Below are 144179 nucleotides of genomic sequence, written 5' to 3'. Positions count from 1 at the left end.
AAAATGTGTCTCTCTTCCTTGGCTTCTGCTTAAATAACAGTGGTAAACAGTGTTGCCCAGATGGAAGCAGGAACTGTTCTAGGTTAGCTGTATACTTGATGAGCAGCCAAAATGACTCATGCCGAGGAGAAGCAAAATGGAACCACTGAACACCCACACACACCAAGTGCAAACAAACAATCAGTGGTTCTATTCAAAGTAAACTTCAAAGTGAGTCCACATACTCGCCAAAATGGGTTGGATCCATCTCAGCAGTGAGCAGCATATGGCTGGATAGGTGATTTTCTCACGGCTACCTACTGGCGAGGTCACAGCATCAGCAGAGACAGATTACAGTCACTGTTGGTCCTGCAGTAGTGTTGCATATGTGACAGGGGGGCTCTACCATTCTTTTGTCATGAGGAGGGAAGAAGTGTAACATACAGCTTAAAACTTTTTGTAATTAAAATGTTATTACATATTACCTGTATATCATGTTGTCTGTTCTTTTAGTGATTTATTATTTTAGTGACTTAGGGGTCTATGTACCAAGCTTTGGAGAAAGATAAAGTAGATGGAGATAAAGTACCAACCAATCAGCTTCTAACTGTCACATCACAGGCTGTGTTTGAAAAATGACGGTTAGGAGCTGATTGGTTGGTACTTTATTTCCATCCACTTTATCTCTCTCCAAGGCTTAGTACATAAACCCCTTACTCTTACAACATTAGCTACTGGTACTGTATCATTACTATTTATATTTTATTATCCTCAATTTATAATAGCGCTATGTGCTAAACAGTATTGTATATTGAGAGACTCAATTGTAACTCCAAGTGTGGGGGTAACAGTTGCCACCTAGCAGGCAGAAGTTACCAAAGGGAAAACAGAGATGGCAACATCAATGACAGTTAACCTCTCTGAGTCCAGCAGCCTTAGGGGCCTATTCAACATCACTTATTTTTTACAAAAGCAGGAGAAAATTTACATTTCCACTTACTTTGTAAAAAGTACTGTAAGTATCGGGGCTATTCATCAAGTTCCGAAAAAGCAGACATCTGCAGGGGGAGGTGGGGCCAGATCGGACACCCGCGGGGAGGGGGGGGGGGCAGATCGGCCACCGTGGTGGCCATGGGGGGGAGGAGAGTTTGTGGCCGGATGGGACACCAGAGGACGTGGGAGGAGGAGGTGAGACATAGTTGGGGAGAGACATGCAGCAGTGAGGAAATCTTTATGGATACCTCATCTATCACTTTCCCGAAAAGCTGACTCCGTAAAAAGAGCAGCTTTTCGGAAGTGATACTTTTGTTAGTGAGGCATGATGAATGCCTCCAAAACATTTTTTTAAACTCGCAGCAAGTATAAAACATAATTATCACTAGTAATAATTATGTCATGATGAATAGGCCCCTAACTGAGATGTTACTCCATATATCTTCTAAACAGCCAAGTTCTTGGCCTCACAACACTACTCAGCAGTGAGCACTACCATACAATGCCCCAATGCCTGCAAACATTTTGAATGGTTTTAAATTTGCAAGAGGATGATTATGTGGGGCACAGAGCTGATCTGACCCACGGCCATCACTAACTGCTGTATGCATGCTAAAGGAATGCATGCACATTTCAGCAAATAGACAATTACAGTGTCAAGAGTCATTTTATAAACAATGTTAATCTTTGTACTATGACTACTCCTCAGACCGAATTGTCATGTGCTCATTTGGGGCACCCTTAGGGGGTTTTCCTGGTGCCCAGCCGCCCCACCCCCTCCTTATCAAGCTCTATAAGTTTTATACAAATACAGGGCACAGTAATCACATGCATTACTTGATACAGTAGTTTTAGTAGAAATATGCCCCTACCAGTCTAAGGGCAGGATGTACTAAGTATCGCATCCGCGATGCTGTGCATTCCACCAATTTTCAGGTACTCGCCAGCGATAATATTGACGGTAAATACCTAGAAATGCGCAAAGGACAGCTCTCTCAGTATGAGCTGTCCTTTGCGATAGAGGGACTTCCTGGTTTATGAACCAGAAGTCCCTCTGGCAGAATGCTGCGTACACAGCAGGGGGTGTTGGCAGGGTTGACTTAACAGCCGTATGGGCCCTGGGCAAAGCAATGCACTGGGGCCCCTACCCACCCATTCACAGGAAAAAAATTTAAATGGTCAATGCATTAAGCCCTCCTGCATGCCCATCAGACCTCCCACACATGCAGAGAGACTCTGACTGGTCTGAAGCCAGCGGATGAAGCGAAACTGGGACTGAGGTGAGTACTCATCACCGGAGGGGATGGGGTTGGGGAGTTTAGATAAGAATATAGTGCACTGGCAGCCGGTTTATAAAAATATCACAAATTTACCAACTGGCCACGGCTGCAGGGGGCGGGTTGGTTGGCCCCTATAAGCTTCGGGCCCTTGAGCAACTGCCCAACAAGCCCAATGGAAGAGATGGCCCTGGGTGCTGGGAGGGATCCTGTTGGATCCTCTCAGGGAGAAATGTGAAAGGAAGCCCATAGGCTTCTATTGGGTAATGCCATCTAAAGATGCCGTTACCCACCGCGTCCAAGCTCCGGAATGTATCGCAATCCGGAGCTTGGTACATATGGAATGCAGCCAAAACTCCGAACACATTTCTTTTTTTTTGGAGTTTTGACTGCATTTCAGTCTTTAGTACATCCCGCCCTAACACTGAGACGATGTTAAAAAAAAAATATATATATTCCAATTCAGGAGAATAGATTTCTGGGTAATGATATTTGCATAGCAGGGCTTTGAGGCAATGCTTTAGCTCTGGGTGTTATGGCATGACATGGGCTAATAACTTTTTCTTTTCTAAGCCTGTGATGAGTGTAATAAATTCACCATGTGCACAAGTGTTCCATGCTATACTACATTTCATGTTGACGTTTTGGCTTACATAACCATGACCAATTCATCTTACATAGACACAAAGAAATACAGAGAGGATTTTGCATAAAAGAATAACTGTATTTTTTCCGCAACCTGCGACCTTGGGGAATTGGTTACAGTAGTTATAGCAAGAACAAGTTTGAGTAGTTTCAATATTGAATCCAATTAAAACATTTAACTCTGCTTTGGTGTATCACTTTGCTCACTGACTAAACCATATAATTAATATCTGCAGACCTATGTACTATATACGCTTTCTTCACCACTTTATTTACACATACATAAACTATTAGCAAGCTGTATTTCTCTCTCTCTCCCCCCCCACATCACAATCATGCAACACTGCAATACTGTTATTTTCTCGTACTCTTTACTCTCTGTCTCTCTCTCACTGCTTTGTCTGTCTGTTTGTTGCTTACATCTCTCACTAGCACTTTACATTAATACTAACCTTTATATTCTAATGGAGGCTCGGCACCTATCTTCAGGATTACACTCTTTGTACAGTCCTGCTCTCACAGCTCACTACATCTCTCATCTCTTACTGACTCTGCTTGATGGGATACTCTCCTCTGCTTCAGGCTTCACATATGCGCTCTTTTTGACACTCAGCTTTTATTCCTCCTTCCTTTCCTTTGTGCTTCTCACCGCTACTGCGTCCTACCATTGCCTCATGGAGAATGTAGTATTCTGCTGTAGCAGCTGGAGTCGCAGGTAACCAATTAAGGGGTATCCTGCATTAGCAGAGTATTACATTTATGCCCAGCTGTATCTGCATTTTATTTGTGTGGGGAATCCTTACCTCTCTGATAGGGTGTAGCACAGGACAAGATTACTGCTGCACCTCAAACCTACAAAAGCACCATGGAGCAAAGCAGTGCAGCCGAGCTCAGAGAGTTTGGGCAGCTACTGCAGCAGGATTGTTACTCCAGTGTCTATACCCAATCCTGCTGGAGCCATATTCAGCTAGGAGGGACCACTTGACCTAAGGGACCTAAGTTCTGGAGTGCTTTGTACAAGATCATTTTTTTAGCCCAGACTTAGTAGGGCTGGTACAGAGTTGTACACCAGGAATCGGTATGTAATGCCGGCAGTGAGAATAGCCACCGAATGAAATACTGACGCTGAAAGACTGAAGGATGGAGATCCCGACTGGGGCAGGTAAGTACCCTAACCGTCCCCTCTCCCTCCCCTAACCCTCCCTTAGTGGCGCCTAACCCTAAAACTCCGGGGTGGTGCCTAACCCTAACCCCCTCTTCCCGCACTCTAAACCTGACCCTCCCGGGGAAGTGCCTAACCTTAACCTCCTCCCAGTGGTGCCTAACCCTAACCTCCCCTTCCCCCAGTCTATCCCTAAACCTAATCTCCCCCAGGGGTCCCCAGTGGCTACGAGGTAAGAAACCCAGCTTTCCTTCAGGCGGGGTGCCGGCTGTCGGAGTTCGGCGTAGGGCTAAAGATAGGCGTCAGGATTTAGTCCCAGGTCAGGTTTCCACTGTTGGTATTCTGCCAGCCGGCATCCCAGCCGCCGGTAACCTGACTATATCCCGTACACGGGTTATCTGCAATTACCCTCAAAATACTAGCACAGAACTAAATGTAGATATATTGCATGTATGCCGAACTCTTTGTTCAAATAGCCATCACCATTATCACTGCATACTTCAATCAGAAGTCTGCAATCAGACAGATCACTGTCTATGCATAGCTCAGCCTAGCCCTTAATTCCGTCTACACGCCCTCAACACTTTCACACACTTTAGCCAATGTGAAAACACCCTGTTGCCACCCAGTTACACCCATTAAGTTGTTAGTGGATATGTGAGGGAGCTGCATGCTTCTCTGAATGACCTAGAGTTGCTCATATTTGCATATGCCCAGCCACGGAGCATGCGCAGAGATAAAAATCGCAATAAATCGGACTTGAATGCAACTCTATATCAGCTCCAGTCAGACCAGGGTGGAGTTTGGGCTGAACTCCCCCCACCTTCGTGGGCAAGGAGGAATACAAAAATTGTGCCACTGAGTGTAATGTTAAATGACTGAAACAGCACCAGGGTAATTCATGAACAAAATAATTGTTAAGTTAAAGCAGGGGTGGGGAACCTTTTTTCTCCTGAGGGCCATTTTGATATATATAACATTATTTACGGGCCCGGTGCAAGACAGGTCCCCTGCATGTGACGTCCCAAAAGGGGCGTGGCCACAATCGCCGGTGATTACAGCAATGCCCAGAGTATCTTGAGGATGCTCCAGGGAGCTGTAAGAGCAGCGGTGTGACTGTCTGAAGGACGCTCCAGGAAGCACTGCTGCATTGATTCTGGCTGCAGGGTGTCATTCTAGGCACCATGCTAGCCAGATGAGGCTAGCAGACAGAAGCTCAGAGGGCCAGACCAAATAATTCCACGGGCCTTATACGGCCCCCTGGCCTGAGGTTCCCCGTCCCTGAGTTAAAGGGATAGGTGGTATATTACCCCCAGCCAATCAGTGTGTAACAAAGAATATGAAAAGAGCAGCAGAGGCCCATGTAAAGTGTGTACCTGTAACAATCTCTCTGGGCCTAAGTCAGAGGTGCATGCTAATGCAACCGCGGCTGTGTCTTTTCCCGCAGTAAGACTGCGTCTTTATCCTAATGCCGCACCCAACCAGGATTGGCAGTGTGGGCCCTTGGCAAAGCAATGCACTGGGGCCCCCTACCCACCCTTTCACGGGAAAAAAATTTAAATGGTCAATAAAATCAAACCCTCTTGCATGCCCATCAGACCTCCCACACATGCAGAGAGACTCTGTCTGACTGGTCTGAAGCCGGCGGATGAAGTGAAACTGAGACTGAGGTGAGTACTCGTCACCGGGGGGAGGGGGGGTGGAGTGGGGGAGGTTAGATCAGAATACAGTACACCATCGGCCGGCTTATAAAAATATCACAAATTTACCAACTGGCCATGGCTGCAGGGGCTCCTACAAGCTTCGGGCCCTTGGGCAACTGCCCAACAAGCCCAATGGAAAAGATGGTCCTGCACCCAACAGGATTCCTACAGAGATGGCAACAAGCTGCGGTGCTAATCCGCAACTTTGCTTATTAAGAGTGACGTAGGCCGGATTGGGAGAATTGCAGGACTAGGTGGAGGAGACGGGGCTAATATGACATGTTCCTATGAGAATTGCATCATTTTTCCCTGCCTGCTCTCTGTAGACCTGCGTTGTTGATGATGCAAAACGCCCAATCCCACTCCCATCATCTGTCATCTCCCCTCCATGCTTCTACCATAGGGGTAAAATTAAAAGTCGGCAAGTACGTCGGCAAGTTATTAGCTCGCACACCCTCTCCTATAAATTTTAAATAAACAACTTTGCCAGATGATATAAAATATGATTGATAACCATGACAGAAAGATGGTGCAATGCATATTGTAAAGGTCGCAGGGCAACATGTACAAGCTAGTAAACAAAAGCCACGGAAAAGTTGAAAAATCATATTTAAAGGGTAATCTGGAACGGGTAGGCAATGTTTTTCACGTTTTCTTAGACTATCGACATTCCAAGTCAAAGTGCCTCTCCATTACAAACATTGGAAGCACGCAGTTCCCCCTTCACAAGCAGGACTGTGTGAGGCAGGACATATGTCCTATCAGTCTTTACAGTCAAATCAATGTCCTGACTAAGCAGGTCAGTCACCCAAATTCCGGACTGCCCAACCAGAATCAGGACAGTTGACAGAATGTTCTGCTCTCCCCAACCTGTTCTTGAAGCTTCAACACCTGCGGCAGATCTTGTCTTATGTTCAGTGGGTGATTTCCTGAATCTTGGAATATTGGGGTTCTGTTTGGGAAAAATAGGATAAGTACATGAAACACAGAACAATATTTCCAGCCAAACTGACCTGACATGAAATAATTGGTGTTCCCATTTATTAAATACAACTCCATACTTTCCATATTCATCCCTACATCAATTAATTGTCCCCAAAGCACCCAGAAATAAATAGGAAGTCCCAGCCACCACACCTTAAATTAACAAGCACCACCATTACCTCACTATTATGTTATATTACTACCACAATCAAATAAATTATCCTCACCAATAAATATATATGTCCCACCAACTAAATAATGAACACCTATCCTCACTATTAAATTAGTATTCCTCCCTGTACCCCCCACAGTAATTCCATATTGGACCCCCCCACACACCCACTTACCACCAGCACATTCACTTTCCTTCCCTGGCACTTGGGAGAGGCCAAGAGGGCGCATGGAGGTCAGGTGATGAGCACAATCTCACAGATGAGATGTCCAGCCAACTGGAGGAGAGAGGGGCGGGCGCATTGAGAATGCATCACATTCCAGTGCTTTGTACATATGGGGAATGCAGTAAAACCCTCGAAAATGTTATTTTTGAGAGTTTTAGCGCATTTTCACCTTTAGAACATCCCGCCTTAAGTGCAGAAGAAGTTGAGGGAGGAACGGATCTCAGAAGTCCATTTCTCCCGTTTCCTGTGGCATCCAGCAACATAAGCAGCTTGCCCTGGGGGACGACATGTCGGGTTCCAGCCAAAACATTTTTGCATGCAACCTTATGACACGTGAGCCAAGGGTTCCCGACCCCTGATACAGAATATCTTTCACACCATAAATCACCCTTTGAATGTTTATCCATGCATGTAAAAGAATATAAAAACCCATATATGCTTCACATACAGTATAAATATCCATTATTGAGTTTCTATGGAAATTAGTGCAATTGTTGAGAGACACTGAGTAATCTGTTTTCCTGCCTACAAATCCAAAAGTTCCAGACAGTTTCCCATGAAGTTGGTTTGCTCACATGCCCAGTAAATTGTAATGGCGGTGGAATGTCAGTTCAGAGTTCAAGGTTATACTAAACAATAATGGTAACAGTAAATGGAAAGTAATGCTTAAGATTGGTGTGTCATCACATCATTCCTAATCTAAATTCCTGGTAAAACTGAATTCACAGAGTCACTCCCCATTTACCAACCACAAAATATGCAAGCATGGTGAGCATTCCATTAAACTCCACATCGCCAGATGAATGTCCTCCTCCTCCCAGTCTAAAGCCACACATCCACTAGGCGACTAGGGAAAGACAGTACGATTACAACACCATAATCATACCGTCGTTCCCCATCCCCTGCAGTGCCTACACTGAACGATTACCGTATATACTCGTGTATAAGCCGAGTTTTTCAGCACATTTTTTGTGCTGAAAAAGCCCTCCTTCGGCTTATACTCGAGTGAAGCTCCAGGACCAGGGCCAGTTCCCCCGTTACGCCTCAGTGACACGCCTCAGTGACACGCCACAGTGACACGCCTCAGTCGCAATCCAGCCGCATCAGACCAAGGTTCAACAATGGAGGGAGCCACTGTCAAGGGGCGGGAGTTGTAGCTTGAGATTTGTGTATGAGACGGACCAAGGCCAGCCATGCCCAATTTGTCGCCCCTTGGGAAGATTTAAAGGATGCCCCCCCATGCCCGCTTAACACTGTGGTGATCTAGAGTGGTAATGAGTAAAGAAAAGGTGTGCCAATGGGACTTTTCCCTCTGTGATGACCTTGGCGGGGTTAGTACCGCTTCTCAGCTTGCCAAGTGCCGGATCCTCTCTTGCCTCTCGGTGCTGGCTTGACTCCGCCGGCTATTTGACCATCGCTGGACTTCACTTGACCAGCAAGAGGGCCAATATAAGCTATTTTTCAAAAGCCCCCTTGCCGCCATGGCTTAGGCACCGTAGAGTCGTCTGGCTACCTTCTGCTGCCCCTTCTGGTCTTCTGGTGTGGTATCTTCCATACCTCTTTGGGAGCTCTTCTATTCTCTCCCTCCCCGTCATACTAACTTCACGCCTAAATAAATCTTATGTGTATAAAAAAATTTTTTTTAAAAACACTAGTTATTGTTTTTTGATTGGTATTAATAATTGGTTATTAACTTTTATATATTAATTTATTTTTTATGTATCACGGATGGATTTAAAATGGAAACATATATTACAAACATATGGAATAAATTCCCGAATTAAAGATGGCGGACTTCCGTGTTTTGCGGTTCAGACTGGATAAACCAAAAATGTTCCATTGACCGCTCTGGAAGTTCCTGAACAAAATATCCGGACCGGAAGTTCCACACACTGATGTAGTGTCTCAAGCCTCGTTTCGAATAAGGAGGAGATGACGCATTTTTCGACTTCCGGTTGTTACATAGCCAGAAAGGATAAACACAACCTTAGCGTTCCAAACCTCGTCTCTGATGTGGAGATGAAGACGCGGCTACTGTGGATCACAAGTTCCGTGATGGATCGCAAATAGAACCTGCAGTTTGATATAGGCAGTTTTGGATGGCTACTGATTTATTTGTCCGGGTTTTTATTAAGCTCACAGGTGTGTTTTTTATTAAGGAACCAATAAAGGTTGTATAGTGTTTTAATAGCTATGAAATATTGTATTAGCAAATTGGAGATACAGGGATGCAGGACAAATTTGAATACTGATGTTAAATCAAGATTTTGAGCAGTATTAAGCATTTGAAAATAATAAACGAGGAGATCTAATTGGAAAGTCACATGATCTCTTAGGGGTTTAAATATGGCCACCAGCACACACTTCCTATACACCTTGACAAAGGACTTGGGTCCGAAACGCGTTGGTGGAGGAAGTGTGCGCTCATTCTGAGACCATAGAAGTTCCTCTGAAGGTTCACGTGCAGGGGAAGAGTGGTAAACCCGGGTGCTTTTTAGTCACCACAAATTCTTTACATGTGTGCCTTTCTCGGAAGGCTTTATATGGTACGAACTACGAAGTAATCTTATCTTGTGAATTTATGTTAAATATTAATAAAATTGTTTGTTTAAACTTTTAAACACTATGAGAGATTTTCCCTTTTTTATGCATGTGAATATTGGGATCTGACATCCATCACTGTAAGATCAGTATTGGGGATATATGTCGATAAAGATACCTTTCAAGGGACGTCTTTCACCTATTTAAGGTGAGAATTATATTAGAGGATTAAATACTAGGAAATAATTTGTAAATCAACATTTACCGACAAAGAACTTTTTCTTCAGCTCATTACCATGCCCAAGGGCAGAATCAGACTAAGCCATGTATTGGAAGGTACAGCATCTCAAGCTCCAGAGACAGATGGTGACTGCAACCGTTCTTTCCCACCACTACAAGAGCTGACACCAAGCAAATATACAAACCAGGGAGGGAGAGTGGGACACAGACGACCAGGAAGATATCTCTAAAATGGCTTCTACAGCACTCTCTGAAATGGTCCTGAAATCCCACCTCATTGCCTTCATCCTATAGGGTAACTAACCTCACCCTATCCCATAACGCCACCTCCTAACAAAACATTAAACCTTTCTTGCCCGGAGTCAGGCACTCTCTGGTTCAAATGTTTAATTCACTCCTTGCATATAAAATGCACTCCATCCTAATTTCTGTAAGTGTGCCTCAATGAGAACACTACAACATTCTGATTTTTGGAATGGACCCCAGAAGTGCATTTTGTCTGACCATTTGAGAGATTGTGGGTTTCACTTTACTGTGCTTGCAAGTTGCAACTGTGCACAAATAGGGGACTGACACCAGGGTAGGAATGTGTGTGCAAATGAGGGCAGTGGGCATGCCCTGGCAGCCAAAGTATAGTAAGGGTGTGGTGCGGACGTGAAGCCGCATAATGCAATGAAAATGACCATCAAAGCTGCGAGGGGGTACATGTATCACTGATAATGATGACTGCGTGCAATGGGGTGCACACAGTGAAAATACACTTATTTATTTATGCAAACTCCCCATAACTGCTGCAACACTGTTTTAAAAGTCATTTTACACTGCAAAGCACATAGATAAAGGATGCTTCAGCTGGGGAAGGGGATACCTGCACATACATTATTTAGTGTTGTCATTAAATAAAACAAAATGTCCTATTTCTGTCTTCTGTTCGCATTTTACATGATGCAATCCACATGGTTACCAATTGTCTGCTTTATTTGGCCATCAACTTTAATTTGATTCCATTGTACATTGTGATGTTTAGCAATTTCAGAACTCACAGTGACACCACGCCTCAGTGACATGCCACAGTGACACGCCTCAGTGACACGCCTCAGTGACACGCCACAGTGACACGCCTCAGTCGCAATCCAGCCGCATCAGACCAAGGTTCAACAATGGAGGGAGCCACTGTCAAGGGGCGGGAGTTGTAGCTTGAGATTTGTGTATGAGACGGACCAAGGCCAGCCATGCCCAATTTGTCGCCCCTTGGGAAGATTTAAAGGATGCCCCCCCATGCCCGCTTAACACTGTGGTGATCTAGAGTGGTAATGAGTAAAGAAAAGGTGTGCCAATGGGACTTTTCCCTCTGTGATGACCTTGGCGGGGTTAGTACCGCTTCTCAGCTTGCCAAGTGCCGGATCCTCTCTTGCCTCTCGGTGCTGGCTTGACTCCGCCGGCTATTTGACCATCGCTGGACTTCACTTGACCAGCAAGAGGGCCAATATAAGCTATTTTTCAAAAGCCCCCTTGCCGCCATGGCTTAGGCACCGTAGAGTCGTCTGGCTACCTTCTGCTGCCCCTTCTGGTCTTCTGGTGTGGTATCTTCCATACCTCTTTGGGAGCTCTTCTATTCTCTCCCTCCCCGTCATACTAACTTCACGCCTGCTAATAAAAGCTGGAGTGAGTGGGCAGAGTGATGACCAGCCGAGCAGCGATTGGCTGACCGTCACTGCTCATGATTGATTGCTGGTTCATGAGCCGTAATTGGCTTGTGGCTGTGTGACTGGCGACAAATTTGAAAATGGTTCCTCCGTCGGCACTGAGAGTCGATGCATAAGGCCCTCTGTGTTATTATATGGAGGCATATCAAGGGATGGTTGAGTCTGATGTACACAATGTTTCTTTTGCCATAATGTATTTACGAAACACATATTTTTTGTTAAACCAAGCATGTCTGGTGTTTATTCTCAATAAAGTATCACATTAATTTTGCAGAGAGGCAGAGAGTAGTCTACCACATTTATGCTTCAAATGTATGTTCTTTTAGATGGCACTAAGTTAAGAATTTATTAATTGCACAGGTAAGTAAAATTTCAGTTATTGGCTTTGCAATCTCACTGCTTAGGACAGAGGAGGAGCGTCGACAACCCATGGATTGTCGATCAGTAGAATTAGAGGGCTGTTAAAGGGCTATTACGCAAATTTGTAACAAAATAAGCCACGCCCCTGACGCTCCCAAACTCTGCCTCACCCAATTAAACTCTGCCAGGTCCATCAATACTCTGCGGCTATCCACCCAAAAACATCTGCTTTGAGCAAAACTCCGTCCCTTTCGAGGTCCTCAAATTGGGACAATTGGTAGAGTTGAGGTGTAAATTGTAATACTTTGGAGAAGTCATCCTTTCCTAAAGGTGTAGTAGGCAGAACGTTAAAGTGATCTTTGTGTATTTAGAGTCAGGCACAAAATCGCAGAAAAATAGGCACAGATCAGTTTCCCATGAGCAGGTCCAACAATCATGATATCGGTGTACAGTGAAGCATACCTCCCAACTGTCCCGAATTTAGCGGGACAGTCACGTTTTTATGGGACTGTCCCACTGTCCCGCCCGTGGGCCACAGTGTCCCGCAGTTGGGGAAAGCATACACTTCTAGCAGAGCAGCGTGTATGCAGAGCGAGAATAGATGCTGTGTGCATGCACACAGCATCTATTCACAGTATGGGGAGGAAGCCCTGGGGCAGGCCAGCATCTTGGAGATGCTGGGCACGCCCCTTAGTGATGCAAATGGGGCGTGCCACTAGGCCACGCCCCTTTACGTGTAGGCCACACCCCTTTCCGGGAGCGAGCCTCCGGCGCGCACATGTCCCGGCTGCTTTTGGACAAATGTTGGGAGGTATGGTGAAGTATGCGCTAAGCAGACAGTTTGCATGAATATAGGAGCTGTCACCAGCATGTTCTCCATTCCCATAAACAGCCCCTAGAGGAGCTGTATAAATGCTGCCAGAAACATTGTGAGTGAATACGCAATTAGGCACATAACATGCTCTTGTCTCCCTAACGCTGCCTCCCCCAAAATTGTTGGATCGTAGAAACTAATCAAAAATATTAATACATTGAATATCTGAATAAAAAGTGCAATAAAAGTACAATTTCTAAACTACTCCCTGAACATAAATAATTACTATAATGCTGTTTGGCACATACCTATTTGACCTATAAAAGATTATTTATACTGAAGGGAAACATGGCTGGAACACAACTTGCTCCGATAAACTCACAGATGTAAACAGATCTTTCCTCCCACCCAGCATGTTGTAGCATGCACGCATCGTATACAAATATTACATGCCAACTGCACGTCATGTTAAGTCATGTCACTATGAATAACGCAACCAACATATGTGTGTCATTTAAATGCCAAACTAAATAGGAGACTGAAAGAATGTGCAGTAATTACATAATGATAATATGCTAACTGAGTGTGATTACTTTACAGATCCCATCTACAGGAGCATCTCATGTTGGGTCACTGCCTGCAATAGTCAGATAAAACACAATTCATTCAGAATCCTCTTCTAATGGCAAAGCAATTTTTTTTTACTAAATTCTGTATATTAGTAATAATTAGGAGTCTATTTACTAAGCAGTGTTCGGAGACAGAGAGAAAAGTGATAAGAAAGTGATAAGGTGCAGCCAATCAGCTGCCACTGTCATCTCACAGGCTGTGTTTGAAAAATGACAGTTGGGAGCTGATTGGCTGGCACCTTATCACTTTCTTATCACTTTTCACTCTGCCTCCTAACACTGCTTAGTAAATAGCCCCCTAAGTGATGTAGATTCTATTATAAAGTATTTTTAGTTGCCTGAAATGACTCTTAGGAGTAAATTTACTCAGTTTTGACATTTCTGATTGAGACAAAACCAATCAAACAGTAGACCACAAATAGACCTACACTTCCTGGTGGGTTTCTATAGTGTAAAACCATACTTGCCTACTTTTGAAAAGACATTTCAGGGAGATTGTGATTGTGAAGCAAACACCTATAAACGCACGTTAAAGTGGGCGTGTACTGCTACACAGGGTCGGCGCCACCATTAGGCTGCCTATGGGTGTCGACCACTAGAGGGCGCTACTGAATGCTTCTTCAGCATTGCGCTATCAATCAGTCATTTCATCCCACGCATGACCTCAATGCTGGTGCTGCCAGCGCGAGGTCTCTGTAGTGTCCGCCCGGGCTGTCAGCACTGCGTGCTGTGTTTACATACAGTATTTGGTTGCCCGCCCCCTGGCCTGTACTTCCCTTAACTCCTCCTTTTCCTTTAAGGCAAAAAGTGCCAGTGCAATTAAGTAAGAATAAAAGAAAATGTATTTACTAAAACAAGGAATAAAAAAACGCCTATTGTTAAGCAGAATCCCTAACCAACATATAAATAATCGTAAAAAAGGAGAATGCGGTATAAATAATTAAAAGAGGAATGAGCAAGTTATAAATAATAGCAGCTTATCTGAGTATGACAGAACTAGTTTCTTCAAAGTCCATGAGGCAAGTATCAATCACTCCCAACACGTTTCGTCCTATGACTTCATCAAGGGGATGGTGTATAGATGTAATGGTCAGGTATTTATACCCCATTGTGAGTTCAACCAAGGTCAGGAGTCCGCATCACTTCCTGTATGTATAAACACACCCATAAATGGTAGGCTATAGCCTTCCATCAGTTCTTCAGCTTATGGCTAGTATATTGGAGTAATTCTCCTTCAAATATTATGTTTGTAAGTCAGTTTAAAACGTTATTCTTAGGGCTATTTCCACCCTTCTTAGCGTTACTTCCACCCTCACTGTAGCGCGTCATATCTGGGGTTTCTGGCCATGTGGTCCAGGGCGCGCGGAGAATCTGTATCCACGTGACCTCTGTAATCATGCCCGTGTTCCATGGTGGTGTACATCACCTCCGCTTGTGTACAAGTGTTCCGTCGGGGAAGCAATCGGGAAGCCGACTGCCTATATACCGGCAGCCGGCTTCCCGACTGTCTTATCCCGGCATGGGTGAAATGCCGGGCATCTTGATGTAGACGCCCGCATTTCCCTGACGCAGGGAGACCGGCGCCCGGCATCACGATCGTAGTGATGCCGGGCGCCGCGAGCGGACAGCCGCGCGGGGGAGGGATAGGTTTAGGGCTCCCGGGGGGGACTTAGGGTTAGGCACCACCCCGGGAGGGTTAGGGTTAGGCTAGGGTGAGGGAGGGTTAGGGTTAGGCACCCCCGGGGGGACTTAGGGTAAGGCACCCCCCCGGGGGACTTAGGTTTAGGTAGCGGGGAAGGGGGTGGTTAGGGTTAGGCACTTAGAGGGGGGATTAGGGTTAGGCACCTGGGGGGGAAGTTAGGGTTAGGCACCCCTAAGGAGGGTTAGGGTTAGGGGGGTTAGGTTAATGGATACTTACCTATCCACGATCTGTATTTCCAGCGCTCACGGGAATCGTACCCACTTCCGCCCTTCTCCTGTACATAATGGGGATCACTTCTGCCCACACTTAAAAACGGACTTAAATTCGCTAATTCTCCGGTTTAATCTAGACTTAGAAGATAGAGGGACAATATTAGAATATGGTCCTAATATACGTATTTAGATACAGTGATAACCTTATTTATCATTTATGTTATTTAACAGAAAAAAGCCGTTATCATCCAAGCCTATATGCATTATTAACGTGGATAATAAATAAATAAAATATCTTAGACCAACTATGTATTAATTCTTTCTGACCATGTATTATTCCTATTTAAATTGTGAACTATAGTTGGTAAACCATAGTTCATGGTATATACATATATATATATATTCAAAATAGATCAGATGTACAGAGCTATTATAGATTATTCAAGCTGAACTAGTAATAAATAAATAAAGATTTGATCTTCGAAGAGGATTATAACTACAGGTTTCCTATTGTGTCCTTATTGTCTCTTCTGGAATTCAAAGAATTCTTGAAGTCCTTGAGAATCTTTATGGAGGAGCATCACTGGGATTTACAAGTTTTTGTATTCCTTGGTGATCTTCATGTAGGAGCATCACTGGGATTTTCTTATTCTTTGTCCTTTTCATCTGGAAATGTTCACAGTTTACAACACCTGGGATTCCCAAGATGTCCCCAATCTTGGTACTAGTCAGGCCCAACCACATTGAGCCCTCAATCTTACCACTGACGCTTCAATGGGAAGGTATGGTTGTAAATTGTATCTGGTATTCCTGTTCCATTCCTTTGAGACACACTTGTATGTGTGTTCTGTGTGTGGGTGTGTTATGGTTCCCTTCTTAGGCAGTGCCACCTTGTGGCTTGATTCTATTTCCATTACCAGGGTAAATTTGCAGCACCAGGTATTCCCAAGAGGTTGCCCTTCTTGGTACTAGCCTGGCCCAATCATGCTTTGCTTCCAAGATCAGACGCGATTGGGCTAACACATGATGGTATGGCAGCAAATAAATTCATTCAACATGAACTCAATCATGCCAAATTTTCTACTAAACCTGGTCTTCCCCCAAAAGAGATAATTCTTTATAGGTACCGGTCAGGCCCATCCACATAGCGAGGCGGTATATTAGTAGATAGGAGTTGAACACATCACAGAAACGGGGCTATTTTATAATAGTCATTGAAGCCTTTAGGTGTCAATGTGTCCAGTTCAAATATCCAGAATATTTCCCTTCTTGATAATAGGTTGCCCAGGTCTCCTCCTCTCTCTCCCAAGGTTACATGTTCAATTGCTTTATACAAAATGTCTTCAGGATTAGAGTTGTGTTCTGTCAGGAAATGCTTGGATACAGCATGTCCCTCTACTTTATTTTAAATGTTCCCAGTATGCTCTTGTATCCTTAATTTTAGTGGACACTTGGTTTTTCTGACGTATTTAAGTCCACATGTACATTCCAGCAAATAAATGACCGATGTAGAATTGCCGTTCAGAAAGCTTTTTATGGATGCATCTGAGTTCATAAAAGTTTTTCTTTTGGGGTGGAGGAACTTGCAAATGTTACAATGTCCGCACTTATAACTTCCATTGCATTTCAAAGTATTCACAGTTAATTGTTCTTTTTCCTTTAGCATACTTAGTGCCAATAAGTCTTTTAAATTTTGAAGATAATCTGTGGTTTTAGTGGAAGAATCTTCTTCAGTACAGGGTCCATGAGCAGGATATATATATATAAATTAGACACCCCCTCCCTACAACAGATCCCAAACTCACCTGGACACTCAGTCATCTCCGTGACTCTGGTCCATTCGGAGCTCAGAGAACAGCCAGCGCAGAGTGATGTGCAGTACCACATGTCACTGGTGGAATGCACCGGCAGCAGCCAGAGAAGAGGAGAAGAAGAGTCTCGGTGGCATTTAATACATGGAGCCGGTCGCAAGCCAATCACAGCTCGCGGAACAGCAGCCAGCCAATCAGCAGCGGTCGCTGCTGATTGGCTGGCTGCTGTTCCACGAGCTGTGATTGGCTCGCGGAACTGCAGCCACTGAGGCCACTGCTGATTGGCTGGCTGCAGTTCCGTGATATGTGATTGGCTCACGGCCGGCTCCGTGTTTTAAATGCCACCGAGACTCATTTCTTCTTTGGCTGCCCCCGATGCATTCCACCAGTGACGTGCGGTACCGCAATCACTGCATTCCACACCTCCGCTACCCGGGCCTCCTCTCTCTCCGGGCCCTGGACTGGTGTCACTGCAGTCCCCCACTGATGGCGACTCCGGCCCTGACAGTTGGAGAGCAATTGGTAGGTTTGAGCTCCTGTTTTGGCAAGTGTGGCCCATGACCAGTTTAGCAAATTCAGTAGAGGGGGGCGCGTAGCAATAGCATGCTCCGGGTGCCATTACTTCACACTACTCCTCTAGGTCCTTAGGAGGCAGAGCGTTGATTGTTCTACCTATCAGGGTCAGGACCATATCCCAGAACTCCGAGATGTACAGACATTCCCACCAGATGTGTAAGAAGGTACCTTTGTGTCCACATTGTTGCAAACAAAGGGCCTGATTCAGAGGCACTCGCAAAAAGTGAGCGCTCGCCCTGAATCAGGGCGGGCGCAGGTTTTTTTAGTTGTGGCCTCTTGGCCGCTCGCATAGCTGTGGGTTACCACCTACAGCTATTGCGAGCGGCCATGATGATGGTCGCGATGGTCAAGACCAACACGACCATCGGGCTTGCGACGAGACCCTTGTGGTAGGGTCTCGTGGCCTCAAGCCCCAGAGAGCTTCTGGCTCAAATAGAGCAGGAAGCTCTCTCATTGACATCACTGATGACTTAATAATTCCCAATGTAGATATCTATCAAGCACCTATCCTATAGTAGGTAACATTACTTTATCTTTAGTGTCCAATGACAAAAAGCAAAGGAAACTAAAACACACCTGTCAGGAGTCTATCATTTGGGCGGGTTGGTCGTCAGTTTGTGGTCAGTTTTTGGTTGGCTTGAAAACCGATGCTTAGAAATCTGCGGTTTGAATACTTGTCTATGTAAAATAATGTACAGTTGGTCTGATGTTTTCCATTGGTTTTGCCTTTAGTAAATGGGTGGATTGCAAAACCGACCAAAAAAAACCAAAACCGTTGATTAATAAATTTAAATGTACCCCTTAGGCCCAAATTCAATTAGTCACGAGCAGCCACCAGAATGACTTGTGACGTCTTTGCAGGATATATCTTTCAGTTACATACATTTGCAAACATATGGCAAGCCACAAGCCACGGCAAGGCGCCTCTGCTCTGGTGGTCCTACACTACATGATAATAGCAGCTTACTTTGGTTTATATGTTTATGTATGTTCCAAATTGAGAGCTAACTCACCTGAAGGCATCCCACGATCCTCCAATTTGGCACAACATGGATCAGCATACCCTCCAGCTACTGATCCCATACACTCTAATACAGGGTGGGGAAACATTTTTCTGCCGAGGGCCATTTTGATATATATAACATTATTCATGGGCTGGTGTAGACCACGCCCCCTCCGCATGATGTCACATAGAGGTGGGGCCACAATTGCCTGAGGATGCTCCGGGGAGCTGTAAGGGCAGCAGTGTGACCGTCTGAAGCAGCCTAAGGACGCTTCAGGCGGCACTGCTGCATAGATTCTGGCTACAGGGTGCCATTATAGGCACCCTGCTAGCCAGATGAGGCTAGCAGAAAAAAGCTCAGAGTGCCAGCCCAAATGATTCCGCGGGCCTTATACGGCCCCCGGGCCTGAGGTTCCCCATCCCTATTTTACATACAAAAACAACTGTTTAACCACTGCGGTTATACAGGGTTGCCTATCAGTCTCAATACAGCCAAGAAGCCGACTCCATAAGTATCAGCATGTGAGCCGTACACCTGTTTTATGTCATCATTACGGAGCCTCATTTGTATGACTGTAACCCCTGATTTGTTAATCATCTGTTCAACAGAGCGCTCGTATAAAGTGGCTTCTGACTATTCTCTAGTCTCACTGCAGTCAAGATATATGACCAAGAACTAAAACCTCGGAGTCAGTCCTAGCTATATTCATCATCAGTAACCACAGAAAATAGTATGAGAGTTACCAAGTCCACATTGCAAAAATAACAATATATTTTGGATACGAGTACTCCCCTTTTTTTCATCCCTCATTAATTTAATTATTTGTTCATTTAATTTATTATTATTTTTTCTTATTATTAATTTTTTTCTGTTTTATTTTTTATTTTCCTGTGTGTGTGTGTGGGTACCCACTTCCAGTGAATAATTGTTATTGTGTTTCTAGGATACATATTATCAATCAGTATACTGTACTTTGTTACTTTTTTCATCCTAATGTGATTTCTGTGAATGTACAAATAACTGTTTTTCTTGCATAAGTGGATGCCATAATTTTATCTTTATGCAATCCTTTTTCCTTTTACATTTTTCTGTTCTAATGAACCCATACATGCCTCTCAGAACAGTAATAAGCAGAATGCTAGTTGCTCAAACAATGAGCGGTTCCCACCATTGACTTCAATGGTGAGAACCGCAAAGGTGAGTTAAGGTTACTTTTGCGGTTCTCACCATTGACTTCAATGGAGGGAACTGCTCATTGGCTGAGAGGCGGAAGGCTTGCCCCTCTCAGCCAATAAACGCTCAGCACCGGGATTTCTATAGTGAAATACTGCGGCGGAATCGTCATTCTGGTAGTACTGTCCTTAGAGGACAGTAGGACAGTACTAATGTCCGCTGGTCTGTGTATTTTTCGGTTTGTTGTTTTGCCAAGCCCTATGGATGCCTACTTTGGAATGAAGAGGACCTGATCCACGCATAGGGAGAGGTGAGTATGGATTTTTTATTACAGCTACCTATGGATTGCTGCTGGAGAAGAGGATGGGAAATGGCTACAGGGATACATAGGTGAGTATGTGAGATAGTGAGTGTGAGTGTGAATATATGACTTATTTAACTTTTACTTTCACGGTGTGTGTGTTCTGTGTTTTTTTAAGTATTTATTTTGCAGTGGAACTACAGGTACCAGCAGGCCCGTAATGCCCCGCATGCTGGTACTTGTGGTTCTCCAAGTACCAGCATACGGAGGAGGCTTTTTGGGACCAGTAGTTCTACTGTCAAAGACAATATTTTTAACTCTTTCAAATGCACCACACTACACTATCAACCCTGCACCCACCGCTCCAGGGGTGCCTGGGGATAACCCCGGGCTATCAGCCTAGGCCTCCTTTATTGGGGGGGCCCCAGCTCCCCAGGGATCCCCGGCCTAGGTTGACTAGCGGCCAGAGGTAATGCTTTGGCTGGGAGACCCGGTGAAAGCATTCCCGTGGCTGTGTCATTACACCCCCGCTAGTAAAAGTGTGATGCTGGTTATGGAAATTACTGGGGACCCCTACGCTTTTTGTCCCCTGTATTTCCAGAACCAGGACCGGATCAGCGCTGGTTGCGCTAAATACAGGGGACCCCTACATCATTTGTTCCCTGTACTTTGGCAACCAGGGATGGTTCTGAATAGCCTGGTGCTGGCTGTGCTTAATATAGGGGACCCCTACATCATTTGTCCCCTGTATTTAACACAACCAGTACTGGGTCTCCAAAGCCCGGTGCTGGTTGTTCTTTTGTTTACACAGGTTTTAATTTTTTTAAACACAGAAGCACAGGCGGACCCCATTGATCCGCGGGTGCTTCTGTGTTTATTTTTTTACACACAGATACATGTATCATGGATCTCCCTGATCTGTCCATGAATCTGTTCGTTCGAGTTAGTCAAAATCGAACGCTAAATACAAATGAAAAATACGAATGATATTTAATGAATACACCAGCGAACAACACAAATGTCAGCAACTCAGCAGCTTAGTCAATTCAGTAACCTGCTCGAAAAATGTAACACATGAATACGGGCAATGTCATCTGAGATTGATCTTGGATGACCTCGAATAGAAATCAGCAGCTTAGTAAATTTACCCCTTAGATTCAGAACCTTAATGTTAAAAAAAATATCAGATATTTCTTGATTAAATATATAAACAACACAGAGATGCAGCACAAATGAGTATATTACAGAGAGGACGGGAATGGGGCTCATTGAAAAACTCATGTGTGACATTACTGTAAAAGTAAATGGGTCTCCTGATTCCGGTGTATCAAGGAGTGAGAAAAATGGTGAATATAAATTTTAATGCAGAATTTTTAACAAGATATCTACATTAATCATCACTATAATCACTTATGATGAATATTCCAAGGAAGTCTCATTAACGCCCTCTACTCCTTGTATGTGGTACTGCACTTCACTTTCCAACCTACATTTCCAAGATTAATATTTTTTACACATTGGGCTGTAATCTGCATTCGTTTGTGCAGCAATCGATTGGTTGCTATGGGCAACATCTCCACTTCAAAAAACCTGCACTTTAGTAAATATATCCCTATGACTAAATCAAACGGTGACAGTTTTTAAGTATATGATGAAGATGATTGCTGCATCTTAAAAAACCTAACCTTGATCCTAACATTCTCTCTAACTACCGACCTAGCTCTCTCCTCCCTTTTGCCTCCAAACTTCTTGAACGTATTGTTTACAACCGCCTCACCACATTTCTTTCCTCCCACTCTCTTCTTGACCCTTTTCAGTCTGGCTTCCGTTCTCTCCACTCCACTGAAACTGACCTCACAAAATTCAGCAATGACCTCCTTGCTGCCAAATCCAAGGGCCACTACTCCCTGCTCATTCTCCTTGACATCTCTACTGCTTTTGACCCTGTGGACCACCCTCTACTGCTGCATATCCTTCACTCCCTTGGTCTACGTGACACTGCTCTCTCCTGACTGTCCTCTTACCTCTCTGACCACTCCTTCTCTATTTCCTCTCACGACAACTCCTCCCCACCACAGCCTCTTACAGTAGGTGTTCCCCAAGGTTCTGTTCTTGGACCTCTCCTATTCTCTCTCTATACGTCCTCTCTAGGTAAACTCATGCGCTCTTTTTGACCTTAATTATCATCTCTATGCTGATGATACTCAGATCTACCTTTCCTCACCTGATCTTTTCCCCTCTCTACTGACTTGTATCTCTAACTGTCTCTCTGCTATCTCTTCCTGGATGTCCCAGTGATTTCTCAAACTTAATATGTCTAAGACTGAGCTGATCGACTTTCCATCCTCCCACATAACATCATGTCCCACTATTTCTTTATCAATAGATGGCATAACTATCTCGTCTAGTCCCAAAGTGCGTTGTCTTGGAGTCATCCTGGACTCTTCCCTCCACCACATATTCAGAACCTCTCGCAGTCCTATTGTTTCCATCTCAAGAATATTACCAAGATCAGACCCTTTCTCACCCAGGATGCTGCCAAAACCCTCATACATTCACTGGTCATCTCTAGATTGGACTACTGTAACCTCCTCCTATCTGGCCTCCCCAAATCCCATTTCTCTTCTCCCCAGTCTGTGCTCAATGCTGCTTCTTGGCTCATCTACCTCTCCAAACACTCTACATCTGCCTCCCCTCTCTTACAAGCCCTCCACTGGCTCCCCTTCCCTTCCAGAACCCAATTCAAGGTTCTCACACTCACTTACAAAGCCCTCACCCATTCCTCTCCCATTTACATCTCTGATCTCCTCTCCCTTCACTCTTCTGTCAGCCCTCTTTGTTCACTTAATACACGCCGCCTTTCATGCCAATTGATTACTTCCTCCCACTCCCGCCTCCAAGATTTTGCCCACGTTGCTCCCCACCTTTGGAACTCCCTCCCTCTCCCCATCAGACTCTGCAACTCTCAACAATCTTTCAAATGAGCTCTTAAGACTCACTACTTTATTAAAGCCTTCCAGCTCTCATCCTAACTTGCTGCTACATCTTCCCTCCTCCCTGCCTACCCCATCTGTGTCACTACTGTTTGTCTGCCACTCCCTTTTAGAATGTAAGCTCTTTTGAGCAGGGCCCTCTACTCTCTTGTGCTTGTCCCTACTATAATTTAATTTATCTCTTACTCCCTCCTAGGGCAACCAAAACTCAGCTGCTTATGTGGGCGTAAAGGTCGCTAATATAGCAAGGTTTATTATACATGTCCATATCCTGCTTTGTATTGTATTGTAAGTCACTGGTTACTTATTTGTTCATGTACTTTGTAAGGCGCTGCGGAACACTTGTGGCGCCATATAAATAAATGATAATAATAATAATATTGCTCCAGGCAGGTCTATCTGATAGATTTTAGGTTACACATATTTTCTGCACACTTGACTTCTCTCCCAGAATGTCAGGGAGGCTCCCGAAGCTTGGGTGGCTCTCCCGGATGCCCAGAAGAGTGGGGTAAGACTAATGGATGCCAATTGCACACCACAGAGTGAAGTGGGCGGTCTGGGTGGCTGATGACGCGTTTTGCACTGAAACACGTTATTGTGTCGTGTAGGACGAGGTCATGAGGATGCTGTTGCGTCATCATGCCCCCATGCACCTTTGCCATGCTACGGCCTCACACCGCCCCCTTTGCCGGTCACGCCCTCCACATAGCCAACCTATGAAAGTCAGCAAATATGATTTTGTGATGAATATAGCTCCACACACGGACATGAAACATAACTGTGCAGATGTATGTTTGCAAAAACAGGCAGACTGACATCTTTTACATTCACATCTAAATCAACCCTTATACTTTGTTGTTTTGTTTTTCAAAAACAATCCAATATCTAACAGAACAACTTCTAAATAACTGAATTAATAAACTACAAACTTGCTCAAAATATAATTATATGAAGAGGGGAGTGGAGAAGAGTAATAAACACAACTGATACTTATTGCAATGCCTGCACAAACATTCTGATACAGATCTCAGCCTACAGAACGTGTAACATTCCCTTTGCTGTGGTCTCTGCTACTACTATCTATGGCCCTCATTCAGAGCCGTACGCTCTGAGCAGAGCGCACGCTCTGAATGAGGGCCGGCCTCCATGAAAATGGAGCGTCCTCCTGGACGCTCGTATAGCTGTGGGTCACAACCCACAGGCTATACGAGCGTGCAGTTTGATGGCCGCGATGGTCTTGACCATCGCGACCATCGAAACTGCGAGCCGGAGCCTGCGGTTGAGGTTTTCAACCGTAAGCTCCGGAGTGATTTTGGCTCTATCAGAGCCAAAATCACTCCCACTGACATCACTAGTGATTTCAGTGGGCCGGCTTCTGACGGGAGGCGTTCCCGTGGGAACGCCCCCGTCAGGGAGGCACGCCCCCGGCATGCCTACCAAAGGGGGCGTGCTGTCAATCAACATCGACAGCACGCCCCCTTTGATCAGACACAACGAGCGAACGACTTTCCTTCGCTCGTCGCGTCTGGCGCATGCGCACGACGGAGCTCCCTCCGTCGTGCGCATGCTCAGTCCAGAACATCGACCCACTTGCGAGCGGACAGCCGCTCGCGAGTGGGTCTGAATCAGGCCCTATGTGCGGCTCCACCTTCATGTGTTTTACTAGATAATGTAATCTCATTCATGTTATTGTAGTTTCTTTTTTTAAGCTATTTTGTAGCCACAAGGACCTGCGCTCAGGGGCAGAACTATGGGAGACAATGGAGGCGCCTGCCGCCAGGCTCCAGCTCTAAAGGGGCACCTCCTCCATTGTCCACAACATATTCACCCCACTTACAGCTGTAACTATGTACCCGGAGTGTACTGTCATGGCCGCCCAATACATGGCACCCCTTCCCGGCACCTGAGAAGCCACCATACACTAGTGGAGAGCTCCATGTCAGACCATCAGCTGCTGCCTTCATCTATCTATTGCCTGTCTGCATGCAAATTGCTACATTACAGTGTCAGCAGCTGAGATGGGGGGAGACACCAAATTATAACTTGCCTCCGGGCGTCTTGGATGAACTTACGCCACTGCCTGCACTAAACAGGTTGTTAGAGCTTCTCAGGTAGGTCCCATGGTGTAGTGCCTCTTCCCCTCCACGTGTGTACGATCTGGCCCCCACCTCCACCCCGCGGGTGTACAATCCGCCCCCCACCCCGCGGGTGTACATTTGCCTCCCCCCACGGGTATACAATCCGTCTCACCCTGCGTGTGTCCGACCCCCCCGCCGCCTCTCCTTAGCCTGGCTCATCTGTCTTCACAGGGACTGTGGCTGCCATGTAAATCCTCACAGGCTGAGTGTAAACAGCAGCCTGTGAAGGTTATCAGGGACTGATCGCCATCTCAGAGTGGCGTTCAGTAACACCATCAAGTTCCAAAAAAAATGCTTTTTTGAAACTTGATGAATGGCCCTGACACTTATTTTTTACAAAAGTATATGAAAATGTTAATTTTCACATGCTTTTGTGAAAAATAAGTGATGATGAATAGGCCCCACTATCTTCTTTATCTAATACTGTTTTATGATACACTGTACTGTATGTGAACTTTATGAGCATCAATTGTTTATATAAATACACTTTTAAGGCCCCCATACATCAGATATTGATTGCAGCAATCGTGCAATTTGCAATCGATTGTGTATAAAAATCTTTCCCTTTTTCAATCGATTGTAGATGGCAGAATTGCCACAATCGATTGAAAAAGGGAAAGATTTTTATACACAATCAATTGCAAATTGCACGATTGCTGCAATCAATATCTGATGTATGCAAATCTTATTGAAATGAAATTATCCTGATGATTTAAAGGTATATTATTACCTTCGAGTAAATGATAAATATAGAATATTTGCTTCAGGCATATGAGATTGAATCCCAGGCAGAAAAGTAATTGATGGAGAGATAAACAGAGAAATGAAAAAAACCTTATCATTAGCTTTAGTGATCAGGACTCACTTGATTCATATGTGCAGATCGGAGTCCCATAGAAACAGAGAGAACATAGCAGATATTTGCTGCGGATCCATGATAATACATATGGGGGAACCTTAACAGAAGTGGAAATCAAATGAAAATCAAATGCTACGTCTAGCCCCAAGTCTGTTTACATATATCAACTGCTCTCCCGTTATTTACAAATTCCACTATATTTGGGGACTGGTATTTATCCCTCTCCCGGTAAATTGTGCGATTGTAACCTATAGGCTACAATGGTTAGCGGCATTTGTGGTAAATTATACAATGGAGCAGGCCCCATAGATACCTATGGGGGCTGCTATTGCGACTGGAAATATCTCCGATATGTGCTGCAGACCCCATGTCATACATACAGTGAGATAGACAGCCACAGGGGCTGGCACTCCGATTCTAACCTCAGGCTTCAGCTTGCACTTTCCAGTCCAAGAGCTGATCTGTTTTGCTCAGACGTCACGGTAAACAGGCTTGTGATTGGCAGAGAACGTCTAATAAATCACTAACCTGCATTACAAATGAGCCCCTTAGCTGAATAGGTACCAGCCTGTTTACTTCTTTGTAATGAACAGAATTTATGGTTGCAAAACAATGGTTGAAACAGACTACAAGTCACCGGAGCACAGGCTTGAAAGCCCCCAGAAAGCAGCTCCACCACGCCTGCAATGGATCATGTTCAGATTACAAAAACAGGACTTATCAATACAAAACATACCAGGCAAAGACATCAAAGAGCAGCCGCATTACTCAAGACCCACCCAAAAATGATAACCAGACCTAAAGGAACAAGTGCATGCCATTATCTTACACATTCCAATGATAAATGTCATATGAAAGAACATACAAAAGCCTAGGAGATGTACAAAAACTCAGATAATATATTGCACCAATTCACAATCACATGTCAGACACGGTATGCAGTCGGGAAGCCGGCGGACCTAATCCCGACAGCTGGCTTCCCGACTATCATATCCCGGCAAGGGTCTAAAGACAGGCGTCGATATGCCAACGCCTGTCATTAGACATACGCCGGGAGCCTGGCGACCGGCATCCTGATCGAAGGGACGCCGGGCGCCTTGCGCGGATAGCCACAGGGGGGGAGGATTAGGTTTAGGGTTCCCGGGGGTGACTTAGTGTTAGGCACCCCCCGGGAGGTTAGGTTTAGGCTAGGGGAAGGGGGGGTTAGGTTTAGGAACTTAGAGGGGGGATTAGTTAGGCACTGGGGGGGTAGGTTAGGGTTAGGCACCCCTAAGGAAGGGTTAGGGGGTAGAAAAAGGTTAGTATATACTTACCTGGGGACGATCGGGATTTCCTCCTCTGCCGGGATACCGCTGTCGGGATTCCAACCACCGGGCACGGGTCCGGTGGTAAATCATACCGATTCCATCAGACAAAAGGGGGGCGAATTATAGTTGAACGCAAGGCGACCGTAGCACTGCGTACATGGAACTAAGGCCTTCATTCAGAGGCGGCCGTACGGTCTATGACCGCACGGCCGCCTCAATGTTTGTCAAGTGCGCATGCGCACGAGGGAGCCGGCTCCTTCGTGCGCATGCGCGAGACCTGCTACGACCGACAGCGCCGGTCGTAGCGGGTCTCTTTCCAAAGGGGGCGAGCTGTCGATGTTGATTGACAGCTCGCCCCGTTTGGAAGGAGGGCCGGGGGGGTGGCAGCCCAAACGGAGGCGTTCCCATGGGAACGCCTACCGTTTGGGGGAGGCCCCACTGACATCACTAGTGATGTCAGTGGAGAACTTCCGGCTCTGACAGAGCCAGAAGCTCTCCGGGGCTTACGACAAGTGAGACCCTACCCTAGGGTCTCGTCGTAAGCCCCGATGGTCGCGATGGTCTCTGACCATCGTGACCATCACCCTAGCAGTCATTAGAGCTGTGGGTGTAAACCCACAGCCTAACGACCGAAACAGAGGCGGGCAGTCAGGATGCAAGCAGCCGCCCAGTTTCTGAGCGACCGATTGCATCCTCCGACCGCCTCTGAATGAGGCCCTAAATGCTTATAGTTAGAGGTGGACCTCCCCTGTTCTTACACTTGTGGGCAGATTAAATTAAGCGCAAGCTGATGTCGCATTTCCCAGGTAGATATGGTCGCTGATTTCTGCTTGCGCCTCCATAGACTGCGAGCAGATACCATTATCATGGTGCATATGTACTGGCCCTATACTAGGAGCAAACGATCGGTCTAAAAAAAGGTGTTTTTAAGCTTCCAAAGAACTCTGCAAAACCCCAGTCACGCCCCTTCTGTTGTAAGCGGAGAAGCTATTGAATTTCGTATTACTCTGCTTTGCACGGTATATTTACTAAAGGTCTATTTTAATCAATTTTGATCTATTTAAAATCTATCAATATAGATCAACATCGATGTTGTGTTTCTGGGGCTAAATCACACATTTACTAGCAGACAATTTCTTATTTGATTTTTAAGTATTAGTAAATGTGTAATTTAGCCCCAGAAACATAATATCGATTTTGATCGATTTTGATCAATTTTATTTAGATTAAGTAAATATAACCCCAACCCTCTGTATGTAGGTTTACCAAAAGTTTTGTAAATCATGTTTATCTTAAATGCCAATGTATTACTACCTTGCCAGGAACTTTACACTATAAATACAACAATATAATATACAAGTAAAATTTTAACGCTGATGAAATTAGCATATTGAGCTACTGTAGAGCCATGTTATGTTTTTTGTTTGTTTGTGGCCTTTTCAGGCCTAAACTGTTGTAGGGAGGATCTGTACTGTGAGCCTGTATGAGATGCCAGTGCATGTAAGGGTGTAGCCAGACTGATAACAGCCCACGTGACCACTTCACTGTGTGCCATGTCGTCTTACACAAGTTAATAGTATAGGACACAGGTTCTCAAACTCGGTCCTCAGGACCCCAAACAGTGCATGTTTTCCAGGTCTCCTCACAGAATCACAAGTGAAAGAATTGTTTCCACCTGCGGATCTTTTAAAACGTGTCAGTGAGCAGTGGCGTAACTAAGGGGGGTCGAGCAGGGCGTGTGCCCCGGGCCCCTCCGCCCCGCCGGCCACGGTCCGGCCCGCCCTAGTTAGGCAGTGTAGCGCCTAAGATAGAGTCAGGTAGACTCTCACTGGCTGAAACCCGGCTCTTGCAGTGGGTAATGGGAGATACGTCATGACGTCATTATGTCTCTCCCATAATGCAGAGTGCGCCCACGGACGTCGCTGCGGCGGGAGCCGGAGCCAGAGCAGGAGCGTGGATGCAGGTAAGTTTTATTTTTATTTTATTTATTTGCTATGTATTTGGGGGGGCACCTCTACTGGGGGCAATAATCGGGGGGACTACTACTGGGGGCAATAATACTGGGGAATACTACTGGGGGCAATTATCAGGGGGACTACTACTGGGGGCAACCTCTACTGGGGGCAATAATAGGGGGGACTACTACTGGGGGCAACCTCTACTGGGGGCAATAATCAGGGGGACTACTACTGGGGGCAACCTCTACTCGGGCAATTATCGGGGGGGACTACTATTGGGGGCAACCTCTACTGGGGGCTATTATCGGGGGGACTACTACTGGGGGTAACCTCTCCTGGGGCAATTATCGGGAGGACTACTGCTGGGGGCAACCTATACTGGGGGTACTTATCGGGGGGACTACTACTGGGGGCAACCTCTACTGGGGGCAATTATTGGGGAGACTACTACTGGGGGCAACCTCTACTGGGGGCAATTATTGGGGGGACTACTACTGGGGGCAACCTCTACAAGGGGCAATTATTGGGGGGACTACTACTGGGGGCACTATATGAAGGGCACTGCATAGGGGGACCACAACTGGGGGCACTGCATGGGGGGACTGCTACTGGAGGCACTATATAAGGGGCACTGTATAAGGGGGGTCTACTACTGGGGGCACTGTATAAGGGGCTTACTACTGGAGGCACAAGGGACACTGCACTGGGGGCACTAGATAGGGAGGACCGCTACAAGGGGTACTGGATAGTGGGGACCACTACGGGGGGGCTGCATAAAGGGGATTACTACTGGGGGCACTGTATAAGGGGAACTAATGGGGAGCTGCACAAGTGGGACTACTACTGGGGGTACTGTACAAGGGGCACTACTGGGGGCCTGCATAAGAGCCACCACTACTGGGGGTACTGTACAAGGGGCACTACTGGGGGCCTGCATAAGAGCCACCACTACTGGGGGCACTGTACAAGGGGCACTACTGGGTGCCTGCATAAGAGGGACCACTACTGGGGGCACTGCATAGGGCGGACTGTATAAGGAGCACTACAGGGGTATATGTGTCCTGTCGACACGCCCCATTTGCCCTGGTCTCCAAATACCCTAGTTACGCCACTGTCAGTGAGTAATGAATACACCTGTGCACCTGCTGGGTGACCTGGAAAATGTGAGCTGTGTGAGGTCCTCAGGAGGCTCCCGAAAACCAGTTGACACTCCCGGCCACTCGGAGAAGTGGACAAGACTCCTGGCCAGCTGCCATATCCCTGCACCCTTTCACCACCATCCACTTCCCCTGCTGCAGCCCACTTTTAGAATATAAGTGGGCGGTCCGGGGGAGCCGCTGAATTGCGCCATCGTTGCCCTGCCCCCTGCTGCACAGGGACAAAAAGGTCGACAGGTACACAAGGTCGAAATGGATGAAAATAGACAGGTACAAAAGGTCGACATGGTGAAAGGGTCAACATTGAAATGGTCATCGCAAAATGGTCGACATTTGTGTTGTTATTGTTTTTTTAGAGTTAGGCTCTAGAAGGGGCAGTTATGGCAGGCACTTACCCCGACAGTTAGCGTTAGGCACTAGGAGGGAGGGTTAGGCACCAAGTGGAGGGTTAGGGTTTAGATTAGGGTTAGAAAACCCCCCAAAAAAGTGTTGATCATTTTTGTGTCGACCATTTTTGTGTCGACCTTTTGACTCTGTCAACTTTTTGTACCTGACTATCTCTATCCAGGTCGACCTTTTCTGTTGACCTTTTTGTCCCTGTTGACCTATTCTGTGTACCATATATATATATATATATATATATATAAAAATTTCTGTGTGTGTGTCAGCCACACTTGTCATCAGCGTAGGTGCGCAGGGGTGCTGTGCTGCTCCTGTCTGTCAAAGGGCTGCTGCCTCTTTCAGGGGTGCTCTTCACCCCCAGTGTGAAACAAAACAAAACAATTTTTTTGTGTGTGCGCGTTAGCCACATTTATCAGCAATGTAGGTGCGCAGGGGTGCTGTGCTGCCTGTGTAGTTTATCAAGAGGCTGCTGCCTCTTTCGGGTGCTCTCCCTCCCAAGTGCCCCCTAAAATTTAATTAATTAATCAATCAATCAATGTGTTTTTTTTTCTGTGTGTGTGTGTGTGCGTTAGCCATGGCATCACAAACGCCTCTGCTGAGATTTGCATAAACATTTTCAAAAGGTGAAAATAGAGGATATGGTTTAAAAAAATGGAATAAAGCAGCTAAAACTGCGTTCTCTGATTATAGTGTCCCTACTCCCTACCCAAGACCCCTCTACCTGAATTCAGAGAGTCAGAGGGGCAACTCCATGCAACCATACTCCAGGGTGCAGCTGCTCCTCCTTTAGCCCAGGTCAGAAGATGTGTAGGGGGTGTGGTGATGATACAGTCTAAAATGGAGCTCACATCCACTAAAGTGGACATTGAATGCCCAATCTAACTGGGATCGCAGCTGTAATTTATACACAACACAGGATGGGATGACGATATAGGCTTGGGTGATGGTATAATCTGGGGTGATGTATACATCATCTTCTTAACACAATATTAATTTGTCCCCACTGGAATCCACTATTACAGGTGCCTCTGTAATTTTTGCATGTAATTGACGGTAAAGGTCGTAGAATTTGTAGTTCATTTTGATGGACATCATCTTTCCACATTTCCACTCAGGCCGATCACTGACAAGGTTCCCGGCTGTGCTGAAAACTCTTTCTGAGCGAGTACACGCTGGAAGGTGGGACGGCAGCTCAGGTAAAGCAAGGACAGGTAATGTTCTTCATGTTGCCCATAGCAAGTGGCAACATGAACACTTTTAATTTTTAGTTAGAAACTTAAATATATCCCCAAATTGCCTCTTTTTCCTGCCAGTAGTTATTTACATGTATCTCTTTCTCTTCAGATCTGTGTCTGTTGGGAAGAAAAAACAATCTCTTCATCCCTTCCGGCATGAAAATCCACTCCCAGCAAGCAGGCATGGTGCTCAAGAATTTCCAAGAAAGACACAACATAAGACTTAAACCTTAAATCTGAAATGTTTCAATGCTCTGTTCTGCTTGTTCACATATCTGATCTGGTTAAGTGGACAGTGGGAACAACGGCAGTTTGAAAATCACTAACTAAAGGTGCACGGTACGATCTGTACCACCAAAGACTTGAAAGATATCTTTCAAAGATATCTTTCAGTGAGTCATCCTGCCACATCTCTGAACAGGGAAAATTGATGATATCGTCCAAGTTGGCCTGCATGCATGGACAATGAAAGATATCTTTATCGTCCATGCGGGAACGCACGTTGTTGGTCATTGGTCGATTGCTCACTGCCTAAAAATGAATTATATGAACGATATATCGTTCAATGATATAATTATTGTTCATATCGTTCAGGAAAATCGTCCTGTGTGTATGCAGCATTACTCTGTTTTTTTTAATGTCTCTGTACAGGTTGGGAAATGCTTTTAAAGAAGGTTTGCAAAGGATTATTTAAGTCAAATGTTTTTGGAAAGCACTCTACTTGGTCCCCTTCTGGGATGAAAATCCACTCCTAGCCACAGAAGCAGGCACAGGATTCTCAAGAAAGACACAACGTAAGGCCTTAAATCAGGGGTAGCCAACCTCGGTCCTCGAGAGCTACTAACAGTTCACGTTTTCCAGACCACCTAACAGGTGCACGGGTGTATTCATTACTCAGCACCACATTTGAAAAGATCCACAAGTGGAGTTAATTATTTATTACAGTTGTGATTCTGTGAGGGGACCTGGAAAACATGCACTGTTGGTAGCTCTCGAGGACCAGGGTTGGCTACCCCTGCCTAAAATCATAGATCTTATGCTTGTCCACATATCTGTGCTGGTTAAGTGGCCCTTTGAGTCCACTAACTAACTATTTTTTTTTTATGTTCCTGTACATGTTGGGAAATGCCTTTACAGGTTTCCTCCCCTCCCCTTCTCCCTCATAAATTTTCTTTGGAATCAAAAAATGAAATTAAATTTCATACCAATCAACCCTTCCTGTCCCTGCCCTGCCTTCAACTACATACATACTCCAACTCCCTCAGGCCTCTCTTGAATAATAAAAGTGTGATGTGCCAGGTTTGAAGTTGAACTGCCATAGTATTTGTGCCGCCCACTGCTTCCTCTTAGCTAAGTCAGCCATCTAGCTTGGTGCAAAATTTAGGCCTAAACTGGACTAAAAAAACAATATAGTGAGCTGTGAGGTGGTCAAAATTAACTGGAAACGAATGGAAAGAAATGTTATTGACGTTAATAATACTGTAGGAACAAAAAAGGCCCATTTTATGTGATTTTAGCAGTTTTTATGATTTTTTAAGAAAAAATCCAGATCCAAAACCAAAACCGAAAAACAAAACACGGAGGTGAGGTTTTGGCAAAACCAATCCAGATCCATAACCAGGAAAGATCCAGAACCAAAACCAAAACTAAAACACGGGGGTCAGTGCACATCTCTAGTTTTGCGCTAATTTGATGTATATAAAAATTATATAATAATGCTATTCAATACTATTACCAAATATGGCAGAACCAAATAAGATCAAGACGCCAGAATAGTTTTAAATAGATTTATATTAAATAATCTAATTAATAAAAATCATAAACAACATACATATTCAGGTGTACTATACACTATAACAGGGGTCTTCAACCTTGGCCCTCCAGCTGCTGCGGAACTACACATCCCAGCATGCACTGCCATAGTTGTAGCATGCTGTTATATCAAAAAGGTGGCAGTGCATGCTGGGATGTGTAGTTTCACAGCAGCTGGAGGGCCAAGGTTGAAGTCCCCTGCACTATAACATGCTAAAAAATCTTCACAATTATATGTAGAGGTGGGTGCGTCCAAAAGCCAGTTCTTTTCCTCAATATAATGTTAATGGAGCAAAGTATGTTACTTTAAGATTTCACCACATTAGACTGTAAAGGTAAGGTTGTTTGAGTGTCCACTCCTCCATGTAATAAGCTCCTGTTCAGGTGTATTTGGAACCCCGTCAGGCCAAGGTGTGCAAGCGGTTCTCCTGGGCAGTAATTTTGTCAGCGTGTGAGAGCCATTTACCCATGGGCGCCGAGAGGGGGGGAGCGGGTAAAAATTACCCTGGCCCGCCTTGCTGCAGGGGCCCGGCACCGCTCCACCTCCCTCTAAAGTCACAGCAGCCCAGCACACGCTGCTGTGTTCCGGGCTGCACTGGGAGACTGCTTGTGGCTGCTAAAGCAGCAGCCGGAGCAGTCTCCTATGCCTATGGGGAGAGCGATCACGCTGATCGCGCCCCCCATTGTCCGGGCTGAGGGGCACACTCTCCTGGCTTGGAGGTTAGGCCAGTCTATGTCTCCGTCTTCTCTCCTCTTTAAGGTGAGTGCTGGAGATACAGGGACCGGTCGCACAAAGGGCCTGATTCAGAGCCGCTCGCTCGCGCTGTGCGTTTGCAAGCGGCCCGATGTTCTGTGTATGCACATGCGCACACTTTGTTCGTGGCGTCATTTTGACAAATTTGCATATGCATCTAGCGAGCGTACGCAGATAGCGAACGGGTCTGAATCAGACCCAAAGTCCCACCAAGTAGCAAATCTAATAAGAACAGTCCTCTCAAGTCCTCTGACCGGTTTTGCTCCCTCCAATAGAAACTAATTTTGATATTTTCAACTGTAATAATTTATTTGAGGCTAATCGTGCCACTGCTTAAACTTTCCAAATAAAGAAAATGTAATGCCCCTAAAAGCCCTGGATAATGGAACCTCTTAAACAGTATGCAATGAATGCACTTACAGAAGCTTTTAAAAATGCATCTTCAAATTACTGAACATCTTCAAATTCCCTCTATGTCCATCCCTAGAAGATTACTAAGATAACGCATGTTAAAAAAGTTCCGTTTTGGCAACTTAGAAGCATAAACATATATACAAATACAACAATATCACTGTCCCATTATCAGAGCCATCAATTGCTTTTTTATAAAAGATGCCCTAAATCCATCGACGTAATACGTGGCTCCAGGTGCACAGAAGCAGGTGCTTGGCATTAGAACGTGGCAAAAAACAAAACAAAACCCTCACATAGGTTACCCACAGGTATCTGACCTGGTGCAGACGTGTAATATGAGGTTCATACAGAGACAGAATTTTGTTACACGTGTAGCATGTATCAAAATGCTAAAAAAAAACCAAACATTAGCATTATTACTTAACGTCTCTGACGCTGTACATAGAAGGTGCCAGGAAGAGCGAAGATGATGATTACATAGTGTTGAATAACATCCTCGGCTGGCTGGTCTAACCAGCTTTCTAATCCATTATTACACAGCTATCTAATTAATCCGCCAGAATCAGATTCAGTGCCAAACCGAGAGGCCTGTAACTTATTATATTTCCGTGTTATATTACTGTTAGTGAGCAGCAAACTTTTCTGTTGCATTTCCCTGGCACAGCAGAAGTCCGATGCTGTTGGCGGAGAATATAGGAGTCAATTCAATTAGGAGCGAGTGAGTGCCCATTGTAATAGCATAGAAACGCCGGCATCGGCAGCTGAACTCTTCGCGTCCCAGCCGTTACTTCTAACTAGGGGTGAGCGGGTTCGGATTTCTGAAATCCGAACCCCCCCGAGCCCCCCCGATCCGAGTCCGATCCGAGTCAGGCTCGACTTTTCCCGCCTGACTCGGATCTGACATCGAGGCAAAACGTCATCATCCCGCCTTCCGAGTCTCGCGGGTTTTGGATCCTATATAAGGTACCCGCGTCGGCGCCATTTTCTCACTCGGCTGTGGACAGTGAAGAGGGAGGGTGGGAGTTAGTGCTGTGTAGTGTAGTGTAGTGTAGTGCTGCTGTTGTCCACTACTTCAAAGTCCATAGGGGCTGGCTGTGTTGTGCTGTGCTGATGTTGTTAATAGGGGCTGTGTCCACTACTTCAAAGTCCATAGGGGCTGGCTGGACTGTGTTGTGCAGTCAGTTCTCCATAGGGGCTGTGTCCACTCCAAAGTCCTGTGCAGTGTCCCAGTCCTAAAGGGGTGCTGTAGTGTTGTCCAGGGGGTGCTCTGTCCATCAGGGGTGCTCCCCCCAAGTGCTAAAAAAATAATATATTTTCTGTGTTTGTGAATTGTGTGCGCAGTAGCCGCACGTGCATCAACAAAGTAGTGCCAAGCGTGCGCCTGTGTCATAAGTAAAGGGCCGGCTGGCTTGACCGTTAAGGGTGCTGTAACCCCCGAAAGTACACTCCAGTCCAAACCAAAAAAAAAATTATTTTCTGTGTTCGTGAATTGTGTGCGCAGTAGCCGCACGTGCATCAACAAAGTAGTGCCAAGCGTGCGCCTGTGTCATAAGTAAAGGGCCGGCTGGCTTGACCGTTAAGGGTGCTGTAACCCCCGAAAGTACACTCCAGTCCAAACCAAAAAAAAAATTATTTTCTGTGTTTGTGAATTGTGTGCGCAGTAGCCGCACGTGCATCAACAAAGTAGTGCCAAGCGTGCGCCTGTGTCATAAGTAAAGGGCCGGCTGGCTTGACCGTTAAGGGTGCTGTAACCCCCGAAAGTACACTCCAGTCCAAACCAAAAAAAAAATTATTTTCTGTGTTTGTGAATTGTGTGCGCAGTAGCCGCACGTGCATCAACAAAGTAGTGCCAAACGTGCGCCTGTGTCATAAGTAAAGGGCCGGCTGGCTTGACCGTTAAGGGTGCTGTAACCCCCGAAAGTACACTCCAGTCCAAACCAAAAAAAAAATTATTTTCTGTGTTTGTGAATTGTGTGCGCAGTAGCCGCACGTGCATCAACAAAGTAGTGCCAAACGTGCGCCTGTGTCATAAGTAAAGGGCCGGCTGGCTTGACCGTTAAGGGTGCTGTAACCCCCGAAAGTACACTCCAGTCCAAACCAAAAAAAAAATTATTTTCTGTGTTTGTGAATTGTGTGCGCAGTAGCCGCACGTGCATCAACAAAGTAGTGCCAAGCGTGCGCCTGTGTCATAAGTAAAGGGCCGGCTGGCTTGACCGTTAAGGGTGCTGTAACCCCCGAAAGTACACTCCAGTCCAAACCAAAAAAAAAAATATTTTCTGTGTTTGTGAATTGTGTGCGCAGTAGCCGCACGTGCATCAACAAAGTAGTGCCAAGCGTGCGCCTGTGTCATAAGTAAAGGGCCGGCTGGCTTGACCGTTAAGGGTGCTGTAACCCCCGAAAGTACACTCCAGTCCAAACCTAAAAAAAAATTATTTTCTGTGTTTGTGAATTGTGTGCGCAGTAGCCGCACGTGCATCAACAAAGTAGTGCCAAGTGTGCGCCTGTGTCATAAGTAAAGGGCCGGCTGGCTTGACCGTTAAAGGGTGCTGTAACCTCCGAAAGTACACTCCAGTCCAAACCAAAAAAAAATTATTTTCTGTGTTTGTGAATTGTGTGCGCAGTAGCCGCACGTGCATCAACAAAGTAGTGCCAAGCGTGCGCCTGTGTCATAAGTAAAGGGCCGGCTGGCTTGACCGTTAAGGGTGCTGTAACCCCCGAAAGTACACTCCAGTCCAAACCTAAAAAAAAATTATTTTCTGTGTTTGTGAATTGTGTGCGCAGTAGCCGCACGTGCATCAACAAAGTAGTGCCAAGCGTGCGCCTGTGTCATAAGTAAAGGGCCGGCTGGCTTGACCGTTAAAGGGTGCTGTAACCCCCGAAAGTACACTCCAGTCCAAACCAAAAAAAAAATTATTTTCTGTGTTTGTGAATTGTGTGCGCAGTAGCCGCACGTGCATCAACAAAGTAGTGCCAAGCGTGCGCCTGTGTCATAAGTAAAGGGCCGGCTGGCTTGACCGTTAAGGGTGCTGTAACCCCCGAAAGTACACTCCAGTCCAAACCTAAAAAAAAATTATTTTCTGTGTTTGTGAATTGTGTGCGCAGTAGCCGCACGTGCATCAACAAAGTAGTGCCAAGCGTGCGCCTGTGTCATAAGTAAAGGGCCGGCTGGCTTGACCGTTAAAGGGTGCTGTAACCCCCGAAAGTACACTCCAGTCCAAACCAAAAAAAAATTATTTTCTGTGTTTGTGAATTGTGTGCGCAGTAGCCGCACGTGCATCAACAAAGTAGTGCCAAGCGTGCACCTGTGTCATAAGTAAAGGGCCGGCTGGCTTGACCGTTAAAGGGTGCTGTAACCCCCGAAAGTACACTCCAGTCCAAACCAAAAAAAAATTATTTTCTGTGTTTGTGAATTGTGTGCGCAGTAGCCGCACGTGCATCAACAAAGTAGTGCCAAGCGTGCGCCTGTGTCATAAGTAAAGGGCCGGCTGGCTTGACCGTTAAAGGGTGCTGTAACCCCCGAAAGTACACTCCAGTCCAAACCAAAAAAAAATTATTTTCTGTGTTTGTGAATTGTGTGCGCAGTAGCCGCACGTGCATCAACAAAGTAGTGCCAAGCGTGCGCCTGTGTCATAAGTAAAGGGCCGGCTGGCTTGACCGTTAAAGGGTGCTGTAACCCCCGAAAGTACACTCCAGTCCAAACCAAAAAAAAATTATTTTCTGTGTTTGTGAATTGTGTGCGCAGTAGCCGCACGTGCATCAACAAAGTAGTGCCAAGCGTGCGCCTGTGTCATAAGTAAAGGGCCGGCTGGCTTGACCGTTAAGGGTGCTGTAACCCCCGAAAGTACACTCCAGTCCAAACCAAAAAAAAAATTATTTTCTGTGTTTGTGAATTGTGTGCGCAGTAGCCGCACGTGCATCAACAAAGTAGTGCCAAGCGTGCGCCTGTGTCATAAGTAAAGGGCCGGCTGGCTTGACCGTTAAGGGTGCTGTAACCCCCGAAAGTACACTCCAGTCCAAACCAAAAAAAAAATTATTTTCTGTGTTTGTGAATTGTGTGCGCAGTAGCCGCACGTGCATCAACAAAGTAGTGCCAAGCGTGCGCCTGTGTCATAAGTAAAGGGCTGGCTGGCTTGACCGTTAAGGGTGCTGTAACCCCCGAAAGTACACTCCAGTCCAAACCAAAAAAAAAATTATTTTCTGGGTTTAGCCGCACGTATATATCAAATCGATATAACATAAATGGAGGACCAAACTTTCTCCGATAAAAATAAAATAGAGAAAGATCAAGAACCACTTCCTCCTAGTGCTGAAGCTGCTGCCACTAGTCATGACATAGACGATAACATGCCATCAACGTCGTCTGCCAAGGCCGATGCCCAATGTCATAGTAGAGGGCACATACAATCCCAAATGGCAAAGTTCAGGAAAATGACCTTGAAAAAGACATTTAAATCAGCTGAAGAGAAACGTAAACTTGCCAATATGCCATTTACGACACGGAGTGGCAAGGAACGGCTAAGGTCGATCCCTAGTATGTTCATGACTAGTGGTTCAGCTTCACATGACGATGGAAGCCCTCCTCCCACTAAAAAAATCAAAAGAGTTAAGCTGGCAAAAGCACAGCGAAGAACTGTGCTTTCTAAGAAGATATCACAAATCCCCAAGGAGAGTCCAAGTGTGGTGGTGGTTGCGATGCCTGACCTTCCCAGCACTGGACGGGAAGAGGTGGCTCTTTCCACCATTTGCACGCCCCCTGCAAGTGCTGAAAGGAGCACCCACAGTCCACTTGCTGATATGCAAATTGAAGATGTCACTGTTGAAGTACAACAGGATGAGGATACTGGTGTAGCTGGCGCTGAGGAGGAAGTTGGCGAGGAGGATTCTGATGGTGATGTGGTTTGTTTAAATCAGGCTCCGGGGGAGACAGTTGTTGTCCGTGGGATGAAAAAGCCCATCACGGTCATGCCTGGGCAGAAGACCAAACATTCCACCTCTTTGGTCTGGCAATATTTCTATCCAAATCCGGACAACAACTGTCTTGCCATATGTACCATATGTAAAGGTGAAATAAGTAGGGGTAGGGACGTCAACCACCTAGGAACATCCTCCCTTATACGGCACCTGCAGCGCGTTCATAAAAAGTTACTGTCAAGTTCAGAAACTTTGGCTAAGACCGTAAGCAGTCCAGGGACACCTAAATCCCGTTGTCCTGTTGTATCCAAGCGCCTGCAAACCACACCGTCAACTCCCTCCTCGTCAATTTCCTCCTTAGTCAGGATCGGAAGTAGTCCTGCAGGCCATGTCACTGGCATGACTGACTCTCCTATCCGGGATTCCTCTGGAGGATCCTGCATTGCTACGCCTACTGCTGCCGCTGCTGCTGTTGCTGCTGCTGGGAGTCGTTCATCATCCCAGAGAGGAAGTAGGAACACCACTACTTTTACTAAACAATTGACCCTCCAACAGTCCTTAGCGAGGAGGATGAAGTACGACAGCAGTCATCCTGAAGCAAAACGTATAACTGAGGCCTTGACTGCTATGTTGGTGTTAGACGTGCGTCCGGTATCCGCCATTAGTGCAGTGGGATTTAGACAATTGATGGAGGTAGTGTGTCCCCGGTTCCAAATCCCGTCTAGATTCCACTTCACTAGGCAGGCGATACCGAGACTGTACAGAAACGTCAGAAAAAGTGTCCTCAGTGTCCTGAAAAATGCTGTTGTACACAATGTCCACTTAACCACGGACATGTGGACAAGTGGAACAGGGCAGACTAAGGACTATATGACTGTGACAGCCCACTGGGTAGATGTATCACCTTACGCAGCAACAGCAGCAGCGTCACCAGTAGCAGCATCTCAGAAACGCCAGCTCGTTACAAGGCAGGCTACGCTGTGTATCACCGGTTTCAGTAAGAGGCACACCGCTGACAACCTCTTAGAGAAACTGAGGGAAATCATCGCCCAGTGGCTTACCCCACTTAGACTCTCCTGGGGATTTGTGATATCTGACAACGCCACCAATATTGTGCGGGCATTACATCTGGGCAAATTCCAGCACGTCCCATGTTTTGCTCACACAATAAACTTGGTGGTGCAGAATTTTCTGAAAAGCGACAGGGGCGTGCAGGAGACGCTTTGGGTGGCCCGAAAAATTTCTGGCCACTTTCGCCATTCAGCGACTGCGTGCCGAAGACTGGAGCGCCAGCAAACACTCTTGAACCTGCCCCGCCATCACCTGAAGCAAGAGGTTGTGACGCGGTTGAACTCAACCCTCTATATGCTTCAGAGGATGGAGGAGCAGCAAAAGGCCATACAAGCCTATACATCCACCTATGACATAGGCAAAGGAGGGGGTATGCACCTGACTCAAGCGCAGTGGAGAATGATTTCCGTGTTGTGCAAGGTTCTCCAGCCCTTCAAACTTGCCACACGTGAAGTCAGTTCAGACACAGCCAGCTTGAGTCAGGTCATTCCCCTCATCAGGCTTTTGCAGAAGCAGCTGGAGAAAGTGAAGGAGGAGCTAAGACGGAGCGATTCCGCTCGGCATGTGGGACTTGTGGATGAAGCCCTTCATTCGCTTTGCCAGGATTCCAGGGTGGTCAATCTGTTGAAATCAGACCACTACATTTTGGCCACCGTGCTTGATCCTAGGTTTAAAGCCTATGTGGTGTCTCTCTTTCCGGCCGACACAAGCCTGCAGAGGTGCAAAGACCTGCTGGTGAACACACTGTCAGCTGAAGCGGAACGTGACACGTCAACGGCTCCTTCTTCATTTTCTCCCGCAACTGGGACTGCCAGGAAAAAACTTAGGTATCCTAAGCAACCCGCTGGCGGTGATGCAGGGCAGGCAGGACCAAGTTTGGACATCTGGTCCGGACTGAAGGACCTGGCAACAATTTCTGACATGTCTACTGTCACTGCATATGATACTGTCACCATTGACAGAATGGTGGAGGATTACATCGGTGACAGCATCCAAGTAGGCATGTCAGACAGTCCATACCTGTACTGGCAGGAAAAAGAGGCAATTTGGAGGCCCCTGTACAAGCTGGCTCTATTTTACCTGAGTTGCCCCCCCTCCAGTGTGTACTCCGAAAGAGTGTTTAGTGCAGCCGGGAACCTTGTCAGCGAAAGGCGTAGGAGGGTGCTTCCACAGAATGTGGAGAAGATGATGTTCATCAAAATGAATTATCAGCTCTTCCAGGGAGACCAGCCTCCAGAACGTACAGAGGGACCTGTGGTGGTGGATTCAAGTGGGGACGAGTTAATACTTTGTGAGGATGAGGATGTACACACTGAAGAGGGTGAGGAATCGGTGGATGAGGAGGATGAGGATGACATCTTGCCTCCGTAGAGCCAGTTTGTGCAGGGACACATTAATTGCCAGCTTGTTTTTTGGGGGCCCAAACGAACCAATCATTTCAGCCACAGTTGTGTGGCAGACCCTGGCGCTGAAATGATTGATTTGTTAAAGTGTGCATGTCCTGTTTATACAACATAAGGGTGGGTGGGAGGGCCCAAGGACAATTCCATCTTGCACTTCTTTTTTTTCTTTGCATTATGTACAGTTTGGGGCCTAGTTTTTCTAACTGCCATCCTGTCTGCCACTGCAGTGTCACTCCTAGATGGGTCACGTGTTTGTGCCGCCCACTCGTGTCGCTTAGCATAGTCATCCAGCTACCTCGGTGCAACCTTTTGGACATGAAAACACTATTGTGAGGTGTGAGGTGTTCAGAATAGACTGGAAATGAGTGGAAATTAAGGTTATTGAGGTTAATAATAGCATAGGAGCAGAGAAACCAACAAATTCTGTGATTTTAGCTGTTTTTATGCTTTTTTAAAAAAAAATACAGATCCAAAACACAAAACCCAGAACCCAAAACACGGAAGGGTGGTTTTGGCAAAACCAATCCAGATCCAAAACACGAAGAAAGATCCAGATCCAAAACCAAAACACAAAACACGAAAAGTGGCCGGTGCACACCCCTACTTCTAACACACTATGAGGTGTTGCTATTAAGTAACTGATGCTATAATTTATTTATGTTCATTATGTTTATTATGTTAAAGCACATTTTAACTCCGTTCCCTCTATGTACTCCTCTTCTGCATCCACACACCGCTGCATTCTTATATTTCATTGGTCAAAGCCGTGCTGTAGCTCATTCTATGACCGCTGTCTCCACAGCTCCGTCATTTTCTTCTTTACCTCAGTAAATTATGTAAAACGGGCTCCCTTGAGTACAGATTTGACTTTAGGGAAAAGAAAGAAGTCACATGGTGCTAGGTCTGGCGAGTATGGAGGGTGTTCTAGCTCTGCAATCTGTTTCTCAGCCAAAAACTGCTCAAACTATTCTCTAATTTTTTTCTACATTTTCATTTGTTTTTGATGTGCAAGGCCTTCCCGGGACGTTCATCATCTTTAACATCCTCACGGCGTCGCTAAATCTTTTGTGCCACTCAAACACACATACATGTGACATACAAACTGCCCCGTAAGCCTTGGCTAGCTTGCTCATTTTCTGAGCAAACACAGTGTAAAATCACACAACATATGCTAAACATGTGTACATTCAACACCGCACCAGCACCATAGTTCATACTAAGTATTAGTTGGATCATGAAGTTATGATCCATCCAATATTCACTGCAACTTCTGTAATAATATTAATCCACATCATGTGTGACCTTCCCCAGAAAGTGTCTGACTGTAGTTTGGGCTGAATATACAGGTTGAGTCTCCCATATCCGAAAATCCAAAAACGGAAATATTCCAAAAACCGAAATATTCCAGGGCATCTGTGACGTCACGACGTGACCTGACGTCATGACGTCACTAGTATAGTGGCCAATGAATAGCGGTGTGGGCGTGGCCCACATGCCAGGCCACCCCCCGCAGCACCCCCCGGACCCCCAGTGGCAGCCGCCGGACCCTTCTGCGTCACCCGCCGGTCCCCTCGTGACACCCGCCGCACCCGCTGCACCCTTTCACCTTACCCGCCGGACCCTTCCGCCTCACTCGCCGGACCCCTCACGACACCTGCTCCACCCGCCGGACCACCGCAACATCCACAGCACCCGCGCGACACCTTCCGGACCCACCCGCAGCACACACCAGGCCTCCCATGACTCCCGTTGTGCTCCCCCTCAGGTATTCCGAAAACCGTAATAATCCAAAATCCGAAATGCTCCTGGTCCCGAGCATTTCGGATATGGGAGACTCAACCTGTACAACAAAAGTTTATAAATACCTCAGGTCACCTGTGTACTTTCAAGTAGGGGGACAGGGGAAGAGGACGGACACTGCTACCTGCCTGCAATGCTGAACCAGCCAGGCATGTTATGCATGAATAGAAGAGCAGGGGGAAAGTATGGGTGCAGCAGCTGTCTATATAATCTGCTTCTGCTGTCAGCACTAAGTAGCAAAAGGATCTCTCTTTCAGAGACTTCTGTCATTGTTGTGCTGGCGATCACCTCAATGGCGCCCCTCAGGAGCTGCCTAATGGTAGCCCCGGCCCTGGGCTTTATGAACACTCTGTTCACCAGTCTCCCTGGAGCAAATATTGAATAAGGTCAATTTCCACTGTAACAGAGAGGTAAGAAAGTGGCATATCTTTTATATGTGTACACTGGTATAAATCATTGAACCGAATGAAATTGTTTTGGTGAAATTGGCTATTCTTTGCCGGTTTTATACTAATATATTGGTGAATTTATATTTGTTGCTGGACCTCTGCATACTAATCTCATTGGCAAATTGATTACATGGGTGCATACTAATCCACTGACCCTAGTTGATGGATGAGTGTTTTGAGAAAATGTTTTCGCTACAGGGTATAATTTATTAATACTATATGTAGATGTTTTTATTTATGAATTGTTTTTATATATGTGTTTTTATTTAATTGTATTAATACTTTTTTTTTTACATTTACAAGTAAATAGCGCTTCATGTGATTTTCTGATAATGTGGACATGGTCTGCATGTCGTAATTCAGAATATCGACATTGCCAGAATACACAGAATGTCGACAATAGGATTTTCAATGTAAACCTAACCCTAAACCTAACAGTGTGGGACTGGCCCACAGGAGTACAGAGGAAATTCCCAGTGGGCCCCACTGCCTGAGGGCCGACACCCTCCTCAGCTGTGATCCTGGCTGCTGGATGCCATTACAGGCACCCTACTAGCGAGGAGCAGGGGCCATGGGGCAGAAAGCCCTGTGCTCTGTGTGGCACACCCCTAATTACGGCCCTGCTATTTACTAAAATATATTTAGAAAGGGGCCAAGACCATGCACTTTCTAATTGATAGCCACACAGGAATAAAAATGCCTTACGCTCACTTTATACGAATGTTATGCAGGCAGCAAAAGTGCTGGCGAATGAACCCCAGTGTCCTTCGGAAGGCTAAATGGATAGAGAATGCAAATTGCGCCTCAAGAACTGGTATAAAGGTATATGTACTAATCAGTGTTTACAAATGAGGATACCGTATGTGAAAAATAACACATTTTACTTGATGAAAATACAACAAAGAAAATATTCAATAAGTTCCTCTGCTAGTTATGTTTTTCTTTCTATTAATCACAGAAACAAACTATACAATGTTCCAGGCAAAAAGACTCTTCACTGAATCAGAAAAAAACAACAAAAGGATAAAAGAAAAGTCTGACAAGGGTTGTGAGGGTAGCACAAAACAAATAACCGAAAAAATGGAAAAGACAAATACAGTAGCAATAAAACTAAACCACAGTACTGTGGTCCTCTTTGAGGGTTCCAGGTGAGCAGGAACAGTTTGTCAGAATAATGTGAAATGTAAGCTCCTATGAGCAGGGCCCTCTACCCTCTTGTGCTTCTCCTTACTCTACCTTCATCTACTTCTTACTCCCCACTAGGGCACCTCACACTCGGTTGCTTAAGCTCTGCTGCTTATGTGGGTGTTATGGTCGCTAATGTAGCTATGTATATTATCCATGTCCTAGTCCTGCATTCTATTGTATTGTACTGTAAGTCTTTAGTCACGTATCTGTTTATATATTTTGTAAGGCGCTGCGGAACACTTGTGGCGCCATATAAATAAATGCTAATAATAATAATAATAATAAATGGTTCAAAGTAGGGAAGGGAATCAGTTGACGTTTCATCGGAAACATCGGTCAGATGGTTCCAGTGTTTGATGTTTAACCCTGCAATGTATAGGATCCATCACTAGATTTCTCCCCCGATGTATTTCCCCGCTTTTCCAATGTTTTTTTTTTTTTTTTCGTGACACTGTGTGGTGCTGTCACTGCTGTGTGACACTGTGTGGTGCTGTCACTGCTGTGTGGTGCTGTCACTGCTGTGTGACACTGTGTGGTGCTGTCACTGCTGTGTGACACTGTGTGGTGCTGTCACTGCTGTGTGGTTCTGTGTGGTGCTGTCACTGCTGTGTGGTGCTGTCACTGCTGTGTGACACTGTGCGGTGCTGTCACTGCTGTGTGGTGCTGTCACTGCTGTGTGACACTGTGTGGTGCTGTCACTGCTGTGTGACACTGTGTGGTGCTGTCACTGCTGTGTGGTTCTGTGTGGTGCTGTCACTGCTTTGGGCTGCCAGTTGGCTCTCTCCTTGTTTTATAATCAATCACAATTTAAGAAGAGCGTATAAACACTGACTGGGCTACTACTGCTGTGTGCATGCTGCTGCTGGGGGTGGTGGCTGACAGAGTGACACTCTGGTCAGCCAATTAGCAGCAGCAGCAGCACATAGGACAGTCCCGCTCACAGCTCCACTAGTGCTGCTCTCTAGTGCCACTAGTGCTGCTCTCAGTGAACACTGGTTGGCTGCTGGGGTGTCTGGCTGCTGCAGCTCTTGGTAAGCAGCAGTGAGCTGTTTCATTAAAGTTTTATTAGATAATGCAGACATTCTATAATAATTATTTTAAAATTTTTAGTCCATTAATTTCTATGTACAGAGGCCCTGATTCAGACCCACAGCTTTTGCGAGCAGCCAGGTGATGGTCGCGATGGTCGCGACCATCGCGCTTGCGACGAGACCCTTGTGGTAGGGTCTCGTCTGCGCAAGCCCCATTGAGCTTCTGGCTCTAATAGAGCCGGAAGCTCACTACTGAAATCACTGGTGATGTCAGTAGGGCTGCACTCAAACGGCAGGCGTTCCTACAGGAACGCTTCCGTTTGACCAGCCACCCCCCCCTCCCCGCCTACAAAACGGGGCGAGCTGTCGATCAACATTGACAGCCGCCCCGTTTGTAGCGAGCCCCGGAGCGAGTGCACGCGACCTGCTTGCGAGTGCTATGCGATTGCGAGCGGACCAGAGTTTGCTTACAAAAAAACAGATACATCGATAAACTTTGGTTCCAGAGAACCAATGTTTATATCTAAATGTTTTGTATTCAATGTTAAAAACAGCAGTACTTCCAATGTTTTATTTCGATGTCCCATCCCTAGACTTCAAAGTCCTGTTAGAGAGTGGCCTCCCACAACTCTAATACAGGGAATGTTATATCCAATGGTTTGCAGAGGTGCCTGATTCTGCTGCTGTTCTTACTGTAAGGTGAGAGGCTCCTGATGGGAGTACCTCTAGAATCTACTGGTCAGTGGGCCGGTGTGCAGATGGATGGGACTGCCATGGGAGGACAAATGTTAAAGACTCGGGACTTACTGTCTGTCTGGAGGCTAGGTCATCAGTGATAAGCCAGTCATGAACAGAGTAACCCTGATCTTATGCTGCCAAACTGCATTGTCAGTCTTGGAGGGGATGACACTAGTGTTTAACCTTACTGGGCTATGTACCAGACACCCCCTCCTACAGAGTCTTACCCGAGTCCAAAGCTGGCGTCCCGATTCTCGTCTGCCTCTGTATTCGCAACAAGCACCGTCCGCTGCTTGTTCCCTATGCTGTACAGCTGCTGGTACTTCTGGGTCCCGTGGATGCGGTCACGTGATCGCTGGTGCGATGCCAGTCGGAGACGCGGCTCAGGCCTGTCCAGTTGCAGCGTTCTAGCTTCACTTGGTGTAAGGCCCTTCTGCTGAGGTGTATTTGATTGTTGTCCAGTAATTGTGTGCTCCTACGCCTATAAGCCTATCGGGGTCTTCGTCAGTGCTGACCACACCCTTAAGCATGGCCCTTACCACTGCATTCCCACGGTGCATCCTTCATTCCCCAGTCTGACACTAAGGGGCATATTCAATTAGGTGTGAAAAGTCCCGCTGCCTAGGTCTTCACTGTCATAGCTGGTTTATAATCCAGAAAAGTATCGCGCTCGTCGCAGCTTATCCCCGCATTCAATTCGAAATCGCCGAAAACGGGACCCGCCGTAATGCAAACAAGTGAAAAGTGCTGTCAGATTTGGGGAAATCAGCCTGACACCCCCCAAATGATGCACTGACATGGGATCACTATGGATACCCCCGAATGGCCCTGCTGAAAGTATTTGGGTGCTTAAATGCTCTCAATTTGGTGCTATGTAGTGTCTTTGCACAAGTGGTGAAGAATAGCATTTAGCAGTTTTTATTTTGGCAAAAATAAGTAGTCGAAGCAAATTTGGGGTACATGAAAATGGGCGCAAGCATGGTTAAAATTCGCTAAAGTGATGTTTTAAAAAATGCACCTTCAGCAAACACCTGCAATCAAAAAACAGCTTGGGCATACTTGGGGGACCCCCTGCAGTCTATTTCACTAGTTGTTAAGTTTGTCCCCCAACTTTGTTTTTTTTCGCCCCCAAAACTAAAGTACTTTTTTTGGGGTGATCTAAAGTATTTTTTTTATTTTTTTACGCAGTTTACCTTTGGGGGATTGTCCCAAGGCTGCAGGGGTGTTCCCGCAACTTTGCACCCCAAACCCCCAATTCTGCACTTTTTTCCGCCTCCATTCAGAGACAAATCTTTTCCGCCGGTTACTCTGCGCTGACTTTTCGTACCGGCAAAAAGTCTTTGGAATTGAATACGGGGAGAGGTTCTCACCTGGCGAAATGACGTCACAGATGAAACTTTCTCACCGAAGACGGCTTTCCGACGGCAATTGAATACGGCCCTAAACCCTAATCCTAACCCTATTTGCAATCTTACCCTAAACCTAAAATAAGATGTTGTCATTTTGGCTATCGACATTCACAATGTCAACGTTCTGACAATGTCAACGCTATGTCAGTCTCGACATTGTGAATGTCAACATGTATGCCCACATTCTAAACATGTTGACCTTCAGAACGTATTGAAATGATGCTGTCGAAATTCTGAATGGCCACAATCAGTGGCAAACGCAGGATTTTGAAAGGGGGGTTTCCAATACTTGGTTACAAAACCAATGGCAAAAATCTAAACACATACAGGCAGCACTTCTCCTCCTTCTCTTCCTCAATAATCCAAGCTTGTTAATTAATTACTGTGCAACCTTTCAGATGCCGTGACAAAATATGTAATAAATGCATCCGAAAAGTGGCACAGAAATGGATTAATAAGCTTGGATAATTGAGTACACGTAGAGAGCGCTGCCTGTATCTGATTGTATGAGACTGAGCTATGCTTAGAGCTTATTATATGCACTCAGGATATGCCCACCACGAACCTAGTGTCCAACAACCCCGGTGGTCTAGGGAGGATTAAATAAGTGAAAGTGGGCGAAGCCGCCTACTATGGCGCTGGGAGAGGCTGCAGTGGGGAGATTCGTTTAGGTCTTTTCCTTTCCACCACTGCAGCACTCTCCGGTCCTCAGCTTCTTGATCCTCAGCTTCTTGCTGTAGGTCCATCCTGGCCAGCAGCGCCTCCTATTCTTGGCCAGCTCTTCCTTCTTCTTTTCTTCTGGAAGTCTTCTTTCCTCCCTCTCTTCTCCTCTCCCTTTGCAACAGCACACCTCTCCTCACTGCAGCCCACACCTCTCCTCATGCTCACACCTATCCTCCCCACAGCACTCACTTCTCCTCATACCTCCCCTCCCCATAGCACTCACCTCTCCTCACACCTCCCCTCCACACAGCACTCACCTCTCCTCACACCTCCCCTCCCCACAGCACTCACCTCTCCTCACACCTCCCCTCACCACAGCACTCACCTCTCCTCACACCTCCCCTCCCCACAGCACTCACCTCTCCTCACACCTCCCCTCCACACTGCACTCACCTCTCCTCACACCTCCCCTCCCCACAGCACTCACCTCTCCTCACACCTCCCCTCACCATAGCACTCACCTCTCCTCCCACCTCCCCTCACCACAGCACTCACCTCTCCTCACACTTCCCCTCCCCACAGCACTCACCTCTCCTCACACCTCCCCTCCCCACAGCACTCACCTCTCCTCACACCTCGCCTCCCCACTGCACTCACCTCTCCTCACACCTCCCCTCCCCACAGCACTCCCTCTCCACACACCTCCCCTCCCAACAGCACTCACCTCTCCTCACACCTCCCCTCCCCACAGCACTCACTTCTCCTCACATCTCCCCTCCCCACAGCACTCACTTCTTCTCACACCTACCTTCCCCTCACAGCAGCACACCCCTCCTCACATGACCACTCACCTCACTGCAGCACTCACTTCTCCCCTCACCACTCACCTCTCCTCACACCTCCCCTCCCCAGAGCACTCATCTCTCCTCACACCTCCCCTCCACACAGCACTCACCTCTCCTCACACCTCCCCTCCCCACAGCACTCACCTCTCCTCACACCTCCCCTCACCACAGCACTCACCTCTCCTCACACCTCCCCTCCCCACAGCACTCACCTCTCCTCACACCTCCCCTCCCCACAGCACTCACCTCTCCTCACACCTCCCCTCCCCACTGCACTCACCTCTCCTCACACCTCCCCTCCCCACAGCACTCACCTCTCCTCACACCTCCCCTCCCCACAGCACTCACCTCTCCTCACACCTCCCCTCCCCACATCACTCACCTCTCCTCACACCTCCCCTCCCCACAGCACTCACTTCTCCTCACACCTCCCCTCCCCACAGCACTCACCTCTCCTCACACCTCCCCTCACCACAGCACTCACCTCTCCTCCCACCTCCCCTCACCACAGCACTCACCTCTCCTCACACCTCCCCTCCCCACAGCACTCACCTCTCTTCACACCTCCCCTCCCCACAGCACTCACCTCTCCTCACACCTCCCCTCCCCACTGCACTCACCTCTCCTCACACCTCCCCTCCCCACAGCACTCACCTCTCCTCACACCTCCCCTCCCAACAGCATTCACCTCTCCTCACACCTCCCCTCCCCACAGCACTCACTTCTCCTCACATCTCCCCTCCCCACAGCACTCACTTCTTCTCACACCTACCTTCCCCTCACAGCAGCACACCCCTCCTCACATGACCACTCACCTCACTGCAGCACTCACTTCTCCCCTCACCACTCACCTCACGCCACCCCTCCCCTCAGCAATCGCCACAGCACTCTGTTCCCCTTACCTATACACACAGCCCCTTAACATTTGTACACAGCCCCTCACCATCTGCCTACACAGTGCACACAGCCCCTCACTAAATGATCTGCATACACACAGCACCTTACATCTGCTCTGTGTGTATGCAGATCAGATAGTGAGGGGCTGTGTGTACAGTGTTTATGCAGAGCAGATGTAAGGTGCTGTGTGTATGCAGATCAGATAGTGAGGGGCTGTGTATACTGTGTATGCAGATGGTGAAGGGGCTGTGTAATACAGCCCCTACACCATCTGCTTACACAGTACACACAGCCCCTTCATCATCGGCATACACAAAGTACACACAGCCACCTCACCGGCATTTCTGCACATAGCCCCGCTCTCTCAGGACTCGCTTCGCCGCAGTGGTGGAGTGCACCCTTCCCTTCAGGATCCCCGGTGGCACTTTAGAATAGTGCGCCGGCCGCGCAGACCGACAGCCAATTAGAAGCGGCTACGTGGATGCCGGTCCACGAGCCATGATTGGCTCGCGCGACTGGCGTTAGTGGACAAATTTGCCGCCGGGTCCCTTATTAAGCTGCGCGGCGATGGATCGGTGGGCAGGGGGGGTTTCTAGGTACTCGGAAACCCCCCTGCGTGCGCGCCTGACAATGTTACTCCATACCCTCTGTCCCAGCCCCTTTGTGTTTACAGATTACCATTACAGCATGGGAATATCCGAAAGTGTGACGTGTACAATATTTGCGGAACTTATATCTGTTATTAGTATATGTGATTGGGAAAATAGTACATTTTGAAACTCTATAGGCAAATAATGTGATTGTTTTGTCTAACAAAGTCCAAATTTCAAATATTTATTACTATTATAACATTTATTATAATTTTTGAATTGCTGAGTTTAATAACTACAATTCATACTTTTTTATGCATTTTAAAATGATTTTCTGTTTTTTTTATATATACAGTCAGGTGCATAAATATTGGGACATTGACAGAATTTTCATATTTTGGCCTCTATTCACCACCACAATGGCTTTGAAATTAAACAAACAAGATGTGCTTTAACTGCAGACTTTCAGATTTAATTTGAGGGTAATTACATCCAAATCAGGTGAACGGTGTAGGAATTACAACGGTTTCTATATGTGCCTCCCACTTTTTAAGGGGCCAAAAGTAATGGGACTATCAACTCAAAAGCTATTTCATGGACAGGTGTGGGCTATTCCCTCGTTATTTCATTATCAGTTAAGCAGGTAAAAGGTCTGGAGTTGATTCTAGGTGTGACATTTGCATTTGGAATCAGTTGCTGTCGACTCTCAATATGAGATCCAAAAAGCTGTAACTATCAGTGAAGCAAGCCATCATTAGGCTGAAAAATCAAAACAAACCCATCAGAGAGATAGCAAAAACATTAGGTGTGGCCAAATCAACTGTTTGGAACATTTTTAAAAAGAAAGAACGCACCGGAGAGCTCAGCAACACCAAAAGACCCGGAAGACCACGGAAAACAACTGTGGTGGATGACAGAAGAATTATTTCCCTGGTGAAAAAAAACCCCTTCACAACAGTTGGCCAAATCAAGAACACTATACAGGAGGTAGGTGTATATGTGTCAAAGTCAACAATCAAGAGAAGACTTCACAACAGTGAATATAGAGGGTTCACCACAAGATGTAAACCATTGGTGAGCCACAAAACAGAAAGACCAGATTACAGTTTGCCAAACAACATCAAAAAAAGCCATTACAGTTCTGGAACAACATCCTATGGACAGATGAGAAAAAGATCAACTTGTACCAGAGTGATGGGAAGAGAAGAGTATGGAGAAGGAAAGGAACTGCTCATGATCCAAAACATACCACCTCATCAGTGAAGCATGGTGGTGGTAGTGTCATGGCGTGGGAATGTATGGCTGCCAAAGGAACTGGTTTCTTGTATTTATTGATGATGTGACTGTTGACAAAAGCAGCAGAATGAATTCTGAAGTGTTTCGGGCAATATTATATGCTCATATTCAGTCAAATGCTTCAGAACTCATTGGACGGTACTTCACAGTGCAGATGGACAATGACCCGAAGCATACTGCAAAAGCAACCAAAGAGTTTTTTAAGGCTAAAAAGTGGAATGTTATGCAATGGCCAAGTCAATCCCCTGACCTGAATCCGATTGAGCATGCATTTCACTTGATGAAGACAAAACTGAAGGGAAAATGCCCCAAGAACAAGCAGGAACTGAAGACATTTGCAGTAGAGGCCTGGCAGAGCATCACCAGGGATGAAACCCAACGTCTGGTGATGTCTATGCATTCCAGACTTCAGGCTGTAATTACCTTCAAAGGATTTGCAACAAAGTATTAAAAAGTGAAAGTTAAGGTGCGTACACACTGGGCGATAAAGTGGACGACTGAACGATAACGATATCGTTATCGTTGAGTCGTCCACTTTATCGTCCATTTTTAACCCCAAAACGATGAACGATAACGACGACACGCGTTCCCGCGGGTCGTTCGTCATCATCATTCATCGGGCTGACATGCAGGCCAACCTGACGATCTCGTCAGGTTGCTGCATGTTTGGGAATGGGGGAGAGAGCCCGGCGCTGAACGATATCGTTAATGATATTGTTCAGCGGCTGTGCTCAATGTCATGCACGACATTGAGCACAGCCTGCCGGGGACACACTACACGATATCGCTCAGGGAGCATATCGTGTAGTGTGTACACACCATTAGATTTAGGATTGTTTAGTTTGTCCCATTACTTTTGGCCCCTTAAAAAGTGGGAGGCACATATAGAAACCGTTGTAATTCCTACACCGTTCACCTGATTTGGATGTAATTACCCTCAAATTAAATCTGAAAGTCTGCAGTTAATGCACATCTTGTTTGTTTCATTTCAAAGCCATTGTGGTGGTGAATAGAGGCCAAAATATGAAAATTCTGTCAATGTCCCAATATTTATGCACCTGCCTGTATATATATACAGACATTACTTTGAAGTTAAGTTTAAAGTGTCCAAAGATAATTCTATATACACATCCCAGATAATTCTATATACACATGTCCATGTGATATTCCCTATCACATGGACGCACACTAAGTTAAGTTTTTGTCAGGAGCCAATTAACCGCCAGTATGTTTTTGGAGTGTGAGAGGAAACCGGAGCGTACGGAGGAAACCATGCAAACATTGGGAGATCATAAATACTCCACACAGATCGTGCCTTGATCAGGAATTGAACATTTGACCTCAGTGCTAACCACTACCCCAACCGGGCTGCCCCAGTTGATTGTAATTTCCTTACATCTGGGGGTTGATTTACTGCTATAGCTTCTAAAAATGAAAAGTGGTGATGTTACCCATAGCAACCAATCAGATTATGTCTATCATTTCTCTATTGCTTCTTAGAAAATGACAGAACGAACCTGATTGGTTGCTAGGGGTAACATTAATAGTAGTGGCCACCCCCCTAAATTGCCCCCAGTATTGGCCACCCCTATACAGTGCCTCCAGTAGTGGCCACCCCCATAAATTGCCCCCAGTAGTGGCCACTCCTATACAGTGCCCCCCAGTAATGGGCACCCCCCATAAAGTGCCCCCAGTAGCTCCCACCCCCTATTTCAGTGCTCCCCCTGTAGTGCCAGGCTTACACACACAAACACACACACAAAGAACAAAAAAAAATTCAACTTACCTGATCCACGCTCTTGACGCGACCGCCGCTCTGAGTCCCAGCCGCTCTTCTCCTGCATGGGAGAGACGTCATGACGTATGACGTCTCTCCCATCACGTGCTGCGGGGGGAGCCGGAACACGGAGCTTATTAGTGAGCTCCCTCCGCGGACGACGCAGCAGCAAATGAGAGTCTGACTCTCATTGGCTGGCTGCTATTACAAACACACAGCTGCCGCTGGCGGCTGTGTGTTTGTAAACGGTGTAGGGCAGACCGCTATCACAGCGGTCTGCCCTAAACTTGTGGGGCCGGGGGACTTGTCCACCCCTTGGCTACTGGTGGCACTGCCGGATGGCGCTCCCCTTTGGTCGGCGCCCCTGGCTAGTGCCATTCTAGGCAATGGGTAGATATGTCCCTGGGTTTAGGCACCAGGGAGGGAGAGTTAGGGTAGAGAGAGGGGGAGGGTTAGAGTTAGGCACTAAGGGGAGAGAGTTAGGTTTAGGTTGCGGGGAGGGGTAGTTAGGTTCACTCACCAGGGAGGGAGGGTTATGGTAGGGACAGGGTTAGGCACTAGGGGGAGGTTTAGACACTAAGGGGGGAGAGTTAGGGTGCGGGGAGGGGGAGGTTAGGTTTAGGCATTAGGGGGGTAGTTAGGATCAGGCACTGGGGAGGGACGGTTAGGGTAGGGAGAGGGGGAGGGCTAGGATACCGACTGATATGTGTCTGTATCCTAACCCTGTCAGGATTCTGACCATAGGGATCCCGAGCACCGAGATCCCTTACCCATCCCCAATAGACTTCATCTATATATTTGCTAGCCAGCAAATGTGGCCAGCATTAGGCTGCAAATAGGGTTAGGATTAGTTTTAGGCAAAAGTAGTAGTGTCTACATTGTGACTGTAGACATGCACAAATGAAAATGCAGGCATTATTTCAGTGTCAACATGGTGTATGTTGATATTCTGAACATGCAGTTGACATATACCATACCCCACAGAAAAATGGGGTTATTCAGACCCGCTCATGAGCGGCAGTACGCTCGCAAGCGGGTCGATGTTCCCCCACTGCGCATGCGCACGACGGAGACCCGGCGCGAGACCCGGCGAGCGATGGGCTCTCCATCGCTCCGGGTCTCGCACCAAAGGGGGCGTGCTGTCGATGTTGATTGACAGCACGCCCCCTTTGGTGGGCGTGCCGGGGGTGTGCCTGCCAGATGGAGGCGTTCCCATGGGAACGCCTGCCGTCTGAAGCCGGCCCCACTGACATCACTAGTGATGTCAGTGGGAGTGATTTTGGCTCTGATAGAGCCAAAATCACTCCTGGGTTTGCGGCAGCGAGACCCTACCGCAGGGTCTCCGTCGCAAGCCCGATGGTCGCGATGGTCAAGACCATCGCGACCATCATCATGGACGCTCGCATATGCTGTGGGTGGTCACCCACAGCTATGCGAGCGTCCAAGAGGACGCTCCATTTTCAGGGAGGAGGGCCCTGATTCAGAGCGAGCGCTCTGGTCAGAGCGTTCAGCTCTGAATCAGGCCCAATGTTGTAATCACCCAGAAGTAAAAATATTCTCCTTTGAAGATCAGTCTACAGATCCTCAGCCATTTTAGCCATTACTTCATAGCTTTTAGGCATACTGTATTTTGCCTATTGTACTGCAGTCATTTTATTGATTATTCCTGGAAAGAGTAACATTGATGTTTAATGTTTCTCCTTATCATTTCATAAATAGATGACAATATTCCTATTTTACAGTAGGTATTCCCTCTGGCACGCACGTTAGCTTATTAAAGGAGATGTAGACTACCAAGTTATTTTAGGGAATTAATTTTAAGTCAGGAGGGTGCCCAGGACTCAGGGATGTTGAGGTATATTGGGCTTTTTCTGTGAATAGATATTAGACCAAGACAAATTAAATGTACAAATTGAACAATACCATCAATCCCTCATCAAATACAAGAAATACAAACTAACCAAGGTACAACAGCCTAAAGCCACAAGGGGATACACAGTTATCTCGCCACTGAAGACAAGTACCTTTCCATCTGAGGAATTCTAGCTCGTCAGCTAGCAGTAATAATAATAATATTAATAATAATAACAAAAAACACAATAACAATGTTATTTATATAGATCTTTTTTCCTAATACTGTAGGTGCTGTTCAATTGTATTTAAAAACACAAAATAAACTTAACATCAAAGGGAAACATTAGTGAAATGCGTGAGAATCAGGTGAAGTCTTGAGTCTGAGTGGAGGCCACTGAAACTGTGCGAGGAGTCAGAGCCACAAGGCTGAAAGCAGGGCAGTAAGGAATCAGAACCTGCTTCAGGTACACTCCTGGAGCTCAGCTAATCACAGGGCCGGTGCTAGACTTCCAATAACATCCTTTATTGGCTGTTTAGCCTAAACAGCCAATAAAGGTTGTTATTGAGTTGTCAATACCCGGAGCAAAGGACAGGTTTAGTAGTTTATCAGTGGTAGATCAGGCCATGACGTCTCATTATTTCACTCAGTGGTAACATTACAGTTTTTCCACATCTACTACTCTGGCTACCAACAGAAAGATCCCTTTTGGAGATAACTCACGGGCATAGCCAGCCGATACAGAAGCAAACACACAAGACGGGGTGTGGGGGGGGAGCCATCGCAGAGGCAAAACAAATGCCAAACCTCCCATGGAGAGGAAAAAGTAATTTTCAGTTTGTCTTCAACTCCACTTACCGTCATGGAAATAAAAGTTCTTGGTAAGGGACTGTCCTTTGTCCCCACAAACAAACATGACTTAAAGTGGAAAATTGATACATACAAATTACACTGGACACTGAAACTTAAAGAACATTTTATCAGATGTCCATCAGAGACAGACAATACATCTATGACTGACAGTCCTACACAATTATGTAAAATCACCCCTAGATATCATTTTGAACCTTCAACATTTAGCCCCTTTATCAAAACCTTTTCAAGGATGCTTGAACTTTCCACACAGGAGGTTTCTCAAAAAGCACATTATAACCTGTCAATGAATGAGCACCAAGAGCTGACAAAGGAGGCTCCATAGTTATAGAGAACATCTCCCCATGTAAAGAAGAATGTACTTACTTACTATCCGATCCTTGTATTTATGAGGGTTTATTGGGTGATCCTACCATGGTTTATAAGAGAGAATTAGACTCTATTTTATTAGATGCTGCCTCTGCCATTTCACAAGAGCTTTACAAAGCTTTGATTGTTGAATACACGATTACTCCTGTCTTTTACACGTTACCCAAGAGTCACAAGGACGTACAATGACCCCCTGGATCTGTCTGGATGCATTTCTCCAACCTTGTATTCAACATGTGTCCGCTTCTTGTTGGAGAAAATATCAGTGATTAACCGAGTAGCTGACCATTGTTTATTATGTAGTGTTAATGTCACAAGTCACTACACATGTATTCCACATTCAGAGGGACATGCGGCAGTCAAACAGCTTGTTACCAACAACTCTTTTTACATGGGGCCCAATATCAATCTATTTTTGACATTACTTGAATTCACTCTTACCCACAATTACTTTTTATATGAAAAGTTTTGATACAAAAATCCAGCTAAGCAATGGGGTCCTGCATGGCCCCATCATACGCCAATGTATACATGGTATAGAATTTGTTTTTTCATGAACCTATCATTAAGAAGCACATCTACATATCTCTACAGTATATCTTATGTATACAGATGATTTGTTGATTTTCTGGCCAGGAACAGAGGACATTCTTCAAGTTCTCATAGGGAAGCACAACTTGTTGGATGATCCTGCTAAATTAACATTCACTATTAATAAAACTAGTGTCAATTTTGTATATGTCCATATAGTCAAACATGAAGGACAACTTAAAACTTCTTTGTAGACCAAACCCACTGATCTGAACACGTAATTAAGGCACAACAGCTTTCACCCTAGACCCACTCTGAGTGGCCTGCCGTACTCGCAAATGTTATGAGTCCGGAGAATCACAAGTTATTATATATAGGTATATTTGCAACGGAATCAGTATGTTTGACTGCCGAACATGAGCCCGGTGGTTCAAATCCCAACGGTGGCGGCCCGATGTAGGAGATCCTGACAGCGGAGGTATGTTTACTATTCCTTACCGTATCCCCCCTAACCCTAACCCACCTTTAGGGGTGCCTAACCCTAACCTCCCCCCTTAGTGCCTAACCTCCCCCTATTAGTGCCTAAACCTAACCTCCCCTCCTCACACCCTAAACCTAACCCTCCCGGGGGGTGCCTAAACCTAACCACCCCCTTAGTGCCTTAACCTAACCCCCCCTTCCCCTAGCCTAGCCCTAACCCTCCTCAGGGGGATGCCTAACCCTAAGTCCCCCCTGGGTTCCCTAAACCTAACCCCCCCCATTCCCCACCTACGTGGATACTTACCCCCGGCGTTGAACGATCGGTCTGGCGTCCTGTCGGAGTTCCGGCGTTGGGATTAACATATTTATTTACATATATATTTCAACACCTATATTAGATCTGTTGCCGGGATTACACTGTCGGTATTGAGACCGACGGCCATGCGTCCGCCGGTCTCATAACTACATAACTTTGCAACTTCTGCTCATCCAATGTAATGACGGAGAATAGGATCTTACACCTGGTAACTTTACCACTTGCCACTGTGATCAAAGTTGTGACTCTGCAATCGCTGACCTGTCCTCCTCCCCTTTCTCTGTCCCATCATGCTCCCATACTTACCCATGGTGACCTGCTGGGTCTTGTGGCTCTAGGTCTGTCAAATGAGGAAAACGAGTTATATATCTGCACACATACAAAAATTATAAACGTCTTAAAAACCTTTAAAGTTGTCCCTTAATATTGTATCAAAAATAATATTTTGGTAGGGGGTGCAGTCTGGACAACCCAATAGGACCAAACAAAAAGAGTATAAAAAAGCGGTTGTATCTGGTTGGTGCACTTGTTGAATTTTGTAAAATATAACCTTTATTAATTGAATGATAAAAAATTATTCAAACCAAATCCTTAGGTCTGAATCACAATACAGTGAAATATACAGATAAAAAATACTAAAGGTGAAAAATAATGAGTGTTGGTGTACAAACAAAATGTAATTAAAGAGTTTATTAATGTTCTGGTTGTGTCTAATTATTCATTTCAATATTCATGTTCACTGCACACAAAAATAATTTTCACTCTCTTGACATTATCAACTAGTGTCAGACATAAGTGAATCACCTGTTTCAGAATAATTCTGTTTACAGATGTATAAAAACTTTAATTAAGTAGATTAGATTCACATCAACAGTGTGTGATATACCCTGATAAATCTAAGAGCCTTATTCAATTTGGGAGCGAAAAGTCCGTGCTGGACTTTTCGCTTCACATCGCTGATTTTCTGCGTGCCCGCTTTATCCCCGTATTCAATTTAAATAAAGCGAAAACAGGACCCAGCGACTTTGGATCGTCGAAAAAAAAACTGCATTTTCTGGAAATATTCTAGGGACCCCCCCAGCAATGTCCAGACATGGGGGTTTAGTCTGGGTACCCCCGTTTAGCCCTGCAGAATGGTCATAATAAATGGAAAATATAAAGCAATAAAATGCAAGTCCAGTAAACAAATGTATTTAAAAAAAAACTGAATAAATATTATGACTATGACAATACTCAAAGGGTTCCAGAACCCATTGAACAGTAGTAAGTTACTAGTAAGAACTACTTCACCCTGTTCAAGTACTCAAGTTTACTACGGTATCGGCACGGTAGCTACTGTGCTTTAGTTCCTTCTCATGGTATCGCCTTTAGAGTGTCAGCTCCAAGGGACAGGGGGCCTGATTCAGCAAGGATCGCTATTCTGCTAGAACGCAGTTGCTAATATTAGTGGTGAAATGCAAATGTTTGCAATCGCATTGTGATCACAGCTTACCATAAGGACGCCCACTTCCCCTTACACACATCCATACACTTGGGCAACATAGCGAAATAATCGGTAACATCGAGTAATATCGGACGTATACGCAGTTTAGGCAGGTCAGACCTCACTCAGGAATTGCTAACTTCAGCGCACGCTTAGAGGCCTCATGCTGCATATGGTATTGCAGTGGATAATTTATGCACGCCCCTGCAATGCCGTCTCAATGCATTGCCACGCCTGCGTTTACCCGACCATCCCCCTGTCACCACCCACAAACGGCACTTCCTGTCAATCACTGTACTCGGGGTCTGCATAGCCTCTGCAAACGCATTTCCCATCACAATTGCTAGATTGTGTACGCGCACTGCGATGCGTATGCATGTGCAATGCGAATTAATCAACCGATTGCGTGCATCTTGGCAACTGCGATCCTTACTGAATCAGGCCCAGGGACCAAAGTGAATGATTACATATTCTCTATACAGGACTGTGTAACATGATTGCAGCTAACTATAAATAAACAATAATATCCGAAAAATGAGGTGTCGCTCTGAGGGGTCGATTCAATTAGCCGCAAGGGGCGTGAGTTGCCATTGCAACGGCATGGAAACGCTGTCAACGGCAACTCATTTATCCACCCTCTCGGCCCAATCTTGCCCTGAACTCGCTGATATTTGTACGCAGAGCCGTAACTAGACTTTTTGGTGCCCTGTGCCAGAGAGAGCATTGGTGCCCCCCTCCAATTTTTAAATAGGGACATAAGATAGTGCAACTGTCAAAGGGCCATGGCCTCATGGGGAAGGGACATGGAAGAGATAGGGGAGGCCAGGAGATGCTGGGGATAAAAGAAGAGGAAGATATAAGTAAGAATGATAATAAACAGGAAAATTGACAGGCCCAAACAGTGCCCCCTGCCCTGCGGTGCCCTGTGCCATGGCACTGGTCGCACTACACTAGTTACGGCCCTGTTTGTACGCAACCCTATATCAGCACTTCCGGAGCTGCCATGAGCATGGCATGTATTCACACTTACTCGCATGTACTCATAGGGACGAGCAAATAGAATCGACCCCTAACTTGTTAAAAGTTTCCTAGACAGATAGGATAACTACATTTGAAATGCAAGTTTTCAAGACAGGTTTGATATACAACTCTCAGTGGTGTATCTATAATGGGTGCAGTGTGTGCGGGGTACATGGGGCCCCGCACAGCACACCCTGCAGCCATGTGGAGGGGACCCTGCATGGGGAGTGCACACGGGCCCACTCCTCTCTTAAGACGCCCCTGACAACTGTGTTCTCTTTTCATTCTCAGATATTTGTTAGGTATAAAATTGTGCCTTAGTCCCAACAGTATTACTGGGTATCTCTTTCGTACTATACACAAAGGGGATCTCTGGGGAGAGATACAGTACATCTGGTGTGGTAACCTGCAGCTACCACACTGCTGCTGCTGCTGCTGCCCTCCTCCTCCTATCAGAGACAGAACAGTAACATTACAATGTATCAGCAGCAGCACAGCAGTACGTTCTGCTCATCATCGCCCACGTTCCTTGCTAGCCATTGGCCGCCTCAGCTGTCTGTCACAGTGGAGGGGGCGGGACTGGGTAGAACAGCTAAGGAGAGAGAGGGAGGAGGAATCCAGCCAGTCCTGCAGCACAGCACAGGCTCTCCTCTCTGAGTGTTGCTGCACAACAACACAGGGCAACATAACACCCAGCCAGACATAGTGCTGTGCACAGCCACTGGCTGCTCTGCTATCATTGTACCTGACCCTGAGAACACCAGCACTTATCACAGCAGCACTGCCTGCAGGAACTAGCTCTACAGTCCATGAGATCCATCCTGCAGCCCACAAGGACTACCTGGGCTGCCCTCTAGTCTCACACAAGCTGGATATTAGCAGCTCCACCTGGCTAGCTGCTGCAGTCATAGAGGTGAGTGCTTCCAACCAGGTGTATCCCATGGCTTCAGTCTCATTGTGTGAGTCTATATCTATCTATCTGTCTGTCTGTCTATCTATTGATCGTTTTACAATCAAATTCCATAAAGTAAAAATTTTCATAGCGCCACTTCAAAATATCCACTTATTTATTTATTAACTTATTCTATAGCTATCTATCTTTATCCCCTGGTGATTAATATATATATATATATATATATATATATATATATATATATATATCCTCTGGTGCAATTTCCCATTCATTTCACTGATCAGTGACTTCCTAGTACAGTAGTGACATCTGTGAATGTGTTTTCTTGTCTTGGAGTGTTTGCAGGAAACCTGCATCTCATACTTACTTCGGTCACCCATGTACATTATGGGGAGTCTGTGGCTTTATAAATAGACGTGTTTGTGATAAAAATCTTGCATTGGATCCATCATAGGTTTTTCTGGAGCTAAAAATAGAATGTGCAATAGTAATGTGGGGGTTTCAAGGTGAGTTCTGTAGGATGCCATATGTGCTTATTTTTTTATATACTCCCCCTTTCCCCTTCTTTTGTTCCAATTTTTATTATTATTCAATAACAGTATGTGGGAAAAACAGCTAGAGTGGGAATAACGTAAAGTAGGGAGAGATATATATATATATATATATATATATATATATATAATCGGTTGTCGGGATGCCTCCTGTCAAAATACCGACAGCGGCATCCCAATGGTTGATATACTGACAGGGCTCGGGTGAGTATACTTATCTTCTCCCCCTAATCCTAACCCTCCCTTCTTGTAGTCTAATCCTCCCCACCCTGCACTCTAACCCTCCCCGTTAGTGCCTAAACCTAACAACCCCCCCCCCCCCCCCCCCCACCAGTGGTCCCTAACCGCCCCCAAAACTTATCGCTAACCCCGCTATGCTATCTAAACCTAACCCAAATATCTTGGATATGTGTTGAACCTAACTGCACTTTCAGTTGAGAGTTATTTTACGTTTTTGATAGTGCCCATATGCTTTACATAAAACAATAACCTTCCTCTCCCCAAAAAAATTCAGAAACCTTTGCTCATCCTGTGAATCTCCAAATTTGTCAATAAGAAGCCTCATTCTAATCATATTATAGTGTAGCAGTTTTTCTTGGTGAGTTGTAATTTTAAAATATTTTCATATATACAGGTTGAGTCTCCCATATCCAAATATTCCGAAATACGGAATAATTTTGGCATGACCGAGATAATGAAACCTTTGATTTTTGATGGTTCTTCAATGTACAAAAACTTTGTCTAAGGCACAAATTATTAAACATGTTGTATAAAGTTACCTTCAGGCTGTGTGTGTAAGGTGTATATGAAACACAAATGAATTTAATTTCTGTACACAAACTTTCCTTGAGCCACAAAATTATTGAAAATATTGTATAAAATTACCTGCAGGCTGTGTGTATAAGGTGTATATAATACATAAATGCATTCTGTGTGTATGTTGGGGTCCCATTCCCAAGATATCTCATTATGGTATGCAATTATTCCAAAATACGAAATATTCTGTTATCCAAAATACCCCTGGTCCCAAGCATTTTGGATATGGGAGACTCAACCTGTATATCTATATATACCTTCAAGCTGAATATTTTTGTACTGATTTTATTTATTTATTTATGTTTTTGTTATTGTTCCTTTTTTTTATCTCACTGACTGAGGGTAGTGTGACACAGGCTTATATAATACATTTCTATAAGTAAAATGGAGATGATGTCACACTAGCGCTTCTTTTGCCCAAGTGGCTTTTAGACACACATGCGGACATTGTGCCTGATTCAGCAAGGAACGCAACGGAGAGAACGCATGCACTCGACCGATGTTTCCACACTGTGCATGCGTATGCATCGCAATGTGTGAACTAGCAATTGCGATGGGAACTGCGCAGGCAGAGGCTACGCAGTTTCCATAGCAGAGTGATTGACAGGAAGTGCCATTTGTGGGTGGGTCGGACGAGCGCAGGCGCGCCAGTGCGTTGTAACGCCGTTGCAGGGGCGTGCATAAATTATCCTATGCAATACCATACGCAGCCTAAGGCCTTGGAGCGTGTGCTGCAGTTAGCAATTCCTGAGTGAGGTCTGACCTGCCTTAGCTGTGCTTATGGGTCCGATATTATCGATTATTTCGCTATATTGCCCAAGTATACGGATGTGTGTAAGGCAGAGGTTCCCAAAGTCCGCCATTACAGTCCACAGGGATATCCATGCTTGTGCACAGGTGACTTAGGGCCTGATTCAGAGCCGGATGCTATTTGTGATCGCTCATTCAGAAAAAGGGGCCGGCTATTTAAATGAACCGTTCGCTCTTTGCGGTCTGTTCACGCCTCTATGTCTGAACGAGCGCACAAAACATGCGAACGTAATTTTGAAAAAAACGCCCCCTTGCCGCTCGCATCATACGTCATGTCCGCTATTTATTAGATTAATCGAGTACATCAAAAGGCGTCTGAACTGCTCGCTATTCTTGTGGTTGGTTTTTCCTACCACAATCATGCGAGCAGTTCTGACTATAAAACAACCAAGTGATGTGGTCAATGACGCTGCTTTGTTAATTATGCACACCCTTAAAACGCCCGTTTTGACCTTTAAGCACGCCTGCGTTCGGATCTCCACTCCCCGTTTTCAAGCACCTTCCCCTGTTACCACCCACAAACGCCTCATTCTTTCACTCAAAATAGCAGGCATTCGCTATTTAGCGAGCACACGATTTTCGGCCGCACTTACTGGTTCGCGCATGCGTATTAAAATCCATACGCATGCGCAGTTGGGTAGGAACGAACGAGCGGCCGCTTACGAGCGGCTCTGAATCAGGCCCTTAATTAGTACCTCAATCCATTTGATTTAACCATCTGGACTCAAGCTTGGATATCCCTAAAACGTGGACTGTAATGGCGGACTTTGGGAACCTCTGGTGTAAGGGGAAGTGTGTGTCCTTATCTTAAGATGTGATTGGAAATATTTGCATTTTACGGCTAATATTAGCAACTATGGTGCGTGTGTATTTGCAGTATAGCGATCCTTGCTGAATCAGGCCCATTGTCCAAAGTGCTTGGTAAAACTGCCCTACAGCCAAAGTACATTATATGTGAGCAGACTTTGGGCCTCCATTTATTAACGAGTTTTAAAATTCGCAATGAGTGCGCAACTAGCTGCGTATGATAAATGGTGCTCCAGCCAATCAGCTCACAACTGTCATTTTTCAAACAGATGACAGTTGGGAGCTGATTGGCTGGAGCACTGTTATCATACACAGCTAGTTTTATCACTCATTATGAATGATAAAACTCATTCATAAATATTAACTGGGAGATTAGACACTGTTGACATGTTGGTTGACATGTCGCTTTTCCACCTGCGCTTACAACTATTTTTAGATTTATTTATTTTTTATCAGGTGTTTTTGGTAAAATGTAATGCTGTCCTATTAGAAGACAAGTGTTTCATGTAAATATTATTTATTAGGTACGAGTGCTTGTGAAGCTGGGAGAGCTAATGCTCATTGCTCATGTGTGATAGGTAAAGCAGATGGATCTTGCCTCATTGTAGCATGCAGGCCATTTATTGTGTGCTCAATGCTTTACAGTTCAGCCTTCTTCCTGTTTACTTGTTCCAAATACATGTGCATAATCCCTTCTAAACTGGGAGCAGGGATGTCAAGTGGCATTAAATGAGAGAGGCCGTACAACATGGATTTCTGATTATCTTGGTTAAGAATCCTAAATAAAAATAATATAACCGAATAAATGGTCTCTCGAAGATCTGTTACTAATTTCTGCACCTCAATTTTTTTTCATTTTTTTTTTAATAGTGGTCATTGAAACTGGTTTGGTATGAAGAGTCGACATTCACAATGTCAACAAGTTCTGAATCTTGACAGTTGGTATGCCACCATGGTCATTAGGTTGACAAGCAATATGTTGATATTCTCAAATGTTTACAATATCGACATATAACATGCCGATACCATAATGTCCACACACCGTTTTATGCATATTTTACCCTAACCCTAAAAATAACACACACATGTACTGCCGACACTACCAACATGTCAACATTTGCCAATGGCGATCTTTTTCTTGTTGACCTTCAGAACCTGTTGACATGCTGACTGGGATACCCAATGAAACAAGCAAAAAATAAAACGTTTATCTTCTCATATTTATTACTGACACTTTGGGCGAAATGTACGAAGCCTTGAAAAGTGATAAAGTGGTTGGAGATAAAGTACTAACCAATCAGTTCCTGTCACTTTATAGGTTGTGTTTGAAAAATGAGAGGAGCTGACTGGTTGGTATTTTATCTCTCTCCACTTTATCACTTTTAAAGGCTTGGTACATCTCCCCCTTTGTGTTATAGAAAAAATTACACGTGAGGTTTGAGGCACGAAGGGGGAGGCTTAGGGTGGGGAGGGTTAGGGTTAGGCTACATGAAGAGAGGGTTAGAGTTAGGGGGAGAAGGGGGCGTGGGAAGTATACTTATCGGAAGTAAGTATACTTATCGGGAAGTATACTTACACTTATACTGTCGGGATAGCAACCATCGCGACGCCGCTGTCGGTATTTTGACAGGAGGCATCCTGACTGCCAGCATTACATACCCACTCCTCTCAGTAATACATTTAACAATAGAAAGACAGAGCTACCTCTGAGTAATAGTATATCAGCAGGCAATGTAATGTAAACAAGTGTTACAAGCTGACACAAATACATCCTAACTAATTCAGGAAGGAACTGGGGACTTCAGGTGAAAGATCAGAGGGCTGCATGCTGCCATTAATTTCTCTACACACTAGTACACATTAGTACCTCATAGACTGGATGAAATCTGTTTGGCTCCCATGTCGACACCTCCCCATCACCCTAGAGCTTTGTGGTTCCTCCCTTCCCCTTGTAGCGTTTACATAAAATAAATGTGTTTTGTACAAGTAACGTAACCACTTTGAGACGGCAGGATAGCTACTTCTACATGACCAAACCTCACAGTTTATGATGCATCATTTCATCATTTCAAATTTGCTTCTATTATTTATCGTTTTGTTGTTGTTAGTATTTAAGTTCTTAGTTCACACGTGAAATTTTATATTGTTTTTATTTTATATCAACTAGACATGATATAGGGAAAAAGGAGCTTGGATATAGAATTCACCGCAGTCCTTCACCATTTAAAATAAAATGTCCTCTGTTTTTTGGGTATAGGGATGCTAAATATGTGTACTTTATACAACATTTGACCTTTCTATAGGGCTTCAGGTCTAATGTGTATGTTTTAGTTCTCAATCGCCCCCACCCCGTAAATGAGTTACCTCTCATACACACACATTTTTCGTTATGGAGACAGTTGGGGTAGGGTTACAATTAATATAAATGTTATGGGGTTGGAGTCATTGGGAGAGTCTCTCTCTCTCTCTCTCTCTCTCTCTCTCCCTCTCCCTCTCCCTCTCCCTCTCCCTCTCCCTCTCCCTCTCCCTCTCCCTCTCCCTCTCCCTCTCCCTCTCCCTCTCCCTCTCCCTCTCCCTCTCCCTCTCCCGTCCTTAGTGACATCTGGCCCATCCAGCACTGGCATCGGGGACCGTTCTGGATTCATAGCATAATGGATATTTGTCAAAAAAAACAAACTGCATAACGTAGGGGAAACTGAGCACAAGATTCCATCTGCACACATTGAGATGCAAACAAAAATGAGCAAGGTTTTAATGCTGTTCTAATATCGCGTGAGGTTTCGTCACAAACCTTGCTGATAACTGAATCTCCACCATTATGCCACGCAGCATGACTTGCCTGGCACGAGTGAGTCGCCAGGTCCCGTGCTACTCTGCTAGCGTCGGGGCCTCTTCTTTTGCCAAAAATGCATCTAATTTACAATGCGATGCTACTAGGACGCACTAGCAGACTGTGCTCATTAATTTGATATGAGACACTTTTATATCTGTGACAATACTGACATAGGAGCTCATTCACACCCGCTTGCTGCTGCTGAAGATATGCATTGCAGTGCACGTGTGCATACCTTAGCGAAAGTTCACAATGCGGTCGCTCGCTGCGCATAGACAGCCCAGCAGAGTGAGTGACAGGGGAAGCTGTTTGTAGGTGGTAACGGGCTGGCCATTAAAAACGGGGGAGTGGAGGTGCAAACGCAAGCATGCCTGAGCATCTCAACGGCGTTTTAGAGGTGTACATAATTATAAGACAGCATCATAGTACACGTCACCTGGCTTGTTTTTACACTGAAGTGCTCACAGTGCTTGTGACAGGGTTTGGTCAACCTCAAGTGCTGCGATCACATCCTATGTTACCCGATGTACCGATGGTTGCATACACTTCCTGGACGTGACGTGCACAAGTGGGCGCCTTAAGACAGGCTGGTGGGTGTCTGCATACACTATGCGATCATTCTCTACGGAATACTGGATGTGCTAATGCACGGCTATGCGATTGCACTGCCTACGCAATTTGCATACACATCGTGCGAGCTATCTGCTCTGAATCAGCTCCGTAGTGCAAAGCCATAACAATGGGCCTAGTTGTAGTCGTGCAACCCACCTTTATTTATTGTTGTTAAAATGTATCTAGTCCTGGTATGAGATCTCTTACCTGGGAACAACTTATCTAGAAAGGTCCTATAAATGGCGAGTCGGGTGGTGCACAGATGTAATGAAGTGCCTCCTAATGTAGCCCCTACATGTAAATATGCCATTTAATATATTTGAGGCATTGTACTTAATGTAAAGTTCAAATTATTCAGGATTACACCCTGTGCATCAACTGCAGATCTGAATTAACTTGAGAGCGGCCGGTGCAGTTGCCCTGGACCCCCACACGTGGACACATTATCAGTGTGGGGGCTACTGTGACATAATCTGAACTGGGGGTTTCTGTGTGGCATAATGTGAACTGGGGGCTTTTCAGAGCTTTCAACACATTTGTGGTGCTGGGTGTATTTACATGTTGTTATACTGGCATTAAAAGTTTATTATATTGACCATTTTATTGGTAGGGGCCCCCACAAACCTTAATCTGGCCCTGATCTTCGCATACTGGGCCTAATTCAGACCCGCTCTCAAGCGGGTCGATGTTAGCCCAGTGCGCATGCGCACGATGGAGGCGGCTCTGTCGTGCGCATGCGCGAGACCCGGATAGTGAAGGGCAAGCCGTCGCTATGGGTCTCGCTACAAAGGGGGCGTGCTGTCGATGGTGAGTGACAGCACGCCCCCTTTGGTAGGTGTGCCGGGGGCGTGGCTGGCCAGATGGAGGCGTTCCCATGGGAACGCCTACCGTCTGGGGCCGGCCCCACTGACATCACAAGTGATGTCAGTGGGAGTGTTCTCTGCTCTGATAGAGCTGAAAGCACTCCAGGGCTTGCGGCAGAGGAGACCCTACTACAAGGGTCTTGTCGCAAGCCCGATGGTCAAGACCATCGCGACCATCTTTTTGGCCGCTCGCTATAGCTGTGGGTGGTGACCCACAGCTATGCGAGCGGCCAGGAGGCCGCTCTAAAATCAGGAAGGACGGCCCTGATTCAGAGCGAGCGCTCTGTCAGAGCGTCCGGCTCTGAATCAGGGCCACTGTTCTATTCACTGAGACATGGTGGCTATATATAAGTTCAAGGTTCCCATATTCTTGAGGACATTTTAAGGTTACACTTCTGTCAGGCCTACAGGGCACACTGGACTGTGAAGGAGCAAGAAACATGGTTACAAAACCTAATTTTCTGTGTTCCTACCACCTCCAATTTACTCCTCGCATGCCAAAAAGACTGAATGCCAAGACTTCCGTATCATCCTCCACTTGTATAATATATTAAGGGTACCATATATGGTCTGCTTAATTTGACACATATACATTTTGAAATATTCAGAAGGGATACCAGTTATTGTTTTTTGTACATATATTTGTAAAGAGCAAGTCCTATTCTAATTTTAGTCTCTTTAATTAAATGTTACTTTGAAGTTTTACCCTTTCAGCCCTCTTACATTCTGTAAAAGGCTTCCTTGCTTTGGCTGTCTGCAATCCTTTACGGTCGGGCTTCAACCTTCAGTGTTAATTGCTCTTACCAATCAACCTCTTACATTTTCTGTTAGCCTGGCCAATGACCTCAGCACCTTAAATTACGCAGTACATTGTATTATAGGTAATATATGATCATCGTCAGGCAGCCAGGGAAGTTTTGTGAGTCCGGACATCTCATCTCTTGTTGTAATAGTCGCACATAGCTGGCAGTCAGCCCAGGTTTAAAGATGGACTTTTGTCTAGTTTATTTGTTTTTGGGTTTTTTAATAATTTTTTTGTCCCTCCCTTAACCCTTTCAAGACCAGATGAGGTTGGCAGATCTGTGACCAGTCTCATGTTTTTGCACTGAGCTGTTTTCTAAACTGAGCATCTGGTCCGAATGATCTTCAGCCCTGTTCACTTAATCTCCTTCGCCTTCTGTCCCACGCACAGCTTTGGCATTTTGACCTCCCTGTGGATTGTACTTAACGTGTACTATGTACACATTTCTTGATCCTTGCTCATTGCTACAGAGGCAGGATAACTTTTCTTTTTTTTTTTTGTGTTCACTAGAATGTTGTGGTAAATGTAGATTTTGGCGTCATGGTCACACAGACCCCTTATTTTTGAGTAGAACAAATATATTTCAAAAGGTCAAGCAACCTGTGTTGGACCACTTCACCTAGATTGTCCCCCCGTAGATACTGCATGGAAAAACTAAGCCATCATTCTACCATCTATGGTAACAGTTTGGCCACGTTGGAGCAGGGTTTCATTAGAGAGTTTGGCTGATTATTTTGTTTTACTTCTGCTGAGTGTTAGGTTTATTTTACCAGAAGGTGTACAAGCTATACAGAAAACAAACATAATAATAATAGGCGTACTACACAGAGGCATGTGTATTGGGTAACCTGTTAGAAAAGGACCAATATGAGTCCAGTGGTAGTCCAGGACAGCCAGTTGGTGAGGAATTGGTCGACAAGTGAAAATTTGTGGAACCCTTCATTGGTGTCCTGCAGGGATGTAGTTATCAGACTGGCGGCCACGATGCCACCGGTTTCAATTATCCTGATGCTGGAAGCCCCACAAGGGACTTAAGATAGGTGTCGAAATACTGATGCCTATTAACTCTTGATGTCTGAATCCAGGAGGGCGACAGCCCGGAAGAAGGTAACCCGGGGCGCCCTTAGTGTTAGCCGCAGGGGGGAGAGGGTTAGGTTTAGGTAGCATAGCGGGGTTAGGGTTTTGTTGGGGTGAGGTTAGGGTTAGGCACCCCTAGGGGGGGGAGGGTTAGGGTCAGGCACCACTGGGGAGGAGGGGTTAGTGTTAGACACTAAGGGGTTAGGTTTAGGCACTAAGGGGGGAAACTTAGGTTTAGGCACTAATGGGAAGGGTTAGGGTGCGGGGTGGGGAGGGTTAGGCTACAAAAAGGGAGAGTTAGGGGGGAGGAGGGTAAGTATACTTACCCGAGCCGTCAGGATACCAACCATCGGTGTGCCGCTGTCGGTATTTTGACAGGAGGCATCCTGACAGCCGGCATTACATACCTATTCTGTCCTGTAAGGCCACTACCAACTACTCCACGCAGCATATATTGTGAGGCCCTTTTAAGAATGGTAGGAAGGAAAGACAGTTTTCCGGATGATTACCGTTTCAAGTGTGGCACTAGTGGCGATAATGTGACACTTTTGAAAAAATAAATCTAAAAGCTGCAATATGAAAGAGCAGTGTCTATTGGGATCTCTAAATGCAGGGTTATTTCTGCTTGATCCAATTTCCTGCTGGCCCTAAATGCTTGTATTTATAAGCAGTCTGCGCAAAATATGACACAATCTTGGGGGGGGGGGTTCAGTTAGCATTGCGGGGATGTAAGAACCCAGAGCTGTTCAGTTGCTCCCGCGGCAAGACTGCAATTAGTGGATTTCTGCTTGCAGCCTCCACGTTAACTAGTGCCTCTGGGCTAGTTGCGAGCTTATCGCATACGGTAACTGCATGGCGTCCGGAACTTAACCTGGGAGTTGCTGTGTACTGTGACTAAACCCCGGACATTGGTTGCGGTGCGGGGCTCAATGCAGTCAATTGAATAGCTCTGGACACATACCCGGCAGCTACATCCTGTGATACTAATTGCCACTTGAATAAAATTTGTGTGTGTGGGGATGTAGTTAATATACCTACATGCGGCATCCCGGGTGACGAAATCAGTCGCCAAAATGCCACTACCCGGGCGGAAGACTGCCATTGGAATACCGACAGTAGGTGACATGCCGAAGGCAGAATCCCGACAGCTGGGATGCCTAACTTAAGTATCGCCAGATTATTAGGTGTTAGGATGTAGGGTTATGGGTAGAAGAGGGGAGGGTTACTATACTTACCCGACCCTTGTCTGGTTGCCGCTGTCGGTTTGTTGACAGCAGGTATCTCGGTGCCAGGATTTCATAGTGTGTGTGTGTGTGTGTGTGTGTGTGTGTGTGTGTGTGTGTTTCTTCTGAGACACCATCTCATAATGGCCAATCTGTTCCATATTGTAAACCTGCCATGTGTATATACTTTACCCAAAGACTCGCACAATATAAAATACTTTATGCTCTCTTGGATCTAGTAAGTATCATTTTCAGTGCCTGGCATTCATAGTCATGATATCCATCCAGAAAAACGCTATGCCAATTCAGATCAAATTGTCTACGAAGGGAATTGAGGCCTACAGCCCTTAAAGGCTTAGTCCATGACTTTCAGTTAATCGCCTAATATAGATGGACCATGGTTTAGTGATGTCTCCTGATACATGTGTCTTGATTGTCCTCGCTTTGTAGTTGGATGTATTGAATGCAAATTTGTGTGTAATAAATTCAAAGCATTTTGGAAGGTGTGTGGGAGGCAGGGACCTTTCCACTCCTGTGATTGTGTAAGTGCAGACAAGATTGAATGTGACAGGATAAGTGCGATAGCCTGAGGAAGGGAAAGGAGACAAGCAGGGAGCCACAGACCGTGAGTTGTATTGTGATGGGGTAGGCAAAATCCAGCACTCCATCTGCTGTGGAACTACACATTCCAGGTTCAGCCTGCCCTAACAGCTAAACTGTGGCAGGGCATGCTGATATGTGTAGTTCCATAGCAGCTGGAGTGCCACACGTTGCCTTCAACTGGTTTAGTGAAAGTTGCATGGTCCCCATGGTGCACAGCATTAATGTGAGACTCTTGCCATACTGGTACTAGACAACTGATGTGAAAAGCACCCCTTATTTAAAACATCGTTCATGTATACAACTATTTCATGATTTTTTTTTTTCTTATTTTTTATGTCTGCATAAAACAGTATATTTTACTGACCCCAGGCACGTCATACCTATTTTTTTTTCTCTAACAGGTGATTACGTCCAGAGGGACTTGGGAGTCTTCTTCCTTGGAGAAGTGAGCCACAAAATCAACATGTCAAAATATAAACTTGTTATGTTGAGGCATGGCGAGGGTGCCTGGAACATTGAAAACCGATTTTGCAGTTGGGTTGACCAAAAGTTGAGTATGGATGGGCTAAAGGAAGCCGAGATGTGTGGGAAGCACTTAAAATCTTTGGGCTTCAAGTTTGACATGGTTTTCACGTCAATCCTGAGCCGCTCTATACAAACCGCGTGGCTGGTGTTGCAAGAGCTTGGGCAAGAATGGGTTCCAATTCAGAGTTCGTGGCGGCTCAATGAGCGCCATTACGGAGCACTAATTGGCCTCAACCGAGCTGAGCTGGCCCTGAATCATGGAGAAGAGCAAGTGAAGATGTGGAGAAGGAGCTATGATGTTGCCCCTCCACCAATAGACGAGAGCCACCCTTATTATCATGAGATACATACGGATCGACGGTACACGTGTTGTGACATTCAGAGAGATAAGCTGCCAAAATCTGAGAGCTTGAAGCAAGTCCTGGAAAGGCTCCTTCCCTACTGGAATGAAGTTATTGCACCAGAAATAAAGCAAGGGAAAAGCATTCTTATATCTGCACATGGAAACAGCACAAGGGCATTATTAAAACACTTGGAAGGTACAGTTTTTTGGGTGATATTTTTTTTTCTGCTACCCTCAGCCACAGCCCCTCACTTTGTATCTTTCCAATAACTGTGTACTTAGGCTAATACTGGCTATTACTAAAAGTAGATGGGTCTATAGGTACTTGTGTACTTTACGGACTCATTGCAGATAGAACTCAATGAATGCTTTAAATTGTACTTGTGTACTTTACGTACACAAGTACCGAAAGTTGTCCCCACCTAAAGAAGAAAGTTGTCCCCTCGCCACACTTCGGGCTCAGTGGCTCGCTACATTCGCCACAAGGTTTTATTCCCCCTCTGTGCCCACTTGGATGGTAGGGAATGACTCTGGACACTGGGAATGACGCTGGACACTGGCTGATGACGTCAGGGTCCTCTCCGTGAAGGGGATTTAGACATTACCATGAATGATAATAATAATGAATGTAGGACACCTGGGTTCTCTCTGCAATGAGTCCGTAAAGTACACGAGTACCCGGTCTATACTCATGGCTTGAAATGGAGACTGTATAGGCATCAAGCTTATGGTGCATACACTCGGTACGATCTGTACCACCGACTTGAAAGATCTCTTTCAGTGAAGTCATTTTGCCACATCTCTGTACAGTCAAAGTTGACAATATCGTCCAAGTTGGCCTGCATGCATGGACGATGAAAGATATCTTTACTGTCCATGCAGGAATGCGCATCGTTGGTGGTTGTCAGGTTGACTACAAAAAAAGTGAACGATATTGTTCATATCGTTCATGAAAGTCGTACAGTGTGTACGCACCATTACACTTTCCAGTGTGGGATAGATATATATAGGTGTATATACCTAGTATCAAACAGTTCACTGATGTACTTTATTTTATTGCTATTTTTTGAGGATGGGGAGAAACTAGTGCTGTGCAGGAGACTGGAGCAATAAAAGAAGAAGCTAGCTGACAAATATCTCACTGGTGAAATGTGTGTTTGATATATCTGATTTAGAGATCTTTTACAAATGGCAACTCACAAACTGGATCAAAATATCAAGTATGTGTGTACTTGGTCTTTGCTTTGTCTTCTTTTTTTTTTGCCTCTTTGAAACCTGACCCTTGCCTCCAATCCTGAGACACTGTCTTGGCCCGGGTAAGCCTTGTCGCTGCCGAGTCCCCAGCCCAGTCACAATAAATATGTGTTTTAAATTTCAAATCATGACCAGGCAAATGGGATTATTATTATTATTATCCTTTTATTTATATGGCGCCACAAGTGTTCCGCAGCTCCTTACATAGTGCATAAAACTAATAAGTGAACAAAAAAAAAAAAAGAGTAACTTACAGTACAGTGAAGGACATTATATACATTGCTGCAATAGTGATTAAAACACTCACAATAAGCAGCACGGAGTTGGCAGAGACGTGTTAGGTGCCCTTATGAGGAATAAGGAGTAGAAGAAAGTGTAAGGAAAAGCACATGAGGAAAGAGGTACCTGCTCATGAGAGCTTACATTCTAAAGGGGAGGGGCAGACAGACAGGCGTGACACAGAAGGGAAAGGTAGGGAGGAGAGAGTATTATGTGGGTTAGGATGAGAGCTGGAAGGCCTTGAAGTAGTGGGTCTTGAGAGCCTGTTTGAAGATATGCAGTGAGGTGGAGAGTCTGAGAGGGAGAGAGTTCCAAAGGAAGGGAGCAGCACGGGCAAAATCTTGGATGCGGGAGTGGGAGGAAGTAATCAGTCGGCAAGAGAGGCGGCATGCATTTGTTGAGCTAAGTGAACGGGCGGGAGTGTGAAGGGAGAGAAGGTTTAAACGTACTCCGCAGAATAGGGTCGTCCACAGTTGTGTTTACTTCTGATCTTTTGTATGTTTCGACCTGTAGAGAGATTCTATTATGTTTCTAGGTCCAAATACCACCTTTAAGTTACTGAAAATATTATTCCATTTGATCTGTGTAAAAATGACCAATGACTATTTTATATAGAACACTGGGGGTCATTCAGACCTGCTCGCGAGGGAAGTTCGCTCGCAAGCGGGTCGATATTGTGCGAATGCGCATGCGCACAACGGAGTGAGCTCTGTCATGCGCATGCGTGAGACCCGGCGAGCGACGAGAAATACGTCGCTCGGGGTCTCGCACCAAAGAGGGCGTGCTGTCGATGGTGACTGACAGCACGCCCCCTTTGGTGGGCGTGCTGGGGGCGTGGCTGCCAGACGGAGACGTTCCCATGGGAACACCTACCGTCTGAGTCCGGCCCTACTGACATCAGTAATGATGTCAGTGGGAGTGACTTTGTCTCTGATAGAGCCAAAATCACTCCTGGGCTTGCGGCAGCGAGACCCTACCGCAGGGTCTCGTCGCAAGCCCGATGGTCTTTGACCATCGCGACCATCATCATGGACGCTCGCATAAGCTGTGGGTGGTAACCCACAGCTATGCGAGCGTCCAAAGGGCCGTTCCACATTTAAATAGGACGGCCCTGGTTCAGAGCGAGCGTTCTGCTCAGAGCGTTCAGCTCTGAATCAGGCCCACTGAGCAGTAAAATTGCTGCCAGGTTACTACGGAATCTCTGTGCTAATTGAACTGCTCCCCCTACAGATTCTAAAAGGCACTAACCACAAAATAAATAAGCAAACAGGATTAGCATCATAGCAAAGCACCGAATATTTATATAGAAAAGTATTTTCTAATGACTTCCCAGAACAATGAATTGAGAACATCGGGTAATGACTTAAAATGGAATTCAAACCAACTCTTTGTGTGTGTGTGTGTGTGTGTGTGTGTGTGTGTGTGTGTGTGTGTTTTATATAATATACTTACAGAGTAGTGCCTCATTAAGGTAGGCTGCGTGCCTTGTGATCTTGTCTTATTTGTATTTAATGTTACAAATAGTCCTCTCTTGAATTACTCTCCTGCTTGGTATCTGCTTATTTTCTAAATTTATTACTGTCTTTAGTTATTTGCTTTGCCAAGGCTTCGATTCTTCAGTGTTGTTCTCAGTTGCTTGGTGACCGTGGCTTTACCGGAACAGCCAGATCTTGTTGCTAAATAACAAATTCCTTAAAAGGTAGCACCGCTATCATGTTGCCTAATTAAAATCCCTATGCTGGTTACAACAACTTGCTGTAATAAATCCTAATACTCATAATATGTATCCCTATCAACGTGTGTGAGCAGTACATTATTTGGAGATAAGTGGTACCCTTATATCTACTAAACTTGGACAAACCATGTGCACACCACCGCTCACCAGCAGCCCCACGTCATATGGGGTGTAACCCAGCCATGGAGCAGGTGTGGATAGTCTGTTATGGGTGGAGTTAGCCTGCATGTGACCCACTCCATTCTCCCTACTAAAGTGTCACTGTTTGCTACACTCGGCTGACTCTTCCGTGCTTTCTCAGATGTAATAACAAACACTACACATGTATACAAGACACATAGGGGTCTATTTACTAAGCAGTGTTAGGAGAGTGAAAAGTGATAAGGTGCCAGCCATTCAGCTCCCTGTCATCTCACAGGCTGTGTTTGAAAAATGACAGTTGGGAGCTGATTGGCTGGCACCTTATCACTTTCTTATCACTTTTCACTCTGTCTGCTAACACTGCTTAGTAAATATGACCCCATAATTCCTTAGCTGCTTTTTCCAGTATTTGTCAACATACTTTTCTTCAATGGATGTTTTATTCTGTTTTTTCTTCCATTCCACCTTGTCTTGTATCTATGCATTACTCAGCATGGTCATACTTGCATAATTTCTCACAGCTTCCTCTTTGGGAATGTATCAAACCTTCTAAAGAGGACAGGTAGAGACGTTGCCCATAGCAACCCCTCATTTTATAGACTGTAATCGATAAATGATAGCTATAAGCTGATTGGTTGTTATGGGCATCTCAACTGGTCCTTTTTAGTAGAAGGTCTGGTACATCTTCTCTATTGTCTCTACGATTTTCTATTGTATCCTCCTCTCTCTACTGCTGGGTACACACTTGCTGATGTGTACCCAGAAGATATCGACCTGACGGCCCGACATATCGTCCCGCGGGTACACATTGAGCGATGTAATGAAGAACAGAACGATCCCTCCTTTCGTCCTTTATGACCTGCAACGGCGCTGCATGCGATATCATCCGTTTGGCCGTGCAGCATATCACATGTGACCACGCAGATAGTCTGTACACACTATGTGACCCGCATGATCTATCGCTCGATCCGTGTCAGAACAATGCATCGTTCTATGGATCGCATAGTGTGTACCCGGCTTTACGCCTCCTAACCGTGGGGGCATTTCCATTCAGCACGAGTTGAGTAGCGCCTGGAAGTTGGTCCTGGAGCTATTCAATTCAGCGCGCGAGCAGAGGGTGCGAGCAAAAATCCGACTAAAGTACCGGGGCCAAGGATGTTTTTCCCGGCCTAGTGCGACGCTAAGGTTAAGTGGCGAGAACCGGCATTCTCCGACTTACAACACGTTTAACTTCCCGGCGCTATTCAACTCGTGCTGAATAGAATCGCCCCACATATGTCTGCCCCCCTAGCCTTCTGTCCACCCCAATTTCTCCACTAGTCCAGAATACCAGTTGGCATCAATGCGACCGCTTTCGGGAGTAAAAGTATTGTAAAAAAAAACCTCTATATTATATGCATTTGGCCACTATGATTTTGACTTCATGAAGCTGAAAAACAGTAAGTAAGTAACAAGTAAAACAAACAAACCAAAAAAAATAAATATATATATTATATATAAAATCTCTATATCAACCCCTCAGCCTGGTGGCCCAGGTGATGACCTTTATCACTCGTAGCTTATAGCATCATTGCACATCAAGATCTGGTTCAGGATAGTGTAAAGTAGTCTCTGGTTCCCCCATCTAATTTTGGTGCTTGAGGTAAGGTTTCAGCACAAATAAGGGTCGGTACTTTGCTGTGGCACAAAAATAATCTGTCTAATGGCAGAAGTGTGTGGTTTTTTTTTTTTCTGTTTTCAACATGTTATTTCAGGCAGAATAATGACCGTTATTGTTTTGTACAACCCACTTGGTGATTTTTAATTTATGCAAGTTAATTTTTCACATGTAAACATTTATCTCCACCCCGGTTATTAAGTGTACAGTTCACTGTTACAACTTCATAATAATTTTCCTTTATTGGGAAATGTTGCATAATAATTGGGCAAATATTTTCAGAGGTTGCTGATATAACATGGGGGATTTAGAGGGAGCTGCCATTTGTGTTGCTTTAAAAAGATAACTGTAAAGCTAAAATGTAGACATGCAGGGACTGTAAACGTTTTGTGTAGGGTTATGTTTGGTGTTGAAGACCAGCTGCACAATGATGAACGCCTTCAAGGTGTAATTATTACTTCTTATAGCCATAATACTTGTGAAAGAATGTAAACTTTTATCCATGACTGTACACGGCCAACCCACATTTGCAACTTTTTTCTTTTCCTGAGAGCAGTCCCGGGTCCTTGAGAGTTATCTTGCCTGTATTTAATTGAGTTCTGCTGGGGTACAAATTGTTGGTTCTTTAGCCAGTTAGGTAGTTGTACAGGGTGTTTCGCTTGCTATTGGACTCTCAGAGGCGGGGCTGCAGCACAGTCCAAATTCAAATGGAGGAATTACACCAACTGCCACCCTCACAGGCATCCTCACTGGCAGTTGGTGTGGCTCTCCTATGTGAATTTTGGACTGCGCCGCTGACTAGGGTGATGAACAGCTGGCCCTCACTTCGCGCATACGTGAACAGCCGGCCGGGATGCTAATGGCGAACACTTTCCACACTTGCTATGACTTCCTCATGTTTCTCATAGACCAAGGTATGTCTGTGTCACATTTCACTAAATTACGTCAATTTAAAAGTTCTAAGAAAAACTTTGGGGCCAGTAGCGAGTGAAACACACTGTATATAATTGCTAATTAACTTAGGGTTTTCTAGAGCTCAGATGTGGCGGAGTGAAAAAAAACAAAACGGCAGCAGTATAATGCCACAAGCGCTGACCGCTTTGCCAGGCCACTGTAGGGGCACAAACAGCAATTTAAAATCAGTAAAATTTAGAAGAAGAAAAATAAAACCCTTAGCATGTTACATTTTACCTGACCCTCACAAGCCTAGAACAAAACAGAATACAGTATGTTTCACCTCTATAGCGTAGATCAGTGGTTCTCAACTCCAGTCCTCATGTACCACCAACAGGAAAACTTGAGGGTTGAGGTTGAGAACCACTGGCCCAGACAGTGGCCATCATTGCAATTCTCATTTCAGCTCTACAGGCACTGCTCATTTGTTAAAGCTGAAATTTCCATTCCAGTTTGATGTGAACCATAAAAGTCTAGACCTTTTTATTTTATTTCCATGGTGAGAGGTGACCTGGGTTTAGTCCTGCAGGGGGGGCGGCAGAAACTGGCTGGAGTATCCCCAGTTAGCGGTCTCCAATCTTGAAACCACATTTGGAATGTGCCGAATTAGAAACTAGCTTAGATAAGTCATTTAGAAGTATGGTTTTTTTCGGATTTCGTGTGATATTAAATAAGTTATTTAAGGCCTAACAAAGCTATAGGGTCTACATTGGCTGCTACCGAGGTGTATATCCTATTTATCTCATTTTGCTGTTTGTGTATGATTTGGAAGTAATCCACATATCTTCAAGTCTACCTTCATCTAGGCCAGGGGTGGGGAACCTTTTCTCTGCCGAGGGCCATTTTGATATATATAGAACATTATTGCAGGGCTGGTGCAGGCCACGCCCCCTCCATGTGTTGTCATACTTGGGTGCTAGCCAGATGTGGATAGCAGAAAAAAGCTGAGGGCCAGACCAAATGATTCCGGGGGCTTATACGCCCCCGGGCCTGAGGTTCCCCATCCCTGATTTAGGGGGTACTAAGACTGAAATCTCCTTGTGGTAAGAGGAGACACATACTTTATTTAGCAGGAAATTGTGTTTCGTGCACTCAGTCCTCAGAACCTCTTACAGTTCATGTTTTCCAGTCCCCCTAGATGGTGCACAGGTGTATTCATCACTAAAGTACCAACCAATCAGCTCCTAATTTGTCATTTTTCAAACACAACCTGTAAAGTGACAGCAGCTGATTGGTTGGTACTTTATCTCTCTCTAAGGCTTAGTAAATAGACCCCTAAAGGCCCCCATACACTGTGCGATATAGCAGCCTATCCGACGGATTGGTATGATATCGCTGCTATATCGTACCATGTGTGGACATGATATCGGCCAGTGCGCGCTCCCGTGGAGTTGTACATCGCACCTCCAGATCTTACTGCAGGTTCATTTGATCTGGGGATGCAATGTACGATCCCATGTAGCGCTATGTGGGTTGGGGAGGGGGGTGCTGGCATATCGGGCGGTTGGCCACACGATCGCTCCGTGTGTGGGGACCACCCGATATGTCAGCTGTCGGATTGCAGGTCGCATCGTAAGATGCATATCGCACCGGGGATGCAGTCAGGAAGCCGACGGGACTCCTGGGGGGGACTTAGGGTTAGGCACCCCCCGGGAGGGTTAGGGTTAGGCTAGGGGAAGGGGGGATAGGCACCCTCCGGGAGACTTAGGTTTAGGCTGGGGGAAGGGGGGGGGGGGTTAAGTTTAGGCACTAGGGGGGGAAGGTTAGGAGGATTAGGGTAGGGAATTAGGTTAGCGGTACTTACCCAAATTAGCAGTCGGGATCTTCACCCCTGCTGGGCTTCCGCTGTCTGGATTTGAACCATGCGGCCTGCGGTATATCATACTGATTCCTCGCACCGTGTATGGGGGGCCTTAACTTCTAAAAATTTCAAAGATCCACGAAGCATGAACGGAGGACTGAGGCCCCCATTTACTAATGAGTTTTATTACCAACACGAGTGATAAATGTCACTGTGTATAATAACTGGTGCTCCAGCCACTAAGCTCCCAACTGTTCTTTTTCTAACAGTTGACAGTTGGGAGCTGATTGGCTGGAGCACAATTATCATACGCAGTGACATTTATCACTCGTTTTGGTGATGAAACTAGTTATTAAATGAGACCCTGACTGTGAGAAACACTGAGTGAGATCGTTGTGTGCAGGGACTATATGGTCATCCACGGAGTCTGTTCTTGGACCCCATAACTATACCGTCTGGTTGTGATTGAGAGCAGGGGTACATGCAGCTCCCATACGAATGTTAAGAACCATTTATATATTTTAACTAAGCACAGGGGCTTTGGGTTTTAGAATGTAAATAAAGATGGTAATAATAATTTTTTATCAAAAGTAGATAAAACTCTTATTCTTCACTGGGAAATCCACCTACATTACATACATAGTGCCCACTGGGGGAGATGTATCAATCCGTGGAGAAGCTACCCATAGCATCCAATTAGCTTCTAGTTGTCATTTATCTAGCATAGTCTATGAAGTGACAGAATTTGACTGGTTGACATGATTAACTTCTCCACTTTATCTCTCTCCAAGGTTTGTTACATCTCCCCCTATTTATGTAATATAGTGAATGCATATATGTATTTTTGCCTAAGGATCTGTTATGCACAGAAACCCTTATGCTATGTATAATTGTTTGCAAAGTGCACCTGTCTTACCAGCAGATTCTTCTTAAAGGGCCGGGCACATATAGTGTTCTGTCTATGGCATACATGCCTACTCTCCCAGGAATCGCGGGAGGCTCACGATTTTTCGGGTAACCCTCCGCACCCCTGGAAGAGTAGGCATAGCTACTGCATACTGCCCACTTCCTAGTGAAGTGGGCAGGATGGGTAGGTTTTGCCTGAAATTATCGGGTCCGTAGGGAAGGGGCGGGGCTAAATGGGGCAAATCACGTCATTTAGCCCCGCCAACCCTCCTCACGGACCCGCAAATCGCAGGGGTTTTCTGTAAAGGGGGTGGGGCTTAATGCCATCTATTGTCTGGCCCCGCCCCCGAAGAGGAGAGCAGCAGGTCCCCCTCCTGCTGCTACTGGAAAGCTGCCCAGGAATTTAGGTAAGTATGGTTTTATGGCAGTGGTTCTCAAACTCTGTCCTCAGGACCCTACCCCACACAGGTCATGCTTTCCAGGTAACCCAGCAGGTGCACAGGTGTATTCATTACCCACTGACACATTTTAAAAGCTCCACAGGTGGAGTTAATTATTTCACATGTGATTTTGCGAGGAGATATGGAAAACATGCACTGTTTGGGGTCCCGAGGACCGAGTTTGAGAACCTGTGGTCTATGGCTGGAACCCACTTCTGACCCTCTGTTTAGCTGAACAGAAAACAAACCAGGGAGTTTATATGTAACTTATGGGGAAACTCTCGGAGGCTGAGTGACCTTTATTACTGGTTATTACTAAGGTAACATACAAGATTATAAAATGTGATAGTGACGGGGATCTTATTTGTAAATTATTGTGATTTATATACTGTAGTACAACGCTAATATGCTGCTCTGAACATATATGTAATTGTTTAATCCATGCTCCAATACAGTTTAAAGTCTACATTCCCTAACACACAAGTGTGCATATACTGTACAGGCTTGAACACAAGCACACAAACACTAGGGTGCATTTTTGTCGAATATGTTGTTGACATAATGGAGGAAACCTGAGCAGTCATAGGAAACTAGAGCAGTCGTAGAATACGAGCACAACATGGGGAGAACATACAAATTCCATCCACACAAACAGAATTCTGGCCAGGACTTGAACTCAGGATCTCAGCTGACCACTGGGCCACTATAGTTTTTTCCTTCTAGGTCATGCAGGACACCAGACTGTAGAGAGGTCACTGTTTAGCATGGGCACGCCCAAAAAGGGTGTGTGGTAACAATAACAGGGCTGTGTCTTTGAGACCCGCCCCTTTGTCATCACTCTTCGTGTCCGGCATTTACGGACATGCCGGGCTGCTCCCAAGCTTTCCTCTCTCAGTGAATAGATGTCGGGCGCATACGTAAAAGGGCAGGGCACATTCTTCCGTTTTGCAATTGGGCAGGGAGGGGTGCCCCTCTAAAACAGCCTAGCGGGACCGCTAGGCCACCTTGCGGCTCATTGGCCCTTATTGTACTTATACTGGCTCTAAAAGTATTCCTTTTTCCTATTGCACTCTAGATATTCTTACACCATGGGATTAAAATGGATCTTTTGGGGCCATTTTATAACTGGTCAGTAGCATATGATATGTAAGCTTTTCTGTATCACAGATAAAACACTCTGTTTAGAAGGATCTTTACAGCTGTGAGTCTGTTTATTACATCTCTACCAGACTTGCATATCTGGTCACTGTAATATTCAATATTGTTTTGGTTGGATGGGGACCGTTTGTGAGCAACAGTTTTCCATCCATTCCACAGGTTCTCAATGGTATTAAGGCCTGAGGGTAAACTTACTGGCACTTGCAAGCCAGCTCTTCTCCATGGGTTTGAGGTCAAAATTTAAAGCGGCACTAATAATAAGTACAAATCCCAGCGTGTTTTGTATTTGATGTTAGTGCCGCTTTAAATTTTGAGCTCAAGCCCTCTGAGATGTGACTGCTTGCAAATATCGTTGCCTCGTAAATATACCCCCCTCTGGCATTAAATGGGCCGCTCCACTCCAGGACATATTTCATTTTATTTTTTTAAATGTATTTATTTTCTTTTTTTAAGTCACTGCAACACACTTGCCGACATTCAGCTCCCTCCTTCCGGGAGGGAGCTGAATGTCTGCGTACAGCGGGGTGGCGTGGCCGGCTAGTGAGGAGGCATTGGGGGTGGAGTTGGGGATATTTTCAGCATTGTAAAGCAGGGGGCGGGGCCAGGGTGACGCCCCCTGCTTTACAATGTCACTGACCCCCCCCCCTGCTGCGGGGGTCTCTATGAGGTAGTGGGGGGGCAGGCGGCAGCCGGGAGGCTTGCCTGCCTTTCCAGGGGGTCGGGAGCGGCCCCCGATATTCGGGAGGCTCCCGACCAAATCGGGAGGGTAGGCTAGCCTGCACTGCAATGGAACTATTTTGTATGCTTGGGACATTGCCTAACTGCAATACTGGTATATAAATATTCTACACTATATTTTCATTCCCGATTTATTTCCCTTACATTATTTGTCATCTTTCCTCCTTATACTCAGGGGGTTGGTCAATTGGGAACATTTGTCAAAAAGCTATCTTAGCAGTTGTAGAGGATTAGATAGTGTTTACTGCAGGAATTTTTAGATGGTGTTTACTGCAGGAGTGCTGAACACAGAGGAGGACCCATCTGTGCACATCAAAGCAGAGCTGTAACTATACATACTGGTACCTTGTGTACATAAAGAGCATTGGTGCTGCCATTCACAATTGAAGCAGGGAGAGCGCACTCCAAAGCTGTGCGAGCAAAAAAAAAACAGGTGTGGTCTTGCTGGGAAGGGGCTTTACACCACACAGTAGTGCCCCTTCTTCATATTACACTGCACAATCGTGTCCCTTATTCATTTTTTGTCACACAGTAGTGCTCCTTATTCACGTTACACCACACAATAGTGCCCATTCATCTTATGCCACACAGTAGTACTCCTTATACACATTATACCCTTTACAAATTATGCCACACAGTAATACCCTTTACACATTATGCCACACACAGTAATGCCCCTTACACATTATGCCACACACAGTAATGCCCCTTACACATTATGCCACACACAGTAATGCCCCTTACACATAGTAATTTATAGCCAAAATAATTTTTCATTCTTTTAAGTATTAACTAAGTTAAATACAGTAGGATGTAATTCACTTAATAAACAATTTTGTCTACAGTTAAAATGTATATTGGATTTATTGGCTTTAGCCAAGTACAGGTTGAGTCTTCCATATGCAAAATGCTTGGGACCAAGGATATTTTGGATATCGGAATATTCCGTATTTTGGAATATTTGCATACCTTATTGAAATGCCTTAAGAATAGGGCCCAAATCTAAACACAGAATGCATTTATGATTCATATACACCTTATACACCCAGCCAGAAGGTAATTTTATACCTTATTTTCAATAATTTTGTGGCTCAAACAAAGTTTGTGTACATACATGAAATTCATTTGTGTCATATATAGACCTTATACACACAGCCTATAGGTAATTTTATACTTTATTTTTAATAATTTTGTGCCTTGAACAAAGTTTGTGTACATTAAACCATCAAAAGCAAAGGTTTCACTATCTCAGTCATGCTAAAAATATTTTGTATTTGGATATGGGAGACTCAACCTGTATTTCAAACATTTATTATTCTATAAGTACTTAGAAGACAAACCTTAAACCCATACCCTCTGTGAGGACAGATAGCTTTGGTATTAGTTGAGATTAGTCCAAAATGCCCTAAAGTGTTAATGGAGTGTTTGTTAGTGTGATTTTGCTAGCCCTGTTATCGTTATTCATTTGTAATATATGTAGGCCTCATTGTTATGTCTGTGGCAGAGACAGTGGGCCTGATTCAACAAGGATCGCAACTGTGAACGCAATAGTGATTACGCAGGCTCGCTGCGATAGTATGCTAATCCATTGTGATCGCTATGCCGTCACAGCACAACATAAGGATGCCCACTTTGCCTTACACACATCCGTAATGTTTAGCAAGACTGCGAAACCATCTGTACAATTGCAGCCTCACACACACTTGCACAAGCTCTGACCTGAAATTGCTAACATCATCGCACACTCAGTCTGTGTATGGCAAAGCAGTGGATAATTTATGCACGCCCCTGCAACGGCGGTGAAACGCACTGGAACGCCTGCATTTCTCCGACCACCCCCCCCTTCACCACACACAAACGGTACTTCCTGTCAATCACTCTGTAATGGGTCTGTGTAGTCACTGCGATCGCAGTGGTCGGTTCGCGCACTCACATTGCTATGCATGCGCGGAATGCAACAATCGGCCGATTGCATGCGTTTTCGCAGTTGCGATTGGTAGTGAATCAGGCCCAGTGTTCCCAGCTGATACTGCAGTTCATGATAATATAAGGAGTGGGGATAAAGAGCAGGAGACATTTTTGATATCAGGATTTTTGTGCTTTCTATTACGCTACCGTGTATGCTCAATGTTTGTTTTATTTTCTCTTATATTTTTCGATTAATATAATGTGAAAGAATCTCCTAGCAAGTAACTCAGCCTGATCAAGCAAAGCCGCACACAAGCAGCTGTGTAATTCCGTCCTTGCAGCAAGAGGCGTCATTCCTTCTGCATGCAATGCATTCATGATCCCAGCTGCGTCCTTGGACCCAGCATCTGATCATCTGCGTGTACCCCGGCTGGCTGAGTGACCATGGGATCACTCGGGTCACGCAAGCTGGCCGTTGCAGATGAGGGAAAGAGGCCGATGGAGATCCTGGCCTCTCAACCCAACGGAAGGAACACGCCTCAGTTTTGGGAAACGGAAGCCGTGCCCCCCGCCCACAAGCAGCAGCAAACAGTCAATCACTAACAGTCTGCTACTGCTCTGTGTACGATCACGCCGGCCCGTGCGTTCCGCAGTCCACCTGCAGCCAGCACCACCCCCCCCCCTCGCAGGTGGCACATTCGTCTGTATGCATTGTTTTATATGTCTTGTGGTGTGTCCGCCCCCTATCCCTATGATTGGCTTGTTACTAATCATCATTATCCGTGCCTATCAGCCTACACTTGTTACAGAAGATGCACCTGGGAACAGGCATATTTACACCTTGCACCAACTCTGTGGCTGCAGTTCCAGCAACACATCCTCATCTCTTGTACTTGCGTATGCTTGGCTCATGCCCATTTTTCCACTTCTGCTCGCAGGTAGAAATGATGGGGGTCACCTTTATGTATTTGCCCCCCAGGCTAAATTTTGGCAGCCAGTCCCTGATCTCCCCCATAGAGAAAGAGAGCGATATTTTAGATGTGGCTTCTCCAAACCTACTTCTAGTGCTGCATTAAGGAAACAGAATATTATTGCAGTTAATGTCGTCTATTTTTTCATATTGTGCCTAGTCCCTGGGTGCTAGGTGATTGACCTCCCCCCCCCCCCTGCAGACAGCACAAAAATGGCCCCCCCTCCTCGTGACCCCACTCCTCCTCCCCTTTTCCCACTACAGTAGCACTCGCACAAGCCTTACCTTCTACTTGTGTTCTCTTTGGACTCGTATCTCGGTTTCTTGTTCTTCAAGCTTGTTCTCAGCTCCCCTCTCTCTATATGTGAGATGTCACACAGAGTGCAGGGGGGAGGAGAGTGAGCCGGAGCGGCACTATATAAATAAAACAAGCCTCCATTTTGCATCCCTGTCGGCACGCCCCGAGGGGCCCTAAGCGGCCGCCTCTGTTGCCTAACGGTAAATCCGCTACTGCCAGTGGGTAAGGGGCTCCCATCACTACACAACGTAGGGCTTGTGTTGTTGTTGTTGTGTTGCACAGTGTTATACTTCATATCTGGGTCTCTTATATGCTTTCTGGCAAATGCTAGTAGAAACACACTAAAAAAGAAGAAAAAAAAATGGGGAGAGCGCTGGACACTGATGTTTGTGTTTATTGTCACATAACAAGTAAAACAACACATATACAATAAATATAAATATACAAAATCTACATAATGTATAGCTCAATAATAAATAAATAGCTGAATGTATAAAATAAATGAAATAAATATAAAAAAACCTAAGTAAAGGATCGGGCTAAACTATAAGTAGTAAATAGGAGCAACTGATAGGTCAAGCAATATTGTTAGTATAGTGGTATGAACGTAGCACAGCGTGATGTTCACCCGCTTAATAGCGGGGAGCTGCATATGGAGGTGAAGATCCCTGGGCGGGGTATAAGGCACTGGATAGTGCAAGTGCAGGCTGGGATGCGGATGTCAGCCACGTGTGAAAACACACTAGCAACGTATGTCACACTAACTAGACTTACCATAGACCTCATGGGGGCCTCACTAATAGTGCCTTTCTGGTATACAGATATGTCCTCACACCTCTTTGCTGCAGTCACTCCAAAAAGCTCCTCTCAGCATGCCAGGTCCGATAGACTGCTAGTGCCGGGCTTCTTTTCTGCGCCTTTTTTGCCAAAAATGCGTCTACAATAGTCGCGATGCAGCGAGGACGCACCAGCAAACTGTGCTGATTAATTTGATATGTAACATTGGTATATCATGTGCTACTGAGTCTCTGAATCTGTATACGACGTGCTACAATGTAGCGGCCGCAGCTTGTTTCATTCCAAGTTCTGTTGTGCTTCATATAGAGACTCTGGTGCACTCAGATAAACAAGTGTCACATATCACAATCAGCACTGTCTGCTGGTGCATCCTGGTCACATGGCATAAGTCGCCCGACGCTAGCAGAGTAGCACGGAATCTGGCGGCTAACTCACGCCAGGCAAGTTGCGCTGCGTACCATATTGAGGCTAGATGTATGAGGACACATCTGTAGATACTCTGTTTTGGAGGATGACATTATACAGGACAAATCATTTACACCATATTCTTTCTGTTATATTATCCTAACTCCAGGGGATGTCGGATTTTTTTTTGATTTTTCTTGTCTTTTTACGCTGTTGATTGTTTCTGTGATTTGCTTTGAGTCTTCATGAGGAAGCTCTTGTTGGGAAAGGCCCAAAGGAACTGCTGGCTCTTGTGTATTATTGTGCAATCCATTTAAATAGTTTTGTGTACACAGGTGGATGCCAATCCTTCAGAAGGCAACTGATTGTTTCGGGGTTTATCTGTATCTTGGCAAAAGTAGTGAATACTTACACTGTGCATTGTATGTTTATATTTGTAATAAAAAGCCTGTCCGGTTGTCTAAAATTACACAGTATTTTGTGTTAATCGGTGGTAAGAATGGTGAAACAAACTAACTGAAGAGATGTTTTTCCCCTTATAAAAACATTATATAAGGGAGAAAGGGGACGCTAGGTTGTTTTTCCCCAGTGAATACTTGGCTGCTGGGCATTTACAGCAGCTGGCAAGGATGTATGAGGGATGAGGGGGTATTAACTTTTCTTTGTCTTTCTTACATTTAATACTCCGTTTTGTTTGGGTTGGCAGCATGACTAAGCTTGGGTGATCATTTGTAACAATCTGGAACCAGACCATGTACAAATTCCTAGCGAGCAGCAGACCACAAGTGCTGACAAATCCTTTTAATTGTGTGTTATTTTTTTTTTTTGTGCGCTATTAGGCAAATTTGTTCAAAACTATCCAAATGCCTTGGAGAAATAATTTCAATGTGCCTGCCGAGAGACTAATACTGCTGGGGCGAACGTTAAAGTCTTAAATGTCGGCTACACACACGGGATCTGAGTTGTTCGATATGCTGATATTTAACAATTAAGCCATTGTCAGTAAACTGCGCATGCATCTAAGTTGCACTGTGCATGCGCCAATGCGCCAAGCTACATTACCATAGTCGCTCGCTGCGACTTTTTACTTGCATTGTAATTGACTGGCGGTGAACGTTCGTGGGAGGTAATGGGGAGTGCCAACAAAAAACGAAAGCATGTCGCAACCGTTTTCAGGCATGTCGCAGTCTACGCAATAGAAATGTCTCTGGCGTCTCAGTTCCCGCTGACATTCTACGCGACCATAGATTACACAGGAGACGGGCGTATCTTTAATGGGTGCAGGGTGTGCGGTGCAGGGGGGCTCAAACAGCACACCCTGCACCTATATCGTCTTTATACTTGCCTGTCCGTTGTCTACAGTGTGCTGCTCTGCAGGGCCGGCGATGCAGAGCAGCAAAAATCACTAGGAGAATGACGGTGACTCGCCAGAGAGAGGAGGGGGCACGCACTGAGTCTGCAAATGGGACCCCTCCTCTCTTAAAATGCCCTTGACAGGAATGATTGAATGATCTCCGACTGATGCTATGCAGATACTTGGATTTGCACAGTCGCAAGTGGGTATCTCAAATTCCTCAGCATCTGCGACATTTGCATATTTCACGGCTGCGATGACATTAGCGTACAGCTCTGATCTGCCCATATGATCGTATCCTATTTTCTTACATTTTCATTATGTATATGTAACCCTCCATATGTTGGAAATAATGTGTGTGCGGGTGATGATACTGCTGTACAGGCACATACTAGCGGATGACTCAAACTATAAACAGCCCAGGTACTTGATTGTAACATGGAGTACGACTGTACCTGTTATCTGTCAGGTGCATAAATATTGGGACATTGACAGAATTTTAATATTTTGGCCTCTATTCACCACCACAATGGCTTTGAAATGAAACAAACAAGATGTGCTTTAGCTGCAGACTTTCAGATTTAATTGGAGGGTAATTACATCCATGGCCGTATTTAGGCTTGTGGGGGCCCCAGGGCAACTAAGTAACTAAGTTGTGGGGACCCCCTCCAAGCTGCACAGAGCCTACCCCTCACCCCTCCCCCCCCATCCACATGCAGACAGGGGCACATGCAGGATTTTTTTTTTTATTTGGGGGGGGGGGTCCTAAATATAAATATATATAAAAATATATATATAATTTATAACGTACACTCACACATAAACCGTACATACATTTTTACACATATATACATTGACACATACACAGTATACACATAACACATATACACAAAGAAATACATACACACACACACACACACACACTGAAACAGTAAATAAACATTCCTTCACTTGATGCAGCAGCTGCTGCAGGACCAGGGTCTGGGCACCTCGATTCATTAGGCCGCCCCCCCGTGATGTAATGCCGCGATTGGTGATTTGTATGGCGGCGGGGCTTGTCATATTGGCTCCGCCCCCAATGCGGCCGGTCACTGTCGGGAGGAATCTGTGTGTCAGGGGGGTTTCTAGGTGCTGCTGCTCCTGAGCCTCATGCCGGGAACAGGTGTCGCTGGACACCTGTTCTCGGAAGGGTCACATCGGCCCTGTGTGGGGGCCCCTGGACGACCGCCCCTGTCGCCCCTCCCTTAATCCGGCCCTGATTACATCGAAATCAGGTGAACGGTGTAGGAATTACAACGGTTTCTATATGTGCCTCCCACTTTTTAAGGGGCCAAAAGTAATGGGACAAACTAAACAATCCTAAATCTAACTTTCACTTTTTAATACTTTGTTGCAAATCCTTTGAAGGCAATTACAGCCTGAAGTCTGGAACGCATAGACATCACCAGACGCTGGGTTTCATCCCTGGTGATGCTCTGCGAGGCCTCTACTGCAAATGTCTTCAGTTCCTGCTTGTTCTTGGGGCATTTTCCCTTCAGTTTTGTCTTTATAAGAAAAAAGAAACAATTCTGGCGCTGAAACAATGATCAATATAATAGAGACTGCTGCAGATATCAAACTCCGTGTGGGTTTGAAGAAAAGATCAAAGAGAACAAAAAGGGAAAAATCTGCGCTGTCTGTAATTTGTACTGGTGTTAATATTGTATGTAAACTAAAACACAGATGGTGACTAAAAGCATAAAATACCATATATTTAATACATATTAAGAAAAAACACACAACAATGACAATAATTAAATAAATCAAGAAACCATTAGTAGGAAGATAATTGCCAGTGACCGAGATGAAGCATCTTTGCAATCTATCCCAGTTAAATTGAGGTAATAGCTGCTGGCATCCGTATAAAAAGTCTCTATTTGTGTCTAGTGTCAATGTTTCCACTTGGAAACTATCAGTTCACTTGTAACATATAGGAGATCACCATTGTAATTGTCTCCAGCGGACACAGCTGATATAAATCAGTATATGAATTCCTGCAGCAATTAGGGTAGATCACATTTGCATTGTGAAACATATTTAGTATTCCGACTTTTGTAGTGGCTCTGAGGGGCTATTAATATTGAATAAAAATCATACAAGTCCAAGATAACCCCAACGTTTTTTTTAGGGGGATTTTCTTATTAGAGGCACATGTATAAGCGCTTGACTGTTATTATATTGAGAGATATTCATCCCAAGCGTCAGTACTGCATAATTAGAGCGCTGCTCTGTGTACTCACGGACCAGTAGATCAAGCGGTATGGGGGCCCCCTATTTACAATGCCGTCCTCAGTGCCCAGTGACCAGGGTATCCAAGGTGAAAACTGCTGGTGCCGTAGATAACAATGCTGCGGCGTATCTCCGTATGTTAATCCCGCAATACGTTCAAACCAGCCGAGTCCTGCTGGTACACTGACCGGCTCCCAGACAGAGATTCACAGGTGTCGGAGTGATGTCAGCTGGCAATGGTATGTCGGATCGTGAGTAGTAACACCATAAAGCGAGTAATGTGGGATGCAGTTTATATTGTGTTCCATGACCTTCTTTGTCTTTCACTGGTGTCTATAGGAATGTGCAAGCAGTGGTAGGTAAGTTAGTAAACACTTTATATTGGCATATTCATGTTTTAATTAATTAAAAATATAAATAAGCTGCTACTAATGAATTTTAGACTTCTGTAATATATTTACATGAGAGCAGTTTAGTCATTGCTTTGCCCATTGGATTTTTAGAACAAGGCATGAATATCTGCTGACTAGGAATATCCTAATACAGGGAGTCGTTAAGGCTTTTTTCTGTAGCATAGTACAGATGTGTGCACATACACCTATTCCCCTTGCGCTACAATTCGCGCCACACAACGCGGGAGCTCCGTGTGCCTCTGTAGCGCAGAGTGTGATTCGTGCACCTTTTCACCTTCAAATGCGTCTAATTCACACACTGATGTGAATAGTTAGCACAAGCAGCTACTGCTAATTAAAATGATATGCAGCATGTCTATGTTCTCTGTGTGTCTGCGGGTGTATCTGCATGTGAAATGCTACGTTACAATGTAAGTGGCTGTAACACTGTAACGTAGCGTTTCACATGCAGATACACCCACAGACGCACAGAGAACACATACATTCTGCATAACATTTTAATCAGCAGAAGCTGCTTGTGCTAACTATTCGCATCACTGTGTAAATAAGACGCATTTGAAGGTGTAAAGTCGCATGAATGACGCTCGGGCTACCGAATCACGGCATGGCGCGACTAGACAGGCTGTTTAACACGCAATGAGGCTAGATGTATGTGGGCACATGTATTTGGGTGTCAGCATTTTGTGTTTGTGCATTTATTTTGTGTGCTTTTTTTTTATATTCATTTAAATGTTGTTGTTTTTTTTTTCAGTGAACAATTAGGAGACTTTAACATTACTTGTTTATAAAGGTGCCCACACACTAGGCGATCTGGTGACGATGCAATATCGTGTCCGATTTCTAACCCGGCGGTCGTGGGCACGATTTGGTGTAAAAACTATCCAACTTGACCCACGATCTATCGTACATCCTAAACTATTCCAGTGCATCGTGACTGAGATTTTCAGATCTAGCCTGCAGCAGGCAAGATCTGAAGATGCGATGTACGACCAGCGGGGACGTGCATCTGCATCGTAATCGTGAGTGGAGACTCACGATTAGGACATGTTTTACACGATATCGCCTAGTGTGTGGGCACCTTAAGACTAGTGTGTGCTCTGTCTGTTATGGCTGCCTACAGGTCAGATGTAAACTTAGGAACGTTGTAGGAAACCACAGACAGGAAGGATGGCTCAGCTTCCCCCCCTCGGTTTTTCAAGTTATCGTCTTCAGTTTCTTTGTTTTTTTTTTCACTGCAAATCACTAACTCGGAATCTTACATACTTTCAATGAGGAAGTGCCATGGTTTTCTGTTTAATGTTTTGGAAACTTTATTTTCATCACTACTTCATGTTTGTTGCTACTATGTGCAAGTGAAAGAAATAGGTCCCGTTTATAGCAGATCGAACAGTACAGTGAATAAGCAAATTTAAGGGAAGCATTCTATGGTGTGTGTGTGTGTGTGTATATATATGTATGTATATATGTATGTTTATTTATATATATATATATATATATATATATATATATATATTTTGTGTGTGTGTGTGTATATGTATATATATAGCGTGCGTTATGCAGCCAAAGATGCTTCATTTTCAATTCTGTATTACCAGTCTCATACTAGCCTCACAGTGTTTTGCCAACCACATACAGAAACATGCATACACACTAGTTTAGTTCTGGTGGCTGGTGTACAATGCAAAACCTAAAAACGCCCTAACGGAAGATGTCTAATTATTATCCCTACTTAAATATCTTAAACTTATATAAATGTAAAGACACAGACAACTATGTTGCATTAAAAATGTATCTTCCTTTTTATTTAAAAACATCAAAACTGAAATGCCTATGGTAGCAGAAAGAAAGAAGGGCCAGTTGCTCAGTAACCTCACGTCTAAAGCTTACACACTAGATGGTGTGCGTAACCTGCAATGGCAGATGCAATGGCACGATATATCGGGTGGTCTGTACACACTGCACTATCTGGTGTACGACCGCCCGATTATATATTTCCCTCACGCATCGAAGTATGGTGCCTGTCGTCGGATCTTCTGATCTGCCGTGCATGCACAGTAGAACAGAAGATGCGATCAACTACTCATGGGAGCGTGCAATCAACCACACACACTGAGCGATGTGGCCAATATATCGTTCCGATCCACTTCAGAACGATAGATCGTCCGATATATCGCTTAGCGTGTACCCAGCTTTAGGCTATCCGATGTCACAATCTACTTGCAGGGACAATTGCTCCTCTCCACGGCAAGTGGAAGGCTCCAACTCCCCCACCAATACAGCAAACTAGTTCAGCCCACCAGCCAGTGCTGCTGACCCCAGTATGGTAAAATTAGCCTAAATGGTATATTGTAAAGGGAGCGCACCACAAATATGGGGCAGCGCAGTAGCCATTGGACTGCCGTTCTTTGCCGCTGCAGGAAGGTTGGCAGACAAAGGAAAGCTAGGAGGGAGGGGAATACAGGAAAAAGAGGCAGATCCGTAACCCAGAGTTAACACAAAATTGCAGACTCCCCAACACCCCTCTAACAAATAATTGGCTAGCTTCCCAAAAATTCTTAACCCATGCAGTTCCTGCATACAATGTTCCTGATCTTCCACTCCCGGGAGGTCTAAGCTCTTTGCAGATTATCCGAGCACTTGCTCCTAATTATCCACCCATCATGCAGGAACTTTCAGCTACTAATGTGGCCAAATGAGTTTAATGACAAGAAAACTGCACTATTGGGCAACTGTCATACAGGCTTCTTCAAGTTCTGCAGTCACTGCCATGTCCTCCTCCCATTTACTTATGACATTGTGGTGGTTGCACAAAGATCCAATCTCCTTGTTGGCCTTTCCCTAGTCAGCATAGGTGTCTCCCTGTGCCAGTGAACAGGCTGTAGGATTTGGGGCACTGGAATTCAGAGACAAAACTGCCAGTTGGCCATGTTGCCGGACTCTGCCGCTAGCAATTTAGAAATCCTGGGGGGCTCACGCCCATCTGATGCCGGGAAAAGCATTTTGCCTTGGCTCTATCAAGTGCCTCCATAATGCTAAAATATAAATAGATATTAGCTGTAGTACCCGGCATTGCCCAGGCAAGTCGATGACCAAACGTCATTAGAATTGATTTGATAGGGGATTTTATATGCGGACATCTGAGTGACATTTAACGTAATGTTATGAAGAACATAAACAGTAGTGAAGGTCACTGAAGGCCAGTTTTGTAGACAACATTTAATGTCTTTCTTTCTGGCGCTAATATATACAGATTGCTACTGCTTGAAACTCGTGTGCAAGCAACATAAAGCTGTCAATGAGAAAAGCAAGGCGTCTCCAAATGTATACCTGCCACTCTCCAGTTTGGTCCTGTGATATTTTGATGGACATGGCAAACACTAGCTTCAGGGGGAAATGGAGACTCTTAAATTTAAATGGTAGATCCTTGGGTATTATAGGAATCCTGGGTATGAGTACAGTATATTTTCTCCCTTTGCTGATCCAATCGAAATGGTAGCTCCAATTATATTTTTTACGAGACTCGTAATACATAATCTCATACTGTTACGTAGTTTGCACTCAGCCTCCATCTTCCCCATTGTTATTAGAGGAAGAGTACTGTATTCAATGAAAGGGCCATAGTGAAGTGCCACCTGTAGCATAGAAGCCCAACTAGCCCTCTTCAAATTAGCGTGTGTAAAGGCCCCCATACATCAGCAATCATGCAATTTGCAATCGATTGTGTATAAAAATCTTTCTCTTTTTCACTCGATTGTGGCAATTCTGCAATCGATTGAAAAAGGGAAAGCTTTTTATACACAATCGATCTCTGATGTATGGGGGCTTTAACACGTTGCTGTTGAAGCCTTGCATCCTACTGTTTGTCCGATTGGGATGCTGAAAATGAGGTTTGATGGTCAGCAGCAGCCTGTCTGCTCTGGGGTCTCAGATGCTTGAAGCTTCATCTGTCGCTGAGCTTGCCTGTGCACACACATTTGTGTTATTTGCAGAAGTTTCTACACTGAGAGCAATTTGTACTGCTCTAGCCTTAGAGGATATTTTTGACAAAGTGCTCTTACGCTTGCCTAGCATTATTATTAGAATACAATGTGTGTGTTTGTGTGTGAAATTATTGAAACAACACTGGAAGCAAACTATACTGGAAAGTGCACAGCACCCTCTCTTGGGGAAAATAGTAATGCTATATTGTTTTTTTTGTAGTGCTTTTCAGTGGGAGTTATGGGAAAACATATAGCCTATGTTCTAATCCAGCCTCTAAAGTATTCTTATGCCAATTTTCAAGTCAGTCAATTGAAAGGTTTTGTCGTAATTGACCAACAAAAATCATTTGCTCTGCATCATTTTGCTCCAGGTATCTCACTGATTTTAAATAGAACTATGCTTTCCCCATGGGTTTAGGTACTGTCTCAATGGCTTAAAAAGACATAACCACACCCAAACTTATCAATTAATAAGCACCTGGGGAACAAACTGACAAAATCTGACTGACGTGGGAAATTGGGGTGCAAGAGAAAGTGTGACCACAAACAATTTGACATAAACAATTGGCTTCAATCCACGGCACTTAACCATCTGCGTTGCCTTTGGTATGTAACCACACCGCTTAAATAAAAAAATATAACCTAACTCCATTCCAAACTGTATTTCATTTAAATTTAGGGAATGAGTACCAAAATATTGCAATTATTTTGTCAAGATGACCAACCACGTAATGGTCTTCCCTTCTGGTCAGTCCCTACACTGATTCTCAAAAATATGAGCATTGCTCTGCCTCATTTGACCCCAGCTATCAGACAGATTTTAAATACAAACTATGCTTTTTCCATGGGTTTAGGTACTGGACTAAATAGACAGAACCACACCCAAGCTTTTCAATTAATAAGCACCTGGGGAATTAGCTGACAAAATTTGACTTGCATATGGAAAATTGGGGTGCATGAGAGTGTGACAAAAACATTTAAATTGCAATATTTTGGAACCAACATTTCCTGAATGAAATACAGTTTGGTTTGGAGTTAGGTGAGTGCTGAGTATGTGAATGATTTTCTTTTTATTTTAATGGTGTGGTCACATAACACAGGCACCATAGATGGTGGATTATTACTTATACAAGCCTACTAACCATTTTACTTACAGGGCTTATTTCATTACTTACCATTTTGCTTTTAAAGGATATTTATTGATCTGCACGAATTCCAATTATGATGACAAGAAAAATGATGAGCTGTGAACCAACCTCACCCTGAGCAAAGTGTTTGTTAAACATCGCTGAAACAATGGTTCTCAACTCCTATTTCTTGTTTTTGCAATGAGTGTCATGTACCTTACTCCCCTCATTTCTGGGTGGTTCTCTGTAAATACTCAGATTGGACTTTGGGGAGATGCACCTTTCTCTGCATTGTGTTTTATTGAATGCTTTAGTTATCTGTAGAGATTTACAAATTTCTGGCAATTTCATATGTTGTCCGTGTTATTCATATGTCATGGTTCTTTTATTTATTTGATTGCAGTGCCATAGCTTTTTCCTTGTATTCTACGCTCCTCCCAGGGCTGGATTAAGGCTTGTGAGGTCCCTAGGGCAACTAATTTGTGGCGCTGAACAGTAAAATGGTCAAAATGATATACTGGCGATGTTATTAGAAAGTATGTGTTAATACTCCCAGCACCACAAATGTGTTGAACACAGTGTAGTGCCCCCAGGTTCACATCCTGTCATACCATGCCCCCAGGTTCACATCCTGCCACACAGTGCCCCCAGGTTCATATTATGCCACACAGTGCCCCCAGGTTCACATCTTGCCACCGTCCACATTATGGTACACTGTACTGGCTCCCCCTTGGGCCACTCCCATGCTGGAGATGCACCTATGTGCGTGGGGGTCCCTGGGCAATCATCTTACTGCCACGACTGTTTACAGATCCTTGACCAGCAAATCCATAGAGTTGTGCAGATGTGCTTATAAATCAGCACATCTGTGCAAAAATAGATGCATGATGTTGCACAGTGGCATTTCTTCCTCAGATCTGTATTTTCATATGTATAAAGGAACTTTGACCTGCCAGTGATGGCCACAAATATGTCTGAGACTTTAATAAGAATGACAAACCATCAAATCTGTGGGTGATTTGACCCCAAACAGAAGGATAAAATCGCACCGTTCCTGTGATGTTTGTCTTCGTGTTTTCTCTGTCTTAAACTTAGGAGTGCGCTGCTAGGTCATTCTGTATATGTTATTAAAACTGATTTATGATCGTCTAGCCAAGGCCTTTATTTGACCTTTCGGATGCACATAGACATTTAATAAAAGTTCAAGGTGTAACTCTATATGAGTAGCTCCATCCCCTCCCAAGTGACCTTTTACACAAGTCAGATATTTGTAGCACCTCCTGAACTGGTGGCCCAGCTCCTATGTATGTAACCATATCTTATAGTTTGATTACTTTATACATATATTATTGTGTGTGTATGAATTTATACTATATAATTTTAATATATGAAACAGTGCTCCTCCTAGTGTTAAAATATACAAATATTTGAAGTCTGTTATACAGTATGATCATAAAAAAAATAAAAAAAATTTTTATACAGGTCACAGACCCTCTAGATTCTCTCTCTCTCTCATTTATATATAGTAAAGATTCTACACACAATATCCCATGACAATGTGTAAAAAGTTTTTTGACATTTTTGCAAATTTATTTAAAAAAAATAAATAAATAAATCACCTGTACATAAGTATTCACAGCCTTTGCTATGAAGCTAATAATTGAGCTCAGGTGCATCCTTTTTCCACTGATCTTCCTTGAGATGTTCCTACAACTTAATTGGAGTCCACCTGTGGTAAATTCAGTTGATTGGACATGATTTTGAAAGGCATACACCTGTCTATATAAGGTCCCACACTTGACAGTGCCTGTCAGAGCACAAACCAAGCATGAAGTCCAAGGAATTGTCTGTAGACCTCCGAGACAGGATTGTCTCAAGGCACAAATCTGGGGAAGGGTACAGAAAAATATCTGCTGCTTTTGAAGGTCCCAATGAGCACAGTGGTCTCAATCATCCATAAATGGAAGAAGTTTGGAACCATCAGGACTCTTCCTAGAGTTGTCCGGCCATCTAAACTGAGCGATCGGGGGAGAAGGGCCCTAGTCAGGGAGGTGACCAAGAACCCAATGGTCACTCTGTCAGAGCTACAGCATTCCTCTGTGGAGAGAGGAGATCCTTCCAGAAGGGCAACCATCTCTGCAGCAATTCACCAATCAGGCCTGTATGGTAGAGTGGCCAGCCAGAAGCTACTCCTTAGTAAATGGCACATGACAGACCGCCTGGAGTTTGCCAAAATGCACCTGAAGGACTCTCAGACCATGAGAAACAAAATTCTCTGGTCTGATGAGAAAAGATTGAACTCTTTGGCGTGAGTGCCAGGCGTTATGTTTGGAGGAAACCAGGCACTGCTCATCACCAGGCCAATACCATCCCTACAGTCAGTGGCGTGCTGGGCCGGGGGGCAGGGTGCCATGTGCCCCCCGGGCCGCAGCGCCATGCGGTCCGCGGACAGCCTGTGTCTCAGCGCTACACTGACTAACACACAGCTGCCGGCTCCGGCAGCTGTCTGTTTGTTTTGATCAGCAGCCAATGAGAGTCTGACAGACTCTAGCTGCTGCTGCGCCCACTGCAGGAGTCGCTCCATCTTCCGGCTCCCGCAGTGGGTAATGGGAGAGGCGTCATGACGTCTCTCCCATAATGGAGAGTGGCCTGCCCGGGAGGACAGACGGAGGAGCGGATGGCGGCGGTGGTGGGGTTTCAGGTAAGTGGGTTTTTTTTTTTTTTTTTTATTGTGTGTCTCTACTGGGGGGGGGTGCTGGCACTACAAGCTGGAGACCACTACTGGAGGCACAACAAGGGGGGGGACTACTACTACTGGGGGGACTACTATTGGGGGCACTACAAGGGGGGGACTACTACTGGGGGCACTACAAAGGGGGGGACTACTACTGGGGACTACTACTACTGGGGGGACTACAAGAGGGGTAGACTACTACTGGGGGCCCTACAAGGGGAGGGGACTACTACTAGGGGCACTGCATAGGGGGGAGGGGACTACTACTAGGGGCACTGCATAGGGGGGAGGGGACTACCTTTGGGGGCACTGCATCGAGGGACCACTGCTGGGGGCTCTATATAAAGGGCAATACTGGGGGTACTGCATAGGGGGAGACTACAACTGGGGCCACTATTTAAGGGGCACTGCATAAGGGTTACCACTATTGGGGGCACTGCATGGGGGTGGACAGCTACTGGGGGCACTATATAAGGAGTACTGCATGGGGGTACCATTATTTGGGGCACTATAGAAGGGGCTTAATACTGGGGGCAAAAGGGGCACTGCACAGGGGGGACCACTACTGGGGGCACTATATAAGGGGCTTACTACTCGGGGCACTGCACAGGGGGGACCACTATTGGGGGCACTGTATAAGGGGCACTGCATAGGGGGATCACTACTGGGGACACTACTGGAGGCTTGCATAAGGGGGTCCTCTCCTGGGGCACAGGGGGGCACTGCATATGGGCACAAACGGCAGGGGGCTGCCCCTAATCTTTATTTTTACTTTACATTAATCCCATATGGACCCGCCTCCTCCCTGGAACACTTGAGGGGGGGGAAGCACCGCAGCATGAACATCGGCCACCCTGGCTACACGCTACTCCTCTGCCAGGGCCGCCTGCATGCATTTGCCCCCCAGGCTAAAAGTTGCCAGCCAGCCTCTGCCTACAGTGAAGCATGGTGGTGGCAGCATCATTCTGTGGGGATGTTTTTCAGCGGCAGGAACTGGGAGACTAGTCAGAATAGAGGGAAAGATGAATGCAGCAATGTACAGAGACATCCTAGATGAAAACCTGCTCCAGAGCACTGTTGACCTCCGACTGGGACGACCGTTCATATTTCAGCAGGACAACGACCCTAAGCACACCGCCAAGTTATCAAAGGAGTGGCTTCAGGACAACTCTGTGAATGTCCTTGAGTGGCCCAGCCAGAGCCCAGACTTGAATCCAATTGAACATCTCTGGAGAGATCTGAAAATGACTGTGCACCAACACTTCCCATCCAACCTGATGGAGCTTGAGAGGTGCTGCAAAGAGGAATGGGCGAAACTGCCCAAACTGCCAAGCTTGTGGCATCATATTCAAAAAGACTTGAGGCTGTAATTGCTGCCAAAGGTGCATCAACAAAGTATTGAGCAAAGGCTGTGAATACTTATGTACATGTGATTTCTTAGTTGTTGTTTTTTTAAAATTTAAATTTGCAAAAATCTCAAAAAAACTTGTCATTATGGGGTATTGTGTGTAGAATTTTGAGGACAAGAATGAATTTATTCCATTTTGGAATAAGGCTGTAACATAACAAAATGTGGAAAAATGAAGTGCTGTGAATACTTTCCTGATGCACATAGAGATATATATCTCTATCTCTAATTTTGGGGGGCATGACATTCGGAGGAGTGGCAGCTGCGGACGGTCAGGGGCTGCGCATTATAGGAATAGGCTGCACTGCATGGAGAAGGAGGTGTAATATGCAGTATTTTAACTTAATAGACTGCACATTACACCTCCTCCTCCGTGCAGTGCAGGGACCGTGCAGCCTATTCATATAATGCACAGTCCCTGTATCCTGCTTCACTGTGGTGTTGCTTACTCCCTGGTGGTCCCTACTCCCTGGTGGTCCCGCCCTCATTTTCAGTGGTACCGCCTCTGCATCCCCGGTGTTGTCCTCTCTCTCTTCCATGGCGCTGGCTTCTCCCAAACCCCCTCCCCCCCCCCCCCCCCTCCCCAATCTGGTGGTACCGCCTCAGCGATAGAAGTCCCAGGACTAGGTAAGGTGGAAAAGGAAGGTGGGGGGGGGATGTGCCAAAATTAAATTCTACCTTGCCCCCCCAACCTAAAAATGTTCTGACGGCCTAGTGTGTGTGAGATAGATATATATCTATATCTATATCTCTCTAACAAACTACTAGAGGGCGGATATACAATAAACTAAAATTGGTATTCTCTGTTTCCCAGCTGATTATCTGAAGATTTTCTGGTGACTGACGAGCATTAAATTGTTCTACGGGGCATCTGGTATCTGGAAGTTATAAACCTGCCCGAACATACAAGAATACCAATGGTGCTCTACCCAAAATTCAGTAGATAATACCATAGGGCTGTAAACCTAATACTACAATCTAAAATATATATTTTTTATTTCTTTTTATAAAACACACTTTTTATAATACAAATTACATTGCAGTTAGTTACAGATGTTCCTCTCTCGAGGTATAAGATTTTTCCACCCTTATTCTAAGTTTCAGAGTTTGATTGTGTATCCTTATAGTGGATCTCAGTGTATATATACACTGAAGTGCCAAAAGATGTAATGGCAGTATGAAGAGGTAATGGTAGGTGGCGTCACCGTACTGTGATGTCTAGGAAATGATCAGACGTGCATCAGTTGTAATCTGACATCTCGTGAGTGAGCATCGGCTATGCTGCTCATGGCAAGCGATGTGAATTATAGGAGTTCGAACGGGGGATGATAGCAGGTGCCCGATGGGTGGGACACTCCAATTCTGAAGTTGTGCGAATATTAAATATTCCTTGATCTACGGTATCACGTGTGTACCGGGAACACCTCATGGAAGGCATTACCACCCACCATGGACAGTGCAGTGGCCGACCACTGGTGCTTAATGATAGTGACCATCGGCGTCTGGTCAGAATTGTCTGTGGTAAAAGACAAGCGACACCAGCTCGAATCACATCCACAATCAATGCAGGAGATACCAGACTCGTATCCAGCAGGTCAATGCAGTGTTCTTAAGCTTCCATGGGATATGGGAGCAGAAGACTGCCCTTGTTAATACTGTAACACAATGTCGCTATTTGGACTGTGGAGGACTGGCAACATGTGGAATGGTCTGATGAGTCACAGTTCCAGTTGTTTTGGGCTGATGGTAGGGTTCGGGTGTGGTGCAGATCCCATGAGGCCATGGACCCTAGTTCTCAACAAGGCATGTGGAGGCTGGTGGTGGTTCCATAATGGTGTGGGGTGTATTCACTTGGCATGGGTTGGGTCCGCGGGTTTACCTGAAGATGTCATTGATCGGTTACTGCTATGTTGCATTGCTTGATGACCATTTGCATGGATCCCAACAATGATGGAATATTCCAGCAGGATAATGAACCGTGCCATCTGTTGTCCAGAATGTGTTCGAGGAGCATTCTGGAGAGTGCCGGCGAATGGTGTGGCCACCACGTTCGCACGACATGAACATAATTGAGCGTTTATGGGACGAGGTGAAGAGGTCCATTCGCACCCAAGATTCTTCATCTGCAAATATCGGGGAGCTGTGGGAAGCTATTCAGACGGCATGGGTCAACATCTCTCCAGAGATTTTCTGTCCACTTGTAGAATGCCACGTTTGAATTTCCTACCAGGCACACTTTCCATGTTGTTAGATGACAGCTGACTTTGTATGTTTTTATAAATCACAGCTCCAGGGGAAACACTAACAAACATAGGTAGAACATACAAACCCCAGCCACTCCTATACTGTAGGGCCCTGGTCTTGAGAATTGAACCCATGACCCTAGCACTGAGGAAGGAATGCTATGCCCTGTGCTGCATATATACAGTCAGGTGCATAAATATTGGGACATTGACAGAATTTTAATATTTTGGCCTCTATTCACCACCACAATGGCTTTGAAATGAAACAAACAAGATGTGCTTTAACTGCAGACTTTCAGATTTAATTTGAGGGTAATTACATCCAAATCAGGTGAACGGTGTAGGAATTACAACGGTTTCTATATGTGCCTCCCACTTATTAAGGGGCTGAAAGTAATGGGACAAACTAAACAATCCTAAATCAAACTTTCACTTTTTAATACTTTGTTGCAAATCCTTTGCAAGCAATTACAGCCTGAAGTCTGGAACGCATAGACCTCACCAGACACTGGGTTTCATCCCTGGTGATGCTCTGCCAGGCCTCTACTGCAAATGTCTTCAGTTCCTGCTTGTTCTTGGTGCATTTTCCCTTCAGTTTTGTCTTCATCAAGTGAAATGCATGCTCAATCGGATTCAGGTCTGGGGATTGACTTGGCCATTGCATAACATTCCACTTTTTAGCCTTTAAAAAATCTTTGGTTGCTTTTGCAGTATGCTTCGAGTCATTGTCCATCTGCACTGTGAAGCGCCGTCCAATGAGTTCTGAAGCATTTGACTGAATATGAGCATATAATATTGCCCGAAACACTTCAGAATTCGTTCTGCTGCTTTTGTCAGCAGTCACATCATCAATAAATACAAGGGAACCAGTTCCATTGGCAGCCATACATGCCCACGCCATGACACTACCACCACCATGCTTCACTGATGAGGTGGTATGTATTGGATCATGAGCAGTTCCTTTCCTTCTCCATACTCTTCTCTTCCCATCACTCTGGTACAAGTTGATGTTTGTCTCATCTGTCCATAGGATGTTGTTCCAGAACTGTAATGGCTTTTTAGATGTTGTTTGGCAAACTGTAATCTGGTCTTCCTGTTTTTGAGGCTCACCAATGGTTTACATCTTGTGGTGAACCCTCTATATTCACTTTTGTGAAGTCTTCTCTTGATTGTTGACTTTGACACCTGGAGAGTGTTCCTGATTTGGCCAACTGTTGTGAAGTGGTTTTTCTTCACCAGGGAAATAATTCTTCTGTCATCCACCACAGTTGTTTACCGTGGTCTTCCGGGTCTTTTGGTGTTGCTGAGCTCTCCGGTGCGTTCTTTCTTTTTAAGAATGTTCCAAACAGTTGATTTGGCCACACCTAATGTTTTTACTATCTCTCTGATGGGTTTGTTTTGATTTTTCAGCCTTGCTTCACTGATAGTGACAGCTCTTTGGATCTCATATTGAGAGTTGACAGCAACTGATTCCAAATGCAAATGTCACACCTAGAATCAACTCCAGACCTTTTACCTGCTTAATTGATAATGAAATAATGAGGGAATAGCCCACACCTGTCCATGAAATAGCTTTTGAGTTGATAGTCCCATTATTTTTGGCCCCTTAAAAAGTGGGAGGCACATATAGAAACTGTTGTAATTCCTACACCGTTCACCTGATTTGGATGTAATTACCCTCAAATTAAATCTGAAAGTCTGCAGTTAATGCACATCTTGTTTGTTTCATTTCAAAGCCATTGCGGTGGTGAATAGAGGCCAAAATATGAAAATTCTGTCAATGTCCCAATATTTATGCACCTGACTGTACATATGAACCAGCCCAAGTTAGATCACCACAACTCATCACTGCACTTACCGCGCTGCACTTGTAGGGGAGAAGAGTGGCCAGCATGACGTCTGAGGGGAGGCAAGTGTCACATTGGCTGGTATGGATGTAACTTTGGATTCTTGGTTTTATGAAATGAGTGCTGGGGTCCTGAAATCTGTTTGGTATACTGTATGTAAATATCCCTGGAACAATTTGTTTAAAAAAAATCCATAACTATTTAAAGATTTAATGCTAAAAACAAGCCACACAACCACAGCAACCTCATCCTTACTAAATTGTCAGTGTGTGACGGTGACAATTCAATAAGGAGGAGTTTGCTGTGGTGCTATGGCACGATTATCCCAAAATGCAAATTGTGCGGTTTTGCTCGCATGCATTTAGCCACAAGAGCATGAGCAGGGTGAGCCGCTTATGTTGGCCGTTAGGCCTGGCTCACGGTCAGTTTTTTTTTTTATATGATTTTAGTGCACAGATGTGTGGCATATTGTCAATTCATGGTTTTACAATGTGCTATATATGTGCAGGGACGTATTAACAACCAAGGGGGCTGGTGTGCAGTGGGTCTTCTCCTCTGAGCAGTGCCTTCCCCCCCACCCCAAAAGCCCTGCATCAATCCTTGTGCCTGCAAGCGGGTTCCTCCTCCTCGGAGTCTTTATTTTCACTGTTGCCACCATCTTCCCAAAGATGTCATGGAGGAGGAGTGACCTGCTCACCAGCACAAGGTAAATAGTGTGCTATGGGTGCAGGGTGTGCAAGGCAGGTCCCCCTGGACTTGGGGTCCGTTGCACTGCATATCCTGCACCCATTATAAATATGACTGTTACTGTGGAGTAGATGTACTAAGCCGGGGAAAGAGATAAAGTACCAACCATTAAGCTCCTGTCATTTTTAAAACGCAGCCTATAAAGTGACAGTTAGGAGCTGATTGGTTTGTACTTCACATTTGTCCTCTCTCTCTCTCTTCCCCCCCTTGTGTGTCATTGTATGAATTGGGGCATTACTGCTTATCATAAATTTGAGGCCCATAATCCTGTGCACACCTATGCTGACCGCCAGCTACAAGCAGCACCACGCCACCTATTAAACTTCGGTCTCGGGCAGTGCTGGGCTCAACTTCTGGCTCAGACACTGCCCGTGCTGTGACGGCAGGGAGGTCATGCAGCCACACAGTGCACACTGAGCAGTGCCTTGAGGGAGGGGAAGTCCAACTAGCACAGGCAGCCAGTGGCTGTAAGAACTTCTGTTCCTCCTCTACACTTCCTTATCGAGGGGACATTTTTAGCAGCTGCACAGTGTCAGGTGCACCGACACTGCAGCCTGTGCTGGAAGTGTTTGCTTTCTTTCCTGTGTGTGTGTGTGTGTGTGTGTATGTGTTGCTGCTGTTGTGGTTTCATTATTTTCATGTGGGAGCCAATGTATTTCTTTGTTTCTCTGCTGTGGAATAATTTGTTTAATCAAAAACTAGGATATATTTGTTTTTGTTAATAAAAGTATTAATTAAGGACATAGTTGGATTGGGAGGGGATCTGCTACAAAAATTTGCGCACAGGGTGCTAGTAGACCTGGGGCCGGCCATACATGGGCTTGAGGTCCAGACTTTGATTTCACCATTGCAAAGTCTTGACTCTGTTAATTGCTATGTTACTGGTGTGTGTTAGGGACATTGCCCTGTTGCATAACCTAAACTTTGCTAAAATGAGTTTATCGAACAGGTTGGGTTCACATTTTCTTTCTAGAACACACTCTAGGTTATACAGTATGTGCATGGCATCCAGATTCGATGCCAGCAAAATAACCCAAATCACCCCACCACCACCTTGCCATGAAGGTTTTTATGAGGGTCTTGTGGCTAGACCCTGTGCTAATATATCATTCTCCATTTGTAAATATTATTTTTCACTGCAGCATCACAGACTTAAATTTGTGGTGATTCGTCTAGACCAGTGGTGTCACACTCTGGCCCTTCAGCTTTTGTGGGACTACATATCCCAGCATGCCCTGCCACAGTTTTAGCATGCCGTAATAGCAAAACTGTGCCACTACATGCTGGGATGTGTAGTTCCACTGCAGCTGGAGGGCCCGAGCTTGACACCACTGGTCTAGACCAGAGGTTTCCAAACGTGGTCCTCAAGGTTCCCCAACAGTTCAGCTTTTAGAGATATCCATGATTGAGCACAGGTGGTTATATCAAATTGACTGAGGTACTAATTAAGTCACCTGTGCTCAACCATGGATCTCTTTGATACCTTAACTGTGTGGGGACCGCGTTTGGGAACTTCTGCTCTAGACTGATTAGCAGGGACAGTTGCTTCTATAAAGACACTGCAGAGGTCTTGTCTCCTTGGCATGGTGATAACACAAAACCCTAGATGCCCAAGACCAAACCGCTAAACATTCTGCTTTTATATAGAGGCGGTAGCGCCCCCCTGATAGTCCAATAATAAAGTGAACTCTTCTGACATTGAAACAGTAAAGGTGCGTACACACGTAACGATTTTTTAATGATTTAACTAAAATGACGTCGTTATCGTTTAAAAAATCATTAATTTTTGGGGGGTGAACGAAACTCGTTCATGCACGCTCCCGTTTGTAGTTCCTCGTCCTTTCTGACTGTCCAACCAACGATTTTTCGCTCAGAAAATCGTTCATGTTGGACAGAATGAACGATGTCCATTCACTGAATGCTTGATTAAAAAATCGTTCATCGTTCATCGTTCATGAAAATCGTTCATTAATATAGTAACCAACGATTTTTGTAAACGATTTTCGTTCACTTTTTCAAGGGAAATGTGAACGAAAATCGTTGGTTGCTAACATCGTTATGTGTGTATGCACCTTAAGGATTTACTTTGACACGTCTGGCTTCTTCATGTTGGCTTATTGTATGCTCTGTAAATAATGACAAGGTGAAATCTTTTCTCCGTATCTGTCTCGTGAGATCCGATTCATCAAATTTCAGGTTTGGATGAGAACAAGATTATTTGTGAACCATGGAGCTGATTCAGATGGTATATGTACAACTCCGATGTGCAGGACCTGTACTGCGCATGTTCGTGCCGCTTCTGATTGACAGGCTGATGGAAGATGGGGGGGCAGCATCCCAGAAAATGGGAACGTGTCTCGGACTCAAGACGCAGCGGCGATGCTAATCGCATACTACTCTGATTCAGGTCCTGTGTCCTGATATGCAAAACAATTCTTTTTTAAATGTCTGTGTTTATACACAGGTGCCTAAACAGGCACACGCGCGCACACACAAGAATACAAATGTCTTTGTTCCATCAGGTAGGACTGGTGTGCTGATTGGTCCCCTGCGGCATTAGGATAAGGATGGAAAGTTTCCATGTGCATTGGTATGCCTGCATAGCTGGTGTCACACAGTGCGGTGTTCTATTCTGTAAGCAGGAAGTTGTAAATGTTTCTAAACTGTGTGTGTGTGTGTGCGCGCAAATTTTAGTCTCTCTGATCCAGATCACGTTATGTCAGGTACGTTGTCCAGGACTAAAACTCCACCATTGTTCTGGAGTCCTAAACACTGCCTTGTCCACAATTGTGGTGTTATCTAATCAAATTACACACACACACTCACACACTCTGTGCTGACCTCTTTATAGCTTAACAGTGACTGTGTGCAATAGAAATCTTGGGGCCCTGATGTCTCTGAGGGCCCCCCTATCCCCTCTTTCACACAATCACACATCCCTCCCCTGCATGCACTAATACATGTAAAAACAATATAAGACCTAATATAACCATACTTACCTACTCTTCCAGGACTCACGAAAATCAGGGCCCGTCCCGGCACCCCGCAAGAGTAAGCAAGTCCCCCGCATTGTCCACGGCCCCTCCCCACGCCCGCATGTGAAAGTGGGCGGTTCAGTGGCCGATGATGCGATTCGCGATATATCGCATCATTGTACCCCCGCCACCCCTGCTTTATAATGCCAATAATATCGGCATTATAAAGCAGGGGGAGGGGCCACGATGCAGTCTCACTGACACGCCTCTGTTCCCGCCCACTTCAGCCGCCACCACCCTCCCTGCTGCACCGACCTGGCAGCCCCCTCCCGAATGTGGCTGCCAGAATGTCTGTTAGTATGAATATAACACAAATTATAATCAAAAGACCTAAATAAAATATAAGACCTAAAATATATACATGCCATGGCTGTAGCACTATTCTGCCTAATGGATAACTGGCCCAGGCCCTACAGATGTGTCCTTACACATCTCTGCTGCAGTCGCGCTAAAAAGCCCCTCTCAGCATGCTAGGACGTACCTGCAGTCTGTGCTGATTAATTTGATATGTGACACTTATATATCTGAGTGGCGGAGTCCCTGAATCTGTATACGAAGTGCTACAATGCAGCGGTCGCAGCTTTTTTCATTCCAAGTTCCTTTGTGGTTCATATACAGACTCCGGTGCACACAGATATACAGGTTGAGTCTCCATTATCCAAATATTCCAAAATACAGAATTTATTTGGCTTGCCTGAGATAGTGAAACCTTTTGCTCTCTGATGGTTCAATGTACACAAACTTTGAGCCACAAAATTATTGAAAATAGTGTATAAAATGACCTGCAGGCTGTGTATTAGGGCACATCCACTAGACGATCTACTCCCTGGCCAATCTCTAAACGATTTTCCCTTGATTTTTTCCCTTGAAATGTTATCTTTGTCGGAACGATTTGCAAACTATCTTTAATAGATCAAGTGAAATTGACCTGCATGTTCAGTCGACTGACGAGACGATCAAACGACCAGCGGGAGCGCGCATCGTTGATCGTTAACGACCAAACACTGCACAAGTCATAAACTATTTTTAAACGATTGAACGATAACGACGTTATCGTTCAGTCGCCTGCTAAAATCGTGGATGCCCCCCTTTAGGTGTATATAAAACATAAATACATTCCGTGTTTTAGATTTGGGTCTCATTCCCAAGATATTTCATTATGGTATGCAAATATTCCGATATCCAAAATACCCTTGTCTCAAGCATTTGGATATGGGAGACTCAATCAAAGTGTCACATTTCAAATTAATCGGCACCATCTGCTGGTGCGCCCTAGTCGCATCGCTAGACGCATTTTCAGAGAAAAAAAAACGCCCAACGCTAATATAATATAGAATGGAGATTAAGGTAAAAATACACTTGCCACGTACTCTCTTCCAGTTCTTGTTGTTTGGCAGTGCTGCAGACTGCTGCTGCCTCGGGTGGGAAGAGGGTCTGTCTGCAGTCAGCGGAGCAGATAGTGGTGCAGCCTGGTTTGTACCCCTTTGAACCCAGTAGCCCCTCTGAACCTCGGTGCTCGGGACAGGTGTGCCTTTTCTATCCCCCTGTCACCAGGCCTGGCTCTAAGCGGTGTGTTTTTAAAGACACTTGGACCATGCAGTGTTGTCACTTTTATACCTGAGGCTGAAAATGAGAAGCCAAAAAATATAAATCTTTAATATTTAAATGTGTGTAAATAAACCTGCTTATGTATGCACCAGAAACTTTTATTACTGAGCTTTTGTAACTACTTTAGAAACTTTTTTTTTTTGTACTTTTTCCATCTGGCTGTCCAGCAGCTGAATCCTGAAGGATCCAGTTTCCATTTGCAGTTCCCCATTATGAAGCACCTGGTGCTACACATAATTTGATTGCACAACTTGCCTTTTGTATACTAACATTTTATTAAGCTCTTATAGGAGATCCACAGCTGGCATCTGGTGTGTCTGTGTTCTGTTTTTTTGTGTGTGGCTTTTTCTTTTGTATTTTTTTGGTAACTGCTTGAGTATTGCCCCCATCTCCACCCCCTTAAGTGTAAAAATACATACATTTATGTGACCCTGGGGCCTCAGTATTGTTAATCAGGGATCTGCAGTGATTAATAATCATCTGTTTCATGGTAGATATTATATCTCCTTTGTGTACTAAATGATTATCACAGGAACAGCGGTTACGCTAAGCTCTCTTCCTGCGAGTTACTTCCCTGGCATTTTGTAAGAGTCTTTCAAGTTTGTGAAAGACCCAGTGGCGTATCTATAATGGGTGCAGTGTGTGCGGGGCAAAGTGGCCCCCCCGGCACCCTGCACCCATATTATTTTAGACTTACCTGTCCGTGGTCCCACGTCGGGTGTCTGTGCTGCTCAGAACAACGGAAAATGTCCGCCGCGGCCATTTTTCCAGTGTTCTGTGCATGCACAGTAAACTCCGGGCACACTCTAGTGCCCAGAGTCTACTAAGGCTTCGGTGGCTGGCTAGCCGCGTCAGTCGGCTGCCGGCCACCGGGGAGAGAGGAGGGGGCCCCGCACAGGGAGTGCATACGGGCCCCCTCCTCTCTTAAGACGCCCCTGGAAAGACCCCTCCGGGGGAAGCTGACACTGTGCATTCGCAGTGCCAAAGTCTGTTGGGAGTTTGCTACATCGGGGTCAGATCACAGTCCCCATTGATAATAATAGAGACTGCAATCTGCAGGACTAATTAGCAGTTTGCCGGAGATTTCTGTGCATTTTCCTGCATTGTGCTATTAGTACATAGCAACAATTCGTAAAATTACGCAGAAATTGCAGTTTCTACATAATTTTAGTGTGTATCAGGACGGACTGTAAGCTCCTAATGACCATAATGGCTGAACATGTATTTGCCAGTGTATGCTCGGTGACGTCTGAATGTCGGGTGATTCTGTGTGTAGTTAACCCCTCCGTTTTGAGCACCCGTATTCTACTGACTATTCATTTGTGTAACACATCTAACCGAAGTTGGCTGGAAGGACCCATACGACTACAATAAGAATGCTTCACTGTTTTTGCTGCCTTGATTGCAGTTGGGCGGCACAGGAAAGAAATGTCAGCGTAAGCTGGCCATACCCTGCACGATAATAGTGCATACAAACGAGAGGCTTTAATGTTTCTTTTTCAGTGTACGGTGCTGATCGATGATTGCTTGCAGCCTGAAAGAGGCTGAAAAACGCTATGGATAGTTCAGTTTGGTTTCGACGGTCGTCCAGCCAAGTTTAGGCTGTGAATGGAGAATGTCTCAATACATCGTGTGGTGTATGGGGGCCTCCGATGATGGTCCAGTTGCTCCTGCAGCTGATCGGATGCAGCCATGCAGTGTATGGCCAGTTTTAGTCCATTTAAAAAAAAAAAAAAAAGGTTGCTTTCACTTATTTACATCCTGATTTTCTGTATCCTGTCTTCAGTGTGTTTGAATATTCCACATAACAAGGCCACTGTCCCTTTATTTACACTTTATGTAACAGTCATTTTATTTTTATCTTTCCTCTTGACAGGGATTTCTGATGCAGACATTATAAACATTTCCCTTCCCACCGGTGTTCCCGTGCTTCTCGAGCTAGATGAGAACCTGCAGGCCGTCAAGCCTCATGAATTTTTGGGCGACCAACAGGCTATTCAAGCTGCCATTAAGAAAGTGGAAGATCAAGGAAAAGTTAAACCTGCTGATAATTAAAACGCTTCCAGGCGTTTCCACTCGTCGTATAAGGTCAACAAGGTTCATATTAACGAACTTCCCATTTGGTAGCAAGCCATGTCAATGGGTTCCTCTTGTTGGTAGACAAATGTTGAACTAGATTTTATAGATATTCTATTGGCCAATGATCATGTGTGGTAAGGATTCTGATAAACCTCTTTAGTAGGCACTTAACTAGCATAAGTACATTTTGTGCACCTTAGTGTTCAGCATATTTTATTTTATTTTTGTGATGTGTATATATAATCTATCCTCTCCAACTGCATCAGTTATGGAAACATATTTATACATTTTTATTTAACAATTTAATGCAGTAACAAGCCTTATGTGACAATTTATTTAGGGGTATATTCAATTAACAGCGGGGCTCACCGTACGGCTAAAGCTTTGCCTGGAGCTATTCAATTACTGCCGCTACCCTGCAAGGTAAGCCCCAGATGGTGCACTTGGGAGCTGCGAGGAATTATTGATGTTACCATAAGTGCACCCTCTGGTAACTACATAGCTCCAGGCACTTAACCCAGGATCTATGGGTTAACACTCGTCAGATGCAGGCGTACCATTTGTGGAAGATGGGCAGTAATTGAATAGCTCCAGGTGTTCAACCAGGAGCTGCAACTGCACCGTAGGTCCTGTGACTAATTTAATTTTCCCCTAATAGTTGCAAATAAAAGATATTTCCATATCTAAGTTAATTACCTGTGCCATAATCGCTCTACAAACTATGGCCATTTTTTAATTTATCTATTTACTCTCCATGGGGTGGGTGTCAGATTTATGTGAACACACCCTGTAGTTTGTCAAGCCTAGATCTTGCAGTTGCATCTCATAATGATATTAAGGGATTATTGTTGATTTTAGTCAGTATTGTACTGAAATTACAAAGTTCTTGGCATTACAAAGCTCTGCTTTTAACTCTACGTTTATAGTTCTGTTTAATCTGTTTCCGAAAAAGAACACTTTAATTTTAATAGCACAGTATTTTATCCTCCACATAAAAAAAAAAACATATCGTTTCATGTTGAAATTAATTAGAAAAAAAAATATTGAAACTGTTCTGCAGAAAGAACTGAAATGTGTGGACGTTTTGTACTTTTTTTTTTTTTTTTTTGTCTTTTTTGGGGGGGGGGGGTCTATTTTAGTTTTTATATACCATGATGGATTTTATGTATGTAATCCTTAATTCTTTCTCCAGACAAATCCTGAATAACAGCACTGGCCCTGTAAGGCACTTTCTTGCTTTAACCCATATGTGGAAGGTGGCCTTTTAAATTAAGATTTAAATAAAGCTTCAAATGTAGCATTATATAAGAGTATTGCAGAATTGGTCTATTTTTCATTAATAGGAAAGTATTTATTTAATTAAAGAAAAAGTACATATATATTGAACAAATTAGTTGCCAGACCATAAGTGTATTGCTTCATTTCTTGTCGATTTAACTTTTTTGTATTTACTATGGCATTAAAGCAGCAATTCCATAGGTTGTTTTTTTGTTTTTTATTATTATTTTTTACTTATATTTATTTTTCTTCGAGTAGCATGTAAGTATCTAATCACACTGGAGGAAGAAAGGTTAAGGCTTCCGAACACAGGCATAGGCTTTCAGACCGTATGTCCTGTCACAGCTGAGAGGGGGGTTGGGGAAGGGGTAGGATGTCACAGTAAAAGAACACCGCTCAGAATGGCACTTCAAAGTCTCTCTGCTTACTACATTAGGCGCAAAACGACTGTGGTTGCCATGGTAGTCACATAATGCTGTGGAGTTAACCATCATTAAAAGTAGTCTGAAAAACAAATCGGGGGGGGGGAAATCAAATATCCACATTCGTCTTATAGCCTGCCAAAGTCACTTCATTTTTTTCATTGATTGCTGCTTTAACTGTGTGTCCAGTCTATTATGTTGTTCTTTTTTGTTTTTTACTTGCTTTTCCTGTTTAAATGAATTAGCATAAATATGTTTGTTTGTACTGCTGTCTTGGTTGTTTAATAAAAGTGCAAAACTACTGTATTTATACTTATGACTCTGTGTTTTTGAATTCCAAAGGCTGGAAATGTAACTGCCTGCGCTGCTTAAACATTGGCTGAGAATAAGCCACTTGCTATCCTAATGAAAATGACGACAAAACGCCGGTAACTGAATGAAAAAAAAAAATGCATAACATTTCTAGAATTTGGTAATCCTGTCCTGCACAGACATACAGGGCCTGATACAGAGTCCCACACAGTGCCGATATTTGCACAGATGGTTGATGTTTTTCAAATACGCATGCTCTAAGTAGGTAAAAAGTCACAGTGCCTGCGTCCCATGGCCTGAGCGTACAGAGGCGCAATGGCGATTGTGACGCACAGTCTTACAAATGTATTTTAAATGTCTTCGGCATTCCTGGAAGGTGGCTATTCAGACGTGCAGAGATGTACCCTGTTATGGGAGCGTTGGGCGCATGTCACTGAACTGGCTGCGAACACAGGCGCTTACTGGCTCACATCGGAGGCCATAACCACATAGAGAGTCTGCACCTAGCATGGGGCTGCTGCAAGTTTCCATGGTGCGACCAATGGTTGTGCCTAAGACTCACCAAGAGGCATTTCAGCATCTAAAGCTGCTTAGTCCTTACATATTCAGAAGCATGGATGTACAACAGGGATGGCTTGTATTGGTATTAGTTTAAAGGCGCACACGCTACACTGGCAAAAGTCGCACATGGACGTTTGTGCATTGAGTGTGCAACAGCATGTATATTACAAAGCAAATTGAAGATATCTCCGTATTCAATTTATGCTATTTTGTGTAATACTTGATGTGGATCTTTAATGTCTGCCCTTTTAATTCATTATACAACATATACAGGTGATAAAGCAGCAGTCGTGATGTCCTGGGGGAAGGAGGGTATGAGAGTGGTTGTGGGAATGTGAGTATTGGCAAAGGGCTGATACAATAGTGTATAAATTATATCTTGGTGTGTGTGGTATATATGGCCAACATTACTTGTTGTTTTTTATATTTGCTCCTACATACCCTATACATGCTGAAACTAAACAGGAAGCCCTTTTGCTGCAGAAGTATATTTAAGCACTAACTAGTAACTGATCTTACACCTGCCCTGGCTGGCACCTGAGGCCTACCCCGATATGCTGGTTGGTGGCATACAAGAGACCCTGCATTACATTAATATCCCCCACCAATGTCCACATTATATTAAAAGCCCTGACTAGCCAGCACATAACATTAATAACCCACTATATTAATATTAGATTGCGTTTAATATTTCCACTACATCACGTTAGTAGCTCCCACACACATTACATTCATACTGCCGCCCCCACACAGTATTATTTAAAATTTTATTAATAAAAGGTATATTTTAAAATAAACCAGGTCCCATTCCACTACCAGAGTGTGCCCCACTATAGGAGTATTACTTTTCTTTATACGCTGATATTACTCTGATGGAGCACCTCTGAACCAGACATCTATAAACCCTATACCACCAATTTTTGTTGTTTTTCTCCTGTGCAATTGTTTTCCCCAATCCCCCTTCGCGCCTGTTCAGGTACCGGTCGCACCTTTAGACAGGGACTGCTTAGGCAGCCCCAAGCTTCTTTTTATGAGTTTATTTACTTGAGCAAACAGCAAGGTGTCCTGATGGGCGCCTGTGCGGCTGCTCCAGCTACCTCCACCAGCGCCGCAACACCGGTGAGTGGTCCGGTGATTACGGCGGGTGCCAGCGGGACTCAGCTAGCCGCTCCATGGTGGATCCAGGACTGCGGCGGATACACGGAGAAGTACAGGTAAGGCGATTCCCTGCTTGCGTTCAATCGTGTGTTGTGCAGTCCTTACCTCAGGCGTCGGGGACCATGTAGAGGTCAGCGGCACCCGGCAGTTGATGCAGCAGTGGGAAGGTAGGCTCTCCCCCGGAAGCACCTCCCTCAGCCCAGAGTGCGATCTCTCACAAGAGGTTTCCCACCTTTATGAGCTGCTCCTCCCCTCACCCTTCTCCCTATATGAGATGCTCAGCAGCCATTAATCAGGGCTTTTCTGAAGCTACAGGTCTCAAGAGATTCGGGTCCAGTCTCCCTGTATACTTCTCCCTGGGGCCAGGTTATACAGAGCACAAATCCTACCAGCCCATTGAGGCTTGTAGTACCCATTATAACTATATTTATATGCATTGTACGTGACTTGTGCTAGCTCTGCTGTGGTGATATACTGTCTTATAACTCACAGTCAGAAAGTTTTATCTATTCCTGCTGTTCTTGTTTAACCCTCAACTACCAAGTGTGTAGGGGTTCAATATTACTTAATATTTACATGTATTTGTGAAGGGTGTCGCACAGCATTACTAGCCATACACTGATTGTGTGCTGCTGGCGTCTTTTTACCCTCTCCCTACTAAGGAGTGTACTATGTGGGAAGTCCCTCCCACTGTTTGTTTTGCATGTGGCACGCTTAGTCAGCTCTACGCTGCCTTTACCATCTACATCCTCCCTTAAGGATGACACAGATAGACTTGTCTCAAGTCAGTCTACTCGCTTTCTGGCGCTATCGCTATGACTGGTGCCTGGGTGGCTAAGGCTATCGAATGGATGGGCAGAGGCACTGGAAGAGAGCCTGCCATCAGATGCTACCAGGTAACAACTGGCATACATCTCCCTTGTTCGGGAAGTGGCCTCTAATTTGGGAGAAGCTGTGTTGGATACTGGACTCCTTTCCTATAAGGCATCTGCGACCTCGTAGTCGTCCACCGGGTCCTTTGGCTACGGTCCTGGAAGGCGGACACGGGATCCAAGAAGGCACTCGAATCATTACCCTTCTCTGGAGACAGGCTGTTCGGCGCAGAGTTGTACAAGATTGTGACTACCGTGGCAGCCTCAAAATCTGCCTTTCTGTAATCAGCAGCTGCCCCTAAGCCTAGGCTGTCCTCTTCTCGGTCCTTTCGCCCCCAGGGTAATGCAAAAGGAAAGTCCTTTCCCAGGCAGTCTAGTTCTCACAAGACCACCAAGCTGTGATCCAAGCAGTCTTGGGCGGCCAGACGTCCAGCTTCCAAGTCTGACAACAAACCCCCTGCCTGATGGGGCGGGCCTCTTCATGTGGGATCCCAGGGTGAGAGGCCGACTTCTTCAATTTTCTGACTCTTGGCATCAAACAACAACAGATGCCTGGGTCTGAGAAGTAGTTTCTCAGGGGTATGCCCTCACCTTCCTGAGGTGTACTCCCCAGCAATTTTTTGTACAGGCCCCCAATAGAACCTTCAAGGCCCTGCCCCTGCAGGAGGCCATTCACTCCCTGCTGCGTTCAGGTGTGATAATACCGGTGCCTTCGGCTCAGAGAGGAACTAGTTTTTACTCCACTCTCTTTTTGATTCAGAAGCCGAATGGGTCTCATTGGCCTATTCTGAATCTCAAACCCCTCAACAAATTTGTCTGAGTGCCCAAGTTCCGCATGGAAGCTATACGATCAATTGTCCTAGCAGTGGAGCCTGGGGATTTCATGGTTTCTCTGGACATTCAGGATGCATACCTGCATGTACCTATTACTCCAACCCACCAGCAGTTCCTACAGTTTGCTGTTCTGCAGCAACATTACCAGTTTCGGGCACTGCCCTTTTGTCTGTCAACAGCCCCTCGGGTCTTTACCAAAATAATGGCAGTTACGACGGCCCACCTCAGGTGGGGTGTGGTGTAAGAGATTGTCTAATTAATTTTTGTCTATGTCTAGATCTACCCCAGTTGTTAGACAGTCAATAGATCGACAGGTACAAAAGGTCGACATGTAAGAAGGTCGACAGGTACAAATGGTTGACAGGGTCAAAAGGTCGACACGAAAATGATCAACACTTTTTTCCGGCCCCTTGCGGGCTCGCTTCGCTCGCCATGCTGCGGGCACTGTGGCTCGCTTCGCTCGTTACATGGATTTATTCCACCTCCATGCCCACTTGGATGGTAGGGAATGACGTTGGACACTGGCTCATCTTAAGTGCTTAACCCTAAACCTAAAAAAAAAAATTTAAAAAAAGGTGTTGATCATTTTTGTGTCGACCATTTTCATGTCGGCCATTTGTACCTGTCGACCTTCTTACATGTCGACCTTTAGTGTGTCGACCTTTTGTACCTGTCGACCTATTGACTGTCTAACAACTGGGGTCGATCTAGACATTGTCTAACTAATTACTGTCTATCTACAGTCCGGCACCCCCTCAGGTGCCAGGGAGTCAGAATCCTGCCATATCTAGATGACCTCTTAATCTTGGCACACTCAATGCTTGTGTTACAATGCCATCTCCAGCTGACTGTGGACTGCCTGCAGACACATGGCTGGCTTATCAATTGGAAAAAGTCCTCCCTGTCTCCGTCACAGCGGATTGTACATCTGGGGACACTCCTGGATTCTCGAATACAGAGGATCTTTCTGCCAGTAGAAAAGATTTTGACACTACACTTGCCTTTGCGCAACTTGCTCCACTATCGGAGGTTATCCATTCACTCAGCAATGCAGGTCCTGGGGTCCATGGTATCCACCTTCAATATAGTGGCATACACCCAGTTCCACTCCAGGCCCTTTCAACAACTGATTATTTCCCAGTGGAAGGCAGTATCATCTTATCCGGTTCCAGATGATCCTCCACTCTCCAGAGGTTCAGCTTTCCCTCCCATGGTAGCTACAGACGTCCCATCTGGACAAGAGCTGCCCCTTCTGGATTCCAAATTGGGAGCTTATCACTACAGATGCCATTCTTTGCGGATGGGACACGGTAACCGACCATCATACCTTTCCGGGACGGTGGACAACCCAGGAAAGTCGTCTGCCAATAAACATTCTGGAGCTTTGAGCAGTGTACAGAGCACTCACTCAGGCGCAGAATCACCTCCAGGGCAAGCCGGTCCAAATTCAGTCTGACAACGCGACTGCGGAAACCTACATCAACCATCAGGGAGGCATGTGAAGTCGGCAAACATTCTGGTCTGGGCCGAAGGTCATCTCTCGGCAATATCGGCAGTGTTCATTCCCAGAGTCCTCAACTAGGAAGCGGACTTCCTAAGCCATCAGGACATACATGCCGGAGAATGGGCTCTACACCCGGTTGTCTTTCAACTCATGGCGGACAAATGGGGCCTGTCAGACATAGTCCTCATGGCCTCATGTCACAACCACAAGGGCCCCAGGTACAGATCCAGGGCCAGAGACCTCTCAGCTGCCTTCGTGGATGCTCTGGCAGTGAAGTGGAACTTCAATCTTGCATACCTCTTTCCTCCGATCTCCCTCCTCCCGAGGGTTCTTTGAACGTTCAAACAAGAAGGTAGTACAATGATACTAATAGCTCCAGCCTAGCCCAGGCGAATTTGGTTTACTGACCTATGGAGTATCTCCATAGATACTCCTTTTACACTTCCTCTATGGCAGGATCTACTAGCACTGGGTCCTTGCCTGCACCCGGATCTACCTCGTCTGCCTTTAATGCCGTGGCTCTTGAGTCATCCCTCTTAAGAGCCAAAGGTTTCTCTAGCTCTGTGGTCCAGACAATGCACTGGGCATGTAAGCCTGCCTCAGTCCGCATCTATTACAGAGTTTGGCACTCTTCCAATGGTGCTCCCCCAGAGGCTATGACCTATAGTTTTTAAGTTCTACTGGGTGCTTGCCTTTCCCCAGGCTGGGTTAGACCTCGGCCTTCACCTGGCCTCCCTTAGAGTTCAGGTTTCTGCTCTGTCAATCTGGTTCCAGCAAAGGACTGCTCCCCTGCCTGATGTTACAACATTCTTGCAGGGTGTTCTCCACGTTCAACCTCCTTTTGTCCCTCTGGTGGCTCTGTGGGACTTTTCCTTGGTTCTCCGGGTTCTACAGGCTCCTCTGTTTGAAATTCTGGTCTCAGTATATCTCAAGTGGCTGACAGTGAAGATGCACTTTCTCCTTTGCTATCTCCTCTGCCTCCAAGGTATCTGATTTGGCAACGCTCTCCTATTGCTCTCATTTCATGATCTTTCTTTAGGACAGAGCTGTCTTCTGTACCAGGGCTGGGTACCTCCCTAAAGTGGTATACTAGTTCCATTTGAATGAAGAGATTGTGGTTCCGGCCTCGGATCTTTCTGCAGATGAAGCCTCCATGGATGTAGTCTGTGCTCTTCGAATATATGTGGATTGTACGAATTCCTTTAAGAAATCAGATTCTTTCTTTGTGTTGTACGGCTTTCACAATTGAGGCTGGCCAACTAACAGACTCTGGCTCGATAGCTCTGCATGACAATCTCTCAGGCCTACACGCAAGCTAATCATCCGGTTCCAAACAGGTTTACAGCACATTCTACTCTCTGTGGGACCCTTGTTGAGCTTCTGCTGAACAATTGTGCAAGGCGGCCACGTGGTCTCCGTCCACACCTTTCTCAGGTTCTACGCCTTTGATACCTTTGCCTCTCAGGATGCTTCCTTTGGACATCAGATTCTCCTTTCTGCTCAGGAGCGAAACTGCTATGGGACATCCCTGTGGATCCCTTATGGACCCTGAAGAAGAAATTAAGATTTATGATAGATTTCTTTGAAGTCCATAGGCGCCGACCCTGACACACTAATTCCTTCATCTTTTGGAGAGTGTTTCTTGAGTATATGGTTCTTCCTTCTCCTCTTTCCTGCTCCTGCCTAGGGCTTCTTTACAAAACTGTGCCTGTGGCTGGGGACGGGGTATATGTGGAGGAGGAACAGTGCATCCTGGGAGCTAAAGCTTTAACTGTTTGGTGCCCGGACCTCTCCGACCACACACACCCCATGGTATCCCTGTGAATCCTTTGGACTTTGAAGAAATAGAGTTAACAAAGGTAAGTCTACCATAACTCTTAATTTACGTTGGTACGCAACGTTGGACACAGATGAGAAGGCAGCAGTGGGTGTCCCTATGCTCGTGTAAGCTTTGGAACTATTCGCATATGTTTGCAGCTGCGGTCCGTGCGAAATCGTAGCTGGGATCGCATTATCTTCCATCTCTGAATCAGGCCATGAGTCTGTAACAGGTTTACAATAAGTCTCAACAAAGCTTGCCTAATTGCTTGTGATTAGCTTTGGTAAACCTCCATGAATTTACCCCTTCCAGGCTCATAGGGGGAGATGTATTAAACCTTTGAGAGAGATAAATGCGAGAAGTTGCCCATAACAACCAATCGGCTTCTAACTGTCATCCCATATCAGTGATATCCAACTCTGCCCTCGAGAGCTGCTAACAGTTCACGTTTTCCTGACCATCTAGCTGGTGCACAAGTGTAGTCATTACTTAAGGCCGGAACACATTAGATGATGTCTAGTGTGTACCAACCTCGTAAGCGGTGGCACCTGGCGGGGTGCCGTCTTGGGCAAGTGCATAAACACTTGCCAGCAACGACGGGGGCAGCATGGCCCTCGCTAACTATGTCACCCGTCAGACTTGCATGCATAGGTGCAGCTGCAGCAGTGACAGTCTGGTCACATTACTGCTCTGCTGACCGGTGACTGCACCTTAGGGAAATGGCAGGGGGTGGTCCTCCCCTGTGCAAAAGTATGGAAGCGGAGCCAGGTGCGGTCCGTCGCTGACCACAAGCCCCTATGTACTGGCAGCCCCTCCTTGTTGCCGCCCTGAGCACATGCCTGGTTGCCCCACCCTCGTTACACCACTGGATTGGACTGGTCGCAGTGCCTGGTAGTTTGATCACGAGGAGAAGTTGACGTGGACTTTCCTACTGTGTACTCACCAAAGTAGGAGGACATTGAGCTCTGTTAACACCGCATGGGTGAGTGAGTGAAGAGCCTTTGCTGCTGGGATTGTACATCTGAGTGGGTTGCTGCATTTGTTTTGTTGTTGTGCATCACCCACTGTTTACCTAGATGATTTTAAGCCACATCAAGGTACCAGGAATGGCAAGGGTGGCGCATCAGGCTGGCCTGCCAGCAGATCAGCATCTGGCTGGGCAAAAACAGCCATAAACTACCCTGGTATCTTTACACCAGCTATTTAGGTTGTCTCAGTTGAGAAAAAATATGCAAACCTAATTTTTTGCACGTCCATTTATGGCTAAAATTACCAAGAAAAATATCCGTGCGGTTGTAGGCTTTGGCCAATTTCCTTTTAGCAAAGTTAAGGTCATTGGGTCTGATTCAGAGATGGGCAAAGTAGCACAGGCTGCTGGGCTAAAATATACGAGAGCAGCAGGAGGAGTCTTAAGCAAAAAGACACCCTCTGCTGGCTTCTCTGATCCAATGCTGCATCTGAAGACAGCCATCGGATCCAATGCGTGACCATCGGACACCTCAGCAACCTTCAAGGTCACAGCCACTGGATTTGGCATGTCCAGAAAACTGAACCATCATGCCCACTTTTTCTGGAACTCCCCGTATAGCTGCCCCCAATCGCCAGCAGCATGTCAACGAGGCTGTGGCATTTGAGGCACTGCGAGTGACATTGCAGTGCGGCTTCTGCGCATACGTAGCTCTAAAAACATTGGAGATGTGCGTAAGTATTGGGTTTACATACATCTCTGCATTAGGCTATTTGCCAGCAATGCAGTCTTGAGTTTGACACTAATCTGTGAGTAGTCCGTATGTTTTCCCTATGAGTGTGCAGGGTTCTGCTGGGTATTTCAGATTCCTCTAATGGTCCTAAATCATCCATTAATTAAATTCTAAAATAAATTGCTTCTAGTGTCTATGAATTTATATCCCACTGGTCGAAAAATGAGACTGTAAGCTCCTCTGCAGCAGAGATTGGTGTAAATGAATAAACATTCTCCAGCTAACGCTGTGTAATTATAAGTTAGGGATATTTAGATAATGAATAATAGCTTTGTACATACATGAGCTAACCTCCCAGCATGGCCTGTCTTACACAAGACACTGCTCCCGTTTCTATTTTTTGTGCTGACCTTCCAGTTGAAATATCTTGGACAGAATACATCATTTATGTTAAAGTGCTTTTTAAATTATTTAATTCAGTGCAGGCTCATTTAATTTCTTCCAGACGCAATATGGGTCAAGTGAAAGATTTGCTTGAGAAATTTTGGTCTGTTGTTTTATTTCTGTTTGGGAATTTTAATTTCTATTTTCTCCACAGGGGGTTCTCGCTGGTCACACTCACTTCCTCCTTGTACATAATATCAGATTTTACAAATCATTTCCTTGATATAGGTAAATTTATATGTTATTTTTGTAAACAAAACCATGTAAAATATAAACTGTATCCAATCAGCCAGGTGACCTGTATAATGTCAGTCATTCATAAAAGGGTGAGTTGACAATCCTAAAATCTGGATTTAGGGCCTGATTCGGCAGCGATCGCAACAGAGATTAGGCACACAATCGGCCGATTTTTGCGTTCTGAACATGCATATGCATCGCATTGCGCATCCATGAACACTCCACTGCGATCGGGACTGCCCCTACACAGACCCATCGCAGAGTGATTGATAGAGAGTACCATTTGGGGGGGTGATCACGGGGGGGAAGAATGGCGAAACGCAGGACTGATGGTAATGCTCACCTTTCCTTCTCCAGACGAGCGTGTTTCCAGATGCCTCAAACAATCTGAAAGGGGGTTCATCAGAGAAAATAACTTTACCTCAGTCCTCAGCAGTCCAATCCCTGTACCTTTTGAAGAAAATCAGCCTGTCCCTGATGTTTTCCTGGAGAGAAGTGGCTTCTTTGCTGCCCTTCTTGACACCAGACCATCCTCCAAAAGTCTTCGTCCTGTGTCATGCCAACAGTAAAGCATCCTAAGACCATTCATGTGTGGGGTAGCTTCTCAGCCAAGGGAGTGGGATCACTCACAATTTTGCCATGAATAAAGAATTGTACCAAAGCATCCTCCAAGAGCAACTTCTCCCAATCATCCAAGAACAATTTGGTGACTAACAATGCCTTTTCCAGCATGATGGAGCACCTTGCCATAAGGCAAAAGTGATAACGAAGTGGCTCGGGGAACAAAAAAAAAACAAAATTTTGGGTCCATGGCCAGGAAACTCCCCAGACCTAAACTTGTGGTCAGTCCTCAAGAGGCGGGTGGACAAACAAAAACCCACAAATTCTGACAAACTCCATGCATTGATTAGGCAAGAATGGGCGGCCATCAGTCAGTATGTGGCCCAGAAGTTGATTGACAGCATGCCAGGGCCAGGGCGAATTGCAGAGGTCTTGAAAAAGAAGGGTCAACACTGCAAATATTGACATTTGGCATAAACTTAATGTAATTATTAATAAAAGCCTTTGACACTTATGAAATGCTTGTAGTTTTACTTCAGTATACCATAGTAGCATCTGACAAAAAGGTCTAAAAACACTGAAGCAGCAAACTTTGTGAAAACCAATACTTGTGTCATTCTCAAAACTTTTGGCCATGGCTGTATATGCTGACTTGTGCGCCATTATGGAATTCGGGGGTCTATTTACTAAGCAGTGTGAAGAGTGAAAATTGATAAGGTGCCCGCCAATCAGCTCCTAACTGCCATCTCACATGCTGTGTTTGAAAAATGACAGTTGGGAGCTGATTGGCTGGCACCTTGTCACTTTTCACTTCTCCTAACACTGATAATGAGAAGTTGACAATATTATTGTTAGCGCCGATAGCAAAAGTTTTTCTGTTTTGTATACATTTATGGCATTAATATTGCCATGCTGCTGGTACCTTGTATGATATGGGTAAAACCGAGCGCGGGCATATTTATTTTCTGTTTTGTTTCAAAATTTTGCCTTGTGCTATCATGGCAGCTTTCAATTAAGGCTATAAAAGGCCTAGCTGGGTGTGGCTAACAGCCAGCCCCTGTATAGATGTGTCCCTCTGTATCTAGGAGGTGAGTACATTTAACTGCAATGTAACAATGTGCTGGGCACAGGGCTGCCATCAGAGATTGTGGGACCCGGGACTGTCAAAATAGTCAGGGCCCCTCCCCTTGGGATGGGGGGGGGCAGTTTGTCAGAGGTGGGCGATGCTGTGAATGTGGGTGGAGCTGTAGCAGAGGTGTGGCATTAATTGGTACGTAAACTACTTAAAAAAAATATCAAAGTTTGGGCTGTGGGGGTGGGTATTATAACATGTTAATCTATAATATACCGGTGAGGGTGTGACAGTGTGATGTGGGTGTGAGAGCAAGGTTAGGGTGGGAGAGCATGGGGAGATGAGGGTATGAGAGCAAGGTTAGGGTGAGAGAGCAGGGGGAGGGTGAGAGAGCAAGGGGTGAGAGATCAAGGGGAGGGTGAGAGCAGGGGGAGGGTGAGAGCAGGGGGTGAGAGATCAGGGGGAGGATGAGAGAGCATGGGGTGAGAGATCAGGGGGATGGTGAGAGAGCGTGGGGTGAGAGAGCAGGGGGAGGGTGAGAGCAGGGGGAGAGTAAGGTAAAAGTGGGAGAGCAGGGTCAGGGAGGGAGAGCAAGGTAAAAGTGAGAGAGCAGGGTGAGGGTGGAAGAGCAGGATAAAAGTGGGAGAGCAGGAGTCTCTGTACCTGAATGGGAAGTGGGAACCCCCGCAGTCTCTCCTGCCCATGTGAGCACTTCTTCCTCTTCACAGTAGCTGTAGCAGGTAGCTTCTCCCCTCGTCATTGCTGCTCCCTCCTCCGCTGCTGCCCCTTCCTCTGCCCCGGCTGCTCTGCTCCCCGCCCAGCTTCTCCCTGCTGGCTGGCGTTTGCTGGACTGGCTGCCGCTCACGATCACACACGGACAGAGTCAGGGCCCCGGGGGCCAGGAAGGCAGCTGCATTTTGAATTTAGTACCGGCTCCGAGTTAATCTGAGTGCGCGGAACGGCAACCAATCAGGAGCCGCCGCTGTGGCCACTCCTAATTGGCTGCTGGTCGGCGAGCTATCACTGGCTCGCGGCCAGCGCAGCTTTCAAAATGCCCTCGGAGCTTGTCTGCTCTGCAGCCGCCGGGCCCCCTTTCTGTCCGGGCCCGGGACCCTAGTCCCGGCAGACCCCCCCTGATGGCGGCCCTGGCTGGGCATATATGCTAGTGTTAGGGACCTACAGAAAAATGGGGTCCCTTGATGCTGGGCTGCAGGCTTGGATGCTTTGGTCAAATCATGACAAAATCCCCTTTGTTTTATTTGCTGCACACACAAAACTTATGCAATTTCATAAACGCTTATAACTAACCTGTTCCTAATACTAATTGTACTTCAAAGTGAACTCGCTCTATATTCATTGTTTCTACGAACATTCATTGTTTCTATGTTTAAGTTGTACACAATGTGTACAACTTAAACAGTACAATAACAAACATTACACGACACAAGTATCACATAGATTAAAATTTTTAAGCATATGCATTATAAATAGAACAGGTGTGGTATATTTTGCCTACATGATCCTAATGTCGACATGTTAGCAATGCTGACATTGGACACGCCGATATTGATCATATCGACATGATTAGAATGTCAACAAAACTTAATACTATGTGTAGTTTTCTGTTCTTTAAATTAACTGTTGTATATAAAGTGGCCACTAGAGGCCGCCCATGTACTACCACAACAAGCTTTGGCTGGGGGAGGGTGTTACAATTTTATTTACCTTTTTTTTTCACATTTCTGTTCTTTCTTAAATAAAAAATGTAGAATCTTTAAAACTGGCATTAGATTTCCAGAACAGTGAAAAAAAAAATTATATCATTGCATTGCCCATGATATAATTTATCTGCCTGTCAACTTTTTGGCTTGAAAAGGAGTAGGAACTACAATGATAAAGGACCAGAAATGCGTTTAAAGAGATACTAAACTTAAAATACAAGTGTAAATAAGAACCACTAATACATCAATGTATATATAGAAATGTAAAAATCCTATTATAGCAGGTGATAGTCAAGATTTAGAGGTTTATGTGGAATTTGAATAAATCAGGTGCAAATACATTCTTTCCTTCTGAAGAAACTGCTAGTCCTGACAAGTGAAACGCGTCACGCCAAGCAGCTACACAGTGTGTCAGTGGCACTAGTGAGTGACGCTACAGGAGTTAGCATGCTAATATATTCACCAGCACTCTTAATACTGAGTACTTTCCGGATATAAACAGTGTCGGGCACCCAACGCATCAATTCAATTGTAGCTCCGTTCGGGTGCGAACAGCCGGCAGTGCCAGCATTTCTGCTCACCCCCTCCTGAAGAGGCGAGCAGGAATCTGTAAAAAGTCTATGGTTTGGGTGCCCAAACCAGGACTTTAGACAGGTTTAGCTGCTATACGCCCTGTTTAATTAGGCACCCAAAACGCATGAATTGTTACATTGGGTGCCCTTTGATTATTGTGAGGCCCAAAACACTTGAATCAACCCCCTAAAGCAGTGAGCTCTCTCTCTGAAACATCTGCTACTAAGCTAATTGACAACGGAGGTGATTTATGTGACATTCTGCATATGATTGGCATTTGAATATCCTATTTAAAGGCACTCAGTTCCACTGGTCTCTATTTTTATACTAGAATAGGCTTTACACAAAGGCCTGATAGTGCTTCTCATTCCTTATCTCACGTATGGAAAGTATACATATGTTTGCCTTTATGCACCAGGTGTACGCATCTGGAGATGAGACTACCTCTCCTATTTCACTACTAGTCCCCATCAGTGTGCACTTCCATCTGCATGATACGAAGTACAACAGAGACCTCTCCTACGGGAGTGTTTTCACTAACCTTCAACTCTGCCCTCACTGATCTACAGCTCTGTCACCGCAGACAAGTGACTCACCTGTATTTTTGTGCGATCATTTGTTGAGTATCTGCAATGTGAGTTCACTCAAGATATACTCCACTAACTGGCGTACCTGCAAGTCTGCGCCAGCCCCAAATTTGTGATGGTTAGGCGAGGGGTATTACTCTACACTGAGCAGACTTCCCATAACTAGCATTGTGCCTCACACTGAAGTTGAAAGTGGCTGATAACAGACAGCAATAGCTTTTACTGAACTGCACATCAAATATATGCATGCTAGATATCTCCTCATTTAGAACTATTTTTATTGTTGCTCTGAGCCATAATTAAAATTGCATATAAAAATGGATTTTTGAGCAAGCAGCCAAATGTTCCAACACCCAAAGGTGCTCGTGAAGGAGAATGGTCGTAACAATACTGCCTTAGAACCTCTATACACTCCTTCCTATACCTTCTAATATCCTGCCTATACCTTCTAATGATGACGCTAATTTGCGTACGCAGTCATACAGTAAATAAAGACTTCAGACCGGGAATCTGTGGTTCCAAAGCAAAAGTATTATTCAAGTAAAAGTACAGTCAGTTACACGCTATTGATCCAGACACAATTCAGCGCAAAGGAATTATACAGACCCAAGTACAGTATACATACGCAGCACTTCCGTACCAGATGTTAGGCATCAGCAAGAAACCCCTCGTCAATCAGCATTCAGCAAGAAGACTAAGACCCAGTGTTGGAGCACACATATTTATACCCCCCAGAAATAGACAAAACAATAGAGAAGTTTGTTGCTGATGCCATTGGTTCCCAAGGGGGATACATCTGTTACAGAGCGTTTAACAGGCTGATTCAAATAGACCCAACCCAGCCTCCAACAACTGGGGGTCTCTGGTTTCCCGCCTCATGCAACATCCTAACAGTTGTTCATATCATATACATTTTGTTGCTTGAAGTCTCTGCGGTCCATAAGTTGAGAATGCATGATGCGATCTTCACACCGTTGATACCGGGAAGCTGTGGATAAAGTGCGGATCAGTATAATATCAAACACGGCTTACTTATCATGTATTAAACCTTAGATACAAAAATAGTCTTTATTTCACAGCATTTGTAATAAATGAATAAAACTTGAATCTTTTACTTTATAGCTATGGAACCTTTTGTGTAAGTGTGCATTAGGTAAGTATTAGGGATATGGGAAAAGACGCTAGTTAGGTTTATCTGATTTGGGGCAGATGTGCACGCATGCAGCTAATAAACAGCGTTCGCATGCAGGATATTGTGCATTCGCTACTGAGCGTCATGTTAGCAGCTCAACTGTGCGTAATGTGCGGTGTTCATGCATGATATTCCATACACATATATATATGTGCATACATATATATATATATATACACACATACACACACATCTCATTCCTTATTTACAGTTTCAAACTGTAATGCAAATGTGTTACCCCAGCTGTGAAGCTGGGGCCATTCTGTCTGGGTGTGGAACTAAAACCTGTTTAGGATTCGGACAAATTCAATTGTGTAGATCAATACCTGGGTTATATTACAATTGCCACAACTATACTTGTTACATACAGGGATTCCCAATTTGTATGTAAAACACTCACAGTATTCAGGTGCATTGTCTATTCTATTTACTTTTTCTCAGGGGCTGTTCTTCCAGTTGCCCTTGGTAGATTATCAAAAACATTGCCATCTGTACTTAGCTGGTGAGTTGTAACTTAAAATGGTGCTGGTCGCAAAATGGCGTCTTGCATATTCTTGTTTCTAAAATGGAGTCTAGCGGCCAGTCGCAAGATGGCGTCGCTGCGATTCAATTTTAAACTGATCTTGTCTCAGCCAATAATCCAGCTTCGACAGTTGGAAACTAGATTTAAAATGTTAAAATAAAATTGTAAAAAATTTATTTTGTTAATTGCAGATGTTCAGAAAATATGGGGTGAAAATGAATGTGGTAAGGCAGTTACCCCTGGGAATTAAATATTTAATGCTCTCACTGTTAAATCAATGTGTCGGTTGTGACATTGTGCTAAGCAGGGGCGTATCTAACCATTGGCCAGGATGGCACTCGCCAGGGGTGCCGACCAAATGGGGGGGCCACCCGTCGGTGACACCTGCAGCCATGGGATAGAAATCAGGGCTGCCGTTCATGACTGGTGTGGAGTCTGGGGCTGGGCACCTCAGAGTGGTTGTGGCTCTGATCACCTCAGAGCCACAATCGCATCCAGCAGTGAGTCGTCCGTACTTTAGGTAAGCTAGGCACTGACTGACTGACACTTGTCGAGCTCCCTCTTACAATATATACCCAGCTCTGACTTCCTGCCCGGTTCTTGCGCTACAGCCAAGGGCGTAGGGAGGGTGGAGCACCTGTAGCTGGTGCTCCTGGCGCTTGTGGTGGTGCAGGGTACTGTCCGGGCAGCCACAGACCACACACACTGACTGTGTGGTCCCTTTGTGAATTCTGGCTCCCCGCACTGAAGCATCTTGCTAATGTTGACTGGAAGTGGGCTGACACTGTCAGTGTCAGAGGAGCCAGCCAGAGCACTCAGAAAAGAAGACAGAGGACGGCCCGGTACCGGTTTCCTGATAGTAAGTTACTAAAGAAACTACTGCTGGGAGGGTAACTGGTCTTGTGGAGCACAAAATGTGGGATCAGTGTAGAGGGGGAGAGGGAACAAGGGAGAACACACTGTGGGATAGGGGAAGGGTCGACCAGTGTGGGGGCTGGATGGAGATGGGGAGCACAGTGTGGGATGTGGATGAGGGAATGGGAGCACAGTGTGGGATGTGGAGGGGAGATGGGGAGCACAGTGTGGGATGTGGAGGGGAGATGGGGAGCACATTGTTGGATGTGGAGGGGAGAAGGGGAGCACAGTATGGGATGGGGAATTACTCAAAAGTTGCACGACTTGCACCGCGGTGATCCCAGCAGTCTCTGATGCCGCCAGTCAGGATCACAACTTTTGAGTGACACACACTGACAGTGAGACAGAGACCGAGCAGATAAGTGTGCTGTTTGTGACAGGGGGCAGGGCTTGCCACCACCGCTCATCTCAGCAGACAGGGGCACCCCTGGGGCAGGGCAGCTACTGATGTCGGTCTGTATGCCCTCCACCCTAGGCTTAAACTAGTCAGTGAAGGTGGGTACTTTTATTTTATAATAAATTAATCTCTATTTCAAGTTCTTAGTTTTTAACTATACAAGTACAGTGTCTAATTATTCCAAAACTATGGGGGGGGGCTCTAGTCCCTTACTTTGCCAGGGGCGCTCAGACCCCTAGATACACCCCTGGTGCTAAGTAACATTCTGTAGTTCTCTAGACATATTAATAAAATAAGTTCTACAGTTTGAAAGTGTGAAATGTAATAGGGATGATCTGTAAAATGGGGACATTTCGGTATGGTAGACATTTTTTAGATAAGTAGATGTACTATGCCTTGGAGAGATATAAAGTACAAACCAATCAGCTCCTAACTGTCATTTTTCAAAAACAGCCTGTAACATGACAATTAGAAACAGATTGATTGGTACTTTATCTCTCTCAACTTTATCACTTTCCAAAGCTTAGAACATCTTCCCATATTGAGTTTGGTTTAGCACCATGAATGGTCACTTATGGGAAATAACACCTTCTCTCTTCATGATCCCTATCCATTACATTTCTATCAAGACTTCATATCATAACCTTTCTCTCACCACTTATTTTATATATACGTTACTGCTAGTTTTCATGGGTATCTGTATTAAAGATACATAAATGAACCTTATGTCAACACACAGTGAAGACAGGCGGACATTTTGTGCAGTTTATTATTTCACTTGGAACCAGCAACATTACTGAGGTACTTTGTCTTGAGCATCAACATAAGAACTTTCCGTTACATTATTTTGGTTGATTTTTTCGCTTTCTCTTGTACACAATATCTGCAGTCATCAGTTGTTAGCTCATCCTTGCTATAAACAGATGGGGGCTGTTATTTATTAGGAAAATCATCCACAATTGTTTACCTGCAGCAGGGGCGGAAGAGGGCATCGGCTGGCCCCCAATGCAAAATGTGGGTCTAGCTTCACAGACCACCCTCTCTACACTCCAAACATCAGAGCTGGCCCTCTTGTGGGAATGCGTAGCCTGGGGTGAATGGGGGTGACCCAGCATTGAGCCCCACATTTGCTACCCCTGCACCCAATATTGTTATGTCCTGAGAGTTTTGTCATACAATAAATAAATATAGTGAATGATGATATCTTCTTATTGTGGTCACATTATATGATACTTTCAATTCCATCTGAAAAAGAAATTTGACTATTACAATATCTACTTTATATCCTGTCATGCATACTCACAGCATCAATTTATGTTTGCATTTGATACATTTCACCTCTTTGACCATTACCAAACCACCTCACAAAATAGCCCTTTATTGCCTCTTACCTCGGCATTACCAGTAGTGAAAAGAGTTTTAAGAACAGAAACTAGTGGGAGTACGAAACCGCCCTGGAGGTATGTAATGGGGGTCCGGGAGCTGATGGGGCCAATCAAGTATGAGGCCAGTTACACTGCAGGTATCCCAGCTGCTTAAATAGCCAGAAAAGATTGACTTGGCCATATCTAGCAGCCTTATTTATTTTATTTATTTATTAACAGTTTCTTATATAGCGCAGCATATTCCGTTGCGCTTTACAATTGGAAACATTTATAGAACAAAACAGGGTAATAACAGACAGACATAGAGGTAAGAGGGCCCTGCTTGCAAGCTTACAATAGCTTACAATCTATATTATCACCCTGCATTGCGGCAGTTGTGTCAGACAGGTTATGGCGTTTTCGACTATCTTCATGTAATAAAATATCTGCAAACCTCAAATTGCATCGCTTCTGTGGCAAAAAAAACACTGTACTGTAGTTTTATTCTCTAGATGAATTATATTTTTGAATAGTACACACTGTACAACATTACACAGCGATTTTTCAGGCAAAATTTCCTACCGTGATCAATAAACTTGCTAAATTTTTCAAGATATAAAGAGGCAAAGTAAATATCCAAAGGCCACAACAAACAGACACTGGGATTTGAATCAGATTCTCCAGAAAGTTTTATTCAGTCAGTGCATTTAGCCACCAAGTCAGTGCATCTAGCCACTGAGTCAGTGCCTTTGGCCGCCGAGTCAGTGCCTTTAGCCAAGGAATCTCTCCTTTTTAATAGCATTGTAGGAATGTGTACTTGCATGCTATCTTAAAAAATCAGAACTCATTTCAACTTATCTTTTTGTATTGCATTTTGTCATGAGGTACTGTACCAAATGATTACACATATGCATAAAATAAGCCATTACAGTCTCTGTATAATGTGTCCTTAGCATCTTGTAATTGCATAATAAACAGAGGTTTATGGAATCAAACAGAGAACATGAAGGAAAGCCAAAATGTATAAAAAGATGAATCCATGATTTACAATCTCTGTTCAAGTAAATTATATTTGTGGAATCCAGCACTCAGAGTTTACTCACTGCCACTCGATTCCTAGCAAAAACTGATCAACACTACAAGATTTTGACCTCTGCAAATGTTGCCAGTAATTCACTGTACATTACTGGGATCCTCTACACTATTTCTCATTATTTGTGCCTGCCAGGGTACAATCAGATCAATGACCATTAACTTTGTTGACAGAATTTATTAGACGTATTGATTTATATGGGATGCCGTGCAGTAAATTTTGGCCTACTCACATATTTTCAGCTCTTTACAAGGGGTGACCTTCATTTATGCCCATCATTTCCTTTCCCAATGGAGCTCACAATCCTTACCATAGTAACACATATAATCCTTACCATAGTAACACAGATATACACACATACAGGTGCCAATTTAGTCTAAAAACTGCTTAGCAGAATATTCCACTTGATATTTTTGTTTTGTCCATAACTGACACTCCTATCCAAACCAGAGTACAGCATTGCAGTGACTGCCATATGATGTTGAAAAATTTTCAGTGACCGCCATATGATGTTGAAAAATTCTCAGTGACCGCCATATGATACGAATAGCATCAGTGACCTCCATACAATACAGAGTGTATCAGTGACCACCATATAATATAGAAAACATCTGTTGACTGCCTTACAATGCAGAGCACATCAATGACTGCCATATAAGTTAGAGACCATTGATGACTGCCATATAATACAGAGAGCTCTAATGACCACCATATAATGCAGAGAGCATCAGTGACCACCATATAATAGAGAGAGTCTCAGTGGCTGCCATATAATACAGAGAGCAAATGTGACTGCCTTACAATGCAGAGCACATCAAAGAATACCAGTGACCACACTACAATATGGAAATTAGTTGTATTTGCCATATAATACAAATAGCATCTGTGACCAGTGAGTTTTAAATTACAGAATATAATTGTTCATTCAATACCTGAAGTTCTTCAATCATGTATTTTACCACTAATATCCAGAGTCAATCCACAATAAATAGCTGTCAGGTTGCGGGCTAGGATCGGCTGTTACTCACCTCAGCGCCGGCTTCCCCTGACCTCTCGAGCAGTCAGACACCAGGTGCAGCAGTGAGTGACGCGCTGAGGATTATGCCTGGGGTCTGCTAGGACATCCATGTGCTGCTCTGTGATTTGGTTTCTGGGGTTACCATCATGGACGCAGCCATGACAGTCTACATCACCTGATTAGCCCGTTACCCAATGGTAGCATTGGTTGCTGTCAGCTGACACTGTCCTACAATGGACTGCTAAATACTTTAAGGTATTTAGCCGGGCTCAGGACAACAGGAAGTTGCCTGTACAACGTTGTTACTTCCAGTAAATACTTGCTGTTGCAGCATTCCAGGCTCCAAGCTCCGTTCATCTAGTAATATCCTCCTAGTGTTTATCTACAGTAAGTGTACTCTGTATGTCATGTGAGTACCATCTCCTAAGTGACATACTCCTGTGTCAGTTCTGCATCTGGATCCACAGTGTGTGTACTTAGTACAGCATCCGAGTACCATCTCCTAAGTGACATTCTCCTGCGCCAGTTCTGTGTCTGGATCCACAGTGTGTGTACTCAGTATGTCATCTGAAGTACCATCTCATAAGTGTCCTTCTCCTGTGCCAGTTCTGCGTATGGAACCACAGTGTGCGTACTCAGTAAGTCATCCAAGTGCAACTTCCAGTATCGTTCTCTTGTGCTTTCCCTGCGATTGTGTTCTTCAGTTCTCCACTTGTGCCGGATACCTGACCAAAGGGCCGCGACCTGCTTACTGGGAGCAGCTTAAACCCAAATCCCAATTGGAAGGGTCGCTGGTGAACACCTCCCAGTAAGTTAGATGTTGGTCAGGTCTAGCCAACATCTGGTACTTGTGGATGAGGAAGGCATATATCCAGGCCCCCTGCCTCTGATTCCTTTCCCAACCTGGGACCCCGACTTCCAATCCCTTAGTAGGGGATTTCCATAGCCCAAACGTGACAATAGGTTATGATGATAATGATGCTTATTTAGGGAGATTTTGGTTGATCAGTATTTCAGATTAGGGGGGAACTACCAACACTAAAACAAAACAGTAAATATGCTTTGTCCCCACTTTCTGTAGCTAGCATTCTAAATTTGGGTTGCCAGTGCCAGTATTTCAGGGCCAGCCAGCAGTCAGTCTCACTCTTTATGGTCAGGCAGTTGCTCCTCAGCTCCAGGACCCTGCCCGATTCGCCCTGCCCCCTCCTCTCCGCAATACTGTATGTGACCAATCTCATTTCCGCAATGCATTTAGAATGCTTTTATAAACATGTATGTAAGTTAGAAATTGTATTATATTATACAGTAAGTATATAAAATGCTTTATCTTAAGATATGCAATTAAAAGAGTGTAGATACATTTTGCTTTTAATTGTATAATTGATACTTTTTTTGCACATTGGATCGGGTTGGGTACCGTATCCCAGCGGTCGGGATGCCAGCAGTCAGAACACCGACAGCGTCATTCCTACAGTCAGAATCCTGACACAATTAGGTAAGTATCCTAACCCCCCTAACCCTAACACTCCCCCTCCCCCACAGCCTCACCATAAACCCTAAACCTAACCCTCCCCTTGACCCTAGTACTTACCATTCGGATGTCAACGGTCGGTATTCTGGAGCCGGGATTCCCACTGCTGTCGGGATTCCGGCGCCGGTATTCTGCCCGCTGGGATGCCGACTACATCCACATTTGATCACATGACTCCTGTTTGGAACAAAAAGCAGTTCTGGTCTCTTTCCCATAACACCCTGACATAGGTTTATCCAAAACGCGATAGTGTCATATGGGGAAACCGTTATCAGTTCCTGAACCACGTTACCACCTGCAGGTCTTTTCACCCCATCCCAGGATTTCAGAGGAGGAGGTTTGATTTAGCCCATAACGCTATGCTTTTTGATACGAATATTGGCTACCAATTGAGGGATGTTTTAGTTTGTTTTATATTTGTTTATGCTAGTGTTATTACTACTGCTATCCAATGTGTTTTAGTGGTAATGCACCATTGCATTTTTTTCTGTTTTCTAAAATATATCTACACATCAAAAGATATTGGGATTACTGTTATTGAAAGAAACCTTTATATGTCTCCTCACCATTTCACATTGGTGAGTTTATTTACTATCGCTAGGACTATTACATTTGGAGTAACAGAATTACACTATTGTTATTTTCTCTTGTGTATTGTTTATTATATGGATCCAGGGAGTAAATCACTGGAAATGTTGCCTCTTCGCTTCACGTGGTGATTCAAGTTGTTTCTACATAGTAAAGAAAGATACAAACGCCTTTCAATGTATAGTTTGCACCTATATTAGGTAAGTGCAATTTTCCAGCTTACATACATACAGTAGCTTGGAGTCATTAATAATATTAGACAATGGTTATCCTTTCTTCGACATATGAGAGAAGATAGGAAATGTATTCCATGTATTATTGAATCACAGATGTATTCAATCTATTATTGATAAAGAGGATTATTGCATATTTGTCCTACTCATGGAATCAGTATGATTTACCGCAGACCGTTGACTACATACCCTACTCATCCGTGTTTGGTTGGACTAGAGAGATGCTCCTGAGTTCTGGGCTAATCTGCTGTTTGGAGCATAAATTACATTATCTGTTTATATTTTCGGAGACACACTGAGTCTGCAAGATATCAGAACCCGGAGCTGCTGCACCGCTGATCTGAAAGAAAATATTAAATACAACCACTTCAACCACATTTTATATCCTGAACTAGATAGAGAAATTTCTGAGGTTTGCTCTATACCTGTACATGGTAGTGCAACTGGACAGGGGCCCTAAAGGGAAGTATAAAGTACTTGGGTGCAGGCATGCCTGGGAGTGCCCTACCATCTTGGTGTTGAGTGCACCGTGTATCTGAGGCACAATCATAGCGCCACTTGATCACTTATTTATCATACTTGCCTACTCTTATGGAAAGGCCAGGAGGCTCCCGATAATCGAGCGAAATGGGCAGTCCGGGCGGTCAATGACATGATTCACCAGTAATCACGGCATTATGTAACGGGCAGGGCCAGAACCACAATGACGCAATAGTGTTATCAAGCCAACAGAACCATCCACTTTTCCGCAACATGCCTTCCCCCCGCTGAACCGACCTAGATGTCCCCTTCCAGAGGGGCAGTCAGTAAGTTGGCAAGTAAGATATATGGTATAAGGCCTGTATATGTAATATCAGCTGCAGGAAGTGCAGCCAAGAACATCACTGTCTCTCTCAGTGACCAGCAGTAGCCAAGAGGAATTTCATTACACTTTTTCAATCTTACCAAAGACATATTGTTCATTTTGAAACTTGGTTCTTCTGAATTATTTGATCTCTGGCCACGATTTTTTACTATTTGAACAGCTGCATACTTGCATTTGGCCGCTCACACAATCAGTTTCTTTATAACCTTTGAGCTATTCCCCGGTGTAGAGACTGACTCAGTATAGGTACATCCTAGCCGAATACCTACTACATCTGACTGTGGTTAGCTTGTGCTTCTAATTAGGCCATCATAGCATCTGGATATGGGTTGTGTCAAGGCACATTTGCACATACTAAAAACAACTTGAAACTGTTCTTATAAGGTTATCACATCAACCTGTATTTAAGGAACATGGGTTTATATATAAGGCTTAGTAGGGGAAAAAAATATAAATATATATTTTTATTTTTATTGTATTTCTGCATACTTGTCACACTTAATTGTTTCAGCTCTTCAAACAAAGTGGGAATAAAAAACAAACACAAAATACAGTTTTTAAATGATTAATTTATTATGGAAATCATTTATTCAACACCTACAGTATATCACCCATGTGAAAAATCAATGCCCCCTAACCTTAATAACGGGTTGTGCCACCTTTAGCAAATGCTTCTGATAACTGGAGATCAGTCTTTCACATTGCTGTGGAGGAACTTTGCAGAATTGCTGTAATCCTGCCACATTGCAGGGTTTTCAAGCATGAACTGCCTGTTTAAGGTCCTGTCACAGTTTCCCAATTGTATTCAAGTCAGGACTTTAACTAAGCCACTCAAAAACCTTAATTTTGTTCATTTTGAGTCATTCAGAGGTGCATTTGCTCTATAGCTTTGAATAGTTGTCTAGCTACATTACACAATTGTGCTTGAGCTTCAGATCATTCACTGATAACTAGACATTCTCCCTCTAGTAGAGTGCAGAAGTCATGATTACATCAGTTATGGCAAGTCACCAGGTCCTGAAGCAATAAGGCATCCCCGCACCCAGGGGCACAGAGAGGGGTGGGGGCGAGTACTAATTACCCGGATCCGGGCTTGTTGGAGGGGCCTGCCAGGGACCCGGGTCCGTCACCGGGCCCCACTCCTTACCTGTCAGCAGTCTCTCTCCCCAGCCCAGCACACAGTGCAGTGTGTTGGGCTGCAGTGGGGCCAGTGCTCTGATCACGTGCCACCCCACCCCTAGATTTGCCACTGGCTGAGGCGCTCACAGCGTCCCCCTGTTCAGCACTCAGCGCCGATAAGCAAATACAGTTTTCTTTTTTTTTCTAAGAGGGATATGGCCACACCTCCCTTGAATAGGCCACGCCCCCAAGTACTGGGGCCCAGCTCTCTACGGACCTGTCCACACCATCACACTACCACCACCATGTTTGACTGTTGCCATGATGTTCTTATTGTGGAATGCTGTGTTAGCTTTATGCCAGATCTAATGGGACCCATGTCTTATAAAAAGTTCCATATTTGACTCATCAGTCCACAAAACATCAGCCCAGAAGGCTTGGGGATCATCAATATTTTTTTCTGCCAAATGTGAGATGAGCCTTTATGTTCCTTTTCATTAGTAGTGATGTTCTCCTTGCAACCATTTTTGACCAGTCTCTTGGAATTATGGGCCTGATTCAGCAAGGATCGCATTTACAAAGCTGCACGCAGGCTATAGATATATGATGTATGCACGCAGGCTATAGATATATGATGTATGCACGCAGGCTACAGATATATGCACGCAGGCTATAGATATATGATGTATGCACGCAGGCTATAGATATATGATGTATGCACGCAGGCTATAGATATATGATGTATGTACGCACACAGCTTTGCAATTGTGATCCTTGCAGATATGGTAATGCAGCAGGAGGCATCACGCCTCCTGTGCATTACTTATCCGAGCTGCATTGTCCAACGCAGCATCGGATAACCTGCATAACATTGGCCGGCTAAGGTGACCTATAGGGTTACGCAGCCAGCCTGCCGATGTTAAGATAAAGAGGCCAGGAAATCTCCATCAGCCGACCGAGATCCTGGCTTCTTCCTTCCCCCTCAACCGTGGCGACACGCCTCAGTTTCAGGAAACGGAGGCCATCGCCGCCCCCTCCCCGCCCACAAACAGCAGCAGGCTGTCAAACACTGCGCACAACAGGTCATGCGCTTGCATGCACTAGCGTACACTGCTGAATCAGGCCCCATGAACGCTGACATCTAAGCAAGGTCTGCAATTCCTTAGATGTTTGTCTGGGTTCTTTTGTGACTTCCCGGATGAGTCACAGTGCGCTCTTGGAGGAATTTTGGTTGGCCAGCCAATCCTGGGAAGTTTTACCAATGTTCCAAATTTTCTCCAAGCAACCGTGGCAGCACGCATATTGTGCGTACAGACTGCACGATATGTCGTTACGATTTGGCCAAATCGTAACGACATCGCTCCAGTGTATACCAGCTTAACTCTGCCACACCAACCTGTACACACATATTCCAACATGTTGCTAGCGCTTTAAATTGCCAATAAAATATACAGGCGAATCAGATACGTGCATCCAATTGTATTTTAATAGGTATGGCTTGTTCAGATAATATAGATCATACAGTGCGTATTCTAAACATAATTATTTTTTTAGATGATTTTCCAATAGTCTTTTGTAGAAATGTGAGAATTGTTAAAAAAAAATAAACTAAAACTTAATATAATCCTACTGCTATTATAGTTTACTTGTATTTTTATGGAATTTTATTTTATTGGATAAACTTGAGCTTGTTTGGTTGAAAAACTTGACGGCGATTTATGAGTCCTGCAGATGATATCTTTACAAGGCTATAAAAGTGGCATGGTCTGTATCAGAAATTCTGCCTGGAACGATTCATAACAGTTTGTAGTTTGGAGAGAGGGGATATAAATATAGCGAATAGAACAGGTTAGAATGGCTTGCGGTTGTTATTTTACAAGGGGTCAAACTAGGATTCTATGTGAATGATCACCTTAAATAAATGTTTGGATATGAATTAGGGGTGTGCATCGGCCACTTTTCGTGTTTTGTGTTTTGGTTTTGGATCTGGATCTTTCTTCGTGTTTTGGATCTGGATTGGTTTTGCCAAAACCACCCTTCCGTGTTTTGGGTTCTGGGTTTTGTGTTTTGGATCTGTATTTTTTTGAAAAAAAGCATAAAAACAGCTAAAATCACAGAATTTGTAGGTTTTTCTGCTCCTATGCTATTATTAACCTCAATAACCTTAATTTCCACTCATTTCCAGTCTATTCTGAACACCTCACACCTCACAATAGTGTTTTTATGTCCAAAAGGTTGCACCGAGGTAGCTGGATGACTATGCTAAGCGACACGAGTGGGCGGCACAAACACGTGACCCATCTAGGAGTGACACTGCAGTGGCAGGCAGGATGGCAGTTAGAAAAACTAGGCCCCAAACTGTACATAATGCAAAGAAAAAAAGAGGTGCAAG

General features: G+C 45.0%; 1 protein-coding gene and 1 pseudogene across 1 annotated transcript; one reads left to right on the top strand and one right to left on the bottom strand.

Annotated features, from left to right (window-relative positions):
* Positions 1–16269: 16269 nt before the first annotated feature.
* LOC148504780 (5S ribosomal RNA) lies at positions 16270–16388 on the bottom strand (annotated as a pseudogene).
* Positions 16389–62836: 46448 nt separating this feature from the next.
* BPGM (bisphosphoglycerate mutase) lies at positions 62837–116423 on the top strand. The gene is made up of 3 exons (XM_088448510.1): positions 62837–63144; positions 74543–75205; positions 115092–116423. Exons 2-3 carry the CDS (start codon positions 74605–74607, stop codon positions 115268–115270), a joined length of 780 nt encoding a protein of 259 aa, XP_088304636.1. The 5' UTR covers positions 62837–63144; positions 74543–74604; the 3' UTR covers positions 115271–116423.
* Positions 116424–144179: the final 27756 nt, after the last annotated feature.

The sequence above is a fragment of the Taudactylus pleione genome, unplaced genomic scaffold, assembly GCF_031769625.1.
Source record: "Taudactylus pleione unplaced genomic scaffold, aTauple2 ptg000456l, whole genome shotgun sequence".
Lineage (NCBI taxonomy): Eukaryota > Metazoa > Chordata > Amphibia > Anura > Myobatrachidae > Taudactylus > Taudactylus pleione.
Note: the sequence above shows the minus strand (reverse complement) of the source record. Positions and strands in the feature narration are given on the sequence as shown.

Excerpts from the sequence above, each read along its gene's own strand:
- BPGM (XM_088448510.1), top strand. The coding sequence starts at position 74,605 with ATGTCAAAATATAAACTTGTTATGTTGAGGCATGGCGAGGGTGCCTGG. Across the intron at positions 75,206-115,091 it reads ATTATTAAAACACTTGGAAG|GGATTTCTGATGCAGACATT; the intron begins GTACAGTTTTTT and ends TCCTCTTGACAG.